The sequence below is a fragment of the Pithys albifrons genome, chromosome 24 (genome assembly GCF_047495875.1).
Source record: "Pithys albifrons albifrons isolate INPA30051 chromosome 24, PitAlb_v1, whole genome shotgun sequence".
NCBI lineage: Eukaryota > Metazoa > Chordata > Aves > Passeriformes > Thamnophilidae > Pithys > Pithys albifrons.
In genome coordinates, this window is record NC_092481.1 from 87,494 (window position 1) to 230,189 (window position 142,696).

Here is a 142,696-nt window from a genome sequence, read left to right on the forward strand (position 1 = left end):
ACCAGCTTCGTGACGAGGTAGGTCTGCTTGGACCACCCACCATTCCTTCCGAGGAACGACCAGTTTTAAGGAGAGAGGCAAGAAAACTACTTTGTATCTTTAGCAAAATACTTGACACAAGGGAACCCAGGGCAGAATATCTCTGACATTGCAACAGTTCATTTTGGATACCTGCCCAGAATAAAGATAAATACACACAATAACACACTACAAATTGCCTTTATTATAATACCAGTTAGTAGCAGTGACCAAAAAGGATAAAATCTTCAATAGTTCATTCAAGGAAGTAAAACAAGGGTAAATTAGTGAATATTTGATAAAAACAGGTTAGCAAAGGAGAATAAAAGAACCAAAATACTAAATACTCATAAAGGATACAAAAGGATACAGTATAGTTGAAATACAGTAGATGCTGCAGCAGTTGCTTCCTATCTCTGATGCTCACTTTTGAGCAGACAGGCCAGGACTACCAGGACCGGCAGAAACTGGATGGCATCTCTGCTTAGTGGGCGTCCCTGCAGAGCCACCAGGAGCTCGATGGAAGGATGGGTGTTGTTCAGCTCCCCCACTCCTGGTGTTCCTATTTATCAGCACCATTATACTGCATTGGGCCAGGATGCAGTATAAGGTGATGCCTGAGAGGCAGCCAAACGCCCCCTATTAATTACATAAGTAGCAACAGTCTGCGCATGCTTGCCTGTTGGGTAGTGGTCCTACGACCCCTGCCCACCTGTGCTTCCTCCCATCATCAGCTTCTTCACCTCCTTGTACAACCTTCACCATTGCGTTCCCATGCGTGCAGCCAAGTCCAGAGAGGAACATGGCCTTGATAATGAAGACCATCTAGTGTTATAGTTACTTTGTATACTACTCTGCCTAGTTCCCAGCACGTACTTTCTCACCCTTCTATGCTCCATTGCTCATCTAAATTAAAAGCACCCCCCCTTACAAGCATCCTTGAAGGCATCTGTGGGGCTGCTGGTCATTGATCAGCAGTGTCCTTGCCAAAGGCTGAAGATGTAGTTTCCCATTCTCTGTCTCACCAGCTTTTTCTGCTGTTTTAAGTAGAAACTTGAGAGGATATGGTGAGAAAAATTCCCAGACCTTGAAAGGTGACAGGAAGATTAAAATTTGAATGCTTTATTGTATGCCTTGGCAATGTGTGCCGGCAGTTCAGAACCTTCCATGTTCTGGGCTGATCCCCAGCTGCCTGGGCAGTGGGGCAGGGAGGGAATTCTTCCCCTCTGCTCTGCTCAGGTGAGACCTGACATGCAGAGCTGCCTCCAGTGCTTGGATCCCCAGTATAAAACATGGATCTGCTGGAATGAGTCTGGAGGAGGCCAGAGATATTCCAAGGTCTGGAGCCCCTCTGCTCTGGAGACAGGCTGGCAGAGCTGGGGCTGTTCAGCCTGGAGAAGGGAAGGCTCTGGGGAGAACTTAAGAGCCCATTCCAGTGCCAAAAGGAGCTCCAAAAGAGCTCCTGGGACAAGAGGTGGAGTGACAGGCAAGGAGGAATGGCTTTAAGCTCAAGGAAGGTAGATTTAGATCAGCTGTTAGGAAGAAATTCTTTAGCGAGGTTCAAATGGCACAGGTTACCCAGAGAAGCTGTGGCTGCCCCATCCCTGGAACTGGCCAAGGTCGGGCCAGACGGGGCTTGGAGCAACCTGGGCTGCTGGAAGGTGTCTCTGCCCATGCTTTAAGATAAGCTTCCCTTCCGACCCAAACCATTCTGATTCTATGATGAAATGGGTGCAAACGTCTCCCTTTCAACTGTCTCGATGTGTTTCAAGCACATCCACGTGTTCACACAGGACTGCTCTCAGTCTCCGGGAGGCGGTGCCGCTGTGCGGGGGGGTCAGTGTTGGTGAGTGCGGGGGGGGTCAGTGCCAGTGTGTGCGGGGTCAGTGCCGCTGTGTGCGGGGGGGTCAGTGCCGCTGTGTGCGGGGGGGTCAGTGCCGCTGTGTGCGGGGGGGTCAGTGCCGGTGTGTGCGGAGGGGTCAGTGCCGCTGTGTGCGGGGGGGTCAGTGCCGCTGTGTGCGGGGGGGTCAGTGCCGGTGTGTGCGGGGGGGTCAGTGCCGCTGTGTGCGGGGGGGTCAGTGCCACTGTGTGCGGAGGGGTCAGTGCCAGTGTGTGCGGGGTCAGTGCCGGTGTGTACGGGGGGGTCAGTGCCGCTGTGTGCGGGGGGGTCAGTGCCGCTGTGTGCGGGGTCAGTGCCGGTGTGTACGGGGGGGTCAGTGCCGCTGTGTGCGGGGTCAGTGCCGCTGTGTGCGGGGGGGTCAGTGCCACTGTGTGCGGGGGGGTCAGTGCCGCTGTGTACGGGGGGGTCAGTGCCGCTGTGTGCGGGGGGGTCAGTGCCGCTGTGTGCGGGGGGGTCAGTGCCGCTGTGTGCGGGGTCAGTGCCGCTGTGCGGGGGGGTCAGTGCCGGTGTGTGCGGGGGGGTCAGTGCCGCTGTGTGCGGGGGGGTCAGTGCCGCTGTGCGGGGGGGTCAGTGCCGGTGTGTGCGGGGGGGTCAGTGCCGCTGTGCGGGGGGGTCAGTGCCGCTGTGTGCGGGGGGGTCAGTGCCGGTGTGTGCGGGGGGGTCAGTGCCGCTGTGCGGGGGGGTCAGTGTTGGTGAGTGCGGGGGGGGTCAGTGCCAGTGTGTGCGGGGTCAGTGCCGCTGTGCGGGGGGGTCAGTGCCGGTGTGTACGGGGGGGTCAGTGCCGCTGGGTGCGGGGTCAGTGCCGGTGAGTGCGGGGGGGGTCAGTGCCGGTGTGTGCGGGGGGTCAGTGCCGCTGTGTGCGGGGGGGTCAGTGCCGGTGTGTGCGGGGTCAGTGCCGCTGTGCGGGGGGGTCAGTGCCGCTGTGTGCGGGGGGTCAGTGCCGGTGTGTGCGGGGGGTCAGTGCCGGTGTGTGCGGAGGGGTCAGTGCCGGTGTGTGCGGGGGGGTCAGTGCCGCTGTGTGCGGGGGGTCAGTGCCGGTGTGTGCGGAGGGGTCAGTGCCGGTGTGTGCGGAGGGGTCAGTGCCGCTGTGTGCGGGGGGTCAGTGCCGGTGTGTGCGGAGGGGTCAGTGCCGCTGTGTGCGGGGGGGTCAGTGCCGGTGTGTGCGGGGGGGTCAGTGCCGCTGTGTGCGGGGGGGTCAGTGCCGGTGTGTGCGGGGGGGTTCAGTGCCGCTGTGCGGGGGGGTCAGTGCCGGTGTGTGCGGGGTCAGTGCCGGTGTGTACGGGGGGGTCAGTGCCGGTGTGTGCGGGGTCAGTGCCGCTGTGTGCGGGGGGGGTCAGTGCCGCTGTGTGCGGGGGGGGTCAGTGCCGCTGTGCGGGGGGGTCAGTGCCGGTGTGTACGGGGGGGTTCAGTGCCGGTGTGTGCGGGGGGGTTCAGTGCCGGTGTGTGCGGGGGGGTTCAGTGCCGGTGTGTGCGGGGTCAGTGCCGGTGTGTGCGGGGGGGTCAGTGCCGGTGTGTGCGGGGTCAGTGCCGCTGTGCGGGGGGGTCAGTGCCGGTGTGTGCGGGGTCAGTGCCGCTGTGCGGGGGGGTCAGTGCCGGTGTGTGCGGGGTCAGTGCCGCTGTGCGGGGGGGGGTCAGTGTTGGTGAGTGCGGGGGGGGTCAGTGCCGCTGTGCGGGGGGGGTCAGTGTTGGTGAGTGCGGGGGGGTCAGTGCCGGTGAGTGCGGGGGGGGTCAGTGCCGGTGAGTGCGGGGGGGTCAGTGCCGGTGAGTGCGGGGGGGTCAGTGCCGGTGAGTGCGGGGGGGTCAGTGCCGGTGAGTGCGGGGGGGTCAGTGCCGGTGTGTGCGGGGGGGTTCAGTGCCGCTGTGCGGGGGGGTCAGTGCCGGTGTGTGCGGGGTCAGTGCCGGTGTGTACGGGGGGGTCAGTGCCGGTGTGTGCGGGGTCAGTGCCGCTGTGCGGGGGGGGGTCAGTGCCGCTGTGCGGGGGGGGTCAGTGTTGGTGAGTGCGGGGGGGTCAGTGCCGGTGAGTGCGGGGGGGGGTCAGTGCCGGTGAGTGCGGGGGGGGTCAGTGTTGGTCAGTGCGGGGGGGGGTCAGTGTTGGTGAGTGCGGGGTCAGTGCCGCTGTGCGGGGGGGGGTCAGTGTTGGTGAGTGCGGGGGGGTCAGTGTTGGTGAGTGCGGGGGGGTCAGTGCCGGTGAGTGCGGGGGGGGTCAGTGCCGGTGAGTGCGGGGGGGGTCAGTGTTGGTGAGTGCGGGGGGGGTCAGTGCCGGTGAGTGCGGGGGATCAGTGCCGGTGAGTGCGGGGGATCAGTGCCGGTGAGTGCGGGGGGGGTCAGTGTTGGTGAGTGCGGGGGGGGTCAGTGTTGGTGAGTGCGGGGGGGTCAGTGCCGGTGAGTGCGGGGGTTCAGTGCCGGTGAGTGCGGGGGGGGTCAGTGCCGGTGAGTGCGGGGTCAGTGCCGCTGTGCGGGGGGGGTCAGTGCCGGTGAGTGCGGGGGGGGGGTCAGTGTTGGTGAGTGCGGGGGGGGGTCAGTGTTGGTGAGTGCGGGGGTTCAGTGCCGGTGAGTGCGGGGGTTCAGTGCCGGTGAGTGCGGGGGTTCAGTGTTGGTGAGTGCGGGGGTTCAGTGCCGGTGAGTGCGGGGGGTCAGTGTTGGTGAGTGCGGGGGGTCAGTGTTGGTGAGTGCGGGGGTTCAGTGCCGGTGAGTGCGGGGGGTCAGTGCCGGTGAGTGCGGGGGTTCAGTGTTGGTGAGTGCGGGGGTTCAGTGCCGGTGAGTGCGGGGGTTCAGTGCCGGTGAGTGCGGGGGTTCAGTGTTGGTGAGTGCGGGGGGTCAGTGTTGGTGAGTGCGGGGGGTCAGTGTTGGTGAGTGCGGGGGTTCAGTGCCGGTGAGTGCGGGGTCAGTGCCGCTGTGCGGGGGGGGTCAGTGTTTGTGAGTGCGGGGTCAGTGCCGGTGAGTGCGGGGGGGTCAGTGCCGGTGTGGGAGCTGCAGGCGGCGCTTCAAGGCAGAACAAGGCCTTAAAAGAATTAACTGAGAAAGTGCGTAATTCTGCTAAGGGGAGAAAATTGCCCAAATTACTCAAGGCATGTTCTGTCCATCTTACCAAGGTAGTTCTGTTCTACTCACTGAACCAAAGTCTCACGCAAGAGACTCCTAGGCCATATATCAAGTTTAAAAAGACGTTTAAAATTCGTTTGGGAGCCCAGAGCGAAATTTTGTAGCTTTAAAGGCAAGATTTTACAAGTTTGAGAGGTCATGTCATTGAACAAAGAAAAGGCCGAAGTCCTACAGCGATGAAGACGCTTCAAGACCCCCCGAGGGCTGAAGTCAGGAGACACCACCCACACTGCAAGCAAAACAAAGCTCCGCCCCAGATTCCGCCTAGTCATTAATATGGAAATTGAAGGTGTAACCATGAACCCGAAATTGTATAAAATTTTACACAAACGGGGAGGCAAATTTTGTACAGTCTGACCTGGCTTGCCTCCAACATTGTTAATAAATACCTTTGCTGGTAAAAGGAAAAACAGTCTCGCAGGTCGTTGTTCCCAGGCCGTTCCTGCTGCGCACGCGCTGGGCTGCAGCGCCCCCCGCCGGCCCCGGCCCGGATGTGACGCACCGGAAGTGGCGGCGGCGCGCGCGGCTCTTTGTGCGCGGCGATGCTGGCGGGCGGCAAGAAGGGCGCGGAGGCGGCGGGGGCTGAGGCCGGGCCGGAGGCGCCGGTGCCCCCGCCCGCCGCCGCGGGGGCTCTGGGCTCTTCTGCCGATAGCGGCGGAGCTGCGGAGCGCACGCCCCGCAAGAAGGAACCGCCGCGTGCCTCGCCCCCGGGCGGTGTGTCCGAGCCGTCGGCCGCTGGGGCCGCCCCTGCGCCCGGCGCCGAAACCACCGGCATCGCCGAGACCCCCGAAGGCCGCAGGACAAGCCGCCGCAAGCGGGCCAAAGTAGGTCTGCCTCCGGCTACGGGCCCCGGCGGCGCGGAGCTGCCACCGGAGGCGGGGCCCGGCGGGCCCTCGGGCGCGATGGTGCTCGGGCCGGCCGTGCTCGGGAAGCGCCTCCCCCCGGAACCGCGACGGGGCCGGGCTCCGGGGCGTTCGGGGGCTTGAGTGCGGAGGATAAACACGCGGGGCGCAGGAAGCCTGTGCGGGTTAAGATCTTGTGGTGTCCCAGCTCATCTTCGTGCGCTGAGGTGTGACACGGAGCCTGACACGAAGGGGAGAGCGTTCTGCAGCAGCCCAGGAACTTTTTGGGTTTCCTGATCGGATAGCGAGCAGTAAAATCAACACAAATCCCTGACAGCACACTAGAGTGCTCATGAGCTTACATTCACGACTACGTTCGTGTTACTGGAGCACATAGATACAGATTCCCTTGAATTTCACACTCATGGGACTGTGCTGGTTTTGCAAAGTTGTGAAGGTGATGGCCGGGCTCAGTTCACTGTTCCTCCCCTTCCCTCTGTTGACTTTGGTGAGCTGAGCTAATGCCATGTTAAGGGTGAGTCACCAGTGAAATCTTAAAAGCCCTAAAGGGTCTCCAGTAGATTGGCTCTGTAGTATGTAATTCTTGTATATTGTTCTGAACACAGGAGAACATTGTCTTTTTTTTCTCTCTTTTTTTTTTTTGTTGATTTTTTTTCTTGGAAACCTTTCAGAAGGTGTTGATGAGCTGGGACGTTTGACAGGGAGGCTGAAATTATTTTTTGGAGCTCTTTTATCCTGTGGCTGGGGCACTGAATGTCTTGCTTTTCAGAGCCCTTGTGTGATGTGATAGCTGGACCAGTCATTTGCATGCAGGAACTGTTGGGTAGGTGAGTCTGGTGCGTCTTTTAAACTGAAAGAATATAGATGTAGATTAGACATTTTTTACTCAGGGTGATGAGGGCCAGGCACTGGTTGGGCAGAGAAGCTGTGGCTGCCCCATCCCTGGAACTGTTCAAGGCCAGGTTGGACAGGCCTTGGAGTAACCTGGCCTGGTCGAAGGTGTCCCTGCCTATGGCAGGGGAGTTGGAATGAGCTGTTTTGAAGGTCTCTTCCAGCCCAAACCAGCCTGTGATTCTGTGATCGTCAGAGGCAGCATTCCTGGTTTGTAGTGGTCCCTTAACAAGTAGGGAGTAGTGCTCTCAGTGTGTTGATGATGTTTCTCTGCACTGACAGTAGCCATCTGCAAAGCATGTTCATCTCTTGTGACACCACCTGTCCCCATGAGCACTTCAGGGCAGCATGAGATCACCTTACTGTGAATGTTTGTGATGTGAATTTAGTTGGAGAGGGTACCCAGGTTAAAAATAAGCCCAGGGAAAAGCTTAGGTTTTTTATTGAACTTGATTATTCTTTAAAAGCTGTGTGAACTCGGGGGATGGGAGACTTCAGAGGGCCTTTGGGCAGAAATAGTGTGTGTGTGGCTTCAAAAACCTGTGGTAATGCACAGATGTGCAGAAGGGTCACTGTAACTTGCTTCAGAGTGGCAGTTCACAGAAGGTCCTGGTGGTGCAACAGTGGGAAAAACCAAATATGCTGGAGTTTGGGGAATGTAAATATTTAGAAGACAGCAGATCATGGAGCCTGTTAGTGTTTTACTGAATCCAGGATTTCCTATACACAGGCTTCCCAATGCAACACAGTTGTGTTTTGAATTGTGGCATTATTGCCCTTTCTTAAGGGCTGAACTTGGACTATGAAAGATTTTTTGTTCTTTTGATGAGAAATGTAGAGTTGCTTTTGCCATTTCATGGTGGAAGCTGGCCTGTCAGTTCTTGGATTTCTTTTTATTTTCCCCATGGTCACATATTGAGAAGTGCTTTTTTCCTTTCCAATAGATAGGAAAATTCAATAGCATTGTAGAAAGCTTTCTTACTTTGGAACTTTGGTTTATTAAACAGTATAAGATGCTTTCTTTCCAGGCTATTCCTGAGGTTTCCACGTTCCTTTAAGTTGGAGCAGCATCTTTTTGGCTGGCAATATTGTTTATTTTTACTGGACACTGGAACAAAACATACATGGCAATAAAGATTGGGCATGGTTCTTGTGTTGAGTCACTAGTGTGACTGTCCTGGAGAGGAAGCGGCTGTGAGCAGGATTCCCAGGAGACTGTACAGGTCACTGTCTGTCCTGGGTTGAGCTGGCAAAATGCCAGCTGTCCAGAACAGAGTGAAAAGGGTTCCTCCTCCCCCCAACCAGCTAAGGGGAAAAGAAGAGGGAGAGAGGAAAAAAAAACTTCCAAAGCCAGGTCTATGCTGAAACTAACTACATGTATTTACACAGAAAAGAGAAAACTAGGAGGATGCTACAATATAACACACACTTACACAAGTTACATCTATATAACAAGGAATAACTTCCCACTCCCCAATTAATACAAAGCCCATTACTCTAAATTCATAAGCACTCCAAAAGACACTCAGAAAGAAAGAGAAAGTATAACAGCAAAATGTTTCTACTTCCCTGAATGCAAACAAAATGCAAGCACAGGCAACAGAAGCAGGGCCTAGCATAGTAGAGGAGCTGCTAGATGTCTTCCTCTTAGTGCAGCCATGGTGGAACTAACCAAGCCACTCCCAAACACTGGATTTTACACCCTTTGAGATGATGTAGTATGGTATGGAATACAATATTATTGGCTGGAAGAAGTCAGCTGTTAGCTAGCTCAGCCCAGCTTAAATCAGCTGACTATCCTAGGCCTAGCTGAACTTTAAAACCTAAATTTAGGCCCACCTGGCTAAACCCATAACATAGTCACAGGTCACAGGTGGGATGTCCTCAGGAAATCTTGTGTATCAATCTGGTCTGAAAGGGACTGAAAGTGGCCTCTCCAGAGATAAGCCTAAGGATGTAGAGCCCGAGTTGAGAGTAACATCAATAGCCCAGCTGAAGTGCATGTACACCAATGCACGCAGTATGGGAAACAAACAAGAGGAGCTGGAGGCCACAGTGCAGCAGGAAAACTATGACATAGTTGTTGTCACAGAAACATTGTGGGATGACTCACACGACAGGAGTGCTCTTATGGGGGTCTACAAGCTCTTCAGAAAGGACAGGCAGGGTAGGAGCGGTGGAAGGGTGGCTTTATATGTTAGAGAGTCTCTTGACTCTGTTGAACTTGAGGTCAGCAGTGACAAGGTTGAGTGCCTGTGGACCAGAATCAGGGGGAAGGCCAACAAGGCTGACACCCTTGTGGGTGTCTGTTACAGACCACCCAACCAGGATGATGAAGGAGATGAATTGTTCTACAAGCAGCTGGCGGATGTCTCAAAATCTCCAGCCCTTGTTCTTGTGGGTGACTTTAACCTGCCAGATATGTACTGGGAGCTTCATACTGCAGAGAAGAGGCAGTCAAGGAGGTTCCTGGAGTGTATAGAGGACAATTTCCTTCATCAACTGGTAAATGAGCCTACCAGGGGTGGGGCCCCACTAGACCTACTGTTTACAAACAGAGAGGGGCTGGTGGATGATGTAGTGGTTGGAAACCACCTGGGGCACAGCGACCATGAAATAATAGAATTTTCAATACTCAGAGATGCAAGGAGAACCATCATTAAAACCTCTACTCTGGACTTCCAGAGGGCAGATTTTGGCCTATTCAAAAACCTAATTCAGAGTATACCCTGGGAAACAACCCTTGAGAACAAGGGGGTCCAGGAGGGATGGACATGTTTCAAGCAGGAAGTGCACAGGAACAGGCTATACCAGCGTGCTGAAAGGCCAGCTGGAGGGGAAGACGACCAGCTTGGTTAAATAGGGAGATTCTGAAGGAAATCAGGGATAAAAAGAAAGTTTACAGACTGTGGAAAAAAGGGCTGGCTACTTATGAAGAATTTACAGATAGAGCTGGGTCATGCAGAAAAAAAATCAGGGAAAGAAAAGTGCAGTTTGAAGTTAATTTGGGTAATTCAGTTAGGGATAACAAAAAGTCCTTCTATAAATACATTAATAACAAAAGGAGGGGCAAGGAAAACCTCCATTCTCTGTTGGACTTGGAGGGAAATAGAGTTAAGGAAGATGAGGAGAAGGCTGAGGTACTTAACACCTACTTTGCCTCAGTTTTCACCAGTAAGACAGGTGGCCCTCAAGACAACTGGCCTTGGAGCTGGTAGAGAGAGAGGGAGCTGAATAGCCCTCCTGTATTCCAGGAGGAAATAGTGACTGACTTACTGAGCCAGCTGGATCCTCACAAGTCTATGGGACCAGACAGGATCCATCCCAGGGTGATGAGGGAGCTGACAGAAGAGCTTGCCAAGCCACTCTCCATCATCTTCCAACAGTCCTGGCTCTCTGGGGAGGTCCCAGATGATTGGAAGTTGGCAAATGTCACCCCAATCCACAAAAAGGGCTGCAAGGCTGACCCTGGCAACTCCAGGCCTGTCAGCCTGACCTTGGTGCCTGGCAGGGTTATGGAGCAGTTCATCCTGAGTGCAATCACACAGCACCTTCAGGGTGGACAAGGGATTAGACCCAGCCAGCAGGGGTTTAGGAGGGGCAGGTCCTGTCTGACCAACCTGATCTCTTTTTACGATCAGGTGACCCACCTGGTGGATGAGAGGAAGGCTGTGGATGTGTCTGTCTGGAATTCAGCAAGGCCTTTGACACTGTCTCCCATAATATACTCCTGGAAAAGCTGCAGCCCATGGCTGGGACAGGTGTACCCTCTGCTGGGTCAGGAGCTGGCTGGAGGGCCGGGCCCAGAGAGTGCTGGCGAACGAGGCTGTGTCCAGCTGGTCACCAGTGGTGTTCCCCAGGGGTCTGTGTTGGGTCCAGTCCTGTTTAACATCTTTATTGATGATGTAGATGAGGGGATTGAGTCCATCATCAGCAAATTTGCTGATGACACCAAGTTGGGAGGGAGTGTTGACCTGCTGGAAGGCAGGAGGGCTCTGCAGAGGGACCTGGAGAGACTTGAGGGATGGGCTGATTCCTATGGGATGCAGTTCAACAAGGCCAAGTGCAGGTCCTGCCCTTTGGCCACCCCAACCCCCTGCAGCGCTCCAGGCTGGGCACAGAGTGGCTGGAGAGCAGCCAGGCAGAGGGACCTGGGGGGACTGAGGGACAGGAGGCTCAACAGGAGCCACCAGTGTGCCCAGGTGGCCAAGAAGGCCAATGGGATCCTGGCCTGGATCCAAACTAGCGTGGCCAGCAGGCCCAGGGCAGTGACCCTTCCCCTGGACTCTGCCTTGGGGAGGCCACACCTTGAGTGTTGTGTTCAGTTCTGGGCCCCTCAATTCAGGAAAGATCTTGAGGGGCTGGAGCGAGTCCAGAGAAGAGCAACGAGAAGGGACTGGAGCACAAGTGCTGTGGGGAGAGGCTGAGGGAGCTGGGGGTGTTCAGCCTGGAGAAGAGGAGGCTCGGAGGTGACCTCAGCACTGTCTGGAACTCCCTGAAGGAAAGTTCTGGCCAGGTGGGGATTGGTCTCTTCTCCCAGGCACTCAGCAATAGGACAAGGGGTCAAGCTCTGCCAGGGGAAATTGAAGTTGGATATCAGAAAAAAATTCTTTGCAGAGAGAGTGCTCAGGCATTGGAATGGGCTGCCCAGAGAGGGGGTGGATTCCCCATCCCTGGAGGTTTTTAAGGTGAGACTGGGCGGGGCACTGAGTGCCGTGATCTGGTAAAGGGACTGGAGTTGGACCAAGGGTTGGACTTGATGATCTCGGACGTCTTTTCCAACCCATTTGATTCTGTGATTCTATGATTTGGCAGATAAAGTCAAGTTGGAACACATGGATTGGACACAGAGGCAACTTATTATCCCGAAGTTTGACAGGGACATGAAGGAAGGAAAGAAAACTTAGAGGAGGTTAAATGATATAACAGATACATATAAACTGGGCTTAATACAAATAGAAGGCTCCTGCTACTTGGTGCTAAAGACATTTTTGTAAGTGGAGGTAGAAATGTGGAACTTGTTAAGGTTTGTTGCATTTAATAACACGGTGTCTGTAATAAGACTGCAATATTATCTGTAATAACAGAAGCCTTCTCTTTGGGATGTAAGCAGTTTTGTTACTTGCAATGTTCATGTTAGCAGCCTAACTTACAGGCATCTTCAGTGTGTTTATTCTCTGTTGTGCATTTTACAGGTGGAGTATAGAGAGATGGATGAGAGTCTTGCAAACCTGTCAGAAGATGAGTATTACTCTGAAGAAGAGAGAAATGCTAAAGCTGAGAAAGAGAAAAAACTACCGCCACCACCTCCACCAGCTCCTGCAGAAGAAGAGAATGAAAGTGAGCCAGAGGAACCATCTGGTGAGTAAAGACCTTCTCTGACACTGCTTACCTAGTTTTATTTACAGAAATTAAGCAGGGCCAGGTATGGCATCATGAATCCCTTGTCTGGTTTTGAATGATTGTTCTACAGTGTTTTATTTGCTGGTCCCATATGGGGAAGGAGGGGGAAAACTCTGAAGAGCAGCCTGAGAAAATTGGGAATATGCATCAGTCTCACTTCAAATGAAGCCAAACCTCTCATGCTAGATTCTTGTGGTCCTTATTGACTCATCTTTGGAAGCTTACTGACCAGAGTCAGTAGCCCCTTTGGCTCTCTGCTATGACACCTGCGCATGTACCAACATTCACGTACTCCTCTGAGAGAGAAGTTGGGTTTATGGGAGAGGTTTCTGTGGAGAAGAACAAATCTAATATATTGTGATTCCTCTGGCTTTAAACTATGACTCTAATCTGAAGTTCTAGTTGAATACTGTTTGCTTAAATGTCAGTACTGTCCTCATTAGCTTTTACAGAACTTCATTTTACAATGGAAAGTTTTTTGGTCAGGAGGCAGCTTTCAAAATTTTTGGTAGTAGCTGTACCCTATCGTTTACCTCTGTTGTGTTTACAGCTGCCGTCACTAGTGACATCTGGTGCTGGGGCATCACCCAGCTGTCTTCAGGATGGTGCTTTTGCAAAGTTCAGAGTCAGCGATTTTATGAGATAACATGTGCTAGTTGGTTTTAGACAAGAGCTGAAATGTACTAGAATCTTTGCTGTTTCATCACTTATGTGAATTACTGCTAGTCTTCAGTTGTACTGCTCTTAATTTTCTTCTTGTCTGGCAGGTCTGGGAATGTAGACTATAGGACTGACATCGGCTTGGGGATACCTAACTTCAGTTGCAGAAAAAATATTAAAAGCCACAGTTGTGTTTTATCTCTTAGGATTTTCCCTTATAACCTCTCCTTATTGCAACTGTTGGCTTCTGACTTGATACAGGAATACTATAGCTCATATGCTGGACTGAGATACTTAAAATGATAAAAATCCCTTCCCACTCAGTTGTAGCTGATATATGAGAAATGGAATTTTAATTACGTGTAATTAAGCAAGTATCTTAAATTTACTGTTTAATTTTGCTTAGACATTGTGTTTCATCCTTGAGACCTAATATTAATGTATTTTTTATTTCTCTCAGATTCCATTTTATGCCTCTGAAAATGGTTATTGAAATCAGTTTGAGGCATAATCGGTGAAGTGCAGTGAATCAGGTTTTATCCGATGAAGGAAGAAATGTGGAAGATAAGCAGTGATTGGTCGTGCTATTCTATACACACAACACCCTGTTAGGCAGTTATTCTGCAAGCATTATATTTGGCCATCTAAATACAATCAATTTTTAAATAGGCTCTATCTAGCTGCCTAGAATGAGTAGATTTCTGGTGGTCATACAGTTTCTCCATTCCTGGAAATGAAGCATGAAGCTGTGAAGTAGGAAGAGGATGAATTTTCAGTTGTCATTCCATAGCTAGTCTTGCTGTAATTTTAAAGGCTTCTGAGACTACATATGTTCATGGATCCATTTGTCTTTGTTAATACAGGGTGTCAAAACCATCAGGTCATCTTTTGCTGGCTGTTAAAGTGCATTGAAACTTCTAAATCAGGCACTCTTTAGAATAGGGAAGTGTGCAGTCTGCTGTACATAAGAGTAGTGTTTATAATTGAGGTTTTCTCTTTCTCTGTCACTTTCAAGCAAAAATTAAAGTGTTCAATAAGAAATACTAAATTGGACAGTAATACTAGAGTAGGATTGCATATGGAAAATTTAGCAAAATGTTAGTTGTGTATCACTGTTAATTTATTCTCATCACAGACCTTAAAAATCTCCTTTCTGTGTTTAAAGCCTGTAAAAACACAGGGAATGTAGTAGAGGTGTAAATGTGTCATGTTACAGGTCATGTCCTTAAAAGTTGAAAAGTCTGATTGTGCAACTTAAAAATGTCCTGGTGCCAGTGTCTGGCATTTCATTATCCTGTTCCCACAGACAGCTTACAGTGAAAGAGGTTACTGAGTGTCACAATGCAGGTGACAGCAAAATTCTGGTCTTACTTGGGATAGGTTCTGTTGGTGTGTTTAGCTGTGGGGAATTCCAGGTATTTTGGCTATATACAGTATTACAGTCTGGATTTGCAAGATTTGCTGCATCCTATTGCAGAGCAATTTTAAAAGGTGTGAGAGTATTTCATGATTAAGATAATTTCCTTAGAGTATCTCTTCTCTTTTTACTTAAGGAATATTTTCTAATAGCAAAAGTTCCAAACTCCCTTTCAATGCGGAATGACATTTGTCTTCTTGTTTGACCATATCCCTTCCAAAATTAAGGAGCTTGCTTCATTTGTTTTTCTCCTCTAAGGATCTTTTCTGGTTTTCCTCACCACATTGGATTTTCATTTTTATAACTATGGAAGATTTTCTTCACCAGCTGTTGGCCTTTTCATGTTATCAGTATTCCTACTTTGTGGTAATCCTAGCTGCTGTTTTCCAAGGAACTGAGTACGATCGATAGTAATATCAAGTGAATAGTCAAACTTAGTGGTGCTCTGTCTCTGTCTGTCATCTAACTTGGTCTGTTTTCCTAAATAAATTCAGTATACTGTGTTATATTTGTGTACAGCTGTTCTTTATTTTGAGACAGTGCATAATTGCATGAAGTGGATTCCTTTGTGGACCTGCTTCCTAATTGCCCTTCAGCTCGTGGTCTGTCATTCTCTTGCCCTGAAACTTTCAGCAGATTCTGCTCTTTGACATGTTCTGTTGAGCTACAGTGGTATGATGTTAACATGGATCAGTGGTCTGCTTGCTGTGCTGCTTTGTTCCTTTGCAACTAGAACCGGACTTTGTTCCAGGGAAGGAGAGCCCATCTTCACTAGTAGGCCTTGTTTCCACACTTCTGTGCTTAGGCTGCATAGCATTTAGAATTCTGTCCAAACAAGCACTAATGCTGATGAGAAGAGGAAAATACTGATTTCTTTTTGTAAGCCAAGAGTAATTTTTCCCCCTTCACTCATTGCCAGTGCTAATTCAGGGATAATGAATGCCATAGCCTGATGTAAGCATCTTTTGGATTTCTTAACTTATGGAAGGTGTGTAAGCGAAACTTCTATTGCAAATTAATGGCTTGTGATTGAGTGTAGATATTAATATTTGAATTGTGTTAGTTTCTTTTAGAATGGAAGCAGGTCTTGAAATGTTGCTGGCAAAATAGAGTACTTGCGCTGTAGGTCAAGTAAGGAATTTTACCTTGCTGTTACAGATACATTAGTTCACAGAATCCTGAGTTTGGGTCTTATGAGGCTTTCAAAATACAATTATTTGTCATAGTAATGTGAGTTTTTGAACTTCCATGCTGGCAGACTGATTATATACAATTACTGACTATTGCTCTACTGCTGTAGCTGAGTGAAAATGTCTGTCTTGTTTCAGTTCCTATTTGGCTTTATAGATGTGTAATGTTATGACATCCCAGATGTTAATCCAGGTTATCACAGTATGCAAACATTTGGTTCACTTTCTGTGTCTTGCTTTAGGGGTTAAATGAAATTCTTCTAACTTAATGTGTCCCGCAACAGCCTAAAATTGTATTCTGGCAAAATTGCCCACCTGGTGCCAGACTCTAAAGAATGTGTTCATCCTCAGGTTAGACCTTGCTCTTACCTGTTTGGAGATGACACCTTGAAAAGTTGTGCTCTAGGAAGTGGCCATTGCATTCCAGTGATTGTTGCAGCAGTGTGTTTCAGTGGAGGTTGGTTTGGACTTGCTGACTCTTGAAGCATGTGGTTTGAAAGAGCCTTGATACAGCAGCAGCCAGCTGAACAGCACTTGACCATCTCTGGAGTATGCCATGGCTTCTTGCTCTTTGCAAGTGACATCTGACTGTGGAATAACACTGCTCATGAGCTCAACTCAGGGCTAGTGTCTCCTGTGAAGTGAGCAGTGTGTGAGGTGACCTGTAGTGGCTTTGTTGCCTGCAGACGCTGCAGCTGTTCTCATCTCTGTTCTCAACATGCTCTGTTCCTGCTTGTGTTGCAGTCCTGTTGAGGCTGCTGTTCAGGACTTTCATGCAGGCTGAGGTAATTCTGAGACTTCTTCAGATATTTTGTATGAGTGCTTAGCCTTTCCTCATGTTTCTGTTACTGGGTGTGTCAAAAGACTGATGTCTTTCAGTGCTGGGTATTGATCACATCACTGATCAGTGGTCTGGCATGTACTTGGCTTCAGAGGCAGTCTTAGTGTGTTATTAAAGCATTGATTGTGTGTCAAGGGCACTGAAGCCAAAATAAGTGGTCTGAGCCTTTCAGGAATTGTTCTGACATCAAACTTCAAGAAAGGATTTATGGTAAAAAAAATTAAGAACAGGCTCTCCTGAACATGAGAGGCTTTTCAGAATGGCTCTGACTATCCCCTTGCATATGGGGAGACTCAGCAGCACCAAAGGCAGGATTATTAAACTCCTAGGGTTTGAGATCCATAGATTTTGATGGTGTTCATCCACCAGATCTTGGCAGTAAGAAATGTGATCTGATTATTTAAATCCTAGCCATTAATGAATTTGATCATAAGGATTTAGCCACCAGGAATGCTACATATTGTGTATTTTATTTCCCATAAAATCTGATGTAAAGCGTTCCAGTAACATGGATAACACTTTAGAAGATCACAGTTTGGTGCCCTGAATCTAGGTTCCAGAAGATGGGATTCTCAGTAAACGGGTTTATTTAGTTGGTGAAATTTAATACCTAAAACGCCAACTTGCCAGGCCTTTATATCCAGTGTGGTTTAACTTATGGAGTAAGGTCCCTGAGTTCTCCTCTTTCCTTCCACAGGGCAAGCAGGAGGACTTCAAGACGACAGTTCTGGAGGGTATGGAGACGGCCAAGCATCAGGTGAGGGTGGCGTTTGATGCTTGCCACTGAGTAGCAAGAGCCGCCAAGTTAGGGATTGATGCTTGCAAGTGCGCATGGGTGTGGTTGTCCCAAATTTAGCAAGAGATGCAGGAGTTGTGTACCCACCTGTTCAAAAAGCGTGGGGTGTGTTCAAATTTCAGTTCAGGTCTATAACAACTGTGGAAAGGGCACTAGGCTAACCTGTGTTGAAATGCCTCAGGCCGATCTCTCATCCCTCCGCTCCTCTCCATGTTCAGAGGAGTCCAAACATGCAAAAAGCTTTCTTACCTAGCCAGTTTGTATCACCTGGACTGACAGAGAGAACCCTGGGCTTTAGAATAGAAGATGTTTTTTCTAATTTGCTGAAGAAACATAGTGTGGAGTATCTTTTGGCTCCTTTATTTTTGTCTTTTGAAATGGTTTGTGTTTGAGCTGTGTGCCAGTGGTTAGCCCAGATTTATCTGCTGGGCAGATTCATAGTCTGCAGCTCACTAGACTGGATTGGAAATTGCATTTGCCATTCAGCCTCAGTACTGCTTCTGGCAGTAGTATGCACTTACTGCTTCAGTCACAGGATTGGTGTCTTTACTCTTACATACTTGGAGTGCTACTGGAAATCTTCTCTGACTCTGTCACTTCCACTCTCACTTCAGGATTAGGGTTTTAAGCAAAGGAGTCAAAGGCTCCAGGACCTTTTCTGTACCTCTGGGTTGCTCTTTTTGAAGAAAGTAGAACTTCAGGATACTCATCTAAAAGTGCATCCTTTGCTGTTCTAAGTCAGGGAGCCGAGTACTGTTACGGATCTTACCACTTAAACAGAACTGCTGGCTCGTGGGCTTAAGGATGCATTGCCTATTTCATTTTTAGGCAGGCATTGGCTAACTGGAAATTCTGCATATTTTGTATATATGCTGAGAATATGCTTTAACAATTGTCCAATTCACTGGCCAGAAAACTTGCCTTCGGAATGTTTTTCATCTACAAATGTTTCAGTAAGTCTTTAAATGAGCAGCATCCCTCAGGATTTCTTCTGTGAGGGAGAAGGTAAACTGCAGAACATGAGTTGCTGATGCTGAATGTCAGGAAGTGTCGAGTGTGTGTGCAAATGTGTGTGAAGAGGAGCTGAGTCTAGGCAGAGCCATTCCTTCACTTGTTAGAGTTGCCTTCCCCAAGGAGGAGCACGTGTAGTTCTGTACTGGTACTCCCTGTAATGTGTTGCTTTCATGGAATACAAGCAGTAAGGCTGTGGAATGGGTGGAATTTAATTGGCTTGAAATTCAAATCCATTTGACTTTGAGCTGTGTAGTTGCAGAAGTAAATTCAAGGACATTTAGTTTGTATAAGATCTTCCATTGCTTGGCTGAATAAAAATTATGTCTCTGCTATTAATAGCTATGCTTTTGCTAAATACTTGTATCAAATGCTATTGCAAATTAAGTTTTTTGGTTTTTTTCTTAAATACCAGTACCTGTCTGGATCTGTTCTGATGTTTTAAAGTTTGGGTATTGCCATGAAAGACATGCAGCCTTAAAAAAAACCCTACAACTCAACCCACCTTGGAGATACTTCCGAAAATATTAGCAGTGTCGTGTTCTCTGGCTGCTCAATTTGAAGAAATAAATCCCAAAGCTTTTCAGGAAACTGCTGAGTTGCCCAAAATCCACGTCCAAGAGTTCCCTGGTTGTTCATGGCTTTTTAGCAGGAACCTAGAAAAGCACATTCATTTTAGCACAAGTCTATAAGGCACAGTGAGGTTCAGCATTTCAGGTCATTAACTGGCCATTCTCTGAAATTGTGCTGCTGAGCTTTTTGCTAGCACTTGAGGATCCAGAACCTTAGTTAAGATTTGTTAACATTAATGAAATATCATAGAACTGGTAACTTTGTTTTGATTTCCATGCCCATTTTTACAGAATTTTGAAAATTGAGCATATGCATTGCTGTTGGTACAGTTGGGCCAGTGTTAGATGAAAAGATAGCACAAGGGCTGAGGGATGGCTTTTACTGGAGAAACTGAAGTTCTAACAGAGCTGTGGGTTTCTATTCCTTAACTGAATATTGTGCAAGAAGCATTGTGGCTGTAGGAACTTCTCCTGTGATTGATTTTATTTTACTTGCAGTGCTCTGTAGCTTCTGTTACTAATTTCCTCTTGTAAAATTCCTGGATTACAGTTTTCCTTACCTTGAGTCATCACACAGATATTTTGATCTTTGCTTGTGAATGAATTTTTTTAGTTTCACAACCATTTCCTTCCTTAATTTTTTTCATCATGTTAGGGATATAAAAATGCTTAAAAGTTAAAGGGCTGTGGGGGCACCAGAATTGGAGGAAGATAATTCCTCTCCCTGATACAGTGACATGTCCTGCTGCACCTGAACTTCAAACTTTCAAACAGGTGTCTTGGTTAGTGTAACAAACACACTGCAAGCTTGTATTTTCTTTGATATTTATTATAATCTTTTGAACAATTCCAGTTTCAGCAAATAATCTTACTGCATTACTTGTGGGATTTTTTTCCCCTTGGGATCTATTGGCTTCTATCTTTCCAGGCTGAATGCACTCTCCTCTGTCTGTCCTGATCGTAAGTCACTTCCTAGGACACAGGAGATTTATATTGTTCTTGCTGTATTTCACATCTCAGTACTTCGTTTTGCTCACTGTGCCTACAAGGTTTGCTTTCTGCACTGTGCTTGTGCTGTAGCACTTGATGCAGTTGTGCCTTAGTCTCTACGATGTTGTACTATGAAGTAACAAACTGAGGAAAGCAGTGTACAGAACTGTGGTTACTTCACTGGCGGTTGTGAATTGACAGAAGTGCAGGTGCCTGTATGAATGAAGGCTTTCCACAGAGAAAATCTCTCCTGTATGGGTTCAGCATCAGTCTTATAAAAGAAAAAGTAAGAAATCTGTAGTTGTAGTATAGGCAGCACTTGGGGAGGGGGCACAGTAAATGCATAGGTGTGATTGTACTTCATTGCACTGCATGATGTGAATGTCTCAAATGTGCAAAAGGAGAGGTTAAGGTGGGTTCCTCTAGCTGGAGGAGGTCCGTGCAGATTAAACCTTGAGAAGTGGGTGAAAAGGGACAGTAAGCGCTGTGCGTGTATGTTAAAGATACTGTGGCTTTGAATTGGTTCCAAAATGTTTTCCCAATTCTGGTAAAAACTGGAAACCACACAAATGAAAGACAGCATCTAAAGTACTTATCTTTTATTATATTATATATATGTACTATATATAATATAATGATGTGTGCCCCTGCCGCACTTATTTTTCAGGCTTTGGGGTTTTGGGGGGATTTTGTTCATTTGTTTGTTGATTCTCCCTGTAGTGCAGCTTTTCATTAACTCTAGATGATACCTGTAACTCAGAGAACTGTTGACTCTTGCAGAAGTAAATGAAAGGACGAAATAAAAGCATGAAATTGGCCACCATATCATCTCATGGGTGGATGCCTTGTCTAGGAAGGGTGGTGCTCCTTTTGCAGAGCCTGCAGACAACTTGTCTTTTTATTGTAGGTGTGGAGGGTGCAGCTTTCCAGAGTAGACTTCCACATGACCGTATGACATCTCAAGAAGCTGCCTGCTTCCCTGATATAATCAGTGGGCCACAGCAGACTCAGAAGGTGTTTCTGTACATCAGGAACCGCACTGTAAGTTTGTTGTAAAAGTATTGATAAAAAAAGGGTAGGACATTTGTGTTCCTTGCAAGGACTTTTTGGCAGTTACCACGTCTAACAGTTGGTAGATTGTTTTTTTGTTTTGAAACAGTGGGGTTTCATTTCTAGCATCCTGTCATGCTCTAAGTTGCTAAGGAAGTTGCTATCCAGTTCTTGATCAAAGCAGTGCTGTGAGGCAGCAGAAAGAATCTGTAGTGTATTTACAGTATACGAAACAGTCATAAGAGACTACATAATTCAGCTAATGTAGCTTTTAAAAAGGAAACAGAAAGCTGGTGCAAATGTTCTGTTACTTGATTTCATCTTAGAGAAGTCTCTGTAGATTGCTTAAAAATAATAATGAAACACGTTGCTTAAGTTAAGGCAAACCTTCAAGCTCTTATTTTTATACTTTGCTTAGTAGAAATACAGTTGCTGTATTTCTGAGACATCAAGCCAGTCATGTGGCTTATTCTCAAATCAGAACGGTTACTTTGCCAGCTTTCATTTCATAAAAGTAGTTGTAATGTTGAAGAAACGAAACTCTACTTCTGAATGTTTGCAGCATTTCTGCTCAATTCAAAACTTCCATGCAATTTAAGAATGAAGGGGAAGTATTCAAATAATTATTCAAGGTTCACTCACTTGAATTCAGCCAAGCCTGAAATTTAAACCTTCATAAAATTTAAATAGTAATATTCTGGTTTGCAGAATCCTTAGCATACGAACAGGGATCAGGACTTTCTCCTGTATTTTGAAAAGTGTGTTGTGAAAAACTTAAGTCATGTTAGAAATTAACAGTGTGAAAGCAAGAAATATGTTGAAAATTGCTGTATTGCCACAGTTAAGAGAGAAAACACCTTATGCACCATTCAGGTTTTTTGGACAGACTTAAGATGATCAAGGGGCATCACCCTGGTAGCACCCAGTGCTTAATAACTTCAAGAAGTTATTTAAAATACATATGTGGTAGACATCTGCATTCCAAGAGCATGACTTCTGCTATTCCCATGAAATTTCCCTCTAACCCAAGCTGTAACTATTGGGAAGTTATGAGATGTGTAAAAATAGACCAAAGCATGCCAAAAGGTCTGAAAACAGTTTGCTCAAAACAAATAATGAGCAGTCCTTTTACAAATATATTAGAAGCAGAAAAAGCTTCCACTGAAACTAAGAAATTACTGGAAAGGAGTATTTGCAGGGAAAAGCAGCATTGCCGGTCTATGGGCCTTATTCACTTATGGAGGAATTTGGAGAAGTTCTTGAGCAGGAATCCCATTTGAGTAAGGCTTGTGAGAGGATCTTCCCCCAGTGAGGACAGCAGAGGTTATGAAACAGCTGATGCGAATCCAGTGCTCAGCAGAGCTCTGGCAGCGCTGGGAACTGCAGTGTGCAGTCTTTTACTTTAAGCTGGAATCAAGAATTGAATGAATGTCCTGGTAAGTAAAAACATAGTTTTGAAGACTTACAGTAGCTTTTATGAGGGGAAGTCAGTCCTTTATAGTCTACCCAAGTTTTCCAAAGGAGTCATGAGAAAATGAGTAAAAGAGATCATTTAATCTTTTATGAGAATCCCTCCTACCCCAAAACAGCATAAAAAACCCTCATAAACAACCAATTAATGAAAAAACCCAACCCAAAACAGTAAAAGCTCTTGCAAAATTACTGTAAGTTAAAGCAGATAAGGAAAATCTGCAAAGCAGAGTGTAGTATAAATGATCTGTCTCGGGAATGCAGGGCAGTTGTGGTTTGAAGCATGTTAGTCTGCTTTCTGAGGACTGGAGCAGCCAGGTAAAAGTAACTAATACAAATGTTCTAAGGCCTGTGCTGTTCTGTGTATTCATAGAAGGTCTAGAAATCAGAATTTGTTAAAAAAATGGAAGTAATTGTCTACGTATGCACATAGAGATTTATATAAAAAACATAAATTATGGGCTTTGCATTCTTCCCTCCGAGAATGGAACCTTAGAATTGTGGTATGTAGTATTGTGAAATGGTTAGTTCCACACTCAGAAATTCTTAGGAAAAGCAGTGTTAAAAATTACTGGGAAAATGAGTACAAGAAAGTACTGCACTAAAGATGAATTTTGCCTTAAATGGCCTCCCAAATTGTGTGGGAATTATTTCTTAATCTTTTGTACTCATTATACTTGTATGATTTGTTTAATTTAGTATCTATGAGGAGCTGTAAAGTTCAGTTGTGCAACTGTAGAGAAATACCCCAAAAATTATTAATTCTGGAATGTAAAATGGTGTGGACATGCTATGTATGACCTAGATCTAGGCATGGAACAGTAAAATTACTTATTATCTACTCTCTCTGTGCCACAAAGTAGGAGTTCTGTAGGGAAAACAGGTTTTTTTTCTAGCATGAAAAAAGTGACATATTAACATTTCACATCACATTTCCTGCTTTATTTTTGAACTGTAACTGTCCTCTAGACACACTTTTTATGTATATGTGGCCAGTGTATATGTGTATGTTGTGTATATGTGGTAGTGTCTTACATTGGTGAAGATGGATTAAATGATTAAGTGCCTGAGATAAATAAACCTTGTAACATGACAAATATTGCTGTAGCTTTTACGAAAACATGAAATTTGATACCAAAAATACAATGCTGGCTGATGTTGCCAGCCACACACACTTTTATGCTAACTTGGTGCATTCCTACTTACTTGAAACAGTGTGGGAATTTCAAGAGGACTGTATTGCACCTTAAGGAACACTTGCAAGCGAAGTTCAATGTGACTTGGGTAGTCCTGCCAAAGTTTAACTCTTTAGAGGGTTTCATCTTCTGAAAGTATTTAGTGGCAAACATGCATCTGGAAAACAACTCTCTTGTATTGCTTGATGTGACGTGTTGTATTTTTTGTTTAAATACAGCTGCAGCTCTGGTTGGATAACCCAAAGATTCAGCTGACATTTGAAGCAACTATCCAACAATTAGAAGCACCTTATAATAGTAAGTCAAATCTTTCACTACCAAAATTGTACCATAGAACTGCTTTCTCTTTCACTTTTGTGTGGGGAGAAACTGCTTCAGATGCATCCTTTGTTACTGAGGTCCATGAGTGTTTGTATACTGACTGTTTATTGCATCATACTCCTGGTTCAGGTTTGTTAGAATTCATATGTCTGGTAAAGAAATATCACTAGCAGGATTCATAAAAGCTGCTAAAAAGATGGGTTGTTTCCTGCAAGGTTAGCTCAAGTGCAGCTTTTAAGGTTTGTTACAGCTTCATGTTGGTTTTTGGCTGTGACACTTCATTAATCATATGAGTTTTGGGAAACATTAAAAAGTTACATAAAACTTGAGCAGACTAGATATGATGAAAGAAGGCAGTAAAAGAGCTTGCAAGTGGAGACTATTCCACTATTCTCAAACAAGACCCCAATAAACTGGAAAAAACTGGAGGAGAGCCATAAAAAAGTGATTAAGACAAAAATAGTACTAAAATGAATGCATATACTCTGTCAAGGATTGCAAAATAGTGAATCATTATGCTTTTAAGAATAAAAATGAAAATGCAGTGCTCTAGTAAGGGATTGGTAAATCACATCACAGTTCTGCATCAAGATCTTGGGATTTTGCAGTCAGTTTCAGAAAAGGTGTTCTTCCCCACTAGTTTAAAAGAAGCACTTAATGTCTTGTACAGTTGTTCAAGCAGAACTCAAATCTGCAGTACAGCATGGAAAACAACTTGTGCTTTCCAGAAAAACTAGTCTCAGGGACCTTCAGGAAGATGGATTGGTCAGGAGAGCAGTAGGGCTGCAGAAGGGGATGTGTTCAGTAGGACTGACTGGGTTGCTGCTGTATGTCCTCAGTCCATACATTCCCTGAACATACAGAATAGTTTTAAAACCTTACACATTCTTTTAGGTGACACGGTGCTCGTTCACAGAGTTCACAGCTACCTGGAGCGGCATGGGCTGATCAACTTTGGGATCTACAAAAGAGTGAAACCTCTTCCAAGTAAGAAACTTGAACATTGTTTCTAATTGAAGTTTTGCGTTATTGTTCTGTAATTTCTCAGGACAAATTTTTGAGTGCTTTTTTTTTTGAATTTCAGTTCTAAGAAATCAAAAAAAAAGGCTGGATAGTTGTCTGGCTATAGATGTTAATGTGTTTGACTTTGGCATTTGAGAACACAAACGTACATACATTACTTTGAGAGGAAAAATGTTCCTGAATCTTCTTTAGATAATTTGGTGGCTGTTGCTGTTTAATGAGTTATCTTTGTTTCTCAATTGAATAACCAAAATCAGAAACTCGGTATTGTACTTAGATGTGTTACATGCTTATGTGATGCTTGAATTTTGCAAGTGAACTTCTGTCCCCTTTCCAGGCTTTATTCTTCTGGGGCAGAAAGAAAGAAAGATGTGATACTTTGTCCCACAGTAATTAATAAGAATCACTTTCTTCTTCAGACAGTTGTTCTTCAGAAGTATTTTTCCTTCTGTTTTCTTCCTTGTCCCACATGTACTACTGATGCATTTTTTCTTACATGTCTCTTTAAGAAAAATTATCGAGTATTATGTACAGAATTACTTCAGTTTTCTTTTTGTTAGAGTTACTGAGGAGAAGGAAGCTGCTTTTTGGTGTTGGTATCTCTTAAATGTAACTTCAACATAACTACTTGCAATCTAGTACTGCACATATGGAGCATTACTGTAGCTGATTTCTCCCTTTCTTTAGCCAAGAAGACCGGAAAGGTGATCATTATCGGTTCTGGAGTCTCTGGATTGGCAGCAGCTCGGCAGTTGCAGAGTTTTGGAATGGATGTCACAGTTCTGGAAGCCAGAGTATGAATTTCTGTGCTATTTTACTTCTATATAGCAACTTAACCACTAACTGTATCCAGTACTAGCAGGCTGTGTCCCAGCAGCATGCCCAGGGTGGGTAAGTGTGTGTGCTGTTCCAGGCAGTCAGGATGGATTGCTGATCCTGAACACGTCTCACAGGAAACAGACTGGATCTGTTCTTCCTGGGAGCTGGCTCATGCTTTCTCAGGGATGAGATGGGTAGTCCTAAGTGATAGTGTTGTGGGCTTACACCAGAAACAGGTTAGAATCTTCTTCCTTTCATGATTAGAAATTGTTTTTTCTTCAGAAAGCAAGTCTATGTTTCGAGAACTTGCTTGTTTAATAGAAGCATTTTGTGGAACTGTCTTAAAACAGGAAGGATATTTTTCTTGCAACTTTTAAGTCGACATTAATTCTTTCCTTGTTTATTACTGTGTGCTTAACAGAGACTTTAAAATCATATAGGGCTGCATTTTGTGGTATGTGAACTAGCTGCTTGTTCTTTCAGGAATAAGGTATTTTTCATATTCAGCCCAAAGTGGAATCTCCTTTTTTTTTTTTCAGTTGAAGTCTTTTCATATAACCTAATCATTTGAGAATGGCTTGATAAATCCATTGACCAGTTGGACTTTATCTTTTGTTCTACTTCCTGGCTTTGTTTGATTGTACATTTACTTCTGACACTTTTCTAGCACAGATTAAAATAATGTGTTTAAGTCTTTTTTTATTACAGTAATGTTTCAGGCTGTTAATATCGCTGCTGCTCTTGTTGCTGGGAGACAGAGCTGCTGACTCTGTGCTTCCCAGGTTCCACACCACTGCAGCAAAGGAGAGTGCAACAGTCTAATGGTTTAGAAGTCTCTTGCTCACCTGACTGTATTGGAGGGGTTTCCTATTGTTTGCTTGCTTGGGTTTTGGGAGTGGTTGGGGTTTTTTGAAGATGGAATTAAGAGATTCATGCTGTAGTCTGGCTTTTGTTCTGTGCATCTTGGTTATGCTTGGTACATGACTCTGGCACAAGGCAATTTTAAAATAATGCATGGTATTTCTCAGCCATTTTTCTCTAGACTCTCTTCTTGAGTAGTCCGTATCTTTTATTTTTAATTCAATTCGGTGTTTTCATGCATCATGATTTCCTTGATTCAGATGATAGTTTCATTGTTTCTGCTCACTTTCTGCAGCTTTCAAACGATGAGTTTACATGCTACTAAACTGCTAATTTAATTACTAAAAATCAAAATTAACATTGTTCTATTAACTGGTAGCTGTCTGATATCTTTGCTCATTTGTAACCAATATTTTTCTCTGATACCATCATGCTAGCTGGATGAGAATAGGAGAAGGTGACTTTTTTCTTACGAAGTTTAAAGTGGTTGGGAAATAAGTATCATCTTATGTAACAAGGATGTAACAAGGATCAACAATTTTTTTCTTGCTTCTAAAATAGGCTGCTGATTCGTGGTTAGCTTCTTAATTGATAGCACAGTTGAATAATTTCCTATACAACTATTGGATTTTGTGGTAGGAACTGGGGGGAGGAGGAAGTCTAGTATGTAAATTTGTTCATGGACAATACAGGATTGGTTTTGGAATCACAGTAGATTCTACTGTAGATAGTTATTTCTGCCCAAATCAGATTAGGCATCTTTTTAGTATTTTATTACATTTTTTCCCTTCCCTTTTTAAATGCAACTTAAACATTTTATTCCTTAACTTAGACAAATTGATTGTGTTCAAGTGTTCATGCAGAGGTTTTTGAAATGGTGCACATTCTGTACCTTTGGTTAAGAGAACACTTGTACCGTGTTACGTAGCAGCTGCAGTGATTGTATTTCAGGGAGATGTCTTGCTGAATGTAACCGAAGGTTTAATATACTGTGCTTTTAAAAGGACCGAGTAGGAGGAAGAGTTGCCACCTTCCGCAAAGGGAACTACGTTGCTGATCTGGGAGCAATGGTGGTAACGGGACTTGGTGAGTTTTTCAAAATCAAAAGGAACAGGGAGGAAAACTGGTGCCCAAGATGTTACAATTCTGAAACCTTAATGCTATTTGCTTTCTTGGCCAAAATAATGAGGTATTTTAAGCTATTAAACAGTACATGTTCTAGTTCAGCATCTCTGGCAGTTAGCATTTTTCATAGCTTGCAAGGCTATTTGATGGGAGAGACTGCAAAGAGATGGAATGAGTACTTTTATTTACATGGGAAAACAAGGGAGGAGGGGAAATGCAGAGTAGAGCCATTCTAAGGAGAAAGGCCTTCTTCAGAATTTAAATCCCAAAAGTACTTTCTCCAAGTGATTAAAAAAATAATTGTAAAATTAATGGCAAACAAGTTGTATTTCTTCCTATTTATTTCTGTTTTATGGGATGGCATCAGTTATTGATATGGTTACTCTGCTAAGAAGATGGGGAGGGGTTTAGTGTGGAATATCTTTCAGTAATGCAGTGAAATGATAAAATAATATATAACCTATATTAAACTTGAATTTTTACTGACTACCTAAACTTGGTGTCTGTCTTATGATTAGTCTAAATAAATTGCATACAGAAACTGGTTCTAGACAAAGAACTGAAGTGACACAGTCATGGAAAAAGAGATTGCAGATTGCCTATCGAAAGACTAATATTTTTATGTTTAATTCATAGCATTACAGAGTATTAAGGGATTGGAATGGACATTAAAGATCTAATCCCAACTCTCCCTGCCATGGGCAGGGACACTTCCTGCTACACCAGGTTGCTCAAGGCCTTATCCAACCTGGCTTTGAATATTGCCAGGCTTGGAGCATCCACAACCTCCTTGGGCAACCTGTTCCAGTATCTCACTGTCACAGTAAAGTATTTCTTCCTAATATCTAAGCTAAATTTCTCCTTATTCAATTTGTACCCATTACTCCTTGTCCTGTTGCTGCAGTTCCTGATGCACAGTTCCTCTCCAGCTTCCCTGTATGACACCTTCAGATGCTGGAAAGGTGCTATGAGGTCTCCATGCAACCTTCTCTTCTCCGGGTTGAACAGCTCTAACTTTCTCAGCCTGTCTTTGTAGGGGAGGTGCTCCAGTCCTCTTGTCAACTTGTGGCCTCCTTTGGACTTGCTCCAACAGCTCCATGCCCTACTTATTTTGGGGACACCAGAACTGTACACAGTGCTCCAGGTGGGGTGTCACCAAGAGCAAAAAGCAGAGGGTGAGGATCACCTCCTTTGACGTGCTGGCCTTGCTTCTTTTGATGTAGCCCAGGACACAGCTGGCTTTCTGGGTTGTGAGCGCACACTGCCGGCTCATGCTGAGTTTTTCATCAGTTACCACCCCTAGGTCTTTCTTCTCATGACTGCTCTGTCACTTCTCCTCCCAGTCTGTAGGTATGTCTGGGATTGCTGCAACCCAGATGCAGCACCTTGCACTTTCCTTTGTTGAACTTCATGAGATTTGCATCAGCCCACCTCTCCAGCGTGTCAAGGTTCCTCTGGATATGACATCCCTCCCCACCCAGTGCATCCACTGCCAGCTTCCTCTGGACCTGTGGATGAATCTCATCAGGTCCGATGGACTTGGGTGCATTCAGATTCCTTATATGGTCTTGAACCTTGATCATGAATGGTTACCCATTCGTGATGGGTGTTTCCTTCCTAAAACAATCTACTCTTTATCTTGAACAAGGCAGCATATGCTATGAAGAAAGATTTCTCTGGGGATGGAGATGGTTTGAAAGGCATCTTTCATGTTTCTGAATCTGGAAGAGAAGAGGGAAGGCTACTGAAGGGGTTGAGCTTGTGGTTTGGAAAGGTGAAAGACTGAAGTAATGGGATTTTTTCTTATTTTGATAGTAAAGATAGTGGAAGAAGAGCAACTTTTATTAGATTGTTAAACTAGTAACAAGAACTTAATTAGACTTACTTCAACTCTGTTCTGCTTGTTTAGTCACCTCTCTAAAGACAGGAAGGTATTAGGGTGGCAGAGCTTCCCCCTCTATTTTGAACAAACAGTCGGGGTTCGGATAAGGTTATGAAATCAGAGAACATCAGGAATCTAGACCTGAAAAATTTTACCAAAGCTGATTTTGTGGAGGAAGCCTGTATTGCCTCTCTGCTCTATACCATTTCCCATTTGTGTCTATTCTTCTGCTGTACTCAGTTTGACGTTCAGGGATTTGGAATGCTTGAAGTTATTGCTCTCTGCCTTTGTCATTGTTCCTTGTGGAATCTCCTCAGTTGTTATCTAATTAGTTAACACAGCTTCCAGGTACAGTTGGTGTATGGGGTTCGTCTTCAACAAATTGTATTCACTAGTGTCACTTGTTGAAGTTCCATTAAGTTTTCAGGGACTGATTTCTTTCTATTCCATCTCCATGTCACCACACTTGAGCAAAAGCTCCTGAAGTTCCTGTGCAGCCTGTGAGAGCTTTCCGTGACATTTCAAGCGCTCTGTTTGCAGATGTGTTTATAGCTATAAACTCTCAATCATACTGAGATTGCTACCACTCTAGGACTCTGCTTGTATGATCACCCTTTTTTACATCCTGTCCTTCAAGTGTTGGTCAACAGGTTTTTTCCATGCACTCATTGCAGGTGTCACTGTGAAGAGCAGACCTTTGGCACTGTTGCACTAGGTCACTGGAGCTGATGTTTTAGTCTCTAAAATAGCTTTAACTGTTGAGTTTTTATTTAATTGCAGACAAATTTTGCAAGAGTCTCTCTTAACTATATAAAGTCTTTTCCAGGAGGAAATCCCATGGCTGTGGTCAGCAAACAAGTGAATATGGAATTGGCAAAGATCAAACAAAAATGTCCACTTTATGAAGCGAATGGACAAGCTGTAAGTCTGATACTGTTTTCATTAAGCTTTTAAAAATAAGTATATGTCAAGTGTATTTGTTACCAAGCTATTGGTCTAGCAAGCAGTGGCTTCCAGAGAGAGGGAAAGGAAAGAAGGAAAGTGAGTGTCCTTTTTTAGGCCTTGTAGTAATATTCTAGCATATCTGCACATATTCTTCTAAAACCTTTTCTTTCAGCAGGAGTTTCTGCTTTTGCATTTCAGAGATTTTATGGAAGCCAACTTCCTGTTTGTTCTTCCCAAATTCATTACTCTTTTTTCATTAGAAAGTTGTCTGTCTCACTCTTTGAAACAGTATCTGCTGAGCTGGCACCCCAGCTTCTGTTGTTGCTACTACTCCTTTTCCCTGAAATAAGCTCATTCTGGCTGTTGTACTTTGCTGCTGATTTTTAAAGAATTGACTAACCAATACTGGTTGAATGCATGCAGAAATAATCTAGAGCTGTGATTCACAAACTGATTTAGTTTTATTTCTTTCAGCTCCAGTGTCAAGGAATGCTGTTAAGAGATAGAAATGATAGATCCTAGTGTAGTGCTGAAATCTCATACATGTATTGACTAGAAGTGTCCTGATGGATCTTAAACCATAGTACAAAGAGTAACTTCTGTAAGAAGACAGGTGAGGATGCTGGGTTTCCTGCTAGAGGCCTGGAAAAGTGATCCTTGGCTCAGACGTGTTGGTAACCTGGGACCTGCACCTCCTCTTTAACTGCACATGAGTCAATGGTGTGTTGTAATAAACTTAGGGAAAGCTACAGTTCTACAGTAGACAGTCTGCTCCTGTGTTGTGCAGCTGGTTCTGCATGTAATGTGCTGGCTTCTGCACTGCTGTGTTCCCTCTCTCCTGGCTGGTTTCAGCTTCTGCCCAAGGAAAGCCTCAGTGGGGCAGGAGTATGTATCCCTGTGCCGTTAGAAGAGGCTCCCTCTCTTAACATCACAGAGCCACTTATACACAGGTCAGCTGTTTTGAACTTCATACCATACTTTGGCTGGCTCAGTGCACACTGTGATGTCTCCAGCCTGATCCTGCAGCTTTGCTTGCTGTAGCCCAATCCTTCCTGTTCCCAGTAAGCAGGAAGTGAATCACTTCTGTCCAGCTAAGCCACAGGCAGCTCCTGTGGACCAGGAATTTCTCTTGGTCATCAGCTAGGCACTTACTCCAGTTGGAGTGGAGTGTTTTTCTGGAAAAGAAATATTCTTCCTGATTACTCTTGTGGTTCCTGCAGCGCACTGAAATGTTACTGATCCCAGGAGACCTAGTCAAAGTGGAAACTGGCAGTGTGGCTGCATGCCCTCGAGCCCTTGGGTAGGGAGGAATCCCTCAGCAAGGAGTCTTACTGCTCTTTTGGCTGACCTGGTGGGAAGGTAACATCACATGTTCAAAGGTAGTTGCTTCCCTTCAGATACTATGTGCGTGTATTAACATAATGACAGGAAGGTCATTTTTAAGAGGCATGTCACAAAATCTGTCAGCTTAGCTGTTGTGAACAAAGCTTTATATGTATAACTGGATGTATTTTCCAGACTGAATTTCATCACTTCCTTGTTTTGAATGTTGTCTTGGTGACTACATAACGAACCAGCCTGCTCTTCCTTGGTTTAAGAAAAATCAATAATTAAATCAGATTGCATCTGTGTACTTCTTGTTTCCTAGCATGGCTGCCATGTAGAGCTTTTAGAATATTTGACTAAACTATCTAATTTGAAGCCATTTTAACTATGACAGATGATCAGGGAGAGAAACTGTGGTGTGAACAATGATCACTATTTTATTCTTCTGCCACCCAGATACTGAATGTCACAGAATCAATATTATATTGGTGTTTTTGGTATCTGCATCTATCATTTGAATTTGCTTCGTCAAATGTGGTGCAGTTTTATCGTGAAAGCTGTATGTTTTGACTTGTGCTGCTCATTTTGTCTTTATTAGTATACTCCATGATGCTACTTACTAATTCTTTCTTTTAATTTTTTAGTGTTGCAACAGTTTTTCCTTTGACTGTGTTAGCACTGTTAAATGCTGTTGATTTGTTTTTGCAATGTTTTCACATCTTGGAACTTTGATTTTACCCCACTGAAATAGCCGTCAGGCTACTTCCATTGTATTTCTTCTGCTGCAGTTGTTGAAAAGACTGGTATTACTTTTTAAACATTGAAAAATAAATGTAGTTTAAGCTGAAATCTCTTTCTATGGGATATGCTTCTCCCAAAGATGCATTCACATTGAGTTACTAATGAGTATTGGACAAGTAACATCTAAGTACCCTCTTAGGGAGCAAAAATTCAGCTCATCCTGCCAAGAGAGAGTCTGCTCACTTGATAGCATTCCATTGCATTTTCCTTTCAGTTTACCCTTCACCCCAAGTCCATTTCTTTGCCCTGGTCCTCCTCAAAACCTTTCCAGTTTGTGTCCACCAGTAATAGCCAAGAGCACAGTTTTTCTTGTCTCAAGTAGAGGAGCACTGATGTTCCACCTCTCCCTCAGGTGTTTTGACAGGTGCTTGACAGGAGGCAAGTTGTAGCTTTTAAATTAATAAATTTTCCAGCCATTCTAGGAAGTATCAAAGATCTCCTTGGAAAACAATATACATCAGACATCTGAAGCTGGGAATGCAAATAGAAGTCTAGGGACTGGATGTCTAGGGATAACTGGTTGTCTTTCATACCTTGGCTGCTGTCTTGACAGCTTTCCATATCTACACAAGTGTCTTTTCCATGGTTAACTATTTCTGCCAGTCTGTCTTTTGTTCCACCCTGCATTTTACTGAAGGGCAAAGTGCATGAGTTCTACAGTGAGTGTCTGTCCTCATTGTTGAGCTCTGCATGGAGGACATAACTATTATCTGGATGCTCACAACTGTATGATGACCCTTTTTTACAAGGGCTGGTTCAAGCAACTGTATTATTTATGATTAGGTTAAGAATGTTTGGCCTTTCATCTCTTAGGTTCCCAAAGAGAAAGATGAAATGGTGGAGCAAGAATTTAATCGTCTGCTGGAAGCCACATCCTATCTTAGTCATCAGCTGGATTTTAATGTTCTCAATAATAAGCCTGTCTCCCTAGGTCAAGCTCTGGAGGTTGTCATACAGTAAGTGATTTCTTTCTTGGTGGTAGACTTTCCTATTTTGTGAATGAATTTCTAAACATGCCTGAAACAATTGTGATGCTCTTAGGATAAGCACTGCCCTCTTAATACAGCTGCTTGATCTCAGCTGAGCTTGTTTGCAAATGTATTTCTTGTTTATTGAAGCAAAATATGCCACAGATGGTTAAAGGAGCAAACCTGTCTTCTTGAACGTTTCCTGAAAATCCTTGATGCAGTGATGCATAGTGGATACTTGATGCAGTGTGACTGGGGTGCATACAGCCCACTTACGCTACTTGAGAGCCAGTGCCAATTGTAGTGGCCTTTAATAGCAGGTAACTTCAACCGCACATTTAGCTAGTCACGTATCCCTTATTTACAGAAACTTGTATTAATTTTCCAATTGTCATACAAGTATTTACTAAAATAGCCCAAGACATGCTTTTATTACATTCCACTAATTTGGTTGTGATAATGATTTTTCTCATTAACACAAGGTTTTTATGCTAAACTGACTTTCACTTCTCACCTTTTCCAGATTGCAGGAGAAGCATGTGAAGGATGAGCAGATTGAACACTGGAAAAAAATTGTGAAAACACAGGAAGAGTTGAAAGATCTTCTTAACAAGGTCAAATGATGACATTTAGAACAAGACAAGAGCATTGTGTTCTTGAGAAAGTGCCAAAATGTACAGAAATGTTCAAAGAAAGATACCAGTTGCTATTAATGCTGTTGTTAAAATATATCTTTACCTGCTTAGAAGCCCTGTTAGAACAAAGGTGTCTTCTTGAGAAGGAGCATAAATGATTAGGCAGAAAACCATAAACATAACTACTGAACAAGAAGGAAGAGGACAGATGTGATGAATTGTGATGTTTCATAGCTTCCTTTAGATATGCTGATACTGACTCAGCCTTTTGGAGGGGTTTACTGTCTTTACTTCAAGTAGTACAGAAACAGTGGGCTTGGCCTTCTTCCAGTACTTTTGCTTGTGGTAGATGACATCTTTACTTCTCTGTGGAAGTTTTTCAATTGAAAAATACTTGGGGACAACTCTCATACTAAGTTATCTGCAACATATTTAGCAAGAAATCAATGATGTTGGGTTTAAGCCATGTTGTTTGGGGGTTGGTGGTATTATGTTTCTTGGGGGTAGAATTGCATATAAGTAGCATCTGCCAAACCCAGGAAATCTCTTCAGTATAATGGCATAACTTGAGATGAGCATTTAGTAGCTTGTTGGAATCTAAATTTTCTCATATTTTCCCCCCTTTCTTTCTTCCTTTTTCTGCTCTTATCTGAAAAGATGGTGAATTTAAAAGAGAAGATTAAAGAACTTCATCAGCAGTATAAGGAAGCATCAGAAGTGAAGCCACCTCGGGATATTACAGCGGAGTTCCTTGTGAAAAGCAAACACAGAGATCTGACTGCACTTTGCAAGGTAAAGGGTGACATACATACTGCATGTTAGTCTGCTTTCTGAGGACTTGAGCAGCCAGGTAGCTGATAAAAATGTTTCCACATGACTCGCTCCAATTTAGTGCTTTCAAGAGAATGTAGTTGTAACCCTTGGTAATAACACTAGTAGGGATGCATTGAGTGTCCTTATGTGGGGAGTGCTAGCATGTTGACAGCTCAGTTTTAGATAATAGTCTGTGCTGCCTCATGTCAGGCAGCACTTAATGTTTTGAAAGTGAAATTTTGAGTCAGACGTGACCTTTCAGTACAGCTCAGTCTCACAGTAGTCTGGAAATAAAATCTACATTTGAAGAGAGATACATTTTCTCTAAGATAAAAAAGGTGGTTTCTTGAATAAAAGACTTCCTTCTATCCAAAGATTATTATGTACAGAGCTCTATCCTGACAAGCAGAGTTGGTTTCCCCTCTCTGGGAGTATCTTGATGTAAAAATGTGCCTTAAAAAGAAAACCTTAATAATTCTTCTTTCTATGATACTGACAAACCTCTTGCTAACTCAGGTCAGGCAGAAGGAAGGATCATTTTTCAGATACTTGTTCAACAGAAGATATGTACCTTTATTTGGAAGCTCTGTGTGTGTGTGTACATACATTAGCAGCTCTTCTATTTTGTCACTGCTGAACAGCTTTGTGCTCTTGTTGCTTTTATTGAACACTCCAAGTTGTTCTGCTTGAAGGAAGATGACTGTTGCCTTTATAACTAGTTTTACTTACCTTTTTTTTAAATCAGGAAGAAGCTTGAATTAGATCATGTCTTTATCTTTTTACACATGATTGCTTCTGCTTTGGAAATCTTCATGTTCAATATTACGTATAATCTTTCAGGAGAGAAAGAAGAATAGAAAAAAAAATTGTTGACTATAAAGCTTTCAGTATCATAGGAACCCTTAAAATACCAGGACTGTAACAGACTTTCATCTTCTTCAGATCCAAGTGTTTAAATTCCTGAAATATCACCAGACTAATCTTTTCTGCAGTGTGGTACAGAGTTTTGTATACAGCAGAAGAGCAAAATACTCTGAATGAAATGTTGAATAAAATAACAAACCTGATTTAGCTTCCATTAAGTCCATTAATCTTCCAGTGATTTCTCCTGAGATTAGGTCCAGTCTGATGCTACATGATGTTGTCAAGTTCTTTTATATGCAAATTGATTTTAATGTTAGCTTTTAATCTACTAGGAATACGATGAATTGGCAGAAACACAAGGAAAGCTGGAAGAGAAATTGCAAGAACTGGAAGCCAATCCACCAAGGTAAAGATACAAACTAAAAAAAAAATACTCAGGAAAGCAATTCTTTTATACTTTTACCTGAGTTTCAAAAATGCTATAGTATACTTTAATTGTGGGAACTCAAGGTGTTAGGGAAGGTGCAAACTTGGAGTTTGAGCTCCCTCAGCCTTAGAACTCAGCTTCCTCTTTTTTTTTAGAGATGACTTGAACAGAAAAGGTGGTTCTAAGCCAGGGCAATTCAGTAGAAATCCTGACTGTAACCCAGTGCCTGATCTCAAGAGGCCTTTGAGATCTGATATCCTTGTCAGTAATGATAGCATACAATCCAACTTATTTTGACAGAGTATTATTATTCTGTGCTTTGTGTGATTTTACTACGGTTTTTGTTATTGTCTTTATGCATTCGAAGTAAGCCATTATTTATGTAACTTTTTTATTTTGAAAGATAAATTTCTGTGTTCCCTTAGGATATTTTACAGGAACTTTACTTGAAAAATCTGAATTTTCTGGGGTTTGATCCTCAGTTTTCCTGAAGGAAACAGAATCTGCTTGTGTTGTTTTTTAATGTTTTTATTTCTTCATTAAGAAGGAACACAATCATTTTTTTGAGAAGAAATTTTCAGAAGCAATGCATTTGCAACATCCTTCTCTAGCAAACTAGATGTGTTATCTTGTTTTTTTCTAGTGATGTTTATTTGTCCTCAAGAGACAGACAAATACTCGACTGGCATTTTGCAAACCTAGAATTTGCTAATGCTACACCCCTCTCTACACTTTCATTGAAACACTGGGACCAGGTAGGTAATCAGTGTATTTACTCAGCAATTCACAAAAATCTTAACCTATATTTATTTCATTGTCATGAAAATTTCTCAGTTTTTAACTCTTATGTGCTCTCTCCTTTTGTGCAGATAATAAATTCTTACATGATTATTATTTGCTGATGAAATTCCAGACAGTATTTTGTTAGTGCCAAACCAATCTCTAAGGGTAGACTACTGAAAGTTTCTATGCTTTTACCTAAGAAGCAGAAAGGATTTCACATTTATTTGACTCTTTAAAAAAATATTTTGAAAAAAATTTGCCATTGTGTAGAGTTGCTGACTATTTTCTGTTGATTTAGGGGACTTCATTATGCTTTTTATTCCTCTTTGTCTTAGGATGATGACTTTGAATTCACAGGCAGTCACTTGACTGTGAGGAATGGATATTCCTGTGTGCCTGTAGCCTTGGCAGAGGGATTGGATATTAAATTAAACACAGCAGTTCGACAGGTTCGCTATACAGCATCAGGTACGTGAAGCCTCCAGGCAACCGCTCTGAGGAAGTATGAGCATAGAAAGTAGATTTCAGTGCTTCTGGAAGCAGATGTGAGGATTGGTCTTGTAAAGCCCCTCCCATTATACATTGATAAACAGACATGGTTCTTACTGGGATTAGTTGTGTAGGAAGTTGTTAGAGATTTATTAATCTTGAGTGGTTTTTTGCTTATTTCTGTGACTGGTTTGACACAGTCCTTTTCAGTTGTGTTTACTGATTGTTCACATTCATTCTCTTATTTCCTTACTTTATCGGTCAAAGTGTTTGGAGTCAGTGGTCTGGGACTGCTTAAGGCTTGGTGCCACAGGATCTGATATTAGAAGTATAAATTAATGTAATTGAAGGAATGTATCTTTTTTTCTTTAAAACATTGGGCTTGGGAAACTGTCAGCTGGGAAAGTGATGCAATGAGAAGCTCGCTCTCTACTTGATATTTATTTATGCATCTATTTAAATATCATTTACTGACCTGGCTTATTCCAGTAAGGCCATTTTCAGATGCTGCATTAATTACCTTTTCTGCAATTGAACTAAATGGCCAGTAACATTCACTTCCCTACAAGTTAAGCAGTTGTTAGTGTAAAGCTCTCTCAATAAACAAAATATTTTCTGATGTGATTAAGGTAGTTTCTTTAATTTTAATCCAATGCACTTACCTCCTGGCCTATTAAATTGGTTTTCTCTCCCCTTTCCAGGCTGTGAAGTAATAGCTGTAAATACCCGATCTACCAGCCAGACCTTCATTTATAAGTGTGATGCTGTGCTATGCACTCTGCCCTTAGGAGTGTTGAAACAGCAGCCTCCAGCAGTTCAGTTTGTACCACCTCTTCCCGAGTGGAAAACTTCTGCAGTGCAACGTATGGGATTTGGCAACCTGAACAAGGTGAGCTGTCCCTTGGGGAACTGCAGTAGTTCAGGAGTTGCTGTAAGTAGAATCTGTAATGTGGGTGAAATATGTGGTGGGAAAGAGGAAGAATGTCTTTTCTGTGGCTGTTTTACTAGGGTTCAATGATGAAATTTGTCTGAAGAACTGTAAGGGTCTCTTCTCTATTTTCCACACAGGTTCTAAAGAGTAAAATTGCAGACCTAGGTCTGCTGGAGCTTGTTAACCAGCAATTTGGTAAACTAGAAGAGCACACTAACCTGTGGGAAGGCAGTGTAGGCACACACCTCTATATATTATCTATGTGCACTATATTCACGAGATTTCTCTCGCTTGACCTGTCCAGTGATAAACATCAATGACTGCAATTTTTATTTCTTCTGTCTGCTTCTCCTAACTGTTGATACTCTGTCTTTCTAGGTTGTGTTGTGTTTTGATCGTGTCTTCTGGGATCCAAGTGTCAATTTGTTTGGCCATGTTGGGAGCACTACTGCAAGCAGAGGAGAACTTTTCCTCTTTTGGAACCTGTACAAAGGTAGCTATGGTGCATGTCTACTTTTGCCAGTGTCTTATTTGTGTGGTTTCAGATCTTTTAAGATCTTTCCAGATCATTTTAGGATGATCTGCAGTGTTCACGTGCGGATATAAGAAGATAGTATTTGTAGGAAGACAAATGGAAGCAGAGAGCAGCACTGACTGTAGTAAATTAGGGCAGCACAGGTGAATGTGTGTTGACTAATGCTAGATTCCAGGCTGTGCCCGTTAAGCTGTATTACTTCTATCTGCTATAACACTTGCACTTTTATAGCTACTTTATTGTCTTGCATGTTGGTGGAGTTGTCCTGTGACCTATCTTACTTGCTTCCATTAAGCATCTATTTAGTTGCCACTGGTATTCTGGAACCACTTAACTTCCAGAGTTGTCTTAACTACCTACTTTGTCAGGATAATGCATTGAGTTCTCCAGGTGAGTGCAGACTTTAGAGTGTTGAACACCTGGATTTCTGTGGAGCAGACTGAAGGCTTTGGGATAGCTCTGTTGCTCTTACTGAGCAATGCCATTCCAGCTTGATGACCTGCAGGCCCATCCACGTGGTTAATCTGCAGTGTGCCCTGGAGGAAGGGCAAATTGTGGGGTCTCCAGTTTGTTGAGTGGATGACCTTGGTTCCTCTTTTGAGCAGTAAAGTGGCTGTGACTGTAGACTGGGTTTCAGACTGAACAAGTAATTTTAGAACTCCTTTTCAGAAAATACTGAAGTAGGCAAAAGGTACTGCTCTGCCTGTTTCTACAGATGGACTTTGCCATTAGTAGTTTTGGTTTATCTGCAGCTGGTGCTGCCACAATGGATTGTCAGGAGATGCCTGCAGTAAGCATACTGATCTTTTTATTGCCATATGCCAGACTAAAAGCTAAAGGTGTATATATAGTGAGCACTGTTAAATGAGTTATTTATCTTGAAGATGACCAGTGAGTTTTTTTTTGGATTGTGTCATAGGCAGGTCAGATTTTTCTTTTAACTGCAGAAAAATTGCTGTGCAAGTGAAGTGCCTTTCTAGGGTTTTGAATTGTTCAAATGTTTGATAAGACTTTACTGGAGAAATACAAGTAATGAGGCTGTTCATGTGCCTTTTGTGGCTTTAGGATGGTTTTATTACATACTTAACAAGTAGTGTTGAGGTTCTGGTTTAGATGGAAAGAAAGATCATGTAACATACAAAGGTTTTGCTCCTAGATTCAAAGCCTTCCTTCTCATGAAAATAGGCAGAGTAGGTAGAAATGAAACAGCAATGCAGTAAAACCCCATACTGAAGCACAAGTCAGATGGCTGAAGTAGAAAACAACAATTACCATTTCTCATGGATATTTGGTAGGCAGTTGACGTGGTTAAGCTGAAATATTGAAGCAGACCCGACTGAACTTGTAAAGCTGCTGTTTATTGCTGCCACAGTCTGTATTTCTATAGCTATAGTATTTTAGGTAGAGCCTCTGTAAACTGATTGAAGAAGTTACTAATCCAGAAACAAGATGTGTAGCAGAAGATAGAGTTATTGCATATGCTGCATGAACTCTGAGGGTTCTGTCAAGTTTTTGGGTTGGCAGAGACCATTTGGTCACTGAGAGGTGTTTAAAGATCTGGGGCGGGAAGGGATTGGATGAATAGACTGCACCAGTCTGTACTGGTGACCTGTTACAGGTCAGACAGAGGTCCTCCCAGTGGTTTCGGTGTAGCCCAGGATAACGACTGCTCAGAACACCTGAGGGCTCAGGAGTGCTGTGGCTGGCCCAGAGCAGCTGACCCATGCTCCTGGTGCCTCTTGCTCTGCCACACTGTTGGATTATTGTCGTAGCTGTGAATATGGAGAAACTCCATCCACAGGGCAGAAATGCTCAGTGTTTTCTGGAAGTCCAGTAACATTTTGGTCTCTTTTTTTCTGGCCTGACTCTTCTTTTTTTTCCTAGAGAAAGGGCCTTATCTTCATCATATTTCTGTGTTTGCTCATCTCTGGCTAAACCAATGTTCTCTGCTTGGTGTTCCATATCAAGGCTTAGTAAATACATCACTACCTCAAGGACCAAGTTTCTTGGGGAGCAGTGACACATGCTCTTCATACAAGAAGCTTCCCTGAGCAGCACTTGGCTATTTGCATAGCAAAATAGTCAGTGTTCTACTACAGTCTTCTGCCTTTCCATTGCAGTTGTGAACTTACCCAGGTGGCTGAATAGCTAGCAGTATTTTCAGGTCTAGATAAATGCTTACAAAAAAAGCAGGGTTTTCATAGAAATATTTTGGGTTTGTCTGAATAAAAGTTTTCATTGACAATTTCACTGCATTTTGAATATGTAGTTGTTTCATCAAGATAAAATATGTTGACTGAATAGGTGCTGAGAAATTCAGGGATGTCATTGTGTGAAGGATGGCCAACTAGGAAAAACTTGGGTGCTGAAATGACAAAAAAATCCCCAATGCCTGTGGATGATAGAAAGACCATGAAAGGTTTTTTGTTCTTTCCTTCAATTGTTTGAATGACTGGCCTTAATCTTTCAGAAAATTGGGTTAAATTAGAGGAGCAATCTTGTATCATTTTCTCTAATAAACTGCTTCTAGTCCTGCATATTTAAGTGACTCAATTGTGTCTTAACTATCAGAAATTCAAAGGCTTTTAATCAGAATAGTTTATTGGGTATTTCAGCCTCCATATTGAACCTGAATTTTACCCAGTTGTCTTTAAGGACTTGATGGGAAATGTACACCAGATCTTCATCTGCACCAGGACAGAATCCATTCACTAATCACTTTGGAGATTTGTACAGAAGTTAAAGCCAGATTTTTAACAGGGACTTTATTTTCCATTTCAACATGCTTGACGTCTGTTTCTAGTTGTAGTATTTTCTTTGCTAAATTTAAGAGTTCATAAATATCTCTAGGAGAAAGATCAAATGAGAGTTTTCATTAAGTAATTTTCTGAGGTCTGAGTCACTTGCCCTTGGGTTATTTTGGTAGTTCTTTAATGACTTACCTGAAATTTTCCTTGATTTTGTGACTGCCAGAAATGTGAGCTGGCCAAACGGGAAGCATCATCTCTTTTGTGTATATCCTAGAATCACATTAATGCTCTTAACCATAGCATCTCATGGCAGTTGAGTTAATTGTTACCTGTTCATTTGACTTCTGAATTCTTCTCAGAGTTGCTTCTTTTCTGGAAATTGTTCTGCTGCTCATTGTTAACACTCCATTGAGGTTATTTAATGTGCACATTCATAGGTAATGAGAAAATCTAAATATCTGTGTGAGGGAGGTACTTATATTGATAACTCAGTCTCTCTGCTGATGTTAATCATGCCTAATTTAGATTGTTTGGAAGGTACTGAGTTCCCTTAAATGTGGCACAATTGGCTGTTAAATCCCAGTGGATGCTCCTATGTCAAACAAGTGATGTCTTAACTGAAGAAATCCTTTCTTCTGTATGCTGTGCTTCCTGATGTGTGTATTTATTTTGTAATACATCAGTTCTCTTGATAATTCTAAATAACACCATGGCATATATAAATTAATTTTCCTTTTGTTATTTTGACAAAATGGTGAAAGATTTAGGACTACTTTTGTTGGATTTGTTTAGTTTCTAACCTCATGACTTACCTACAGATCTGTGTCTATCCAAGTCCAGCTTGTCCAATCAAAATGTTCGATTTCAGTAACTGAAGGGTTTTGTTGGTTTTTTTTTCTCTCCTTCCCTGCCCCCCACAGCACCGATTTTGTTGGCCTTGGTAGCAGGAGAAGCAGCAGGGATAATGGAGAATATCAGTGATGATGTCATTGTTGGTCGGTGTCTTGCTATTCTCAAAGGCATATTTGGCAGCAGCGCTGTGCCCCAGGTCAGTACAGGCTTGAGCTGAAGGAGAAGGAAGGGTTCATTGTCATCGTTTTGATGATGGGAGAAGAAACAGATGAAACAGTACATACACAGTGGTTGTGTGCAGCTGTACAAAGTCTGAGTTCCAGCTGAGGTGCTATGTGCTGTAGAGTCTGGTAATATATTGGAAAAAATTATAGAATTGCCACCAAATACTGAGTTTAGTGTGTGTTAGAATATAAATGTGGAGTTCCACCATTAACATCAGCCTAAGAATTTTGTTCCTTGCATTGTTGCAATTTGCATCATTTGTATTTGGCATAAACTGCAGAACTTGCACTGTGTCAACAACTGAAGTTCCTGTCTTGTCTCAGCCCAAAGAGACTGTGGTGTCCCGCTGGCGCGCCGACCCATGGGCCCGGGGATCGTACTCCTATGTAGCAGCTGGATCCTCTGGAAATGACTATGATTTGATGGCTCAGCCAATTACTCCAGGGCCAGCCATTCCAGGTGCTCCACAGGTGAGAAGATGTTTCAGTTATTTTTAGAAAAACTTCAAAACAGGATGATTTTTCTGAGTAAATTGCATACATATTTAAACAGAAGTTTAGATAACTTGCATCTTATGGTGACTGATTAAAACCTGTAAAATAATTCATTTTTTCATCCATAAATTCCACCATCACAGGTTTGGTGTCATTTGTTTGCTTAAAAAAGAGCACTTTTGTTCAAAATGTCAGTGTGGCAATGTCTGAACAGAGTATTTAATATTATACATGTCTTTCATACTCTGTATTTTTATTGTCCATCACCATATTTGAGTAGTAGTGATTTGAAAGAGGGTGAAGGCCAGAGTGAGAGGAACAGGAACCAAAAGCTCTGTCCAAAATGGGGGGAAAACACGATGAAGGCAGGCATCTCCAGTTCATGTTAAGTGAATGAAGCTTGAAAGCAGCTGCCACTCTGAAAACACTGCCAGAAAAGGGTGCATGGTTTGGCTTTCTTTGCATTCTTGTTCCAATGATACAAGTCATTAATACACTCAGCTATGGATAAAATGATTACTTGCAGAATGTAATATGTGAATACCTGTTTTTCTCCTACATCTTACGATTCTGTGGATGGTTGTTTTAGGTCTCAGTTTAAAGAGAAACTGCTAATTTCAGTGAATTGTTGAAGTTTTGTTTGCTTACAGTGCTAGAGTTCATGTACCAGAATTAGAAACCATTCTTCCTACACACATTTGACAGTTTGGCTGTAGTTACAAATATAAACATGCACATGCTGTTTTATTACAGCTGGGACATGACCCTCCTCTGCTTCTCTGCAAACATTGCTTATTGAATAGAGCTTTGTTTTTTTGGCTATTTGTATACAGGTTAAAATAGTTTCAGTAGGGACTATTTTATATGCATCACCTTCATGTTAATGGCGATTGTGTTGTGATTTGAGGACTTTTAACATTCTTAAAATATCACTTGCTGCAGGATCTGAAAGAACGTGAGCAAACCCTGACAGTGTCCTTTGTTCCCCAGCCCGTTCCACGCCTGTTCTTCGCGGGAGAACACACCATTCGCAACTACCCAGCGACGGTGCACGGCGCGCTGCTGAGCGGGCTGCGGGAGGCCGGGCGCATCGCAGACCAGTTCCTGGGGGCCATGTACACGCTGCCGCGGCCGCCCGCGCCTGGCGTGCCCCCGCAGCCCGCGCCCGGCATGTGAGGGCACGGGAGCGCCGGGCCCACGGTGCTGCCACTGCACTCTGGGATGGAGATCTTGTGTAGTCTGTAGCAGAGTCTGCCGAGAGGACCCTGAGTTACTGTACAACCCTTGTGCAAGCTCACCGAACCTTTGGCTTGGCAGCCTTCTAAAAACCTTAGAACTATTTGAAAGGTCAGCGTAAAACAGAATCCTTTACTGAGAAGCTGGCTGGGGACTTTGACTCTGCAGATATTTTTTGGAAGTCAGGCTTATAGCTGGAGGTTTTTTGAGATGGTGGTTTTTTTTCTACCTATGCGTGTATTTACATTTTGGTAATTGCACAGGCTGGTTGCTGCAAATAGTAACTTAGTGTAGAATTTATGTAACCTTCTTTGTCGTTTTTCTATAGTTCTGTTTTGAAGACTAACATTTTTTACCAATTCTATTCCTGTCTGGCATTTGAGAATTTGGGGCAACTGTTTACCTACCAGTAATACCAAGTGGCATCCTTCCACAATGGTCCATTGACTGCTACACAATCTGCATCATGTTGTAGAGAACAAGCTAGTATCATTGAGTGTGCTAAGCATACTTTTTTATTAAATACTTTTAACAGTACTTCAGAATTGGATATTTGTAAGTTAAAATCTAGAAAAAATACTAGCATTTGTTTATATAGAGATAGAGTCACTTAAAACAATTCTTTCTAATATCTAATTTGAATCTCCCATCTCAGCTTAAGGCCATTTCCTCTGGTCCTCTCATGGCAGGCGTAGCAGAAGAGACCAGCTCCAACTTCACAACAACCTTTCAGGTGGTTCTAGAGAGTAGTGAGGTCCCTTCTGAGCGTCTTGAGTGAACAAACCCAGTTCCCTCATAAGACATGTTTCATGAGCCTTGTTGCCCTTTCTGGGACACGCTCCAGCCCCACAAAGTCCAGAACTGAAAGCAGTACTTCCCGTGTAGCCTCACCAATGCTGAGTACAGAGGGACAATCACTTCCCTAGTCCTGCTGCAATACTATTCTTGATACAGGGCAAGATGACCCTGTATAATCCCAGCTATATTAGATGCAGCACCAGAGCATCCCTAGATGGGAATTCAATGAACTCAACTTTATGGCTAATCCAGGCCTAGTTCTGTCCTTATTAGAAGGTTTAATCTCGCTGTCGCTATGGCGAGGGTTATTAGCCCTAGGTATGCAGAGGCATTGCCCAAGGTGAGACCAGTACTGGGCTTCAGTCTGGGCCAGTAAGGGTTAGTGTCGGGCTTGTTCATCAAAGGAAAGGGCTCATGCTTCCAGTAACAGGGTGGGTTTTAAAGAAGGGAGGGGGAATCTTGAGTGCCCAAGTACAGGAGCATTGCTAGGGGTGAAGGAAGGTATTTGTCTGGCCCTCAGAAGGTCCTTGTGCTATGCCCATCCTGTCTGGGACTGGATGAATGTGTTTGCCATTATTCCCCTGGTGTAGGGAGGCAAATGGGGTCATGGTCCGTGAACAGGAGCCACTAATGCTTCTTGGCCTAAGGGTGACTGGAAACAGCTGGTGATTCCAGGAAGGCTTTGGACCAGATTAGGCGATTCTCCTCTCAGCTGAGCTCTGTAACAGCAAAGTCTCAGCCTTTGACTTGTTCCTGTGTTTCCTCCTGCCTGGGCTATGTTTCTGTTTGTGCCTTGACTGCTTCGGCAGGTGGATGTCTTCCACCATGCCCCCTTGCTTCACCCTGGTCACTCTGACAGATGTAGGATTGAATCCTCATCTGAGAAGAATGAAATGGCCTTCCCTTCCTTGTGGAGTCAAGGCTACCACCTGATAAAAACATGACTGCCTTATTTGGAGTTTTTTGAGGGGAAATGGCTGTGGCTGCTGTGCCTGACTTGGTGCTGTCTGTGAGCTTGGAGGGCGTGTAACAGAGTCTTTAGGGACCAAAGGGTTTCCATATCCTTAAACCTCATTTTCATAACCTGGTTACACTACACAGAATTCCAGTTCAAGCTGACTGCAGAAAACTGTGGCAGGTGCAGCTACTCCCAGCAGGAACTGAGGCTTCCAGCCAATGCCTGCCACTGACCTGCTGTGTTGTGGCTTCAGGTGTGTGCTGCTGAGAGCCTCTCTGCAGGCTGACCCCTGTCACACCTGCATTTCAGATGTGGTGGGGCAAAGGTCAGACCCCAGCCAGGGTGGGTTAACATTACTGTATCTGACCACAGTGGCAGTCCCGTGGTGTAAAGGAGAGCACTCTGGACTCTGAATCCCAAGGACCTGAGTTTGAGTCTCAGTGGGACCATCCCCTGGCAGTTCAATGCCTCCCTGCCATCCCATCCCATCGGATCTCGGATGCTCAGCAGGGTCAGCCCCAGTTAGTACCGGGTGCTGTGACAGTCCTGAGGACTTCACTGTCACTGTCCAAGCTTGCTCGGCTGTGACAGATGGACCTTAGGACTTAAACGGTGGGGCCAGTTCTGCGCACGCTGAGCCTCACCTAAAAAATCCGCTGTGCAGGCTCAAAGGACACACCCACGTGGGGAGAGCCCTTCCCAAATCTTTGTTCACAAAGTCTGGCCATACATACGTCTGACCGCAGATACAGATCAGAGTGTGGCTATAGGTGAAACCTTGACAGCTGAGTCAGCCCTCAGAGCAACAGGTCAGCAGCTGGGCACTTCCTGTGAGTTGGGATGCCACCCAAGGGAGCTCCTCGAGGTCAATAGTCTTTGCCTTCTTAGATGAGCACATTCTGGGTTACTTGTGTAATGAGAGTTCTTAACTGAGGCCATGTGAATTCCACTGGACATCATGAACCTGTGTTCAAATGTTGGCAGAGCTTTAATTGGTTTATTTGGTTTATAAAATAAATCTTGTTTGGATATTTTATTTGCCTTGATTTTGTAAGCCTGAGCAACATCTTAATTGGCAAATCGACAGGATGACCACAGGGAATGGTTACAGAGGCAGTGCTGTGCCCCTCTTCCTCTGGGAATGGAAAGGGCAAATTTCAACCCCACAGCATCACAGAGAATAGATCAACGCCAAGAAAGCGAGGAAGATGGGAAAGACAGAGGAGCTGTGTATGCATCTCAGGGTATGCCTTGTGCAGCCACAGGGAAGCTTGAAGAAACAGCTGGAGATAAAGGTGTCAAAGAATTGAGAAGGAGAGTGGACACGTCCATTAGAACAAAAAATTGCAATTTTGCTGCCACCAGTAACAAAACCCACATGCAGCATTGTCCAAATGCTGACATTATTCACAGGCACAGAGCCCAAGGGCATGGGATGGGAACATTGGGAAGATCCTGAAAAAACAGTTTGGAAAAAGAAGAGAAGCTAGAGAAAAGGATGTGCAACCCCTTAAGAAGGAAAGGTCCATGGATCCCCTTGGCAGCCACCTCTGTACCACTGTGCCACCTCAGGGGTAGGACTAGGCTTTGTTCAGCAGTGGCCTTAATTCTCACATAGACCAGGGGAAACAAATGTGTTTGTGGAGGGGGGGGGGGGGGGGGGTATCCGCTGTTGCTAAGTGATGAAGTGAGTAGGTTTTGGGGTCCAGAAATGTTTCTGAGTGGCAGGCCAGCCAATACTACCCAATAACCTCTTGAGTCACAATATTGGGCTGGGGATGAGAACCCTCAAAGAAAGAGGAGAGCCTGTTAAAGTGAAAGGGGTATCGAAGCTGGCAGAAGGGGAACAAAAGGCTGCTTGAGTCCTGGCACGTATGAAAGTGGACAAGAGGCTGCCATGGCCATGCTGGTGGACCCTGACCACCTTAAACCTCTCATTAGAGGGCAACCAGACTAAGAAAAGGATTCAAAGGGCCATAGAATGTGATCAGCAAACCTGTCAGCTTCTACCCACACCTCCACTGACCTGGACATGGTTGGGGGGACTGGTACTGGTGGTAGGGCCAGCAGAATAGGAGGGTTCAACAGACCAGTGGGAAACCTCTCTCTGAGCAGCCTTCAGTCCACCCCCCAACAACATCAAGTCCCTGGGGCAGAACTGATGGAGCCCACCCAGGGAACCAACGATCTCTCAATCTCTCAGGAAAGGCCCAAGTGCTGGGAGTGCCCAAGCGAAGTTACACATAAAGTCAGTTGCCCACAGGCAAGGGGTAGAGCTGTTAGATGGCATGATGAGCGGCCAGGACACAGATGTCTTCTAGCCATTAACCCTTTTAGATCTTTCCAATAGGACCTGAAGGAGTTAAAAACTGGAAGCCACGGTTTGGGGTTCAGGCCACCTGATCAGTGTGGTGAATTTTTGTCAGGGATTTCTTGATAAAGAACCACACAATATATGTTCCTGTGGGCCCACTACTTGATACAGGGGCCCAAATTAGTGTTTTGAATAAAAAGTAAACAGAGTTAGTAATTACGTCATTAAATATAGTGGGGGCAATGAGTGCAGTCAAAAAATGTCTGACCTCAGCTCTGGTTGCCCAAGGAAAAGGGCCTCATGGCTATGGAAGTGCTCTGAGCCCTCATGTGGGGAATTTATTAGAATCTGACAGACCAGCAGGCAAGTAGTGGTATTGCAGAGCAAGACGATGGCCTGATCATGTAACAGTTGGGATTTATGTTTGAGACACAGTCATCAGTGCCAGTAACTGCTGAGGAATTTATGGACACCCAGAGATTTGAGAATTTTGTCCTACTGGGCTGCTGGTAGGTGATACCTTGATGATTGAAGGGATCAATTCCCATTGAAAACACAGGTGGAGCAACCCATCATGTTGAAATTGGCTTCTACTGTCATTGTGCCTGTGATCCTGCAAAACCATGAGGCTTGTGAGTCCTGGGAAGCCCAAGTGGGTAATGGGGAGACCCATCTCATTTGTGCCTGATGGGTGAACCCTCACTTCTAACTCTGAACCCAGTTTCAGAGGTTTGAGGTCTGATTCTGTTTTCTTAAAGGGCAGGACATGGAGACCTGGGTCACCCTGATGTTCTTGCTGGCAAGAGGGTAATGTCCAACATCAACAACCAGGACCTGGATGACTATGTAGTAGCAAAGGTGACAGTAGGGTTTGCCCAAATGATGAAACAAACCTTGATAACTAACTTGTTCCCCTAGTCCTAAATCAGCAGAGGACCCCTTACTAATTTTTGCACAGGATGTTGGTGTATTGTTTGCTCTTGAACTTGGAAACAGTATAACTGTCAATTGAAGGAGCCGGGGAAGGACAATACCTGTACATAATACTGGGTTTCTGTGGCCAGATTTTGGTAGCAGGGAGGGCTTCTGTTAGAAGGTGCCAGAAGCTCCAGGACAGACCTGCCAATGGCAACAGCCGAGCCCATCAGAGATGGCAGTGACACCTCTGGGATAGTGTATTTAAGAAGGAAAAAAAGTTGTTGGGCAAATGAGAATTGCAGCCAGGGAAGAGCAGAGTGAGAACATGTGAACAACTGCAGACACCAAGCTCAGTGCAGAAGGAGGGGCAGGAGGTGCTGCTGGTGCTGAGGTTCCCCTGCAGCCCATGGGGAGGCAGCTGTGCCTCTGCAGCCCATGGAGGAGCACAGGAGTGCTGAGATCCACCTGCAGCCCAGGGAGGAGCCCATGCCAAAGGAAGCAGTGACCCCATGGGAGGCCCATGAAGGAGTAGGGTTCTGGTAGGGACCTGCTGACCTGTGCAGAGAGGAGCCCATGCTGGAGCAGATTTTCCAGGTACGACCTGTGGGAGATCCACACTAGAGCAGCTTGTTCCTGAAGGACTGTACCTCACAGAAAAATGACCCACGGTGCAGAAGTTTGTGTAGAACTTGCCCGCAGGATGCATTCACACTGGAGAGGGTTGTGCAGGACTGTCTCCCACTGGAGGGACCCCACAGGAAGCAGGGAAATGCAATCAACTCCTCTCCCTGGGCAGCAGCAGAATCAACTGACTGTAACCCCCATTCCCATCTCCCTGTGCCACTGGAGGGGAGGATGCAGAACTTGGAAGGAGGAAGGTGTGGGAGGAAAGTGTTTTCAAGATTTATTTTACTTCTCATTCTCCTGCTCTGACTCTGTTATTAATAAATTTAATTAATATCCCCACTTTGAGTCTGTTTTGCCCATGACTGCCATCAGTAAGTGATGTCTCCTGGTCCTTATCTCAACCCATCAACGTTTTGTTATATTTTCTCTCTCTGTCCAGTTGCAGAGGGGAGTGAGAGTGGCTTTAGTGAGTACCTGGCATCCATATTACACCATATTACATGTAGGTCATCACTATGTCTGGTAAACACAAGCTCAGTGGGGGATACAAGATGTGATCCCATCTTTCTACCTGCCAACAGAGATGGGTTGGAGTTGGAAGATACTCAACTGTGTTCCAATGTCCCAAGGTGAACTCTGCATGTTGTGCCCCATGGATACTGCTGACTACTTGTTGCAGTACATGAAACCACTGAATGCCTTATGGAGTGTTACACACGCCAAAGGAGATGACAACAATTGCCCCAATGCATGTAACCAGAATGCCAATGCTTGTCCTTTAAACTTTACATGGACTGGGAGAACAGGCAATGCTAGTTGGGATGGGAGGAGCAAAGGACATGCCCAGCCTGGAAGTCCCTGCTTGGAGCTGCCATCAAATGTAGGCACATAGGAAAACGCCTTTGCTAAGGTTATATCCTTCTGCCCAAATCCCTCTTACATAGGGCTGACTCCCTGTGCAGTAATCCTCTGCGTTAAAGCACAGCAGAACCAATAATGCCCTTTGCCCACCCGGTACCTGGAACATCAGGCTTGTGGCAAACATCCACTACTCTTAGAACCCTCGCTTAACTCTGACAGATGCCTGTATTCCTGATTATATCCAACTGTTCTGGGATTAGCCTGTAAATTGTCTGTGCCCTCTCTATGGCCTATCTCTAAGGAAGGGTCCGTGTCTCACAAGTGGTGGGAATACATTCCAAGAAGCCAGCAGAAGGGGTGGCAGGAAGCTTCAGCACAAGTAGGATGGTGGTTGGAATCATTTGGATGTATTATTTGTCTGAATTTTGCAAGACTCCGTGACAAGAACCTGAAAACAATTATTTATGTCCATCTGTGCAACCACCAAAAGCAAGGAAGTGAGTCTGAGTTTCACATCCTTGGACTGAAAAGCCTGTTACTGAAGATACTAACAAAAATGCACACGAGAAAGCTGACAGAAGGAAGGTAGCTGGGAACATGAGTGGCTGGATACAGGCAGACAGCATGCCCTGTGCTGGTGAGAAACAATGCTGCACCCCGTGGTCAGCAGGGCTGCCTCCGGAGCTGCTGGGTGTTCCCCACCTCTCTACAGTGCTGTGAGCATTAGGCTTGTTCGGGTTGGGGTGGTGGTAATGGTGTTGAGCAGCTATTTACAAGGTCAGGAATCACAATGAAGGGGAGCTGCCAGCTGCCTCTGCAGTTTGGGTACACACTGTTGTGTGATGCCAGCCAGAGGTAAATGTACAACAGTGCTTTGCCTTCTGTGAGTGGCTGATCAGAAACTCAGAGCAAGAGCAGGACACAGGGTCTAGCTCAACACCTCGCTAATAAATACAGCAGCAACCTTCTCACAGGTGTGACTGAAGCAGAGAGGTTTGCAGCTGAAGTAACAAGAGTATGCCTGATGGTAGGTAACAGGAGGACCACCTAAATCCACTGAAACAAGCAGATGTGACTAAACAAAAAGATCAGAGTAAAAAAAAGCCTTTGGAAAAAGTAAAGTTTCCTGGCTTTCAAGAAGCAATGCCATGGTGGGTGGCCACTGGTCCAGTATACATCCTTCACTGTCCCCATGTAGCAGTGGTGAGCCTGGCGAACCACAAGGCAAAGAACTCAGATGTTGTATGTACTGAAGGTGTTGACAGGGAACTGACTTAGAGCAAATTTGACAGCTTTGGGAAATAATGCTTCACTAGCATGTTTACATATCTCTGCTGCTCTTAGCAGGCCAGACACAACAGTGTCTGTGTTGTAGTTAAACAAACACCACTTTAATGATGCTCAGTAGCTAGCTGCCTGAACTGGGCTGCCTGAGCTGTGTGAACTGGGACAGGAAGGACTCAACCAAGCCAGATTCCTTAGACAAATACTTAACAGAGGACTTCACCTCGCATTAAAGTGCTCTACCCAGCAAGTAGTGGCTGAAGTGACATAATAATAACCCATTTTATGGAGCCGCTGGAAACTGTCCTGTTTTGCAAACAGAATAAGCCAGATACAAGGAAAATAATTTTGTCTATAAAGTGTGGTAACCCACTTACAAATCAATGTTTTTCAAGTTATAATCACAGGGGCTCATCCTGAAATGTGACAGATGCTAATTGTATCTGTGCTACCTGTACCTGCACACTGGAAATAGAAAGCATAAGGAAGACTTTGCTACATATACCGACCTCTCTATCCTCCAGCGCCTTGCAGGTGAGCAACTGTCCTAGTTCAGCAGGAGGGACCAGCTAACCCTGTGTGGGGGTGATCAAAGCTGTGTATTCTACCCCCTCTATTCATTCCCCAAGGTCAATGGGCCATTAGCAGCAGCTGCCCAGGGAGCCATTATCACTTCACACCCAGCCTGAGGGGGGCGGAGCTGCTAAGGGGCCATCAACAGCTCAACACCCCCTGGCTCCCAGAGGGGGGAGCAACAGATACTGGTTTCACTACCATCAGTACTGGTGGAGTGAAAGAGCTCTAACCAAGTGGTGGCTCATTTCCCTCTGTAGGAACACCCCTCCTCCCCCTACCCTCAGCAATGCCACGCTGAGCTCATCCAGCTGCAGTGGAGAGTGACTGTGTGCAACTTGATGTGCTGTGTATGCACTGTCCATGCCTGAAATGCAGCGTGGAATGAGTGTGTGAGATATGGCTCAACACAGGCACAAAATGAAGTGCAAGGTGCTCAGCTCGTGTGCTGACCCACACACACACACACACACTCTGCTGCCAACTAGGGCTGCCTCAGCAGCTCACGAGGGCCACCAGCCCCCCATAGCAACAAGACTTGCAGGGTTCAGCTGTAATCACCACATCACACACACATAAAAAGAGAAGAGTGTTTATTGGTTATATACTGTAGAGCTGACAGTGTTTGAGTCAGGAGAGACATGCAAATAAGTGTGTGTTTACATTTGGCATGCAGACTAAGAGCACTGTGTCACTTGAAGGAGGTGAGCATCATCTGTATCCACTGCATGGGCAGCGTAGGGAGGAAAGCACTGGCTTTCCTCTACTCAGCATGCTGAGACAGGCAAGTTCTGAGAGGGTGGAACAGTGCTGATAGCTCTATTGGACACAAAAGTTTGGTTTAGGGAAAAAGGCAATACCGTAACCCTGGAAAATTTGCCTAACTTGGATGAATCTGTGATTATGAGAAGATTGCTTGCATTATTTGTCTTCTAACTAAGCTGCCCCAGCCCAAATATATGTTTGCAAATACAAAAAATAGATTTATTCTTTTAAAAATACATTCCAAGTAGCCTGGAATGCTGCTTCCCAAGGCAGGAGCCGGCACTGCACATGGGGCAGCCCAGGAGGATGATCTTTTGGGACTTGGGTTCTGACCATCAGAAGCATCTGCAAACAATGGCTTTGTGTTCCATTACACACAGTGCAGCCTGTGGGAGGCTGGAGCAGGGCCCTGATCGCTCCAACGCTGTGCAAGGGTGGCAGGTATAAGGTCTACTGTGTTAGAGATGACACCAATGTGACTACTGCTTTGATCTATAGCTAGGAAATAACATGTGAAAGTGTCTCTTGAAGCAGAGATGCAGCACCCTGCCCTGTGCTTTCTGTCGTTTTCCCTTGCCGAAGGTCCCATCTGTCGGAGGGCCACTGGGCTCCTCAGCCATGCCCACTGCACAGCACCAGGGGGCATATGGCCAAGCTGTCACCCCCACACTCCCAGAGCAGCTGGAGGCAGCTGTGCACACTGCAGGGGTGTTTCTGGGCATGAAGGAAGCCATTTTGGGAAGCAGCGAGCTGCTGCCTCTCAGGCTGACACCAGCCCTTCTGGGGAAAGCCACTGGCTCTCCAAAAGTGACCAGCAGCTCAGGTTCCTTGGGAGCAGAGAGCACTGACACACTTCCTCTGTACAGCACTTTACACCTTTGGAATTACCCAAGGGCTCAATGTGTGGCCTTGTGTATCATCAAGCCTACTGAAAAGCCGGTTATATTTATATGCTAAAATTACAAACTTCTTCAGTGATGGCAATATTTACACATATACGTTATTTTACAGCTGTTCAAAAAAAGTGTGCAATTTGAGTAAACACATTGTGTTTCCTGAAGTCATTGTTACAAGGTTAATTATACAATCAGCTCCTATTGCACTCATTGACCAGAGGGCATGGCCCATTTCTGTTCTAGGGAGGGTTTTTTTTCCCAGATTTAATCTCAGTTGTGGTAAAAACAACCAGTGTGACATCTGTGTCCAGTATTTACAAGCAGGGAGACTGAGTCCAGAGCAGGAGTTCAAGGTATCTGCTGTAAAATATTGAACAAATTACTTGAGGCAGCTGCAGAAAGGAGAGACATCACATGTGAGAAGCACCTGAGGAGAGCAGACAGTGTCAGCAGCGCTGCGTTGCTGGGGCAATTCTGGGGCTAAGCCAGCTGAGCAGCAGAGTGAAGCCCTCTTGTAGTTCCAGCAAAGCCTGGTCCTGGATGACAGAAGTGGAAAATCCAACACCTTTTGTTGCTGGTGTTTCCCTCCTTGCACTTTAGACACAGGGCTGCATTCTTGGGGTGACCTGTGGGGTTCAAAAGCTGATGGGTGAGTGTTTTGGGTAGGTACAGGGACGCCTGTGTTTATCCTGCATGTTGTGTCCCGGGGATGCAGAGATTTCCTGGCCAGGACTGAAACCAGTTCCTTTGGAATGAGCTTTGGAAGCATCATGCTAAGCTGGATCCATACCAGGAAGGGAAGGAGAGGGCTGAGTGGATGTGCTGGGGTGTCTTGTGGGACATGGATCAGTGCAGCAGGATAGGGTTGAGACTGGGAGGAAAGCTGTTCAGTCGCAGCCCAAAGCAATGCGCGTATGTGCCGTCCAGCGGTCGCTGTGACAAGCTGCAAGTCCTGGGCAGCAGTGACCCAGGGCAGGGGGAGCCCCCAGCACCCTGGGTCTGGAGGGGTGGTTCTCCCACAATGGCTATGACTGATACAGGTTATACAGCTGGTGAGCTGCTTAGCAGCAGATTTGGAAATGTACAGAGATGGAAATAATCCCCGTGACAACTGAAGAGGCAGCCACATGTCAAGGTGCTTGCCAGCTGCTCCCAGGTTAACCAAGCAGGTACTATGTGAGGCATTTGGGCTGCTGAGACGGCGGATTCAGTTTTCATGGGAACATGAAAAGAAGCAGCAAAGAGTCAGAGGCAGCAGCCCCACGGAGCAGTGCTGAGCTGGGCACTGCTGGGCAGGCTGCAGGGCTGGATCTGCCATGGGCAGCCTGTGGGGCAGCAGGGCACAGCGAGGCAAGGGAAGCTGCCCAAGCAATCCATGTGATTCTGGGTAGTGGCAGTGATCCTGACATACAGTGAGAGCTGATCAGGGTGCTTAAGAGGGACACAGCTATTGCACAGGATTGTTACAAAGAAATTATGGGTTCTGATTGCACAATCTGCAAGGATTTCCAATCTTTCCTGATAAACACATGGGGAAGCAGTTCAGAAATCCGAATTTTGCTTCAGAATTTCACTTTCTTTCACTTTTAGTTTGGATTTTGAATTTAAATTTTTTCCCATTATCTTGTTTTGCTAGCACTGCCATGTCAATGGTAAGAGAGAGTGGTTGATATAATTTATTTTAATATAATTTAAAGATTATTAGAGCTGCCACTCAGTACTAATGTAAAAGCATCTTTTTGCCTTCTTATGCAACTTGAGACTTACATGTCATGACATGTAAAATAAAATGAAGGGTTAAAAACACAAATTTGGTAAAATAGCTTAAAAAATGAAAAAGGAAACACTTTTTTTTTTAAATAGGTTTTTTCCTTTCCTCCAAACAATTTTTATAAAAAATAATCACATCACTGAAACATATCTCTTTATATAAATGTCCTCATAGATATTTTGCAACCAGCTGTAACTTTTTGGATTGAGGTGTACAATTCCCACAACCAGGGAGGAGCTGCAGCACAGGGATGTGCAATACAGGCAGACACACAGCTGTGGTACCTGCTCCTCCAGAGGTGGGACATGGGAATGACTGTGGGGTGCAACTCAGACATGGGAGCTGCTGGGGTGCAGCTCTTCCCACAGCACCTTTGAAACAGAACAGGGACCTTTTCCTTCTGGCACATACTCCATACTGGAGATCAGCTTAAGGTTCAATCCTGCTGTCTCCACTTCGTTTTGGGCAGGAGCAAGGACATTCTGCTTGTATGTGAGGAGAAGTACTTGTTTCTTTTTCTCTTATGGCTCAACTGCTGAGAACAAGCTGCAGAGCTGTTGCCTACAGTGTCACAGACATAAAGCTCCAGGTAAATGGCACCCCGATCGCAGGCAGGAGGAAGTGTTGCTGCTGAAGTGGTTTGGCTCAGTGAATGACTTCTTGGTGCGGGATCTCAACTGGTGATGAGTAGATTATGCAAGGCTTGTTGCAGAGACTAACAGCAGCAGGGAACAAACTGATTCTGAACATTTTCTGTACTCCTTTCCTCTCAATTTGTAAAGCAACCAGTGGGGAATGGTCTCCTCCAGGCTAGAGATAGAGGATGCTGAGAACACAGGTACTGAGGTGACCACTACCCCAGCCAACAAGAGTGTATCAGGGGAATGCAAAATGTCCCTAGGAACTGAAAGCTTTCAGTTGTGGAGGACAGCTGTCATGGGCTGGTGGATTCAGTCACAGGGAGACTGCTGAGATCCTGTGTGAATGTGATTAAAAGAGTTCTCTCTTGTCCAGGGAGTACCATTGTTCAGAGAGGCTATGTAGTCAGTGTTTCCATATGGAGACAGACCTATCATCCTACAGGGAAGATTAAGATTGCAGGTACAGAGATGAGGAAAGGGAGTGCCCTGAGCAAAGTCTCTGCAGCTGCCACTTCAGCAATGAAGAAAAAGAATTCACTGGTAAAGCTCCTGTACCTTTCAAATCGCATTACAAAACTGGTTTCAGACTAGCTGAAGCCCCTGGAGAGGTTACAAAATAGGTGTGACACTGAGAGCTTGGTACTATTTCTGCCTCTTGCTCCACTTTGTTCACTGAGCAGAAGGGAACGCAGCTCATCTCCGAGATGTCCGGCAGGTCCGGGAAGTGCCCTGTAAGAGACAACCCACAACATCACAGACTGACCAGAACCTGCAGCTGCCCCACAAGCATTTCTACTCCGTGGACAAAGTTTGCAAATGCCCTCGGTAACCACCCTAAATCCCACCAGGATCCCAGTCTGGTGGTGGGGTGGGGAAGAGCAGTGACAAGATGGGTTTGGAAGACAGAGGCTCTGTCAGCAGTCAGTAAGCCCAAAGCAAAGGGACCCAGCCCTCCCTTACATATAGTGGGGTTTTTATGTTGTAGCATACCCCGCACCCATTTCCACATCTGGCATGTGGGTTCTGGCAGTGAGATGGAGAACACCTGGCAACAGAGGCACTGGAGCTAATCTAATGTCAGAGCACACCTTTTGTGGTGTTCAGGCTCCTGCTACAGTTGGTGGAGGCAAGAGAGAAGACCTAGATGATGGTGTTTACATTATGAGGATGACTTTACCCAAGTTTTTATTTGCTGTTGACCCAGTCTGTGCAGACAACACAGCCGCAGGTACTGGACTCTGCACCTGGCCAGATGAGTATCACTGTGGGTAATACCTCTTGCTGACCAGACGGAACATTGCTGGGGTGCCTCTTTCCTCAGCTACCAACAAAAACAGTGTCAGTTCACTATCTCTGCTGCCAACATTACCTTTCTTTACATGCCAGTCTGCAAAGGTCAGCTGGGAGAATGGCCCTCTGGGATCTTAATTCTGTGCCACTCACCAGGAGGTATGACTCTGTAGGGCACTCAGCTGCCTTGCTGCAGTCCTACTGCTCTCATAGTAAGACTCAGCAACTCCTGTGACATACACAGGCCACAGGTTTGGGGTCTTATATATTTCCTGCTGTGGATGATCCATAAATGGAAAGATGTACTATGCTCTGGGCAACTGCATAGGCAAAGAGGGAATGCCAGGAGAAAAACAAAGTCTTTTGTACAGATACAAGCATTCCTGTGCACCTGAGAGTAAAAGTCTGTTTGGATCTCTATATCCTCAAAAGGAAGCCCTCTGTGAAGAGGCTGGTATACACACTGTGTTCATATTTTAGGCAAGAAGTTATCATCACTATGATGGCCAGGCTTCACAAGCAAAGATTTGGGAGGGCTCTACACACGTGGGTGTGTCCTTCAAACCTGCACAGTGGATTTTTTAGGTGAGGCTCAGCATGCGCAGAACTGGCCTCACCCTTTAACTCCTGAGGTTCATCTGCCATGGCTGAGCGAGCCTGGCCAGTGACAATGAAGTCCTCAGGACTAGAACCTACAGCCCGTGGTATTGCCAAGAGGTCTCCCATCCAAGTACTAACTGGGCCCGACCCTGCTGAGCTTCCGAGATCTGACGGGATCAGGGGTCAGGGTGGCATTTAACGGCCCATCATCATTATAATGTGGGCCATTTTGTACTTCTTTGTGTGTCCAGAAAGATGTTTTAGGAGGCAGAGCAGGAAGTATGTTGCTGCAGAGAAGCACTTCAGTAGTACAGCAGCCAGCTGAAGCAAGGACTCTGCTTTTGTCTCTCTGGTTTTTTCCATCCCTGATTCACTCTTGTACTACAGAATGACTAGATGCAGTGCCTCTTAGTCCTTGGAGAATATTTTTAGCCATAAAGCTACCTGAAACAAGTTTATAACAGAAAATACAGCAGCCTCTCCACCCCTTGGAAGTGCTAACTTGAGACTGGATTTCTTCTACAAGGTTTACTTTCTTTTTGGACAAGTTCTCTGTTACTGGGAGGTCATTTCAGGTATTGGCTTCTTCCTTTGTAACTACCTTCCCTCACATACCTGCTCGTCTGCTTGGAGACCTGGTTGTGTGGGGGAGTTAGACTCAGGGTCCCGTGGCTCCACCTTGGTAGTTGGCCTTTTCCCTGGAATGTCATCCTGTAAGAGATACTCAGAGGAGCTGTACTGCTTCCTCCTCAAACTGGACACAAAATCCTTGCTTTCATCCTGTGTAAAACAAAATAAAAAGGATTAGGACCTGGGGACTATGAAGGGTCTAGAATAGCACTGGGCTTCTAGTCGTGGTATACAGCGCAAAGTGCTATCTTGAGTCCCCTATGGCAAGGAAGGACTTAGGCCACCAGACCAGCTCTGGCAAGGCCTCACTGATGTGCTATTCCATAAAGATTTTTAAAAAAATCCAGTAATTTTAACCCAAGTTATGGGTGTAGAATCACAGAACAGATTCTTTGGACAAGGTTGCTGAGCAGGAGTGAAAAGGTGATGGATGCTGTATTGGGTTCGCGTGGGCAGGTTTCTGTGAGAAGCTGCTAGAAGCTTCCCCTGTGTCTGTCAGAGCCAATGCCAGCTGACTCCAAGAGGGACATGTCACTGGCCAAGGCCGAGCCAATTACAGAAGGCAGCAGCAACTCTGTGATAACATATTTAAGAAGGAAAAAACCTCATTGTACAGAAGTAATTGTGGCCAGGGAAGAGAGGAGCAAGAATATAGGAGAGGAACAGCTCTGCAGACACCAAAGTCAGAGCAGAAGGAGGAGTAGGAAATGCTCCAGGTGTCAGAGTGGAGATTCCCCTGCGGCCCATGGTGAAGACCGTGGTGAAGCAGCCTGTCCCCCTGCAGCCCATGGAAGTTCACTGGGGTGTTGAGATCCACCTGCAGCCTGTGGAGGAGCTTCGCATGCAGGTGGATGCCAAAGGAAGCTGTGACCTCGTGGTAAGCCCACTCTGGAGCAGGATTCTGGCATGGACCTGAAAACCTGTGAAGAGAGAAGCCTGTGCTAGAGCAGGATTTGTGACCCCCTGGGGGACCCACAGTGGAATAGCCTGTTCTTGAAGGACTGCACCCCACGGAAAAGTGACCCATATTGGAGCAGTTCATGAAGAACTGTAGCCACGCTGGAGAGGGGACTCCTCTCCCTGAGCAGCAGTAGAAACAACCATGTGATGAACTGACTATAACCCCAATCCCCATCTCCTTGTACACCTGGGCGTGAGGTGGTGCAGTCCGGGAAAGAGGAAGGGGGTGGGGGGAAGGTGTTTTTAAGATTTGTTTTACTTCTCATTATCCTGCTCTGATTTTGATTGGTAATAAAAATTCAATTAATTTCCCCAAGTCAAGTCTTTTTGCCTCTGATAGTAATCTGTGAGTGATTGCTCCCTGCGCTTATCTCCACTCAGGAGCTTTTCACTATATTTTCTCTCTCCTATTCAGGGGAATGATAGAGGGGCTTCAATGGGAGCCTGACATCCAGCCAGGACCAACCCACCACAGACACACTGCACATTAGTCCCCAAAGCAGAGGAGAGAAGGGATGAGAGGAACAAGTCGCTGTCCACTGTCGGGGAGACTTTTCCACGAGACCCGCCCATCATAAGAAGGTATAATGGCTTCCCTTGAAGACAAGCCTACCTTTAAGGTTTTGCCTAATTTGTGAAGCACATAGCCCAGCTCCAGTTCTATTAATATCAGAGGCACAAGAAAACCATGCATTCATCTGGCATTGCTGCTGCCCACGTGCTCACAGCCTGCCAGTGCCTTTGCACTGATTTTCATCAGTCAAACATCAGACCAACCTCACTATCTAAAACATGAATCCCAACACAATGACTGCTCGAGGTTTTGTGTTTCCTCAGGTCTTTAGGGAGCCTGAGGAGGCTGACTTGTCAGCATCAGAGACAGCTGGTCCCCAGGCTGCAGCAGCCATCCTGCTTGCTGGGGGTCCTAAAGCAGTGTTCTAGAGAGCTGCTGCTTTTGCAGCACAGCTATTGCAAAGGGCTGTCGATACGTCCTGTAGCTTCATTATGGTCATTTGTCTACATCAGTAGTAGGGGAGGGAAGGCTGCAATGGAGGAGAGGATGATGGATTTTGGCAAAGCCAGTACAGATCTTGTATTTCCCAAACAAGATCATTAAGGGAATCTCAGACTGTGGATAGTGCAGCTGGAAAGAGATGACAGTGATACCTTCACAGGACAGCAGAATCTCAGCACAGATCAATGCCCAGCCTTCTGTCAGAGAAATAGCTACATCTTTAACTGAAACATAAATCCCAACAAAAACAGGCTCCTGTGATTTGAGGCATATTATAAGCCTGAAGATACCCTTCAAAGAGTTTTTTTCCTAGGGAACAGGCAATAATCTAAGCTGCCCAAATACATAATTTGATACATCTAGTACATCTATGTATCTAAAGTCTTTTAGGTTAACTTCATACTCCTCATTTGCAAGCTAAAAATACACTTACTCTATGACAAAGAATATAGGTTTGTGACTATGTGGTGTCAAGGGTGAATTTATTGCAAAGTACGATGCAGAGAGAGATGCTGAGCTCAACCCTTAACAGCCCTGTGTGAACTAACAACCTGGTCACTCTCCTGACTGCTGTCCCTGGAGACACAAGCAAGGCTGGAGCCAGCTAATCCTGGATACTTGGCTAACCACACAGAGGTCAGGTTGCTCTGTGAGGTACATTTCAGCTGCTGTGAATGTACACTGCATAGCTGGCAAGTTTGATCTGACAGTGACCTTGAGAGCACCTGCAGAAAATACTGCAGAGCTACACTCAGCCCTGGCTGGGCTGCCAGGTGGGAAATGGTAAAGAAATCCCAGAGTGTCTACTGTTCAGTGTTCCATGACCAACTGCACATGGGCCCAGCTGCAAGCGGAGAGAGTCAAGTCAGCTGCGAGAGTTAAGGTTGTGGGTGCTGTGAATTCAAACTCCTGAGATCAAGGAAGGCCCAGGAATGGATCTCCCACTTCCCAAGCACATAAGCTGTTGTTATGCAAAAGGACACCTTCACTCATATCAGTTCTGCTTGGATTCATGAAAGAGCAGTACAGATTGCCTGTGATCCAGCCTGGCCAGGAGGATAATGAATTCTCAGTGTTCAACTATAGCTGGAAGACCAGCCTGCACTTTGTAACACCAATAGACAGGCTCTCTGCAAAGCAAAGTGCAAATTCTTCTGTGCTTCTCATTACCAAAGAAGTGGAAGAGAAATTTTGAAAATGTAAAACTCCTTTCCTATCTCCGCCTCATCTTTGTCAATGCCAGAGTCATTCAGTTATCAATCTGTCCCCCCTGCCACCAGCCCTGTCGGACTACCCAGCCAGGTTCCTCCTGCAGACTGGCAATGGCGGCAGCTGCTCAGAGCAGTCCTAAATGAATAGCAGAGGCAGGAGCTGCAGCATGAGCCAGTGTGGTGTTTAATGGTCTAGAGGGAAGGGAGCTCACTTGAAATCTGCCAGAGCTTGCAGCTTCACTGGCAAACACAGTTCACCAGACCAGATGTCTACATCAACACTGCTTTAAGGGACTGCCCTCACCGGTACCAGCCAAAAGAACAGGAAAAGAGCAGAGCCACCCTTGAGGCTCTTGCCCCTTTTCAGGTGGAATATTGGTACAGACCAAGGATGGAGCAGCCTTTTGTTAGCCGGTACTACCCATCTGTTTAGGAGACGCCCCGGGAGCATTTTCAGACCAAAGTCTGGTTTCACATGAGGAAATCATGCAGCTCTTACAGAAAGGAGTTCTATCTCTACAGCTGCCATTAGACTTACAGCCCTGCCTGAGGCACAACCCTACTCAAATCTGCTCACTTCCACAATTTTCTCATTGCTGCTCCAAGTTGAAAATGCCATGCAAAGTCACTCTGAAAAGCATACCATGTCCTACTTAAACTGTGACTATGTGTTCTCTAATCCTGGTAAGACCAAATGCTACTACATAGTTATTCATATGGCATTACAAGACCCAAGCAGACAGATCCAAATTCAGTAAGGCTAAATCTGGTCATTCACATATGAGATACTGCACTGAAGACAGGAGCTGGGACAGGCAGAACTTAGGAAATAAGCTGTAAGAATTTCAAATCGCACATCCTACAATTACCAGGCGACTTGAAAAACTTCATCAACTGAAGGAAAAGAGTGTTGAACACAGGACACTTACAGGTAGTGTAGTCCGGTGCCAAGCAGCGGCTGCTGTAGGATCACTTGCATAGCTCCTGCGTGTTAGCAGTTCAGATGCACTTAAGTTACTTTTGGTCCTTCGGGACCCCAGTTCAGGAGCACTCCAAGAATTAGGCGCGGCACTGGTCCTTGCTGAGGTCTGCTCGAGGGAGTCTGTTCTTGCAGTATTCCCTTCCACTTCAGAGAGGTCCACTGAGGACCTACACAAGTTTGTAGAACTAGAAGCTGCAGTTTTGTCCACTTTAGTCTGAGGGTCCTCCAGGGAATGCAAGCTTTGCTTTGTTCTCCAGGAACTCCTCACAGTGACATGCTTTGTTTCGGATGAAGCTGCATCTGAAGAGCCGTGGCTCTTCCAGCTGATTGTCTCTGAAGGCAGCTCACTGTTTCTCTCTGTGAGTTCAGAAGTCTTTAGCGTAATGCTGCTTCTGGAGACCACTGTTTCGCCTTTACTTCTTGGCGCTACCTCCCCACTTCTGTCTAACTCAGACAATTTCAGAGCACTTTTATTAATCGATATCTCAAAGGATGTGGGGAGATTGTTTGTTATTGATGGTGAAGGTTCATTTGAAGCAGTTCTGATGTTGCTGGTGGTAACATGCCTTTCCTTGGCTCCTGTATCTGCACTGGTCCTTGGAGCTGTTGCCTCAGAAGGGAAGATTGTGATGCTGCTTGTCATTTTATTTGTTACCATTTTAAAAACAGACTTCTGTTTTTCTGACTCTGCCTCCGAAACAGTACCTCCCATGACTGCCTTCATATCTTTCTCAATAATTGCAGGTTTAATGATGGCTTTTGATCTCAGAGCTTCTCTTGGACTGAATGACCTTCTGGATTTCAATCCTCCATTGCTGGCATCTGATGATTTTACACACTTGGTGGAGTCTTCATCATTTACAGTGTTTTTGTCATTTTCAAAAAGTGATGCTCTAAAAACTCCCCTAGAATTGGGACTGATTTTCTTTTTTGCCTCAAAATCTGATTGAGAGGTTATTTTTTTGCCCCTTCCTGATTCTTCATCTGAATTAAGCTTTTCCTGGCTACTCTGAATGGTCTTGGAGTCTGTTTTTAAACTCATGTTTACATGATCTGTTGTTGAAGACTGCTCTGTATCTTCTTTATCAAGACCTGTGAGAATCTGCAGAATGTCTTCCTGACTCTTGGAGCGATGGGAACGCTTTGTCAGCATTGAAAACTTCATACTTTCAAGTGATGTGTCTGAGACTTCTTTTTCCTGGGAGATTATTGCCCTTCTAGCCCTCCCCTCCAAGGGCTGTTTGTGTGATGCAGCAGAAGTGTTCACTGCTTCTAATTTAGAGCCAGCAGAGTCTGAAGCTGACACGTGGGAGGACAGATGGTACCTGTATGCTGAAGCTGTGCCATTGGAAGAGGTGTGGTTACCTCTTGTGGGCTGTGTGTCCCCCATGCAGTCACTAACTTCAGCCTGGCTTGTTTTCAGCTTCTCGGCCAAAGAAACCATTGATTCTCCTTTACTTGACTTTTCATCTCGTGTGTCAGCACCATTTTGGCAGTTGCCACGGAGCACCTGAGATGGCTTTTCAGCTTTGGATTTCAGGCTTGTGTCACCTACAGGTTTGGAAGGTGCTTTCCAAGACTTCTGCTCCTGTGCAGCAGGAGGATATCGGCTGAGGACAGATGGCTGCTCTTTGGATCTCTTTCCCTCATTCTGCATGACAGAACCTTCCTTCTGACCAGGAGAAATAGTGGAACTTAAAGATTTTTCTTTTGTATCTGTAACAGCAGTGTCTGAAAAGGCTGATGCAGCAGATGTTTTTCCTGCTTTTCTGTTCATTAAGCTTGGACTAGGCACCTGCTTACCACCATGGCTGTAGCTGTCATTACTGACAGAAAAGTCTCTGTTCCGTGCTCTTTCCCGGCGCTGCTGCGGTGACAGCTCTCTTGGCTTGTGCTTGGCAGCTGTCAAATCAGCCATGACACCTCTGTATTTAGGTCGGTCATGTTTTCCCCTGCTAGAAAAGCTTGTATCTTCATTTTCAACCTCTCCATTCTCCAGATCTTTTTGTTTCTTTATTTGCATTTTTATTTCTTCTAGCTGACCTGTTAAGAGTTTGTTTTTATTCTGTTCACTCAAGTAACTGTCTTGCAGGTCATTGTTTTTGGCTCTCACTTTTTTAAGTTCTTCTTCTAAAGATTCAAAACGCTTGATCTGAGTTTTAAGCTTCTCAATTTCTTGGGTGAGATCTTTCACTTTGTTGTCTTCCTGGTTTTTATTCTTTTGGTTTTCTGATTTATTCCTGGCTTCATTTTCTACATGTTTCAGATAATCCACACTTCCCTTTCTCCTGGTCTCCTTAGAAGGCAGTGCAGAAGTCAAGTCATCTTCAATTCTCAAATCATTTCTATCCAGGAGATTGTTAGATGACCTTTCTAGCAAGTTGGATGCATTTCGAGTTTGATCTGCCCTATTTAGTTTATTGTTTTGTTCCAGTTTCTGTGTTAGCTCCTGGATTATTTTTTCATTCTGCTTTTCTCTTTCATTAAAATGTTTTCTTTCTGTGACAAAATTCAGGGCTAAAGATTTCAGCTTTTCTAACTCACCCATTAAGCTCTGCTCAGTTTTATCCAGCCTGTCCTCAGATGCTTCCAGTTCCTTCACTTTCACTCTAAGTATTTCTAATTCTGTGGATATCTTTTTGGTCAAGTTCTTTTCTTCATTGAGGCTAAGACAAAGCTGTGTACAGTCGTTCTTGCTCCTGCCAAAGGCCTCCTCCAGCTTCTCCAGCTCTGCCATTCTCCTCTGAAGGTGTTCAATTTCTGACTTCAGCTCTCGAGTGAGGTTCTCCTCCTCCTCAAGTTTTTCTTTCATTAATCTGCAAAGCTCTTCAGCCTTCCTAATTTCTTCATCTTTGCCTTCAATCTTCAGCACTCTTTTCCGTAGGGCTTCAATGTCAGCCAGCATGCTGGAGTTGCTGCCTTCTGCCTGGATAACTTTGTCCTGGAGGTCAAGCAGTTCATCCTCTGCTTTCTGGAGATTTTTGGTTGCTTCCTCCAGTTCATCAAGGCGGCGACTAAGGCTCTGCAACTTGAAACGTAGATGCCGATTTGAGGTTTCCTTGTAACCAGTAAATTCTGCCATGTTTATTTTATTTCTTTCAGGTGAAACCTTTGTTTTGTCTGGGTGAAGAGCATAGACCTCGTGTATTTCCCAGCGATGTTGTTCCTTTGAACAGAGGCAATCTCAAACTGAAAGAAAAAATGTTTTAAATCAGTATAAGAGCTCAGAATACAAATATTCTCACTGTGTAATTTAGACTATAAACATTCATATAAGTAATTTTTTAATTAAACACATTTCTGAGTGCTAAATTAGGACAAATGAAACTGCAGAAAAGAGCCACAGTTCATTTACTTTGGTTATACGGGGTTTCCAAAAATAGCCTGTTCCCAGTATCTGAGGGCAGGAAGTGCCCTCCACTGCTGGCCTGCACAGGTGGTTTGTGCACTACCAGCAGATTCGCACCCAGGGCTCCACAGTCAGTGGGGCTGCCTATGTGGAAGGTCCCAGACTGTAGAGGGTCATGCAGGACTTGGGTCCCTGTATATGGACATGCCCACACAGCAGACACTTCTCTTTTCAGCACTCCACCAGCCTCCTGAAGGCATGTTAGTGAAGAAGATTCAGGACTTCAGAAACAGAAAAATGGAAACCCCAGCCATGTGGTAACCACTGAGGAGGGGGCAAGCCCCCCACTCTGGCTTGCAGATGGAGGGACTGGGAATTGCTGCCATTCAGCACTGCCCACCACTGCCAGTATTTCTCCTGCATCCCTGGCTGCTCAGCAGAAATCTTCACCCAAGTTGTAGTCACATCTCAAGGATACTATGCCAGTGGAGTTCCAGGTTTCTCCCTCCTGTTTCAAAAGCTGTTGCCCTTACCCGCCACTCACTCACCCACACAGGAGATAAGCAGTTGCCTACACCTCTCCCGGCTGTTGCTGAGAGCGAGCAGTGATTGGAACACATCAACACATTCTTGATATACCCAATGTGAGCTCTTCTCAGCTCAGCTCAGAGCTGGCAGGATGTTTTTTGAACAATAGGGAGCCTGGCAGGGAGTAGCAGGAAGGGGGCCCTGGCCACACCAGAATGACCACTGGGAGATATCCTAGTTCAGCAGGTGGGACCAGTTATCACTGTGTGGGGGTGATCAAAGTTGTGTATTCTACCCCCTCTATTCATTCCCTAAGGACAATGGACCATTAGCAGCAGCTGCCCATGGAGTCATTGGCACCTTCACACACAGCCTGAGGGGGCGTGGCTGCCAATGGGCCATCAACAGTTCAGGGATACCCCATGACTCCAGAGTTAATCACCCATTGTGTGAGTCCCCGCCCTGGGGAAGGGACTGGGTGCTCCCTGAGGGTACATAAGTGGTGGGTAAGAAGACCTCAGGAACCTCTCGTCAGATCCAGAGGAGCAGCAGGACCTTGACAGGAGGAGACCACCACTCTCAACCAGACTACGACTGCCACTCTTGACCAGACCACAGCCCTTGCCTCCACCAACAGGTTTTTCACTTCCTTTTGCTCTGGACTTGGGGGGAACCACAAGGGTCTCAGCACAAGGGCAAACAAACCTCTTTGGGTTTGTGCCCTAGGACACTGGGTTATACTGCTGGGTTTTGTGAGTTGAAAGCAATTTCTCTTTGTGTCAGTGTATTTATTGTAACATTATTATTAAATTGTAGCTCTGACTTATAATCTCTCTCGTGTTGAGTTCATTTCTCCTGCTGGTTCACCTTTAAACCAGCATAGGAGGATACACAGCTCCCCTTTGACATTCAGTATTAGCATCATTCTGTCCTGGCCCTGAGGCATTGCCCCAATGAGTGCAAGGACTACTACAAACATGAGGAGAGGGAAGGTGCCCTTGCTCAGGCTGCCTGCCTTGAAGTGGGACCTGACCTCCAGAATTTTTGTGGAGCTCTCTGCGGAGGAAACACTCAGGAGTTTTCTATTTCAGAGTGCCAAGAAGCAACAAGTGGGATGTGGGGAGGAGACTGGGCTGGTAAGGGAAGCACCAGTGCCCCACTGCACATCCTTAGGCTGGAGGTGATCCATTTCTGGCCAGGCAGGAGAGCCCGTCCTGTGGACAGGCACCTGCTGTGCATGCCATGAAGGCACTCCTGGTGCACAGCAGGCACCCTTTGACCTGTCTCCTGAAGGACCTTCCTCATTCTGAGGGGTTCACCAACATATTGGTTGATCTCACTCCTCATGTACCTGAAAGGAGCATCTCAAAGAGCACCTGGAGAGGAACCTCGGTGTCCCGTGCACAGCAGTGCACCCAGCCTTGGCTACATGCCTGTCTCCTCCCTCACCGCCACAACCATGCCTCAGTCCTGGACTCTCATGCTGTCCACACACCATGGAGGCGTTGTGGGCCACAGCAGCTGCCTGCAGGCCCAAAAGGCTACGCACAACCTGGCAGAACCCCATGAGAAATGTCACCAGAGTGGCGCAGAAAAGGCCACAGTGAGCAGCTTCACAGTGCCCTGAAATAAAGCCCTTTCCTAGCAGGCCTAAGAGCTGGGAGTTAATGGTTAACCTGACACCAGCTACCCAATGGGAAGTGAGAGCAGCCTCCTCCTCAGGGCAGTCAAGACTGTGATGGACGCAGATGTGCACAGGGCTGGTATGCAGCACTGGTATGCTGTGTAAGTGTGCACTGTCAGTGTGCAGTGCTGGCTTTGGGGCAGCATTGGTATGCTGAGCAGCTGTGCAGCACAGGTTTCCAGACAAAGCTGATGTGCAGCAGTGGTTTTCAAGCCACAGCTCCCACAAGTCATTTCTGTGGAGCTCAAGGGACAGAGCTGCATGTGGCCCACAAGAGTTTCACTAACCAGGACAGGGTGACTCTAGCTCCCAAGCAACAGGCTCCTCACCAAAGAGAGACCACTGTGGCTCAGCAAGCTCTGTCACGGGGACCAGTCCCACAGCCCACTTTGTAGGAAGGGGTGGGAAATGGAGAGCTACCTCCACAGGCAGATGGGCAAAGGGGCTGCTCTTCCCTTTCCTCCCTTTTCTACATTCCAAATATCCACACAGCATCAGCTGCTATTTGGATGGAGTAGGATCCCTGCTCTCACACACTTGGTGCCCTGGGGAGGCCAGTAAAGGGTCAAGTTCAGTGAGCAACTGGGTGCAGAAGAGAGACCTTGTCCTGAAAACAACAGGCAGACAAGAAGAAACAATTGCCCTGGGAGGTAACCCGGGGTGATCCAACGCAGATGCCACCAGGAAGGAAAGGGGTTATGGGGCACAGATCCCTCAGAAGGGACACAGTATTGCTGGTGAATCATCTATCTTATTGCTCCATCAAACCATGCTTCTGAAGTTGGTTCCTACAGAGTCTGGCCCATGGCTTACAACATGCTTTTGTGTCTACACAGAATAAAACTGAGTGAAAGGCTCACTGTGGGCCATGGGTCAAGATTTAGGCCCTCTGGCTACATTGTCACATTTCATGGGTCATGAAGAGAAAGAGAGGGATATTGGGACTAAGTTACTGATCTCTTTGTATGTCAGAGGTTGCTCAGAGGAGAACCAGACTTAGATACACTAAAATTTTCAAATGATGCAGATAACTGTACTCAGCAATGAGTGAAATACTACACGTGTCCCTGACGGGCTGATAAAGTTCAATGTCTTTATGAATGACAGAGATGATGGGATGGAGCATGTTCTCATCAAGTTTGTCGATGACACTAGGCTGGAGGCAGAGGAGAACATGGCTGATATGTTAGGGCAGGGCTGCTATTCATACAGGCAGAAGAAAGGAATGGACAGCCATCCTAGCAAAATGAAGTACAAGTTCTGCCCCTGTGGCACCAGGACAGGCTAGGGATTATGGCTAAAACTCCACTTCACAGAAAGGGATCTGGGGAGTCCTAGTGTCTAGGGTTTGCCCAGCTTTCTCCTGCCAGGTCCAAACTGCCTGGACTGGAAAAGAAAAACCTGAAAAGATGGCAAGAACTCAAAACGAAACCAGACTGAATTAATGCATACATATATATTCTAACATTTATCACTACACACGTAATTGTACCCACCCGAGGGGTTCCCAGGGAAGAGGGAAAAAGGGGAAGGGGGATGGGAATGAGAAGGGACAAAAGAAAACAAACACACAACGAATGGAATACAATCAAAGTTTTGAAAACAAACTGGCAAGGATACAGTCTCACCACCCCAAGGGACAGAACCGAGCGAAACGAAAGATCTCTGTCTAGGCTGTCCTCTGCTTCCCTGTGCCACCCTTGGAAGCAGCACACCAAGAACTAAACTCCTCCCTCCCGTTACATGGAAAACATGTGTGGAATAACTACGTAATGGCCACTTCTGTAGTTACAGCTGGTTACTACGGAAACCTAGATCAAAACCATCACACCTAGACATTCATGAGTTGAACAGAGGTCAAAGGTGTTTCCTTCTGGCTAAGAAGGCCAACCATAGACCGGGCTGTGTGCAGTGAGCAGGTTGAGGGAGGTGATCCTCGCTCTTTGGCTCTTGTGAGGCCACCTCTAGAGTGCTGTGTCTAACTGGGGACTGCCTGGTACAACAAAGCCATGAATGTACTGGGCTGAGTCCAGAAGAGTCCACTGAAACGGCCATGAGCTGGAGCAGAGGACACATTTGGAAACACTGAAGGAACTGAGTTTACTCAGCCTGGAGAAGACAAAGACCTTTTGCTGCCTGCAGCAAGAGGAGGGTGTGGAGAAGATACACAGTCGGGCACACAATGAATGATGCAAATGACACATGCTGCAAGAAGAAAAATTCCAAGTAGTCAGTACTTACATTTTTTCTTTTTCCCTACCATGACAGTGTTCTAACACTGCCACAGGATCCAGACAGGTAGTGGGACGTCCATCCATGGAGTTACCTCAGTGCTTGGAAATAGAACCTGAACAAATCAGTATTACAAATAAATTGCACACTTGAGGGGAATCAGCTAATGTAAAATACTATTTTAGATGTAGTGGCTGCTTTAAGCTGGTCATGCTTTGAGTTAGGGTTCAGACCAGAGACCATCAGGGGTACTTTCAACCCAAACTATTCCAGCTGTTCATGACTGTCTGTCACTGATATCAAAGTATCAGAAGGAACAGTGCAGGATTCAAACACTGGGACTATTAATAATGCCAATTAATATTGTTGTCAGATGTTTAAACAGGAGTTGTTAAATAAATCTGATAAAGCTTGTAAATACACTGATGTTATGGGTTCACCTAGGTGGGCCTAGATTTGGGCTCTGAAGTCTGGACCAGGCCGAAGCTGTCAGCTGACTTGAGCTGGGCTGAGCTAACAGCTGACCTCTTCTAGCCAGTAATTTTATATTCCATACCACATTATGACATCATCTCCAGGGCAGTAGGAACCAGTGTGGGAGTGGTTAAGGCAGTCGCTTCTCAGCCTCCTCTTGGGAGGACGCACGATGCTGTCCCAGGGGGGATGGAGAGGACCAGGCCCACCACTGGCTCACAGGGTATCTCAGGAAAGTAAATTGTGTTGTTCTGGGTCTCTCCTTTCTGCTTGAGTTTGTCTCCCTGGGGAATAAGTATTTTCTTAAGTAATGTGTAGTTAGGACAGTAGAATTTGTGTGTTCGTTTAGAAGTTGAGGTGGGGAACTTGTTGTTGCAGACTTGTGTGAGTGAATATTTGTACTCTCTTCTAATTGTCTCTTTCTTTCTGTGAAAAATATATGTAGTTTTAGTATAAATGCCATTTGAAGTGTTTTTTTCTTTCCCCTCTCTTTTCCTCCCTTTCCCTGGTGTTAGGAGGGAGGCTTTTCTCTCTGTGCTTGGGGGGGGTTGGCAGTTGCTTATCTCAAACCAAGACAACTGAACCATCTGACACGGATGTATGGAGTTCAGATTTTTCTTTATCACTCTCTCACTTCTGGAAAAGTGAGCAGTTCTCAGCCTAGGTTTATTTTAGCATTTTAGAAAAAAAAACCACAAAACAACAGAAAGAAAAAGAGGATGATAATTTTCCCAAACAGCAAATAAACTGTAGCAGTGGCAAATATAATAGGGAGAGTACAGCCATCTAAGTCACTAATAAAGTGAGATCAAGGACTCTGGTGGGCTGTATCCTGGACACACTGAAAAGGCTCAGGGGTCTCAGTAGCAATCTTATCTCCAGCAGCAGCTGATGTACTGCTGCAAATCAGAGGCAGCTCCTCTTGGCTGTACCAAATACTGAGTGGAAGTACAACAGTAGGGGTGACATTCTTTTGTTTGTGGTACCAGACTGTATGTACACACTCAAGGCTGATGCATCTCATTTTGCTTAAATACACAGACACACCTACAAAATGCTCTTGAGTCTTCTAGATTCAAAGCAAAAAAGATGCTCAGGTGTCTTCTAGACCTTACCAGAGAAACAAGACTTTCCACAGGAGTACTTCTCCCCCACTGGTGACAAAGGGAGCCCAGTCATGGGTTTGGGCACAGGTAAATGGATGGCAGTTGTCTCCCCCAGGAATAAGGCCTCTCTTTCTTCAAGGACCATACACCAAAAATATGAACTGAAAGTTTCAGAAAAGCTGAGGAGTTTTGAAAAAGCTCAGAAAGGTAGTCAGGCATGCTTCTTTACTCTTTAAAACTCTAAGAAATTCTTGATTTCATCTCAACAACAATCCTGCATGAAGCCGAGAGCCACAATAACATCCCTTTGGATTTGAGTTCTTGAAAAATGTCCTTCAGATGAGATATGCAGGACATCTGGGAGGTCTCCAAAGAAAATATCAGGCAAAATATATGGCTAATAACTATCTAGAGGAAATAAGACTTTGTCTAACCTAAAAGGCTCTTAATTAGAGCGCATTGAGCCAAACTCCAATTCCACACAATTTAACCAATTCAAAGCAGTAATGCAGTACCAAACACTTCAGTGAATTTATCAGGATTCACTATTTAAATTACTCATTCTGATTCTACTTTTCCTCATGGATTTGTCATTGAGTTTCCCCGATCTTCCTCAACAAGTGTGTGTATCTCCTAACTACATTCATATTTAGCATTAGCGGTTGTCTGCTCCCACTGCTTAGGGCAGACAGCCTTTCAGGGCTCTTCTGATTCTGCGTGGTTTTTTGCCACAGCATCCTGTTTAACAGCTGTAAGAATTCCCTGTTCAAGACATTTACTAGAGTCATAATTCTACATTACCCTTTCTGTTCTTAATTATTCCTGCACATTCACTTTTCCTCATTGTTATATACAGTTTTATGAAAATGTCTCTTTAGCAAAATTATCAGATATAACGTTCCCCTGGAACTACTTTATCTTGCTTACACAAAACACAAATAGTCAGTTCACAGATCTGCATGGAGGTAACAAATCTCCAGCTAGAAACATCTGTGTTAGCTAAACACTTCATGAACCAGGCAATAAGCGTCATCTACTTCAGGAGCAGCAGTTAAATAACTATGAGAGAACTACGCGGATCATCTCTTCCAGAGCTCCTGAGGATCATGACGATGTTCCTCTCCAGAAGCACAGGAGCATCTTACCCTACAAGTCATCTTCCTTGCTCTGGTTTGTCTGTTGGTTAGAGTCCCACAAGCACCCACAGCTCTTGGATTCGGGATGTCCCCAACATGCTCATGTGGGAATAACTGCTGGTACCCACTGCTACTGTGCTCCCTGTTATGCCAAGATAAAAACACGGCCAGCTGCTATGTATGTCTGTTGAGTACTAGGACACTTGGATATCTCTCCTGAGCACATTTTGTGCTTAATCTGTGTGTTTTTTTAATCTTTTTGCTTGTGCTTTTACACTGATAATGCAAGATCCCTCACTGTGGTTGGGGGAGCCTGAGCTTCCACTGACAGCACCACTGGTTTGTCACAGCACCTGTCACCTAAAGGGTGATGTCACAGTATATATGACACGTTATATCATATATGATACATATACGATACATTTCAGCCTTCCCAATCCTAAAGATAAATTAGAATTATTAATGCCTTGGCCTGCAGTCTCTTTTTTATTAATTTCTTTGGTGTAGAAGTTCTCAGGGTTTGTTTCCCATAGATTCTGGAAAGCAGCACTCATCACGAGCAACAGAAAAGCAATAGATTCAAGCATAGCTATAATCAGAGAACAGAAAAGCAAATTGTCCCATTAGAGTTGGAGTCATTGGAATCCTCTGCACTGTGAAACCACACAGGATGAGGTTTGCATTCCTCAGCTGATAGGTGAGGCAGTCTCAGGTGAGGATCAGAGAAGAGCTATTTTCCATGCTCTTATGGATGGTATCACTGCCTTCACGTCACCAAATACTGGGGTGAACTTAGATCCTCCTTGTTCTATTTTCTGTTAAATTATTACTCAGAATACCCGTGGGAACTATATTTTTGCACTGAGCACAATGCTGGGAGTGTTTGCACACATGTGGGGAAAGGGAGCCTTAGGCAAGGCAACACAGGTCTCCAAACTATGTATTCAAATTGCATTAGACAGCTGACAGTCACTTCAGGAATGAGGACAGCTCTGGGGATATACAACAAGCAAAATCTGGGGTAGGAAGGGGTTTCTTCTGAGTAGTCCCTGATGGCCAAGTAGGTCAGGGAGGAACTGATGAAACTATGCTCCCATTCTAATGCATACTCTTCCACCTGAAGAATAGGTTAGATGTGTTGGATGGATTCCTCCCCACGTGCACATACACCTGCAGTTTTAATTAAAGGGTTTCTGGTGTTGCACATATATACAAGGAAGAGTGAACGTGTCACACTCACAGGTGGTAATGCTGCTGACGAATCATGCTTGTACCACAGCTCAACGTGGTGAGAGCATCAGTGGGACTTTTCTTCCCTGCCCTAGGGTGGAATGTGCTGGGAGGAGTCCAGCATGTCCTTCTTTATTTGTAAAGTAAAATTTCTCTGCCGTTTAAATAGAAAAAGGACATGGGTATCACAAATTGCACCAAAGGGCAATAGTATGGCCAGGCTCTTCAATTAGTTAAACAGAGAGGGAAGGAAAGTTTTCCTTAATTTGATTTTGACTTTTGTGAGCTCTTTCCAGCACCCAGTTCTTGACCTCACACAATGATACACAGTCGTGAGAACAGGAGAAAAACATTCAAGAAAAGAAAAAGTGTATAAAACAAGATACTCAGATTAAATAACAGCCAGAGTGCACTATGGGACATCAGCTCTGTATGCCACCTGCAGGCACCTAACAACCTCCTGGGGCACCTGAGGAGGAAGACAATGTGTTTGCTCACACAGAATGGGGACAGGGGCTCCCTGTCCCCCACTGAACACAAAGGCAGAATGCCAAGTGAATTTTGGAGATGCATGTATTTTGAGGGATGAACAGTCTCAAGAAACATCTGTATCTAGTGGGAGAGGAAATTCTCAAAGTCAGAAAAAGCTCAGCAATTTGCAACTGGTTTGAATATTGACTAATACAATGCTAGACTAGAGATGTAAAATAATGAGACAGCAGCCAAAAATAACCACAGCGACCACAGTCTTCAAGAAGACTCAAATGAAGACACCAAACAGCATCCACAGTAAGTGTGAGACGGCAGCAGGCTCTGCAGATAGAGGAGAGGATATGGCACATCACTGAGTCACACTGACCCTACATCAACACCACAATCACCCAGCAAACTCCTCAGTTCTGTTCTTCTCCTGGCAATACAATAGGAATTTCTCTACACGGAGCTGGGAGGGCCAGCGCAAAAGCAGCGGAGCATAAAGCCACTCCTGGTTGCTCACAGCAGATGCTCTGAGCAGCACTGTTGCTGTTGCTTTACTGTGCACAGCAGAGATTTGCCTTCCTCGGTAAAGCTGCTTCCCTCTGGCTCCCCTTTGAACTAACTGCTTGTGTCAAGGTGGAAAGACTCTCTGAGACCAGGTCTGAGCATTCGGTGACCAGGTACAGGATCTTTCAGCAATACACAGCAATTGTGTTAACCTGCACAAGTGCCAGAGCCCTGCAGCTAGTGGCATCTTGTCCTGGGAGCTCGATGACAAGCAGGATGTCACCCATGCTCCAGAGCCCTTGATCAGAAATGAACTGATACTTTCAAAGCCACCCAGCATGCTACTCCTATCTGCCAGGTATCAAAAATGCCTTGTACCTGCAGCAGACAAGTTACTTATTTTGACAAGCTTATATTTGAATTCAGCAACACGTTTTTATGTACTGCAGGCAAGCAGAAGAGTTGGTGGTGCAGTTGGGGACCTCATCAAAATCACAAGTCTCAAGAATGACCCTCCTGCCTTCTTCACATTCTTTCAAAAAAAATGCCCCATCTTGCACTAGAATCAAAGCTGAGAAAGATATTTTTCTTCTTCCTATCCTGCCACTTGTACTGTCCTCAGAAGCAGATTTTACTGTCACATTTGATTTCACAAACACTATGCAGGCATCTCTCCAGCAAGTCACAAACTTGGCAGCATCCAGCAGATGGCATGCGAAAAGCGGCCCCAGCTCAGTGGTGCCTTTGTAATATTTACTGGACACAGAGGTCTCCCACCTCCTTCACCCTCCATCCCTCCCTCCCACCTCCATCAAGCTCAGCATTGCAAAGGCTTTGGGGACCATGGCTATCACAATCATTTCACCCTCATAACATGTGCTAGCATGAGGGTACCTCCTGGAGCTGAACCACCCCTGGGCAGGCTAAAAGCCCCAGAATCCCAACTGTACAAGAGCCTCAGACTAATTGAAAAGATTCAGGGGAGATTCAGAGCAAGCAAGATCCAGAAAATTGTCGGAAAATTAATGAAAGAATATTTAAAAGATTATTGAATACAAAGAACACCAAGTCCTATGACTCAGGAAGTCCCTGGAAGCAGACAGCAGGGAAATCCCTATTCCCTATCCTCATGTTCCTTCCCAACAGCTGCTTTTGACCACTGGTGCAGGTAGGATGCTGAGGAGACAGGCACCTCAGTCAGACCTACAGTGCCCTTTCCTCTGTTCCTTTTCCTTTCTCCTGCATCACTGCATCTCCTGCTTCTCAAACTTCCATTACTCACAGTTACTTAGCATACAGTAACAGCTCTTCTCAGACTTATCTTCCATGCTGTCACTTCAATAAGCTTGACTCCTGAACTTGCTCTTCTAACCTCTTCATCTGACCACCACAAATCTTACCCTTTGAGCACAACTCTATTCTGTCCACTCTCTTCTGTCATGCTTGTGCTGAAGGCTGGGACAGTAATATTACTCTCAGTTCCTGATGGTGTTTTCACATCCTCATCTCCTACTGTTACCTTCTGCTTATGCCTGGTTGGACTCACTTTGTTCAGTGCCCTACTTCTGCTTGTACATGGTGTTATGCTGGGGAACTCCTTGCTGCACAATGCTGAGGAAGCTTAAAGTCCTTGTGGGTTCATAAAGCAGCAACTGGATAAATTCATAGAAGAAAAATCCCTCAAGGCCATAGATATAGGAAAAGGAACCCACTTCTAGTTCAGCAAGTCCTCTGAGACAAAACTGTGAGGTTGAGAGAATTCTCTGACCTGCACTGTTGCACACTTCCCCTGTCCCTATCCTCCTTTCTGGGAGCCCATTTCTAGCTGTTGCTCTCATCCAGTAGAGCTCTTATTATCTTCTTAGGCTCTTGTATTGCCCCATCCCAAACACTCGTTCAGGTGAAAAAGGACTAACATGGCATATCTGACAAGTGCCACACTGCAAATGGGCTACATACCCAAAAGCAGAAACCCATACAATTCATCATCCTGCAACACATATAGAGCTGGGAAAGGCCTTCCTGATACAATACATCTAATAAGATTAACCTCAAGTATTCATAACCATCTCCAAAACATTTTGCTCATTTGGCATAGGCAGCTCTAACCACCACATTTTTCAAAAGATCTAAATGGTTACAGATAGATCCCTGTGGACATGAAAATTACAGAATATTGTGTGTTTCTCTGCACCTCATCTGATACAGGGCACATTTCACTCTCTTAACAGAGTAGTAGAAGGATATCCAAGTCAGCTTCCTTGCAGGAACACTCCTTCAATTGCTGTGAGCTTTTCCGGCAGAAATCTTGACTCAGCCATTCAGAGGTTTCCACGTGGATCCCTACAAACTCTGCAGAAAATGGGGATTGCTCCAGAAGTCCTCCCCCAAAAATTAGCTCATCAACTCAATAGCATAGAGAACTGGTTACTCTTGTGACTTTCTTCCTGGAAGAACTCAATCAATGAAGTTTGTAAGTGCTAAAAGGAAAGCTTTTCAGCTCCCTCACACACACAGGAACAGCTTGAAGAGTTGCCATAGCTACTGCCTGTCCTGCACTGCTGCAGCTCCCAAACCATCCACTTTCTGCCTTGAACAGAAATTAAAGGACAAGCAGGCAAGCAATCTGTGTGTGGGTGCCTGCCCAGCCTGGGCAGAGAAATGCAATTCAGCAAACTTCCAGCAGATCTCAAAAGCTGGGACAGAACTGAGTTTTGGAACAAGGAAGCATACAGGCCCCAAAGAAGCTACACAACACAACTGCAGTGTCTGGAGGCCAAAGCAGCAGTGTGGCCGCAGGGCAAAGCCATGTGGGGAGAGTAAGCAGAAAACAACAACCTAACATCTCCCAGTGTGCTGTTCAACAGTGCAAACGTTGGGATGTACCTCTCATCCCCACCCACATGGTCCCAGCGATGGTGTTACACGTGAGAGTGCATACTCCATGTCCCAGCTGTATTTTCTCTCTCTGCCCAGCAAGGCTGCTGTCCACAGTTTAAGTGCATTTCAGAAGAAAGCAGCAGCTTGGCTAATGATCATGAAGTGCAGGGGCCCACGCTGCCTGCTGCTGTCAGGGAGCAACTCTGAAAGCCACAGTGGCACATTTGATTCAGGCAAAAAAGGCTACACAGCATCACACTGAGCCCCACTCCACCCCTGCTGGTCTTCCCCAGAAGCCTTGACTGGTTTCTTGATGCACTGCTGCACAGCTCTTTCCGTGGCCTATTTTTTGACATTGTTTTGGACATGTCATTGATATTAATCTGTTGCCACAGTGATGGTTCTCTGGCCCTCAGGCTATACAATAATGTTCCAGAAGGAAGCTGCCACTCTTCAGGATTTTTGAGATAGTCTACCCTTCGATAGTATTTATTCAAAGATTCTCCCAGGTCCTCTTTTTCTGTTGCCCATTGGCCAAAAGGCTTATAAGCTATCTTTCCTGAGGTCCATGCTCTGAAGAAAACACAAGTTTCCTTGCTTGTGCTGTATTTTGGATTCTTGTGCTTTGCTCTGCTTCAGCCATTTAAACAAAACAAATACTGGATCTGTTGTCACTTACTCAGGGATGCCCCAAACTGCCCTGACTCTGCACCTCCAGAGCAGTCAGTACATGCTGGCTGAGCTGGATCTGATGCCTTCTCACTCCCAGCTGCATATTCCCTCGTGCTATGCAGGCTCACACACTCCTATCCCAAGCATTCATGCAGGACTTATCTAGGCTAAAACTATGTCATTAAGGCAAGAAATAGTGGACAGAAAAATGTTTGTCCCAACACAAAGGAGTAAAAGGTATGAACAAATGTGAAAGTGAGCAACATAGAACAAAGAAGGCAGAGGCAGAAGGCGGCACCATTTCTCCATCATTGAGGCTACCAACTGACCACAGCTGCCAAGTACATTTCTTAAAGATGCTCATTAGCTCCTACCTACATAGGCACTTCAGGAGAAATGGGTTTACCTCTAGAAAGCTTCCTGGATTTGCACTTCAACTCTGAACCCCTAACTTCCCAAAGGAGCTAGCACCTGCACACAACAATGTCTGACCTGCCCTCCCCTTCACCCTACATCAACAAGTTCCTCCACCACATTAGTGAAACCAGCTGAGGGCACTCTGAGCTCAAGGTCACAGCGGTAAAGAATAACTCTGAAGATCTATGGAAGGATCTTCCACGAGGGAAATGACAGGTGATGTTCAGTGTAGATCAGCATAAAGTTACGGACACGGAAAAACGTATCCTAATTTCACAAGTAAAATAACAAGTTTTCAGCTTAATGCAACCATTCAAGAAATTATCAGCTCGTTCCACAGTGGTCAAAAATGAAGTCTAACAGTATGAGTTACTAGCAAAGAAGTGCATCACAAAAAGATGAGAACACAAATGTGCCACTGTATCAGCCCATGGCATGCCAGCATCTCCAAGGCTGTATGCAATTACAGCGTCATCTCAGCCTCTGCTGCCATGATGAGCCAGAAACCCCAGGACTCCCTAAAACTGTCCCCTGATAGTAAGGGAAGCACCTAAACAGAGAACAGGTGGACTCACAGCAGAAAACAGAGGTGTTCTTTCACCTACCTACAAAGGCCATCTTGAACAAGAAAAAATGGCAAGTCATGCTCTAGACACATTAAGAAAAGAGCTGTACACACAGCAGGTGAAGAAATAATTTTTTTCTCTGAGGATCTTGGAGGCACGATACTGTCTTCTGGACTTCACCACAGGTTTGCATATGACAACACGAAGGATCACCAAGCCATCGATGTGTCATCCAGGAATCAGTCACAGTAGCAGGCATCTCTGAAGATACACCTGCAGTGTCATGGGGGCTCAGAGGCACAGCTCTCCTCACAAGCTGCCTGTGCTACTCCTTGCTGGCTCACTCTCATGTCCCACTCACACTCCACCTGTATGCACAGTTCAGTCACTCACAGGATGGAGCCCAACCTCAGGATCAAGAGCCCAGCACAGCTGCAGTGCCCAACTGCCACAAGTACCAAAACAGTTGCTGAAAAACCAAAGATGAGCAGGGCAGCCCTTTAACATCTTTTTCAGCTCTGCTATACTGGGAAATCCAGCTGTCTGACCTCAAGGTCCTACCCAGACCTACCTTTGTATGGTTTGAGGAAAGAACCTGACTTAGCTTTCTGCTTCAATGCTCCATCTCCCTGGATAGTACCTGCATCCCCAAACTGTTGCTGCTAGAGCTGTGCATTTAATATGAAAATGTCCAGGCATCCTTCAAAGATAAGAAAAAGAAAGTGGGTAGCACTGTCTGACAATCATTCGCCTGATCCCAGTTTGCTGCCTATGGCCCCTTGGAGACTACACTGTCATCAGCAACCAAAGAGAGCATTCAGCGTACACCTTTCTTTATCAGTACACAAGACTAGCTTAGGTCTGTCCTCTGTGCCAAGGCCAACTGGCATGGAACAAGTCCCCCTCCCCTTTTAAACTTGCTTTGCCTCCAAACATGACAGACCTTGCTAAATACTGAGCCATCTCCAGGAAATGTCTGGGAAGGTCCAGGCCAAGCCATGCCAAGAACTGCACAAACAAAACAGCATTGATGACAGTGATCCTTGACTCACAATTGTTCCCACTTCTTAGTGCTAGTAGAGAAAATCTTTTGGGAACAGCCAATTTTTAGCTTCATTTCAGGAAAGGAGCCTTGTTCTCTATGGACACCTTGCCCTGTACTTCCTTCTGCTCTGTGCACACAGGAACTCATTCTGAGCAGGCTCAGCAGGCACCACATAGACTCTCAGACTAATGGCCCAGTAGCACAAGCAAATAAAATGTGACCTGAATTAAAAATGATCATTTATATTTCAATAAGTGTCTAAATTTTAATTTTTCATTAATCTGTACTAAGAACCTTTTAACTCAATAAATCTCAGCAGACTTCTAGGACTAATTACACTGATAAAATTCAATATTCAAGCAAAAGACCAGTTTTAACTGCTCTCTTGTAGGTCCACTTTACAAACCCATTGAACAGAACAGCCCTGCCTCTAGAAAGAAACATCGTCATCAGAAATCTCCCAAATCAGTCAAAGTTTTACCCCAAGTCTCTGTAGAGTTTCTGGGGGGATCCCTCTTCAGCGTATGCTGCTATTTCCCTTGACTCATCTGCAAGAAGCTGCCCTGGCTAACATCCGTCACAGCCTGCCTGGTGCAAATCCACCACTTGCCCTTCTTAGAGATGTCATCCTAGAGAAGATGAAATTGCTGGGATCGTTTCAGGACCCTCCTGTGGGATGATGGACAGCAGTGCTTCTGCAGCCATGCTCAGCATCCTGGCCTGCCCTGCACTTGCAGTGAAAACACCCAGGGCTGAATGAAGGCTGCAATTAATATCAATTCAGACTTGTAGAAGGGCCCCTGAGGAACACAGAGAATCTGATTCAGTTTACAGGTGCCACTGTCCTGGAGCAAACCAGACTTGAACTATAAACTCCCGGTGGCAGGGCTGTGTGTTAGAAGAGATGCAGTACACAGTGTGCAGGGATGATGGCAGTGGCAGCACTGCAGTAGCTCAAGCACATGCTGGAGCCCACTGCAGCTGCGCCATTCTGCAGCTTTTGGACAAGCATTTGTTAGAGATGAGGGAGAGACTAGCACCAAAACGCAGCTCAGCTGCCTGGGCAACAGCAGGAATTAACAGCACCACCGGCAGAAAGAGCCAAGAAAATCAATCAGCCATTTGAAATATCTCTGTCATAAAGGCTGGCCAGCTTGAGTTACACCAGAAGCATCATTTCTGGCTCCAGGCAAAACTTCTGGACAGGGAGGATACTGCCTCCTATCTGCTCCAAACTCATGAAATCCATACACTCTAAACCAAGACACTGGTTGCTGTTACCGGACTGAGGTGCCATCGCCAGCTCATGGTCTCTTCCAGAGCTGCTTGGGTGCTCTGCAGGAGCAGCAGCTGAGCTGAGCAAGCATCCAGGGCAGCAGGGAGGCAAGACGAGGCACGATGCTCCAGCGGGACGCCCTGCCATTAGTGTGATATTCACCCACTGTGTGCACTGACTCACAGGCAGCACAGCCAAAGCCTGTGTGATTTTTCCCTGAAGTCATGCGAACTAGGTGGACCGCAGGTACGGTGTCTCACAACCACTTGCACAGGTAAATGAAGGCTGGCTAACCAATACACTGCAAGTAACCTCCCGATCCTTCATGGCCCCCCAACCCAAATTGTTGCTAACCCTGTCCCCTGGCTGTCCCGCAAATATTAATTGTGATCTTGGACTCCCTTGTAATGACTAGCATTGTTTTCCCTCTGAGCTCCCAAACTACAGCTCTTTTGTTTACTGGCAAGTGTGAAGTCAAATGAAAGGAAGTATTTAGGAATTTATGCCACTCTTTCAAATGTGATTTACTCAATGAAGACAGCTGGGTGGATTGCAAGATCCTAACAGGAGTCTTTGTGTTCAATTTATTGCTGAAAATACCCTCAGGTAACAAAAAAATAAATAAAAAACCACAAATAGATCACAGCCTGGATCTTTTAAGGAACACACTGCCTTTGTGAGAGCATGCTTGTAACTGTGGGGACTTAAACACATTAACCTCAAAACTAATGGTCCACAGTCAATAGGAAGACTCCAAAACAAGCTGCCAGAATGGTGTCATGACACTGGGCAACTGTGACACTGAAAATTGCCCACTCAAAACCCTTAATGAATTTATGGATAGAATATGTTCACCTACAGGCTACGCCTCTCAAAAGGACAACAGGCATTTCACACATAGACATAGAGCATTGTGCCAGGACTGAGGCAAATAGGGCAAAAAGGTGAGGGCATCCCACTGCCCTGGGAGGCAGAGACCAGCTGCATGTCCTGCACTACAGATCCTGTTCTGAGCAACATCTGTGAGGGCACATGATGTTCTCTGCAAGTTAGAGGTCCAAGGCTTGGTGACAAGCTGGGGCATTCAGCAGTCACTGTTGGGACTCTCCTTAATGCAAAAAGAGATAGCAGAGGGATACCCGGCCTCTACTCTCTCTTCCCAAAAATGAGCCAGAGTAATTCCCCATTTGCTTGTATAAAGTCTCCTTTGACTAGGGAGGACATTCACACAACAGAACAACCATAACTTCCTGGAGAGGTCATCGTCAGCATCCAGCTGTCTCCTTCAGTAAGCAGCTAAGAAGCTGTTTTGAGTTAGAAGTGTGGGACAGGATTTCCATTAGGAAGGTTCTGAGTCATCCTTCTCCCCTCACAAGGATGAATAGCATTACCAACTTGAAAATTCATCCATCTCCCACCAGCCTCTTGTTTCTAGGCACGAAAGGGTTAAAGATGACTATCAAGGGAAAATTTTGTTCCAAATTCTCCATTTTATGCTGCTAGAAAACCAAGAATCTTGAAATACCCTGTGTAAACAAGAAGGAGGCAGTTCTACAGGGAAGCCTGCATTTGCTTTTAAATCCACTGGTATCTAATGGACAACAGACAGAGTCTATTGCTCTTAAGGCACACATATTCTTCCAAGCATTATAGAAGATGCTAATGAGGAAATCTGCAGCCTTAATACCAAGTATTAATTTATGTGAATCACACCCTAAATGAAGATTGGAGCCAAGAGGGCATATGCTTTTCTTACAGCACATTTAAGAAGTGGAGAGTGGGAAATAGAGCATAAGGCACAAATAGCAGCAGAGGATCCCCTCCAGCACTTTGTCAGGGCACGGCTGTCTAACCTTGCTCCCTTGCATTGTTATTTACATGTCCTTTTTTCTCTTGTACTCCCCGGACTGAAGGAAGGAAGGGTGTTTCATAGGAAGGAAGGACTGGCATGGCTCTACTGAGACGGGACCACACTGCTTCCCCTACCACGTTGTTCCTCTCTACAGAAGAGGGAATGAGTAGGAAACTCACATTTTCTGTGTCATCTTGGTTGCCAGCAAGGGGGCAAAGTTAATCCTAGTCCAGCTCCCACTCCAAATAGAGTTAGTATCCAAAGCTGGAGCAGATTGCTCAGGACTGCATCAAGTTGTGAAAATCTCCAGGGTCAGAAACATCAGAATGCCTGGGCTCCTATTCCCAGTGAGACCAATCTCGGGGTGAAAATTATTTTATGTTCAGCCAAAATTTACCATGCTCCAATTCTTGAACCTGGAATGGGGATCCCCAGCATCAGCCTAGACTGGAGGATGAATGGATTGAAAGCAGCCCTCCAGAAACAGACTTGGGAGTACTGATGGACAAAAAATTCAACATGATCCAGCAATGTGTGATTGCAGCCTAGAAAGCCAACTGTCCTTGGCTGCATCAAAAAAATTATGGCCAGCAGGTGAAGGGAGGTGATTCTCTCCCTCTGCTCTCATGAGATCCCACCTGGAGCACTGCATCTGGAGTTCCGGAGTTACCAGAAAAACTACGGTGGGTTCACACAAGGCCACAAAAAGGACCCAAAGACTGGAACACTTCCTGTGCAAAGAAAGATGGGGTTGTTCATCCTGGAGAAGAGAAGGCTCTGGGAAGACCTTATTGTGGCCTTTCAATATATGAAGAGGGTTTATAAGAAAGACAGAGAGACTTTACCATGGACTGTAGTGACAGGACATAGGGTAATGGTTTCAAACTAAAAGAGAGTAAGTTTAGATTAGATATATAGGAAGAAATTCTTCCCAGTGAGGGTGGTGAGGCACTGGCACAAGCTGCCCAAAGAAGCTGTGGATGCCCTATCTCTGGAAGTGATCAAGGTCAAGTGGGATAGGGCTTTAGGCAACCCAGTCTAGTGAAAGATCTACCTGAATCTCATGACACTTCAGATAACACCTCACTAATACTGAGCAGAAGAGAACAACCTTTTCTTTTGATCTGCCCCACATTCAGTCACTACCATGCCACTAATGCTTTGCTGCCATGCTTGCTTTTGCAGAGGAGAGGTGGTGTGCCCAACTAGGTCACACACAGCTGGGCTCCAAAGCAAGGACTGTGCTGAACACTCTCGGTCACATGCCGCAACTGGAGGCACACAGGCAGAGATTACTAAAAAAAGAAAGAAGGAGGAAAAAACCAAAAAAGAATAGACCCACTCCGCTCTGCAAATCAGCTCAAAGAGTAGGCAGCAGAAGAAAAACTGAATGGAGATGATCTGTGGGTAGGGACTTGGGAGTACGTTTCTGTTGCAAGACAGTCAAAGAAAGCAAGCTAGAGGATGGGGCTCAGGAAGGGAAATGTGGGGCAGGTGACCCAGGCTTGAGGAGTACCACCTGGCAATCAAGGCAGTTGCTGTTTCACTGCCTTGAGCCAGCCTCTCAGCCCAGCTATTAAACCAGCAACCAGCAGCACGTCTGCTAAGCTCTGCAGAGAGTACACACACAGAGAGCCCTTCCATCTTCCCATCACTGCAGGAAAAGAGCCCCCCAACTCCACAGTTGGTCACAGCATTGCTTCCGCAGTCACCTTCAAACACACAATTTCATGGCTTTCCCAAAGCACTCCTGATACTCGCTCGCCCCTTCACAGTGCCTCTGTGACAGCGGTTACAGGCAAACTGTGCTTCTTGTTGCCATGCTCTGCCCAATGCAAAAAGGCAACATCCAGAGAATGTGAGAGCATATGTAGGCAGATTAAAATATACTACAACCAAATCTCAGACGGAAACATCAACACCCACATGTCACACAGGACACCTTTATGTAAAGACATTAATCAACAACACTAAAAACAAGCCCAAAGAGCAGCTATACAGAATAGGATACAGACAACAGAGTAGCTTCATTAGGAATTCTGAACTGCTGCAAGTTCAAATTCTCACCACATTGCAATACTAGCAGTTATTTATTATCATCCAGGAATTATTGTTTTCTAGTAAAAACAGACATATTTCCAAATGATTTACACTACCTGAGGAACTAATGTTTTTGTAGCTCTGTTCCAGATCCTAGGTCAGGAATCTCCTTCCTATTCTGGTAAATTCCACTAAGATATCACATGTAACAACAAGTTCTTGAAGCAGTTTCATCAGATTTTCCCTTTAAGGTAACCCACTGCACTCCCACGGTTGGCATAGGCACCTCAAAGCACAGGCAGCTGAAAGTGCTGCAGTGGAATCAGATGATCAGCGAGCGCAACCTTGGAGCCTCTGCAGCCTCTTTTCAGTTTTGGAAACACATCCTGCACTTTCAAACAATCCAATAGGGAAGACATAAGCCAGTCCTGGAGCATAAAACCCAGATAAAGCATATAAAAGCAATTTATATTAAATCAATTTTGAGAATAAATGTGAAAACAAAGTCTGACAGATTTTGCTGCATCACATACCAAGGGTGCAGTACTGCAGCAAAGCTGTCACTCCCAGCCGCATGGAGCTGTGCAGCATGAAGCACAGGGTGGCAGGGCTGACAACACCCGGCAGCAGAGCCACACTGCCAGGAGCCCAGAGCTGTTCTACCTTTCTGCAAGCATATGCATTGCATGTGACAACAGAGGAAAATGTAAAAAGTAAACATTCAAGGTTAAGAAAAACATTTTTTGAGTTAATTGAAGAGCTGCTTGAGCTTATGTTCATCATGATCAGTCATGTAGAAGGGCATATTTTCAGCTTATGATGAAGCCACCACTTTTAGAGGTCAATTGGAACACTGCAACACATACATGAGAGGTACAAACACAGGTCCTACCATGTCATGCAACAACATCCTCCCTCTTTCACTCCCACTCCACCTTTTCCTACCATGACACTTACACTTCCAGTGCAGTGTGCTTGCTCTCGCCTGCTCCTGCACCCTCAGAATAGATGGGATGACCTGCTACATGTTGCCCACTGGCTCTCTGAGTGAGAGGGGTGCTGTCCTGCAGCAGAGGTGATGTGTGTCACCAGAAGGCACCTTCCTCAGCTGCCTGCAGTACCGCTGTGCCATGACACAGGTCACATCACCTGCCTACAACCACAGATACTTTCCTCTCCTACCATGCAGTCTGACACATGAGTCCCAAGCTCCAGTGGTTTGCAATATTACCCATCCAACCTGAACCCTACCAGGACTAAGAAAGTCTCGGTTCTCTTCTACTGATACTCTGCATTCTCAGAAGTGTGCAGGGCACACTCAAGGATTCATGTCTGGTGTCAGCCACAACACTGTTTGCAGGAGGCCTGAATGAAATGTGTCCTGCTACTTCTGAGACAATCACAAATCCAACTCAGTAACGGCCTGTTTTGTGGCAAAAAAAAATCTTATTTATATCAACACCCACCCCAGCCATCAAGTTTGCAATTTGAAACTGCAAACCTCAAAACCACCGAGTTAATGAGTTAATTCAGTGCTAAGGTTGGATACTATGACCTGGACTGTACAGTAGGTCAAACTATGACTTAATCTATGGCTTCAAAACCAATTAGCTAAGTAAATTCAGAACTATAAATGTTTACATGCAAGGGCTTGTCCACCCAATACTGATTAAAAATACTTAGAGCCTATACTTTCCCCTCTGTGACTTGAAGGGGCAAAACCACCACATTTCTCCCAAATCAGGGCAAATGGCAAGGGTGGTGAAGTGCCCACACTTGGCAGTGTATGTCTTCCCCTGCTTCATCCTGGAGCACCCAGGAGCCCACCTGCGAGAAGTGGAAACTGCCCACAGAGCTGGGCCAACCTGTACCTGCTGCCAAGGGAGGACGAGGGCTGGCACCAAGCATGGCTGGATTGTGGACAGCCAGAGCAGGTCACGATGGCAGCTGTTACACTGCAGAGGGCTAAGGAGTGGGTATGCAGAAGCTTCCAGCTCACACAAAGTATTTACACACATGAGACCAGTGCACTTTGCTGGCTCAAGTTCAATACAGCTGGTCAGACCCCAGACAATAGGGCTCAGAAGTTACTTTGCAAGGAAGACATTTGAGGTTAGCTCAATGCAATGAAGCTCTAACAAAGAGGGCCAAAATTGCTGAGACAATAAATACAGGAACTTTTCCACTGAAGTCCTCTAAACATGCTGTCTCTACTCCTCTGCCCAAACCTGGGCAGCATTTTGTGCGATCAGGAATTCTGCAAAGGCAGCACACCCTAAGTCACCATGAAAGCAAGGTGGTGGCAGAGATCTGAACACAGGCAGCAATGCTTTGTATGCTCAAGGGATGCTATCACTGTGCAAGTGACCTCACAGACTTCAGACCAGATCCTCAAACTTAAGTTTTACAGTAATTTTCAGGTGGCCCTGCACTGTGTCTGCCCCTTTCTAGCCCCTTGGCCAAAGTAAAGCAACCCTGCCAGGCTGGGAATCAGGCAGGGTTAATGCAGGTGAGAGGGAGGCTGATGGTTAATTTTCACCCAGATCAACTCCTCCACATGGCTGCATGGCTGGAGTAGGGCTAAAAATGGGCACCTGGAGGAGAAAGTGGTCAGGATGAGGGGAAATGCAAACCCACCTCCTCCAGCAACAGTGTCCACCTGCACGGATGTAGAACTTCCGAAAATCACCACTGCGAAGGATGTGAAAATCCCTCTCTTTATCCCAAGTTCACAGAGTTGTAGCAGCTATCAGCCACTCTTATCTGCCCAGTGACACATGGAAACAAATTTACCAGTTGATGTGTCTTTACACTTTATAGCTCTGCATTTTGGCAACTTTGTTCCTAAAGCAAATAAATGATCTTTGCTATCAGTGTGGCTCCTAAAGGGTTTCACTATGGACAGAGTTTCTCCAGCACTCACGGGTCAAGGCTGCAGAGCAGGCTGAGTGCTAACACTAAAACTCATCTTTTTCTGAACACTCTCTCTCTTTTCAGCCTATCACTCTGATGGTGCATTCACCTTTCTGGATTTTGTTTCTATGAGAAACTCAAATGTTCAGGCATGCAAATTTTCAATTTACTGTACAACTACCACAAGAATGCACGAAAATATTCTCAGCTTTGTTTTACAGAGAGGGAAACAGAAACTATCTGTGAATGGCGTTCATGCTTCTGTGCATGCTGCCAACACACTTGGGTATGGCTGTTTGTTGCATCTGCATATCTTACTCCACTCTGCTGAGGGTTAAAGAACACAGGGCTTGAGCCAACCCTTACAACTCCTTATCTGTCAAGATTAGGGCCGTAGCAGAGAAACATCACTGCCAAAACCCAAGACACTACCAGAGACACAAAAGCATGAAGGCCTAAATTGTCACATTCCAATGGCTGACATCCAATGCCACACTTCATATTCGATCATCTCAAAAAGTACTAGTTTTTAGCATGCTGAATTGACCCACACCCCACCGACTTCACAGGAATAGCATGCCTGGAGTACCTTCTCAGTGTCAGAGTGGTTATCAAAGCTCCTAAATCTGGACTATTAAAGGCAAATGGTTTGTGGGTTTTCCACCAAACTGGTTCTGCCACCAGCTCTGAACCCTCAAATCCAGAGATTTGGCTGTCACAGCATATGCAGTGAATGGCCACAGTTGCCATGAGGAGCAGGCTGCCAGCCCCTGTTACCCTGGCAAACAGCTGAGCTTGGACAGGGAGACAAATCCTACCTTTGGTGACAATGGAGAGAAGAGGACATCAAATTAAAGGACTAAAGCCTGCCAAAGATTCAGCTCATCTAGAGCAGAGAATAACAGTATGGAAGGATCAAGCTGACCACCGGCACTGTGAATGCAGGAAGTGCTGGCAAGCAGCACCTGCTCATCAGCTGTCATCAAGTGTTTGAAAACACTCATGCTTTCTACTTCACATGAGTGGATCCAATCATTACCCAAGACCAAAAGTCTGTGCAACAGGTCTTAGACTTGTGAAGATATAAGTAACCATGCCACAACCCCCACGATGAGGACTCTTTCTTCCAACACATTTTAAGGGCTCCCTATGACCTGTACTGCACTAGTCAGTGCAAAACATATTACTGCTACAAATCACCTACAATTCATCATCCTTGCATGAATCTTCCACTCCAAATGACCACCTAGAAAAGATTATTTGCTTCATTTTAGTGTAACAACTGTATCAAAATGGTTCTTTTTTGTCATTTGGCTCAGTCATGACAGCCACATTTTTTGAAAAAGTTCCATGAGGAAGGAGGCCTCTTGTTCCTCACCAACCACAGCCTGAGGTGGAAAGGAAAGATGTCATGGAGGATGAGCACAACCTCAGAGTGCCTGTGTACAGTACTCTGGTAAGGTCATGCTCAGACAGGTAATCACCAACCCATTTGAACAAACAAAATAGCATGGTCTTGACTGCAAGGCATACCGGGCTTTTAAATATTATCATTTCTGGTAATAGCCACATTTGAGAGTTGTCTTTTTTAACAAGACTTAATTTTTCCTACACTTCCTAGTTCACATTAAACAATGAAAATCCGTAACTTATTCTCAGTTGGGCCAAATTTTCAGAACACAGAAAAAGCCAGAGGGCTAGCAAAACGCTCGCGGCCGTTGTAACTTATTTCTACTTCCTAGGAAGTCAAAAACTGGTCAGGCTGCCCTGTACTGGAATGCAGGAACTTGACCACTTATAGGATTATGGGGAAGTTGGGACTGAAGCGCTACTCAGACCAGGAGACACAGAGGGGCCCTGACTACTCTTGAATTGCACTGTTCTCCCACATTCCTTACCCTGATTCACTTCTTCCACAGGAACTTTCAGCCATAAGTCCAAAAGAAACACAACCAGCTCTCCATGTGCTCCTCCTCATCCTCACTGCAGTGATACAGAAGGCTAGCTGCCCTGAGCAGCTGCAGATGCCCACATGTGATCCCGGTGAGGGGGCCTCATGCCCAGGAGGGTTCTTGCATGTCAGAACACCACCCCCATCCCCACCCCTCGCTCAATCATCACTCCCCTCGGGCCTCTTGGAGACCCAGGGTTGGGGAGTCAGCCTGGCAGGCACTGCCAACAATTTTTTGCCGTCCTTGCTACTGGAGAGCAAACGCTATGGACGAATCCCACGAGTGCTGCAAACACAAACCATCCATGGCTCACACTACCCCTGCCGAAAAGCATCAGCTGGCCACTGGCTGCACAAACTGACCAGAGCACAGAGCTGTTGGTTCTGTACTCACACAAACTGTGACACTGAGGAACACTGTCCCCACTCGATGTCCTGCAGGCCAGGAGATGCATACCTCTGGCAAGAGGCTGTAGGCATGTGGTAAGTTGCTGCATTTTTTTCCTAAACTTGGAATGCCTGAGTACTCGAGGGTTGTAAAAATACTTCCCCCTTCCCACTGTCATCACCGTGGTATCACTCGAAGAGCTTGGTTTGCCCCAGCAGCTTTCAGCGACAGACTCAATAAGCAACAATCCCAACGCACACGGCAGCGATGAGCAATCCTTCCCGTGATTTTTGTGGAAGATTTTAACAGAATTTACGCACCAATTAAAATCGAATCTCACTGCACCTAACTTGGATGTGCTGATTAGTTGGGATGGTCACTTTAACTTGTGTTTAATTGGTTTAAAGGCTTCAGATGTAGTATTAGAAGGAAAAAAAAAAGCAGATTTGCAATGAAAGTGCAGTCACCAAGGACAACCACCAAAGGTCTGCTGTGCCCCTGGCTTCACAAGGCACGTGGGACACCTGACAAAGCCTAATGGGGTACGTTTGAGAAATTTTAGGAAGAGGAAAAGGAAAGTTTTGCAATGCTCCATCAATTCGTTCCCTCGCAACGAGGGAGCAAAGAAGACTGAAGTGATTAAAAAGGTAGAGCATTAGTAAACCACATATATAAAACAACGTTATTAATTACACGATAAACATGGGCGGGCTGGGGAAAGAAGGATGAATTCAAGAAAAATAAGCAACAGAATGGAGTATGTGGCTGCAGCAAGGAAAAAAATTGGTTATCCACAAAAATCTCGTTAAGCACCTGGAAAACTCCAAAATCTCAACTCTACGAAGCCCCAGCCATGGGTTTAGGACCTTCCCAGACGGCAGCTCGCAGCAGCCCCGGAGGAACCGTGCCCTTCCCGGGCGGGGAGGGAGCCGCTCTCAGGAAAGCGGCTGTTCCGGTCCCGTCGGAAGGAGTCCGACGGCGGCTCCATTTCCGAGCGGGCGCCGAGGCCCCGGCGGCCCGCGGGGAAGCCCCGCAGCCACTGCCACCACCGCAGCCACCGCCACCACTGCCACCACTGCCACCACCGCAGCCACTCCGCGAGCCGCCCGGCCCTGGGGCGCCCGCCCGCTCGCCCAGCAAAGGGACGGGAAGGCGGCGGTCAAAGACAAAGCGGATGCCTCGCATTCCTCCCCGCCCCGCCGGACTGCGGCACCCCGCCCGCCCGCTCATCGCCCGCCCGCTCATCGCCCACTTCTGCCCACCTGTGCAGCGGGAGCGGCCGGGGCTCGCTCGCTCCCTCCAGCCCGGCTCGGGCAGCGCAGCCCGCAGGGCGCTCCGGGGCGCGGTGCGGGCGCTGACAATGAGGGGCGGGGCTCGGCCCGGGCGGTGCGTGACGTCAGCGGCACGGGCGGGGCTGCGGGGCCGGTGCGGAGCGCCGAGAGGAGGAGGGCCGGGTGGCCGCCATGTTGGGGGGGGCCGGAGCTCCGGGCGGGGCCGGGGCCGGGGCCGGGGCCGGGGCGCGGCGTTGTCGGTCCTGTCGTAGGTTTCGCGCTCCAGAACCCGCCGCATAACCCCCGCTCCAGGGTCGTCCCGGCACTACCGCTGCCTCGGGGCTTTGGGCGCCGCTGGCGGGACTGGTCGTGCCGATGTCGCTCCGTGAGAACAGGGCAGAGCCCCGTGCCAGGTGGCAGAGCGAGGTTTGGTCCTCTCCCGTCGTTGCATCCCCCCTTCAGTGCCATCTCTTGAAAAGTTTGAGACTTAGTGTTAAATCCAGCTGTGGTTGGTTCCATGGTATGTGCAGCCCGGAGATGTTGAGATGGAATCAGAGACGTGACAGCCCCAGCATTAACCGGGAGCAGCTGCTCCTGAGCTGTGAGCAGAGCCCCCCACCCCTGGAGGGGAGAGGGCGGTGGGCCGGAGGGACCGCGGGGACAGCGGGGAGGGACAGCGGGGACCGTGGGGAGGGTCAGCGGGGAGGGACGCCTGGGAGCGCGGCTCGGTGCTCTCTACAGCAGCGCGCTGCTCTCGGCATGGTCCCAGCCTCCCGGCTGGTCAGCAAGCCAGGACAGGCTCCGAACGCATCGTCGCCTTTGGCCAGTGTGTCCGTAGCAAAAGTTGTCTCTCCAAAGCTGTTTTATTTCAGAAAATGCCAAAAAAGATACTTCAAGCGCCAGGTGATCTGCCTGTAATTCTTTGCTTAAGCATTGTCCTTGCTGTCATACCGAGTTTAAATATCACTCTTTAATCCTGTTTCCATAGTACAGTCTGAAATACGCTTGTTCTGAATGAAGTATCAGCACTTCAGTGAATTCTCTAGGTTACAGTTAAAATTCAGGCTCGCATGAAGATCAGAATGAACAAGCCCTTGCTTGCAGGCAAGCTGAGGAAGGCAGTGTAGTCATTCTCGCTGAGGAAATATTTGCCTTCCTGACGCTCCACCTACGCACCAGTGTGCAGCAGTAGACACACGTGCTCCATGTGTTCTGCAGTGCAACCACACTCAGTGGGTTTTGGTTCTCCACTTTACAGATGCTACTCTAGTTTCTGAACCAGTATGAGGTAGGTTTGCTAATACAATGCTAGCACTTAATACCCATCTAGTAATGGCATATCTGGGTATAACTGGGAGATGTAGTGGATTAAAAAAAGATATTTTATTTCAGCAAGTGCTAAATATAAATTCTTCAAGCTTGCCAGGAGTTGTGTACATTGGAGCCTACTATCTTCCATGTGCTTCTTGAATTTGCTGTGTTGCAGGAGGAATGGGACTGTCCTTGGATACTTTTTCATGTGTTTTATGGTGATACTCATTGCTGAAGCAGGATATTGGCACCAAAGGTTCCCAAGTGTTTCAAAAAAGCATGAAACATGAGGGGAAGAAAACTGTCAGGTGCTGCCAGGGGATCACAACGATGCCTCCCTCTGACTAAAGAAGAACCTGAAGAGATGTTGGGAATGTATTGTTACATATTTGGCATCCTTCCTCAAACATAGTCTCCCTTGCTGTTGTCCACATTAGTTTCCACATGGAAAACAGCTGCAAGTGTTCATAGTTCAGTTCCCATCACTAGAAGATGGAGTTTTAGGTGCTGAGATAAACTCAGGGACACTCTGGGGGACCACGTTCAGGAGAGGATGAGATGAGAAGGGACAGAAGAGGGAACGTGTCTACCCATGACAGACCCTCTCCTTGGCATATCCTTCATACCAGGTGTGTGGATCTCACCTGGTCATTGTGATCATCAGTGTCTGCTGGCTGCAGCAGGCTGTGCAGGGTCTTTCCTGACACCCAGAGGGGCTGCTTAGCAGCCATTGAGGGGACATCAGGGGAAAAACATTTCTGCCAGTTGTGCTGGCATCCTGGTTTGTGTTTTGGAAACCCAATCCTTCCAAGCCAAGAGACAAGCATTGTAACCATGCCCCAGTCATTGGTGAGTCCTCATCATGCAGTAGTACAACCAAGAGCAGAATGCTCACTAAGAACTCAGTGTGAGAGACACTCCCCACTCTCCTGTGCCACCAGATGCCAGCAGCATTGGCACAGTGAACTGCTGCTGGAGGGAAAGCACAAGGCAAAAGGTAAAGTCCTGACCCACCCAACATGAGTGATGGCGACAGATGAAGGAGGTGAGGGTGAACAAACTGATCTGAGCTGATAAAGGAAGAGAAAGAAGCCCTTCCCCAAGGTAACAACTGAATCAGCTGCTGGGTGGAGACTGAAGTGTGAGGAAGAGACAGTGAATGGAAAACCAGGAAATGACAAATGTCAGATCTCTAGATCCAAGTGGGAGACAGCCTGCCCACTGTGTGTGGTGCAAAAGCAGCATGCCTGCAGCTGGTGGTACAGTGCCTGCAGCAACAAGGCTGCCACTGCCCAAGCTGATATCTTGGGGGAAAAAGCTTAGTGGTGTGAGGTTAGAGACTTAGAAATTTCTGTCCTGGGAAAGGAAATGACATAGAAGAAAACTAAGGAAGCTCGGCTGCTCTGAAAGCAAGGAACAATTTAATTATTTATTTGTTTGTTTATTTTAAATGTTTTTATTTATGGAGACTTAATGCAGACAAAGGGACAGACAGAAAGGGACAAGCTGAATGAAGGAAGTAACAAGGTGAGGAGGCAGCTCCAGCTCATGTCTGGGCTGGGAAGATGCTAAACAAAAGGTATCCAATTGTCAGGGAAGATGGGAACAAAATAGAGAAGCTCAACTCACCTTGAAAGGTAAAGGGAACCAGGAAGGGGGAAAATGACACAGAGGCTGGACGAAGACAAGAGGGCAGAGGCACAGGGGAATGGAGGAGGAGGCCCACCAGAGGTTACATTGCTGATGATGTGCCCTTGCTTAGGGTGGGCTGGAGAAGACTGCTCTGTTTATGGGCAGATAGGGATAGCAGGGTGGGTTAAAGCTGGGAGGGAAGCCATGATCTCCTTCTTACCTGGAAGACTGTACCTGGAGAGTGGTATCCTGTTACAGTACATGATAGAAGGGTTGTTTAGTTCCAAGAGAGCAGGATGTAAACAATGCTGGCAGATGTTAGCAGAGATGATGGGTGAGGGGAAGGGTCAAACACACATAAAATCATTAATAGTATGGGGAAGCAACAGAAGCTGTCAATGTGTCTGACAGCAGAGGACCCATATGGGTGTAGTAGCTTTAAACAAACAAAAGTAGCTCATGCAGTTTATGCACAGCTTAATAACTTCAGAAGTGGATGGCTCCAAGATGCCATGAACACTAGAGGTATGAGACTGAAAAGGGATTAGCCAAATTCACAGAGCAGATTTATCAGTGGTTATTAAAAATGTCCATCTGAATCATCTTCCTGTTCCAAAGTCCCTGAACTAACTCTTCAGATATTCTTGCTATTCTGTACTCACTCTGTCTCTATGGTGAAGTTCATTGAAGTGTCTGAGTTGATCTAACAGTATGCTGATTGATGGTACATGCAGTTCTGCATCCCTCCTAAAACTGCTGTGCTGCTTCTGCTGCACCAGTTCTGGAATTTGATTAGTTCATTAAACTGGCAGAAAACTAACTCAGAGTGAATACTTCTCTGCCTGTTTAGTGAGCTGAATTAGCCCAAGGTTTTCTAAGCCAGTGATTCTTTCTTTCTTTCTTTCTTTCTTTCTTTCTTTCTTTCTTTCTTTCTTTCTTTCTTTCTTTCTTTCTTTCTTTCTTTCTTTCTTTCTTTCTTTCTTTCTTTCTTTCTTTCTTTCTTTCTTTCTTTCTTTCTTTCTTTCTTTCTTTCTTTCTTTCTTTCTTTCTTTCTTTCTTTCTTTTCTTTCTCTTTCTCTCTCTCTTTCTCTCTTTCTTTCTTAATGCGAGTGGAGATTCTCCTGTTATTATCTGATTCCAAGTGTACAGGTTTTAAGTATTTAGAACATCAGAGTCATGATAAGATCCTGCTATTATAAAAGCATGGCTTGGTACTCTCACATCTTTATCAGCACTCTGTGTGGCAGACAACTTGAGTTTTGTTGAGTTTGGGGTTTTATATGTGTAACTGTTTCTCATTCCTAGAATCAGCAAGGTGCCACCATTACCTCCCCTAGAAGCCTGCAGCTGTGTCAAGGAACTACAAAGGCATGGAGAAGCAAACAGCCACATAAGAAACAGGTTGATGTCTTTTTAGCTTATGCTACAGCTGTGTTCCTCTCAGTCAGAAAAGCATATGCTATGGCATTACAGTGAGAACACTATGTCCCCCTCAGACTGATGGTTTTCATATCTGTCTTCACCAACTTCATAAGAAGCCACAACCTGGCATACCTGGAGAACACCAGGATGGGCAGTTGCAGGTGCTAGGAATAATAAACAGGATTTGCACACACTTGGACCAGGGTATGTCTGAATACGTTAGACATCTCCACTACTGATTCTTCCATGTCTCATTTCAGTCCTCTAAGTTTGGTAATGGAAATAATGCCATCAAAGTCAATTGAGTTTAGGGGATGTTTAATCCCTTTCAGGAGGAGACATCTCAAAAATGTCAGGTGCGTTACATCTACACATGGGGCCCGAAGGAATGCATTTGAGGATGCCGAGGGTGTCTTTGAAAGATGCTGTTGATTGGGAGTGTTCCTGGTGATTGAAAAAAGACAAATGTCATCATGCCTGGAGAATCCAGCCAACAATCAGCCTCAACTCAGTCTTTGAGGAGAGTGAATGGCACACTTTCCTGGAACCTATTTCCAAGCACATGAAGGATGAAAAAATGACTGGGATTTGCCAGCAGGGATTTACCTGGCCAACCTGATTTTCCTTCTACAATGAGACAACAGCCTGTGTGAAGGGTGTTGTATTGATTGATTGTAGCATTGGCTTTATCAAGGCCTTTGACACAGTTTCCTGCAGACTACTTGTAGGCAAGTTGGTGAAATTCAGGCTGGATAATTGGAATGTCAAGGGAATGAAGAACTGGCTGGATGATTGGGCTGAAGGGCTCATATTGACTATATGAAGTCCAACCAGCAATTAGTTCCTAGGGTCATCCTTAGGGATGCACACTAGTAGGTCAATAGTCATTAATGTCTTTATTAATAGCCTGGACAATAAGCTGTCTCACACTCTCAGCAAGTTTACAGACAACACCCAATTGAAGAGAGCAGTTGCAATGCTGTATGTCAGGGCTGCTACTCAGGTGAACCTTGGCAAGAGGACCTTTCTCTTAGTAACAGATTCTGGAAATACAACTGCTGTGACGATACAATTGTTGCTGTGGGAATCTGGAAGTGGTGTGTATGTGAAGAAGGTGGCTTAGAGGAAATCCAGCTGAAAGTGTTCTTCATATTTTCTTCTGTTTCACCAGTGATGAAATCTAAATGCAAAATCTGTTATTAACAATTGTATGGAATATGTGTCTGGTCATTGGTGTTTTCAAGAGAACTGGAAAATAATTCAGAAAATCTGAATGAATTTTGCTGAAGCTGTTGGAAATTCTTCACCTCTGAGTGACAAGAGCTACTGAGCACCTGTAGCCAGATTGTCATAACGTGAATTGCACGGGAATCATGGGTACAGCCATCCCTCTTGACATTCCTTCAAGGACTTGCAAAGTTTACTGCAGAAGGAGAAGTAAACTTAGCAAAGAAAAGCAGGGTACTAAGAAGTAGTGTGCTGGTTTGAAGGTGAACCAGCAGGGGAAATGAACTCACCACGAGAGAGATTATAAGTCAGAGCTAAAATTTAATAATAATATTACAATAACAACACTGACACACAAGGGAAATTGCTTTCAACTCACAATACCCCAGCAGTATAACCCAGTGTCCTGGGGCACAAACCCAAGGGGGTTTGTTTGCCCTTGTGCTGAGACCCCTGTGGCTTCCCCAAGTCCAGAGCAAAAGGAAAAGAAAAACCTGTTGGTGCAGGCGAGGGCTGTGGTCTGGACGAGAGCGGTGATCTCCTGCTGTCGAGGTCCTGCTGCTGCTCTGGATCCGACAAGAAGTTCCCGAGGTCTTCTTACCCACCCCTTATGTACCCTCAGGGAGCTCTCAGTCCCTCCCCCTGGGCGGGGACTCACACAATGGGTGATTAACTCTGGGAGCCAGGGGGTGTTGAACTGTTGATGGCCCATTAGCAGCTCCGCCCCCCTCAGGCTGGGTGTGAAGTGATAATGGCTCCCTGGGCAGCTGCTGCTAATGGCCCATTGACCTTGGGGAATGAATAGAGGGGGTAGAATACACAGCTTTGATCACCCTCACACAGGGTTAGCTGGTCCCTCCTGCTGAACTAGGACATTATCCACCCCTTATTCTACTCCATCTAGTCATTCCCAAATTAATTCCCTTTTTACCTATACATATATATACACATATATACGATGAAACATTACAAACTCTTCTCGCTCAAAATTAGGTCCCCTTGTGGTACACATCGTGTTTCTCCATCTTTTTGCATTACCCACCAAGTGCAACCAGGCCCTTGAGCAAAGACAATCCCTCGGATGGGTTTGCCTTTGTTTGAGGTGGGACTCACCCAAACAGTCTTTCCTAACAAACCTCTCATATGGACCACAGGGACTTTATCTCCATCTACAGTATTCAAGAGTTCTGATTGGGCAGGGCCAGCTCGATTGATGGAGCCCCGGGTGTTGACCAACCAGGTGGCCTTTGCCAAATGCAGCTCCCAGTGTTTGAAAGTTCCCCCACCCAACGCCTTCAAGGTTGTTTTCAGCAGTCCATTACATCGCTCAACTTTCCCGGCAGCTGGAGCATGGTAGGGGATATGATACACCCACTCAATACCGTGCTCTCTGGTCCAGGTGTCTATGAGGCTGTTCTTGAAGTGGGTGCCGTTGTCAGACTCTATTCTCTCTGGGGTGCCGTGTCTCCACAGGACTTGTTTCTCAAGGCCCAGGATGGTATTCCGGGCAGTGGCGTGAGATACGGGGTATGTCTCCAGCCATCCAGTGGTTGCCTCTACCATGGTCAGCACGTAGCGCTTGCCTTGGCGTGTTTGGGGAAGTGTGATGTAGTCAACTTGCCAGGCTTCCCCATACCTGTATTTCAACCATCGTCCACCATACCATAGAGGCTTCACCCGCTTGGCCTGCTTGATGGCAGCACATGTGTCACAGTCATGGATAACCTGTGAGACACTGTCCATGGTTAGATCCACCCCTCGGTCACGAGCCCATCTGTATGTCGCATCTCTGCCCTGATGACCAGAGGCATCATGGGCCCATCGGGCTAGAAACAATTCACCTTTATGCTGCCAATCCAGATCTACCTGAGAAACTTCGATCCTGGCAGCTCGATCCACCTGCTCGTTGTTACGATGCTCCTCATTAGCCCGACTCTTGGGTACATGAGCATCTACGTGACGGACCTTCACACTCAGCTTCTCTACCCGGGCAGCGATGTCCTGCCACATCTCAGCCGCCCAGATGGGTTTCCCTTTGCGCTGCCAGCCGGCCTTTCTCCAACGTTCCAGCCATCCCCACAAAGCATTGGCCACCATCCACGAGTCAGTGTAAAGGTAGAGTCTTGGCCACTTCTCTCGTTCAGCGATATCCAAAGCCAGCTGAACAGCTTTCAGCTCTGCAACCTGACTTGATCCACCTTGTCCTTCAGTCGCTTCTGCAACTCGACGTGTAGGACTCCATACAGCTGCTTTCCATTTCCGGCTTGTCCCTACAATGCGGCAAGAGCCATCTGTGAAGAGAGCATATCGCTTCTCCTCTTCTGGTAGCTGGTTATATGGTGGGGCCTCCTCAGCTCGTGTCACCTGCTCCTCTTCTTCTTCAGAGGACAATCCGAAACTCTCACCTTCCGGCCAGTTAGTGATGATTTCCAAAATCCCAGGGCGATTAGGGTTCCCTATCCGGGTTCGCTGCGTGATCAGAGCGATCCACTTACTCCATGTGGCATCAGTGGCGTGATGGGTAGAAGGAGCTTTTCCTTTGAACATCCAGCCCAACACTGGTAGTCGGGGTGCCAGGATGAGCTGTGCCTCAGTGCCAATCACTTCTGAGGCGGCTCGAACTCCTTCATAAGCTGCCAGGATCTCTTTCTCAGTTGGGGTGTAGCTGGCCTCAGATCCTTTGTATCCCCGACTCCAGAATCCCAGCGGTCGTCCTCGAGTCTCCTCAGGTACTTTCTGCCAGAGGCTCCAGGATGGGCCATTCTCCCCGGCTGCAGTGTAGAGCACATTCTTCACATCCTGTCCTGTCCTGACTGGCCCAAGGGCTACTGCATGGGTAATCTCCTGTTTAATCTGCTCAAAGGCTTGTTGTTGTTCAGGGCCCCACTGGAAATCATTTTTCTTCCGTGTCACAAGGTAGAGAGGGCTTACAATCTGACTGTACTCAGGGATATGCATCCTCCAAAAGCCCACGGCACCTAGGAAAGCCTGAGTTTCCTTCTTGCTGGTCGGTGGGGACATAGCTGCTATTTTGTTGATCACCTCTGTCGGAATCTGACGACGCCCGTCTTGCCACTTCACTCCTAGGAACTGAATTTCCTGAGCAGGTCCCTTGACCTTACTTCGTTTAATGGCAAAACCAGCTCTTAGGAGAATCTGGATTATCTTCTTTCCTTTCTCAAAAACCTCCCCTGCTGTGTTCCCCCACACAATGATGTCATCGATGTACTGTAGATGTTCTGGAGCCTCACCCTTTTCCAATGCAGTCTGGATCAGTCCATGGCAAATGGTGGGACTGTGTTTCCACCCCTGGGGCAGTCGATTCCAGGTGTACTGCACCCCCTTCCAGGTGAAAGCGAACTGCGGCCTGCACTCTGCTGCCAACGGAATGGAGAAAAAGGCATTGGCAATGTCGATGGTGGCATACCACTTGGCTGCCTTGGACTCCAGCTCATACTGAAGCTCCAGCATGTCCGGCACAGCGGCACTCAGGGGGGGCGTGACCTCATTGAGACCACGGTAATCCACCGTCAGCCTCCACTCTCCACTGGACTTTCGTACTGGCCATATGGGGCTATTAAAGGGTGAGTGAGTCTTGCTGACCACCCCTTGGCTCTCCAGCTCACGAATCATCTTGTGTATGGGGGTCACAGAGTCTCGGTCAGTGCGGTATTGCCGACGGTGCACCGTGGCTGTGGCCAGCGGTACCAATTGTTCTTCAACTTTCAGTAGTCCCACAGCAGAAGGGTCCTCTGAGAGGCCAGGCAAGGTGCTCAGCTGTCTGATTTCCTCTGTCTCCACAGCAGCTATGCCAAAGGCCCAACGCAGTCCCTTTGGGTCTTTGAAATATCCATTCCTCAGGTAGTCTATGCCAAGGATACATGGGGCTTCTGGACCAGTCACAATGGGGTGTCTATGCCATTCCTTCCCAGTCAAGCTGACTTCAGCTTCCAGTACAGTCAGCTGTTGGGATCCCCCTGTCACCCCAGAAATAGAGATGGATTCTGCCCCAACGTATCCTGATGGCATCAACGTGCATTGTGCACCAGTGTCCACTAAAGCTTTGTATTTCTGTGGGTCTGATGAGCCAGGCCACCGAATCCACACAGTCCAATAAATCCGATTGTCCCTCTCCTCTACCTGGCTAGAGGCAGGGCCCCCCTAATCCTGGTCATGGTATTCACTGCGCTCTCCCTGTGAATATGACCGGGAGGTTCCTTCAAGAGGATCGGGCATAACATCATCATTCCTATACTGTCTGGAGCCTTGCCCACAAGAGACCGGAGCAGCCTTCAACCTTGAAGAATTCCCTGTGTTAGTTGTGCCTCTTTGCAATTCACGTACCCGAGCTGCTAAGGAAGAGGTGGGTTTCCCATCCCACTTCCTCATATCTTCTCCATGCTCATGGAGGTAAAACCACAGATTGCCGCGTGGAGTGTACCCTTTCTCCTTAGCTGGAAGACGCCTGCTCCTGATGGCAGAGACTCTCGTTTGTTCTGGAGAGATATGGAAGAGTCCTTCCTTAATCTTCTCTTCCAGTTCAGCCAGTTTTGTTTCCACAGCTGAGACGTGGGCTCGTAATGGAGCAGTGACAGTATCTTCATAAATCCTGAGTTTGCTGACCAGTGCACCCACCTTGTCTTCTCCCTCTCTCCACTGCAATGTTGCAAGGTAGCGAGAATACATTTCTGGCCCAAGTCGTGCAAATTTTAACCACATCTGGGATGTGCACTGGACACCATCTGGACTTTTAGGGAATCTCTCATCCTCTGAAAAGATTATCTCCAGTACGGCTAATTCCCTTAAGCACCGGATACCTTGTTCCATCGTGTTCCATTGTCCTTGCTGTACGTGGAGGTCCTCCTTACAAAGATATCTCTCCCTCACGCTTGACAACAGTCGCCGCCAGAGGCTGAGAGTTTCCTGTCTCTTTCCAATGCCCTGATCAATGACAACATCTCGAGAAAGGGATCCCAGCTGCCTTGCCTCACTCCCATCTAGAATTGTATCATTGGCTGCAGCATCCCAGATTCGAAGTAGCCAGGTCAAGATGGACTCATTTGCCTGTCGTGTGAACTCTCTCCGGAGCTCACGCAGCTCTCCCAGGGATAGGGACCGGGTGATTATTTCTGGCTCCATTTCTTCTGCTTGAGACGAAGGTCCTGACTCTTCCTCATCATGCGCTATACGAACTGATTTGGTCTTTGATTTTCTTTTCTGGACAGGGGCAACTGCTATCGGTTTCTGTTGTCCTTCTGGCTCCTCCATGGTTTGTGTGGACATGGTGCTAGTTGATTTGTTTCCCTTTCTCTCTGGCTCAGCTGTGGTTTGTGTGGGCATGGTGCTGGTTGATGTGTCTCTTCTCTCTGACTCGGCCATGGTTTGGGTGGACATGGTGCTGGTTGATGTATCTCTCTTCCTCTCTGGCTCAGCCGTGGTTTGGGTGGACATGGTACCTGTGGATTTGCTCCTTTTCTCCTCCTCCTGATGATGCTGTACCACCCCAAGCAGTGTGCGGTAGGCAGTGGCCAGGGCCCAGCAGGTTGCTGTGAGCTGCACCTCTCTGGGACTACCAGAGCATCTTCCTTTCACATAGCTTAGCATTTTGGCAGGGTCCTGCAGTTGTTCCGGGGTGAATTTCCAGATCATTTGGGGAGAGAAGGTCTCCAAATACTGGCCCATATCTTCCCACTTCCCGTGCCACTCAACATCATCCGCTCCCAGGGCAGGCCTCCAGCAAGTCTCCTTAGAAAGCCCAGTTCTGACTCTAAACATGGTGTATACAGTACAGAGGAGACAAAGCAACACTAACAGCACTAACAGTAGGATTATGCTGTCCCTAACATCAAAAGGAAACTCAATATTTTCAATGATTGTTGTAGCAGAGGTGAAAAGGTGGAAGTAACCATCTCCGCCTGTTTTCCCCACAGTCTGGGTGCTATTTTTAATGAGACCCCAGAGGTAACAGCCCAAACCAGGACAGGCACACCAGACTGAACATACATTCACAATGAAATTCATTGCTTCTGATGTTATGACAACATAAACATAGTATATTAATAAAGCAATTTTGATCCTTCTCCCTGGTATTAAAGAGAGCATCAAAACAGGCACATGGTTCCCCATGTGTCGAAATATGAACAGGCCCAGATACAGCATCCACATGAATACATCAAGCAACATGGTAGTCAGGGAGTTTCTGTATCCAAATACACAAAATGAAATTGTAATTCTGACTTCTCTCTCGTGGCCCCACGTTGGGCGCCAAAAGATGTGCTGGTTTGAAGGTGAACCAGCAGGGGAAATGAACTCACCACGAGAGAGATTATAAGTCAGAGCTAAAATTTAATAATAATATTACAATAACAACACTGACACACAAGGGAAATTGCTTTCAACTCACAATACCCCAGCAGTATAACCCAGTGTCCTGGGGCACAAACCCAAGGGGGTTTGTTTGCCCTTGTGCTGAGACCCCTGTGGCTTCCCCAAGTCCAGAGCAAAAGGAAAAGAAAAACCTGTTGGTGCAGGCGAGGGCTGTGGTCTGGACGAGAGCGGTGATCTCCTGCTGTCGAGGTCCTGCTGCTGCTCTGGATCCGACAAGAAGTTCCCGAGGTCTTCTTACCCACCCCTTATGTACCCTCAGGGAGCTCTCAGTCCCTCCCCCTGGGCGGGGACTCACACAATGGGTGATTAACTCTGGGAGCCAGGGGGTGTTGAACTGTTGATGGCCCATTAGCAGCTCCGCCCCCCTCAGGCTGGGTGTGAAGTGATAATGGCTCCCTGGGCAGCTGCTGCTAATGGCCCATTGACCTTGGGGAATGAATAGAGGGGGTAGAATACACAGCTTTGATCACCCTCACACAGGGTTAGCTGGTCCCTCCTGCTGAACTAGGACAAGTAGTTTCCATGCACTACTGGTAGTTCAAAATTTGAATCCACAGAAGTTATCTATCCATCATTAACTGCTACAGAATAGCCAGGAAAATACAAGCCATCATATTCTCACAGTATCAAAATACCTTTTTGTGTTAAAAAATCCAGTGGAAAAAATTCTAATTCTCAAGGAAAGTGTTCTGACACTATGTTAAAAAGTGTTTTGTGCAAACACCTTTCCATCATGTCGTAGACTGTTTACATTTATAAAGCAGTAATTTCCAAAAGGATTTTTTTGCTGGGTTTGTTTGTGACAATGTGATTTATTCATCATCAGAGCTTTGTATAAGTAAGTCGTCTTACATAATGTTACAGTTTTAGTTAAATGAGAAAGAGTCTTGGTTGAATTTTTCATATCATCACACAGTTCAAAGCACAGGGGACTGCTAGAAAGAGCAAGGGGGGGGGGGGAAGGGGGGTGTCCCTGAAGTGAAACATCATGAGAACTCAGGGAAATGGGATGAAAGTCTCCAGCACTTCTGGAACTTTCTATCTTGATACCTGTGTTTTTGCTCACTGGAGCCTGGGGATCAACCTGCTTCATCAGCGGCTGTCTTGGGCAATCCAGTCCATCCCTGCCTCGCTTTACCTTACCATGGCAAGCCACTGCCAGCGCTTTTCACTGTGGCAACTGCTGCTGCCACAGTGGGAATTTCCTTTGGGGAGTTGTACTCCACTCTGACTCTATCATTGTCATGTCACATGATTGTGCTCCACTGGGATCCATGCTCCTGTCTCAGTGGCATAGGACTTCTTTTTTTGAACAAAACAGTCTTTTCAGGTTTTTCTCATTTTAACCAAGGGAGAGCAGGGTGGCTAGATAACATATTTTCTACTACTGTTTGGTTTTGTTTTGTTCTCTTTTGTTCTCCATTTTTAGTAGAATTGTTGTCTTTTTCCTTCTTCATTCAGACTCCTCATAACTTCAAAATTTGTCAGTATTTGGGGGAGAGAATGTCGCAGGTTTGGCCTAGCTGTTGCCAACCCTGGACTGGCCCCCCTTCCCCCTCCCAGAACCTTCCCAGCAAAGGAAAGGAAAAAAAAAACTGAAAAGAAACGCACTCTAAAGAAACTGAACTGAATAAAAAGAATAAATTATATTTACTAACATTTACAAACCACACTGTATACACAATACACAGGATCCCACCCCCCAGGGGAGAGGGGAAGGGAGAAAAGGGGATTGATTAGCCGGAAAATAGGGAAGACACCAACCCAACCCAAAGAAACTGAATGAATCAAAACAAACACAATTAAAAACGTCAAGGAAGGGGAACAAGAATGAAACAATCTCACCCAGGACAGGAGAAACACCAGGGACCGGAGGGACCAAACTTCAACCACCTCCCTCCAGCTCCTCAGCCAAGGAAGGGAAGGCAGAAACAAAACCACACCCCTCCCTGCTACGTGGAAGACACGTGTGGAATACTTGTAACTTCCTTAGATACAATGGTTACTGAGGAAGCCATGGGTCAAACCATTACATTCTCCACCCCTTATTCCACTCTGGTCTTTCCACGCAATCTTTGTATTCTTGCATTTGCTTATATTTCACACACACACATATATATATATAGTTCATATGCGGTCCTTTAAGGCAGATGTTTTGTCATCAAGGATCAACACTATCATTAGTTTAGCTTTAGTCCTTTGTTTAGTCCTCGTGCCCATTTATAGGTTGCGTTCCGGCCTTGATGGCCTGAAGCATCATGGGCCCATGGAGCTAGGAACAATTCTTCTTTTTGCTGCCAATCGAGGTCTACTTGTGACACCTCAATCTGTGCAGCTTGGTCCGCCTGTCTGTTATTATCTTGTTCTTCATTAGCTCAACCTTTGGGCACATGGGCATCTACATGGCGGACTCTCACGTTTAATTTCTTTACTCTGGCAGCAATGTTTTGCCACAGATCTGCAGCCCAGATGGGCTTCCCTCTACGCCTCCAATTCATCTTCTCTCACTGGTCTAGCCACCCCCAGAGAGCATTTGTTATCATCTATGAGTCGGTGTACAAGTAGAGCCTTGGCCATCCTTCTTTTTCTGCAATGTCTAGGGCCAATTGGACAGCTTTGAGTTCTGCGAACTGACTCGATTCACCTTTCCCTTCAGTGGCTTCTGCCACCTGCTGGGTGGGATTCCACACAGCTGCTTTCCACTTCCAGCTCTTCCTTACGATACGGCAAGAACCATCAGTGAAAAGGGCGTAGCGTGTCTCTTCATTTGGCAGCTGATTATATGGTGGAGCTTTTTCAGCTCGACTCACTGACTCTTCTTCTTCTTCATTTGCCAGGCTGAAGTTCCCACCTTCAGGCCAATTGGTTATAATTTCTAGAATTTCAGGGCGATTTGAGCTCCCAATTCGAACACGTTGTGTAATCAAAGCAATCCATTTGCTCCACGTGGCATCGGTGGCATGGTGTGTAGGGGGCTCTTTTCCTTTGAACATCCAGCTTAACACTGGTAGTCGAGGTGCCAGGAAAAGCTGGGCTTCAGTACCAATTACCTCTGAGGCTGCTTGTATGCCTTCATATGCCGCTAGGATTTCCTTCTCCATAGGGGTGTAATTGGCCTCAGAGCCTTTGTAGCTTCGGCTCTAGAAACTAAGTGGGCGCCCTCGTGTCTCATCAGGCACCTTTTGCCAGAGGCTTCAGGAGGGACCTTTATCTCCAGCTGTGGAATAAAGTACGTTCTTCACATCTGGTCCCATCCTGACTGGTCCAAGAGCCACGGCATGTGCGATTTATTGCTTGATCTGCTTGAAAGCCTGTTGTTGTTCAGGACCCCATTGGAAAATGTTTTTTTACGGGTTACAAAATAGAGAGGGCTCACAATCTGGCTGTACTCTGGGATGTGCATTCGCCAGAAGCCTATGGCTCCCAGAAACGCTTGGGTCCCTTTCTTGTTAGTCGGTGGAGCCATTGCTACAATCTTATTGATGACGTCGGTTGGAATCTGGCGACGTCCATCTTGCTATTTCACCCCAAGGAACTGAATCTCTCTGGCAGGTCCCTTGACCTTGCTCTTTTTGATGGGAAAACCAGCTTTGAGGAGAATCTGAATAATCTTTCGTCCTTTTTCGAAGACTTCTTCTGCTGTGTCTCCCCATACAATGACATCATCAATATACTGGATGTGTTCTGGGGCCTCACCTTTCTCCAATGTGGCCTGGATCAGCCCATGACAAATGGTTGGACTGTGTTTCCACCCTTGGGGCAATCGGTTCCAGGTGTACTGCACGCCCTTCCAGGTGAAAGCAAACTATGGCCTGCACTCTGGTGCCAGAGGAATGGAGAAGAACACATTAGCAATGTCAATAGTGGCATACCACTTTGCTGCCTTGGACTCCAGCTCATACTGGAGCTCCAACATATCTGGCACAGCAGCACTCAGCGGTGGCGTAACTTCATTCAGGCCACGATAGTCTACAGTCAGTCTCCATTTTCCATCTGATTTACGTACATGCCAGATAGGGCTGTTGAAGAGTGAGTGTGTTCTGCTGACCACCCCTTGGCTCTCCAGCTTCCTGATCATATTATGAATGGGAATCACAGCATCTCGGTTTGGACGATACTGTCGCCTATGTACAGTTGCAGTGGCCATCGGTACTTCTTGATCTTTGACTCGGAGTAATCCCACAGCAGAAGGGTCTTCTGAGAGACCAGGAAGAGTAGACAACTGTTTGGACTCTCCTTCAATCACTGTGGCTCCACTAAAAGCCCACCTGTACCCCTTTGGGTCCTTAAAGTGTCTTCTTTTTAAATAGTCCATACCAAGGATGCTAGGGGCTTCTGGTCCTGTCACAATGGAATGCTTTTCCCATTGGTCTCCTGTTAGGCTCATGTCAGCCTCTACCACCGACAGGTCCTGAGACCCTCCGGTTACTCCAGAAATAGACACAGTCTCTGTACTCTCATGTTCCGATGGCATTAATGTACATTGGGCACCAGTATCTACCAAAGCTCGGTATTTCTGAGGATCCGATGTGCCAGGCCATCAAACCCACACAGCCCAGTAAACCCAATTATCATCTTCGTCCCTCTCCTCCTCCTGGCAGGAGGCAGGGCCCCTCTATTGTTGTTCCTGGTCGGAGCGTTCTCCATTTGACGTGTGTGATGCTCTGTCAGAGGCTCCTTCATCAGCATGGGGGGGAGTTGTTTCTTTTGCGTCTTGGAGATCGATGTTTCTTTTCCGGGGTCTTTGCTTCAACTGTGTGGACAGCTTTCTTGCCATCTACTTTCCATTTTAATTCTTGCACTCGGGCTCTAAGTTTAGAGGTGGGTTCACCATGCCATTTTTTCATGTTTTTTCCTAGTTCGCGCAGAACAGTCCATAAGACACTACGCTCGCTCTGTGTCTTACTCCTGGGGCTTCCAGTTTTCTCTCGTGCTGCACGAGATGACAGAGAACGGGAATGGGAACGAGAACGAGAACTGGAACGAGAATGAGACCTTCCTTTGCGACCTTTAGAACGTCTGCGTCTAGGTTCTTCTTCATACACAGAGCGTCTAGTATTCCTCTGGTGGCTTCTAGATTTCTCTCGTGCTGCATGAGGTGACCGAGAACGGGAACGGGACCAAGAACGGGAACGGGACCAAGAACGGGAACAGGAACTTGAATGAGAATGAGAACGAGACCTTTCTTTGCAACCTCTAGAACCTTTGCCTCTAGGTTCTTCTTCATACACAGAGCGTCTAGGATTCCTCCCTACCCTTTCCCCACTGTAGGGGGAAGAATGTTGGTAGTTAGAGGGGACCCTCATGGTTTCCGATATTCTCCATATCCAGTGACACATTCTGTCAATGTGTATCTCGTTCTCGTCCATACTTAGAGGGTATGCGGATATCAGACACGGCATATAAGACTTAGGGGCCCCATTCATCACATCGGCTGTGTGCATGGCATCTTCTCTGGGACCAAGATGTCATAGTAATTTGGATCAGAGTATATAATCTCCAGCATGGCCAGTTCCCGCAGATACTGGATGCCTTCTTCTGCAGTATTCCACTCTCTTGGAGCACTCACCAAATACTTTTTAAATGGGTATCTTGCCCTCACGGCACGGAGGATTCGGGTCCAGAGACTGGATGCCATCTCCCCCTGTACCATTTCTTGTTCTATTTCACGGTCTCGGGCAAGAGATCCCAATTGTTGTGCTTCATGACCTTCCAGCACATGACTACTGGCCCCCTGGTCCCAACATCGCACCAGCCAGGTGAGGATGCGTTCATTGGGCTACTGACTGTAATCCTTTCATATATTTCGAATCTTCTTTGGGGTCAATGATTGTATAATTTCACTTTCCCTCATTATTTCCTGTCCATCTCTCCTACGTACTATTCTCTCTACCTGTGTTTTTACTCTTCCACTCTTTCGTGGAACTTCTTTCACTTCCTTTCTGACCCTCTCAGGCGAAGATGGGGATTGTTCGCGCCGTGAGGACGAGCTTCTATGGTGTTCACTCCGGGAGGATGGGCTCCTACGTCGCCCACGCTGTGGAGAGAGACTTCTACTTCGTTCGAGCCGTGGGGAAAGACTCCTAGCTCGTGCACCCCGTGAAAGGGAGCTCTTGCGTTGTTCATCAGGTCTGATGAATGGAGGTAGCACATAGTCTTTGGAAGGCCGGGGTAAGGGCCTTCCCCGGTCATCTATTCCCTCAAATGTAGGTCTAGTATGGGGAGGTGGAATCACACCTCCAAAGGAGGGTTGCCTTTGGAGAGGCTGAAACGGTCCTTCCTCAGGCTGACGGAAGCGCGTTGACCTCTTCTCTTCTTCCACTGGGTACTTGCGTATGTAGTCAGAGCACCAATCATCGAATGTTATTCTATCCCAGGATGCTCGCACTGTCCCTTTCCTTTCTCCAGGCATGCCTCTGGTCTCTTTTGGACATGCCCCCAGTCCTATTAGGTGTGCCCCATCTCTTGTGACCACTCCTCCCTCTCTGGCAGCTGCTCCCTTTTCTACTGTGACTATTCTTTCTTCTCGTGCTGTCGCTCTTTCCATCATCACAGTAGTTTCTTCCTCTCTCGCAGCTGCTTCTTCGTCTGCTTCTTCTTCTTCTTCTTTTTCTTCTTCTTGTTTCTCTTCTTCTCCTTCTCGTTCCGATTACGGAGGTGGCTCTATGGGTTTTGTAGTCTCCTTCGTCCTCGTTGTTTTCTTCTTTATGGGGGCAATGATAATCTTCCGGTCCGTAACTTCAGTTTGAGTTCCCACAGAGCGAATAGGAACTGTATCCACGTCAGCTTGAGTTTGAGCTTCGACTGTGGTCTTGGTGGGTTTAGTAGGAATGGCCGCTTCCAGATCTACAGCTTGAGTCTGAGTTTTCACAGAGCAAATAGAAACTGCATTGACGTCGGTTTGAGTCTGAGCTTCAACTGTGGTCTTAGCAGGCTTAATACAGATGGCAACCTCCAGATCTACGGCTTGAGTCTGAATTTCTACGGAGCAACTGGAAGCTGTATTAGCTTCAGCTTGCGTCTGGGTTCAGCCGTGGTTGTAGTGGGGACAGCAGAAATGGCCTTGTCCAGATTTGCAGCCTGAGTTTGGGTTTCTGTTGAGCAAACAGAGACTGTATTTGCTTCAGCCTGCATCTGAGTTTCAGCTGTGGTTGTAGCAGGGAGAGCAGAAATAGCTTTGTCTAGATTTGAAGCCTGAGTTTGGGTTTCTACCGAGCAAACAGAAGCTGTATTAGCTTCAGCCTGCATCTGAGTTTCAGCTGTGGTTGTAGAAGGGACAGCAGAAATAGCCTTATCCAGATTTGAAGCCTGAGTTTGGGTTTCTACCAAGCAAACAGAGGCTGTATTAGCTTCAGCAACTTGAGTTTGGGTCTCTACAGAGTGAATGGGGGCTTTGTTGGCTTCAGTTTGAGTCTGAGTTTCAACTGTAGTTTTAGCAGGGACAGCGGAGATAGCCATGTCCGGGTCTGCAGCTTGAGTTTGGGTTTCTACAGAGCGGATGGAGGCTGTATTAGTTTCAGCTACTTGAGTTTGGGTCTCTACAGAAACAACATCGACCTCATGCTGTGTTTGGACTCTGCTTTCGGTAGTCTGAACGGGGACTGCACGGGTCTCGGACGGCAAATCTCCATATTCCATCCTGTCCTCAAGCCAGTGACAGTAGTTCATGGCAGAGCCATAAGCACTAGCCAGGCCCCAACACAAAGCAGAGACTCGCGTATACGGGTCCTCATAGGAAAAACACTCTTCTGATAAACAGCGGGCTACTTCAACAGAGTCACACACTTGTTCTGATGTGAACTTCCAATAAACAGAGGGTGAGATACGCCCTAGCACTTTACCGAGATCCGACCAAGGCCCATCCCACCCCTGAACTGGCCTGTCCGAAGCCCCTTCCAAAGTTCCAGCGAGTCCCCCAGAGGCATAGCCTTTCTTAGGTCTGAAACAAGGGAAGCACCGAAGTGCCAGCATTCTTCCAATCTTATACAACAGTTTCATTACCTTCATAAACACTAGTGCTGTCACAACACAATTTAGGTAATAACTGGGACCAATTGTAACAGTAGGGATCTCTCTTAATAGGCCGTTAATGTCATATTTTAACAGGCCTTTAATGTCACATTTCAACAGGTCTTTAATGCCAAGATTCAGGAGGGCTTTACATGGATGACAATTATCAGGCAGACCTAGGTATGTCCCTAGGAGACCTCCCAGAGTGTGAGTAAGCGTTAGCACCATCAGTATGTAAAAGAATAGAAAGATACTTAACAGGAGGCCTTTCATTACAAGAGACTGCCAGGCCATGCCAGCATGGTTGGAGTGACCTCCTCTGGTACTTCTCAGGTATTTGCTAAAAAGGGTTGTCTTGGTTTGAGATAAGCAACTGCCAACCCCCCCCCAAGCACAGAGAGAAAAGCCTCCCTCCTAACACCAGGGAAAGGGAGGGAAAGAGAGGGGAAAGAAAAAAAACCACTTCAAACCACGTTTATACTAAAACTACATATATTTCTACAGAAAGGAAGAGGCAATTAGAAGAGAGTACAAATATACATTCACACAAGTCTGCAACACACAACAAATTCCTCACTTCTTAACGAACACACAAACTTTACTGTCTTAACTACACATTACTTACGAAGAAGCTTATTCCCCAGGGAGACAAACCCAAGCAGAAAGGAGAGACCCAGAACAACACATTTTACTTTCCTGAGGTACCCTGTGAGCCAGTGGTGGGCCTGGTCCTCTCCATCCCCCCTGGGACAGCATCGTGCGTCCTCCCAAGAGGAGGGCTGAGAAGCGACTGCCTTAACCACTCCCACACTGGTTCCTACTTCCCTGGAGATGATGTCATAGTGTGGTATGGAATATAAAGTTACTGGCTAGAAGAGGTCAGCTGTTAGCTCAGCCCAGCTCAAGTCAGCTGACAGCTTCGGCCTAGTCCAAACTTCAGAGCCAAATCTAGGCCCACCTAGGTGAACCCATAACAGGGTAAAAACCATTCTTTCTATTGTTTACCTTATGCTTGAGTCCTCTGTTCCCAAACAAAAGACCTTGTTTATATCAACAATGTACTCTGGGCTGCCTTCCCTATGATTGTTTTGACAATACCACTTCAGTTGGCAGTTCTCTCGGACACTGTTCTCTAAACAAAGAGCTATTTACAAAACAATCCAAGGTCAGTATCTCAGTGGAACCTCCAATAATGTCGCAGGTTTGGCCTAGCTGTTGCCAACCCTAGACTGGCCCCCCTTCCCCCTCCCAGAACCTTCCCAGCAAAAGAAAGGAAAAAAAAAACTGAAAAGAAACGCACTCGAAAGAAACTGAACTGAATAAAAAGAATAAATTATATTTACTAACATTTACAAACCACACTGTATACACAATACATAGGATCCCACCCCCCAAGGGAGAGGGGAAGGGAGAAAAGGGGATTGATTAGCCGGAAAATAGGGAAGACACCAACCCAACCCAAAGAAACCGAATGAATCAAAACAAACACAATTAAAAACTTCAAAGAAGAGAAACAAGAATGAAACAATCTCACCCAAGACAGAAAAAACACCAGGGACCGGAGAAACCAAACTTCAACCACCTTCCTCCGACTCCTCAGCCAAAGAAGGAAAAGCAGAAACAAAACCACACCCCCACACCCCCACACCCCCACCCCCCCCCCCCCCCCCCGCTACGTAGAAGACATGTGTGGAATACTTGTAACTTCCTTAGATACAATGGTTACTAAAAAAGGCATGGGTCAAACCATTACAGAGAAGTAAATGAAAGATAAGTGGAGTTTTGCCTCATTAGAGGTCCCACCTCCTGAACACATTGTCATTAAACCGAGACACATATCCAGCATTTGTTCCTCTGTACTCCCCTTACAGGAAACTGTTTCCAGATTGGTAAGCATGGCAGGATTTCTTCAACCCACAGGCTTTCCACATCCATCTTTCTTTCCCATTGCAAGGTTTGGGCTTGTCCTGGGAGGAGTGATCAGGTTCCATTGTCGTTGTCCTGCCAGTCTTCAGTCATGGTGACTCTTCATTGCTGACACTCATCCTCTTCCCTGGTTGTAGGAATAACCTTTACTGGAATTTAATTGTGGGGTGATGCAGTGAAAACAAGCCACCTTACCACTGAAATAACTATCTGCTGAGACATCTCAGTATGTACCTCAATACAAACATAAAATATGTTTTAGCTTACCTGTGTGCTTAGTATTGCAAGAGCTTCATTGGAGAGTCTCTGAGAAATCACACAGCCCTCATGTACCTTCTGTGAAATGCATTTGTGTGCTCTGGACTGGAATTCACAGTGTTGTAAAATGTGGTAAATATGGACATTGATCTCTGTGACATGAGAGCCGCCTCCTTTCAATTCAGAGGCCATGGGGTGTTACTTATCTTTCATTTATGATCCCTAGCAAGTGTTTTGCTCTGCCAGTTCTGTATCACTGGTTTTTCTAATATAAGTTCCTGAAGAACTATATCAAATGTCTGTATGGTGTAATATTAGACCGTGTGCCTTTTTAAGTTAGCCTGTAATCTAATCAAAGAAAGAGCCTAGCTTGTTTACTCCTGAATTAAACAGTGTCATAAAAGTCCCAAGAATAGTAGTGGACCATCTTCTGATGCTGTATTTTGCCATCACAGGAAATCTTCAAGAGTAGGAAAGATGGGAAAAGGACAAAAGTATAGCTGACACAGGCAGAGCAATGGGAACGGACTAGAAGGCCTCTCAAAGGCCTTTCTGGGAACCTGATTCACACTGAACAGATGAACCATCAGAAGAAATTCTGTGGAGACATTTGGCCTCCAGATCCCTGTGCACATGTACTTACTGTACCAGCATTCTCCTTTTTGAACTTCCCTTGGCTTTGAGTACTGATGGCAACCCAGCTGTTTCCTGGAAATGCCACCCTCCTAAGGCAATGGCCAACATACTCTGCTGGGAAGTCTGTTTTCAAACAATGTCACTCCCTAGATACTGAAGGACAATAGTAGCAGTTTCAACTGCTATTGTGCATAAACCTTCTACATTCGAGTACAGGCTTGACCACCTGTCTTGTGCGTTCTAGGTGTGTTCCAACCAGTGGCCCGTACTGTCAAGGTCTTTCTCTTCTTTACCGCTTCCTAGCTTCATTTGTATATGTACAAATATCCTGTGTTTGGCTAGGACAGAATTAATTTTTGCACTGGCCAGGACTCAGAGGTTATTCCATACCAGATCACCTCATTGCCAGGAATGGAGGAAAGGGACTTTCTCTCTTCCAGCAAAAAGGGATTCCTTCTTGTTGAGTAAATGTTGTGGTTGGAATGGTCCAGTATTGTTTATTGTTGGGGGCTTTCCATCTAATTTTTTTTCTTTTTTTAATGCCTTTTGTTAATATTGTTGCTGTTGTTTGTTTTCTTATATCATTGCTGTTTTCAGTACGTTGTTCTTACTTCAACCCATCATCTTTGCCTTTTTTGCTTCCAGTTATTGGGGGGGAGAGGGGGGGAGGAGGGGGTAGTGGAACGTGATGCATGATTTTCGAGAGAATACTAAATTGGGTCTCTTCTCTCTTGGCCGAGGAGCTGGTGGGAGGTGGTTGGAGTCTGGTCCCTCCGGTTGTTGGTGTTTCTCCTGTCCTGGGTGAGATTGTTTCGTTCTTGTTCCCCTTCCTTGAGGTTTTTAATTGTGTTTGTTTTGATTCATTCATTTTTTTTAGGTTGGGTTGGTGTCTTCCCTATTTCCTGGCTAATCAGTCCCCTTTTTCCCTTCCCCTGGGGGTGGGATCCTATGTACTGTGTATACAGTGTGGTTTGTGAATGTTAGAAAATATAATTTATTCTTTTTATTCAGTTCAGTTTCTCTAGAGTGCGTTTCTTTTCAGTTTTTTTTCTTTCCTTTGCTGGGAAAGTTCTGGGAGGGGAAAGGGGGGCCAGTCCAGGGTTGGCAACAGCTAGGCCAAACCTGCGACACATTCCTAAACCAGGACAGCCTTAATTGGCACCCAATGTCAGGGCTGAATGGTAGAGACAAGAGAGATGCCCAGAGCAGGTTGGAAACTTGATCTAGCATTTGTTGTATTAGGTAACAAAGCTGCTGGTCACAATGTTGCTTGGTCTATTCATGTGGATGTGTGTACCTAACCCTGCATATGTTACCATACATTCACACTGTGCCCATCACAGTGCTCTGTTTCAGAGGAGGGAGAGGGAGACGAGGATTGTTCTCTTGCTGTACTGTGTGAGGGTTATTCAGAGCTGCTGTCCTGCCCTTACCTTGGGCACTACCTATGGGAGTCCATTAATAACTGTACTCAGCCTGTGGGGGGAACAGGGGAGGATGATTTTCCTCAACTTTTCACTCCCTTTTTGTCCTTCAGGCCTGTTAGAACAGCTTCTGAGACTTGAATTTCCTTTGGGTGTTAAGGAAAGCATGTTCTTGTTGCTAAGCCTGCCAGGTCTTTTTAGTGCTTTCCACATCATGTTTAGAATCAGAAAAGGAGTTTTTAGGGAGGTCATTTAGATATCTACACTGAGGGTAGACAGTCATGAGCAGCATGGAATGTGGGAGAAAATGGGCCAGTTTTTGGAGAAATTCTCTGCTCCAATGATTTAGGAATTCAGCCCTGAAGAACTACAGGTCCCTGATAAAGTGAGAGATAATTTGCATGGAGAATGATGCAGCAACTCCAGAGGCACAACTTATTGCAGTGTGCTGCTACTAGACAGCACCCTCAGGGAGAGGAGGAGGAAAGCAGACCAAGAGGCACTGTGGCCATTCCAACTGCACCTAAACCAGAGGAACACTCCGTGCTCGTAGCAGTCACCCCAATACATGCAAGACAACATCAGTTCACTTAGAGAGGTATGAAGAGGAAGCACAGCCCTCAGGAGGAAGAGGCAGGGACAGAGAAAATCACCCGATCCCCATCCCCAGGTGAGGTGCGAGATAAGCGGACGGATTTCAGTCACCAGTCAGGAGAGCCCCTGGTGACTTGGCTGCTCCAAAGGTGGGATATCACAGCCCACAGTGTAAAAATAGATGGTAGTGAAGCCAAGCAACTGCGATTCCTCTCCTGAGATGTGGGCATTGACAAATGGGTTGGGAAGAAGACAGGAATTCTTGGCAACTCCTGTCAAGCATGAAGGAAAGATATTCTCTCAAGGATGGTCTAACAGTGCATCCAAGCAGGTGGAACACCATGGAGAAACGTATCCAGTACTAAGAAAATTAGCTGTGCTGGAGGTAATCCATGGCGATCCAAATAGCAAGCAGTCCCCTGTACATCTAGATGAGGGTCAGTGCACACAATGCATGTGGCAGAAGTTTGTACAGGGCACGCCATCATCATACATCAACTCATTGCCATTGATGTCATAGAAAGAAGAACAGACAGTGCTTCAGGTGTCTTCCAGAGTCCAGCAATATGAAGATCATCTTTTTTCCCTATCAGCCTGCACCTTGGCTATGGAGAGACTGTCCAAGACTGCGGACAGGTTCAAAAGACATACTCTCCTCACTGACAGTTCCTCCCATATTGTAAGGATACACTAAAAATGGAAAGCTGCCATATGGAGTCCATTGCGGTGAGTCACAGAAACTATTGAGGAGCAAGAGGATCAAGTAGGTTGCAAGGCTGAAAGCCATCCACCTGGCTTTACATATTGCTGAATGGGAGAAATGGCCAACACTACCTCTCCACTGATGCGCTGATGGTGGCAAATGCTCTGTTGGGGTGGTTGAACCAATGGAAAAAGACCAGTTGGCAGTGCAGAGGGAAACTCATCTGGGCTCCTGAATTGAGGCAAGACATTGATGCCTGGGTAGAGGAGCTGGCTGTAAAAGTCCATCATGTAGATGCACAGGTACCCAAGAGTCAGGCTAATGAGGAGAGTCACAACAACGGACAGGTGGATCAGGCTGCCAAGATTACAGCATCTCAGGGATATCTGGTCTGGTAACATATGGGTGAATTAATTCTGCCTTGGTGGGCCCAAGACGCCTCACGTCATCATGGGAAGAGATGGGCTCATAATCGAGGGGCGGACTTAACCACGGTCACCATCTCCCTCCCGGCTTATCCATAACAGTGAAACACGTGCTGCAATCAAGCAGGACAAAGGGGGAAAACCTCTGTGGTATGGCGGATGAGGGTCGAAATATTAGTATGGGGAAGCCTGACAGATTGATTCCATCACACTCCAGCAAAACTGCCTAGACAAGCACTACGTGCTGACAGTGGTGGAAACAAACACTGGATGGCTGGAGATTTGTACCCTGTGCCTCACCACCACTGCCCAAAACACCATCTTGGGCCTCAAAAAGCAAGTCCGGTAGGGACATGGCAGCCCATAAAGAATTGGATTGGACAATGGGACTCATTTCAAAAATAGCCTCATAGACACCTGGGCCAGAAAGCATGGGATTGAGTGGGTGTGTCATATACCCTGGCATGCACCAGCCTCTGGGAAAGCTGAACGGTATAACAGACTGTTAAGAACCACATTGAAGGCAATGGGTGGTGGGACTTCAAACATTGGGATCTACATTTAACGAAGGCCACCTGGTTAGTTAACATTAGAGGCTCTACCAATCGAGCTGGCCCTGCCCAATCCAAACCTGCACATACTGTACACGAAGATAAGGTCCCTGTGGTGTGAGTGTGCTGGTTTAAAGGTGAACCAGCAGGGGAAATGAACTCACCACGAGAGAGATTATAAGTCAGACCTAAAATTTAATAATAATATTACAATAATAACACTGACACACAAGGGAAATTGCTTTCAACTCACAAAACCCCAGCAGTGTAACCCAGTGTCCTGGGGCACAAACCCAAGGGGGCTTGTTTGCCCTTGTGCTGAGACCCCTGTGGTTCCCCCAAGTCCAGAGCAAAAGGAAAAGAAAAACCTGTTGGTGCAGGTGAGGGCTGTGGTCTGGGCGAGAGCAGGGATCTCCTCCTGTCAAGGTCCTGCTGCTCCTCTGGATCCGACGAGAGGTTCCCGAGGTCTTCTTACCCACCACTTATGTACCCTCAGGGAGCACTCAGTCCCTCCCCCTGGGCGGGGACTCACACAATGGGTGATTAACTCTGGGAGCCAGGGGGTGTTGAGCTGTTGATGGCCCATTAGCAGCTCCGCCCCCTCAGGCTGGGTGTGAGGGTGATAATGACTCCCTGGGCAGCTGCTGCTAATGGCCCATTGACCTTGGGGAATGAATAGAGGGGGTAGAATACACAGCTTTGATCATCCCCACACAGGGTTAGCTGGTCCCTCCTGCTGAACTAGGACAGTGAGGAACGTGTTAGGAAAGTCAGTTTGGACTACGCCTCCCTCAAGCAAAGGCAAACCCATCCATGGGACTGTTTTTGCTCAAAGACGTGTGTGCACTTGGCGGATGATGCAGAGGGACAGGGAAACATGATGTACACAAATCCTCAAGGGGATTTGATTTTTGGAACAGTGTGTAATGTTGAATTGTATAATACTGGTTGCTGAACAACACTGCCAGTGTCTGCCATAACTGCCATGGACAATGAGGATGGACTGCTCCAGATATAGCACTTGTGAGCTCCTGAAGCAGCTTGAATCAGTTTACAGCACACCAGCCCTGCTGCCCTGGAAGGCATCTAGGACAGATAAAACCCCACAGTCCTGGACTAAACGAACCCAAGACACATCTTGGAAGGATGGCCATTGACTCTGGAAATGATACCTGTGCTTGTGTAATATTTATATATGTATATAGTCGGAAGGCATAGGATCTGGGCATGACATAGATGCTAAGAATAAGGTGTGGGTATTGTCCTGGTTTCAAGCAGGATAGGGTTAATTTTTTGCCATAGCTGGGATGAAGTATGGCCAAGATCAGAGGTTATTCACCACCTCATCTCATTGCTGAGGGTGGGGGAAAGGGACTCTCCCTCTTCAGAGGAGAAGGGGTTCCTTCCTGTCCAGTAAATGTGTCAGACAGAACAGTCCAGTATTGTTTATTGTCAGAGGATCTTGTTCATTTTCCTCTCATTGTTGTTTCCAGAAAATTGTTCCTATCTCAACCTGTGATCTTTGGGTTTTGTGCCTCCAACTGGAGGCAGGGAGGAGAAGCAGTGCATGTTTTTAGAGGGAGTACTAAATTGGAGAATACCATTCCTAAACCATGACAACAAATAGGGGAATAGTTTCAAGTCAATCAGCAGTCTACAAGCTGGTTGTTAGAGAACCCTATGGGATAAGGTCTTCACACCAGTGACTCAGCTGAGATAACTCCCCTCTGGGGAGGCATCAGCACCTTCACACCCAGCCTGAAGGGTCATGTCTGCTAATGGGCCATCAAGGTGTCCAAAAATATCCCATGACTCACAGAGTAAATCACCCATTGTCCTGACCCTGGAGGAGGTACTGGGCATTCCCATCTGAACCTGAGCATAGATAATCTTGGGATTTGGGGACTTCTGGTACCACTCATGGGATCCAGAGGAGGACCAGAACCTCAACAGGACTGTGACTGCCACTCTTGACCAGACTGTGACCGTCATCCTCACCAACAGGTTTTCCTTTCCTTTTACTTTGCACTCAAGAGGACCATGTGGCACTCAGCACAGGGGCCAATGAGCACCATTTTGTTTGTGCCCCAGGGCGCTGGGTTATACATCTGAGTTTGTGGGTTAAAACCAATTTTTTTCTCTGTATCATTGTATTTATTGTAATCTTTTTATTGTATTATAACTCTGATTTGCAATCTCTTTTTGAGTTGGGTTCACTTCTCCTGCTGGTTTACCTTTAAATCTGCACACCAGTTTTTGGGAATATGGAATGTCCTATTTTAAGCTAGGAGAGCTTTCTCCAGTCTCCACAAATGGTTCTTTGAGTTACAAGACCCTGCAGGATTCAGGAGTTGTATCTCTGAATTCATGTAGTCACTCAAGTCCCCTGCTACAGGCCCAATATGAGACTGTATATCCCATTTTTCTAGAAGTGGTTATACAAACCTTCTGTGATGCCTCCATACCTCAGCTACCTCCAGAGCAAGACTGGACTGGTAGTGCCATACTGTCTTGTCCCACAATGCCAGCAGCTCCAAGTGGCCTGGACACAGTGATGGCAGCCCAGAAGGGAGCCTGGAGCTCCAAGTTGTACACTGTTGTAACATCAGATTGAATAGTGCCAGGGACTGGCCTCAGGTGTGAGAGTTCAGTTGCCTACACTAATGTTTCAGGCCTTCCTCTGTGTGGCTGTAGGCCGTGTCAGCTCACATGCCTGCAGGCAAAGCAACAGCACAGGAAGGGAGTGAACACAGGTGAGAATCACCACAGCCAGTGGGCACTCTGGACACACTGTGTGGACTAAAGAAGACTATGTGGATATGGCCAGGTAGCAGCATCATCAAAACCTCAAGCTGGACAGAGCTAGATCAGTGCACTTTTGTGAGGGGAGAGGAGCTGTGTCCCAAACAGAGCAGCCTTAAGTGCCCTTGGTGAATACTGTGAGAGAGAAGACTGCAGTTCTGTGACCACACAACCACTCTGCTTGACTCTGCAGCATGCATATGGTCCTGGGCCATCACTTTATGGTCCAGTCTTCAGCAGAGGCACCAGCAACAGGGAGAATCTGCAAGGTTGTGCCAAAAATGCAAAGGAGAGGCTGAAGGCTGTGGTGGACCTGAGCAATGGTGGAGGGTGTTGGGATGGCTACAGCAAAGGATGGTGGAGATGAATTTTGGCAGGCTGAGAGATTGAAGGGTGTTCAGAAGGATGATGGGGTAACTTCTAAAGCAATGTGTGCCTCTCCTAATGCAGTGTGGACACTTGTGCTGTAAAATGCCCAGAGACTAAAAAGTTGAATGAAATTTGGGCTGCACCACTTGATGTGTTGTCCTGTCCAAGATTTCAAACAAGACTTCCATGTGCCAGCTTCCCACCTGCCAAATCAGGGAAATAATCCCAAAAGCAGAGGGTTCTGACAGTATGATTCCTGACAGATGTTTGTTTGACCAGTACTTAAATACTTCCAGAGACAGTGATGTCCCATCCACCCTAACAACCTTAATTACTAAGAAATTTTTCCTTGGTTTCTCACTTCATTCTCTCCTCTCTAAATTCCCATTTCTTGTCACAAAAGAGTGAACCTTCTGTCTGTTTTTTGAGGTCCCAATCATTCCACACTGGTACTAAACATATTCTCCTGTTTCAGTCTGCACATGCAAAAAAATAAATAAAAATATAAGATCAAGGTATTTTCCAATAATTTTCATGCTATTTATTCGGTAATATTTCTGCAGCGGTTATTCTATTAATAATAAAATGTGTAAAAATTACTTCAAATAGTCTTCTTTCTGAAGTTCACCAAAAACATAATTCAAATGCAGCATGTGTGAAATATTCATATAACTTAAATCTGTGCTATGCCTCCCTGCCCTGCAGCTGGTTATAGCTGGCTATGTCACACAACTTCTGAAAACTTATTATCTTCTTATCAGCATCACATAGATATGATAGAGGATATGACTGAAAATGTAGTATCAGATCCTGCTTTCCAGAAACTTTCTCAGCCTACATAAATAGTTAATGATATACAGCAGAAATACTGACATTCTGCAAATATATACAGAATTTCCTCCAATCAGGATACAAAGCATGGTAGAATTGGGTAATGTGTCACCTCCTCACACAAGCCCAGCTCCCTGGTTTGCACACCTTCCCTCATTACAAAGTTTATTTCATGTGTTGTTGATCTTATATACACACACAATCCCTGCAGAGACCACAGACGAGTTCTATTATGGAATGCAGAATTCCAGACAGAAAGTATCAAATTGGCAAGAAGTTGCAAGTTACATGCACAGAACAGGGTAGCAGCAGAGATGGCAATTACCATTCTGTTCCTTAGGAATAAAAGCATGGAAAGTTTCAGGTAGGCTATGAGATTGCACAAATGTCAGTAACACAAGAAGAGAGCCTTAAGATGAATGCTTTTTGAGGAGTATTAGTTTTTGGAAAGCCTGCTTAAATTCTTCATTAAAAGCTGTGTAAATTACTGGATTGATTAATGAGTTTAGGTAACCCAACCAGGTAAAAAAGTCCAGAAGGATGGGATGAAACCAACAGGCATCTTGGCAAATGGGTAGGACTAGGGACATGACAAAAAAAGGCAGCCAGCAGAAAATGAAAGCTCCCAGAATAATGCCTAAAGTTTTGGTGGCTTTCCTTTCTCTTGCAGCAGAAATTCTTTTCCTTTCCAGAACACTATCTGTAAGTTTTATTTTAACATGATTGATAACTATTGGGGATCCACCTGAATGAGAATGCCCTTCATGCAGGCTAGCATTGATGGAGCAGAGGGAAGACCCTGCAGAGCCGGTGATCAAGTGTGCAGTAGTAAAACGTTTCCCATATAATGAGGGTGGCTTCAGAATTCTGGATCGAGCCGATACATAAATTCTACCGTATAATATTAGGAGGAGCACAGTTGGGATGTAGAAAGCTCCACAAGTGGAATAAATTGTGTAGGAAATTTGGTCTGTATTCACAGTACACTTTGCAATTTTTTCATGAGCTTTCACTTGCCTCCAGAAAAATGGTGGCACAGAAATACTAATAGATATCATCCAGACCACAGCAATCATGAGGGCTGCTCGGCCAGCAGTCCGGCGTTTTGTGTATTCCAAGGCATCTGTGATAGCCCAGTATCTGTCCAGTGCAATAACACAGAGGTGTAGGATAGAGGCTGTGCAGCATGTGATGTCTGATGACAACCAGATATCACACATCACCTGGCCAAAGGCCCACGTATGGGTGACAGTGTAAGCAATGCTGATGGGCATCACAAGGACAGACACTAAAAGATCAGTCACTGCCAAGGAGCCAATGAGGTAATTTGCAGGTGTGTGGAGCTTTCTAGTCAGAAAAATTGTAATAACAACAAAAACATTTGCAAGGATTGTTGCCAAAGTTATAACAGACAGAAGGATTGACAGTGAAATCTTCAGCCCTAAGAGAGTCCTTTCATCCCAAGCCAGGGATGTTTCAGTGAAATTTAATGACATATTTGCTGAGCTCTGGAGAGAGAACTCTGATGAATGGTTGTACTGAGTCATCCTCTGCTCCGATTTCACCTTCCAGTGTAATCTTTCTGGGACGATGAAGAAAGATGCTCACTTTTTTTGATGAAACAGAACTTTTCATACTTAAGTCCAACACAGAAGAAATATTAACTTATTGAAAACTTCAGCTGACACAGTAGATGAGGTACTTCCCTAAGCAAGATCTTCCATCCCATCACATCAATGACATCATTGTGGAAACAAAATGTTAGCATAATTATCCAGATATCAGTCTGGTGTATGACAGTGCAAGCAGTACTATTAAGTCATGAGATTTTGGGTGGGTTTAATTTTTATCTTGAATAAATCATTCTTTATTATCTTTTCTTCACATGTTCTTTGTGAACCAACCTTCTGCAAAGCTGCATAAATCAATACTGAAGGGTGAGAGACAGAAAAGAAACATCTGAGCATGTAGTTAATGCCCCTTTGCTTGTGATAAAGCTGCCCTCAAGAATATTTTCCCTTTCTCTCTAATTAGCTGTCATGTTTTGGTATTTACGAGAGACACTTTATTAGTACAGTACCCAAGATATAAACCAGTAATGCCTGAACTCCTTCTGTAAACATAATTTCTGCCAGTTTCGCAAATTAAGGCTTCTTTTTGAAAAGTGCAGATCTTTGTTTTCATTTATTTCTCCAGACCATTCAGGTTTTCTCTCAACATTCAGTCTTCAAATACTGAAGTCAACTGTTAGGTACCAGAACTCAATGTGTTGGCACAAATTATAGCCCAATGTGCAATCTAGAGCCTTTCCATACTTTTCCTTGGATTCACCTAGTGTAACCTAACGTCTTCACAAACCTGAAGAAAACATCCTAAGACATATTTCCTTTAGTCCTTTCACTCACTTCCGCCCATAATGTTACTTACATTATGCCAGTCCAACCCTTCTTGAAAGAGATGCTGAATGTGAGTCATGAATGGCTTTATAGTGGGCCATGAGGGCTACAAAGAGAGACACTGAACTTCTCCAAGGAGATAATCACTGGGCCAGCCTTCTCCCAGTCATTGAGGAGAAATGCCTCTCTCAGTCATCGCTGGTACAAATTCATGCATCCAACACAAAATGGCGAGTCACTTGGTTGGGAATCTGTGGAGCAAGAACAGCATGAAACATTTGGCACTTTGACGTCAGACAGCCTCTCTTAAGCTTAGAAATCCTAACACAGGAAACAATACTTTTCAGTTTAATGTGTTTGATTTTTTTATAAACAACCACCTTCTGTGAGTTAAATTGATTTTTAGAAATGCTTTTTCTTTTGAGGTGTATTTTTCCAATAAGGGGACATAGAAGAGTCTCATATTTCATATTACACTATTACTTTATTGTTTTAGGTTTTTTTCTCCAGGAAGGGAAGATCCCTTCCTAATAACTATTTTTGTGTCACTAAGCAAAGGTGCAATTTACAAGTATTTTTGAACATGAAAGTGTTTATATTGACCAAAGTCCATCAAATCTAGTCACCTGTCTCTGGCAATGCCTATCCTAGTTCAGCAGGTGGGACCAGTTTATCTCTTTGTGGATGTGACCAAAGCTGTGTATTCTACATCCTTTGTGCCATTTCCCATGAACTGTTAACAATGGACCATTTGCAGCAGCTGCCCAGGGCACACGTGACCCCTCAGACTGGGAGCTGAGTGTGAAAGAAGCCTGTGAGACGGAAGCTGAGATAACTCCCCTCCAGGGAGTCCTTGGCACCTCCACATCCACCTGAGGGCTCAGCTCTGCTCATGGGCCAGCAACAATTCCAAAATTCCCCCTGACTCCCAGAGTCAGATCTCCCAGTGTGGAACTCCCTGCCCTGGGGGAAGGACTGGGTGCTCCCACCTGCACCTGAGGGGGTATAATCTTGGGGTTTTGGGACTTGGGGAACCACTCATTGGATGCAGAGGAGGAGCAGAACCTCGACAGGAGGAGCCCACCACTCTCGATCAGACTGTGACATCATCTGCACCAACAGGTTTTCCCCTTCCTTTTACTTTGGACTCGAAGGAACCACATGGGGCTCAGCACAGGGACCAACAAACCCCACTGTGTTTGTGCCCCAGAGGGCTGGGTTATAATTCTAGGGTTTGTGGGTTAAAGCCAATTTCTCTTTGTGCCATTGTAATATTTTTATTAAATTGTCAGTCTGACTTATAATCTCTTTCGTGTTGGATTTGTTTCTCCTGCTGGTTTACTTTTAAACCAGCACCATACATTCAGCTGAACCCTGTTTCCTTTTCCTGATGCTGTCACAACACCGATACATTCTGTTGGAGAAAGAGACCAGAACCACAAACAATTGTTGAAGATGTGGATACACCACTGATTTATACTGCAGCATAATGGTATTTTCTGTTCTCAGTTTATTTCCTCATGGTTTCCTGAAATTTACTTTGTTTTTTGAATAATTGCATAGCACTGATCTGATATTTCCACAGAGCAGTCCCAATTACAATAATTCCATAAACCTTGAATGATAATATCAACTTTTTTCCCCTGTCAGCTCACTTTTTACATCATGAGAACTATATTCCTTTTCCCACCTTTTAACTAAGGTTCTTTGCAACTCTGCACGGTCAGTTCTTGTCTTTATTACCCCAAAGTGCTATGTTCCATCATCAGATGTCATCATCCCACTACTCATGTACTTTCCAGATCACTCTTAGTCTCTTCAGAATCTAAGTAATTATATTGGTTGGACTTCACTCACTCCATATACTCATCAGCTTTTCTTAATTACTTCAACAGATTGGTGAGACATAACTTACCTTTACTAAAGCCAGAACTTTGACTGTTCTCCAGAACAATGTATGTGTACAGTAATACTATTGTTCATTGTAATTTCTGCCAACTGGCTATAGGTACAGATGTTGGGTTATGGCTCAGCAGTTGCGCAGATCTCTTTTGGAAGTGACACCACAGCAGTTGTCTTGCAGCTGGCAGGTGCAAAGGGAGTTGAAGTAGAAGCTGACCCCCCTGCTGATACCATTGCACTCTGGATCTTGAGTTGCAGTATCTGATAGTGAAGTTATGTTGTCATTCCTTTTGGCCAGAAATAAAGATTCTACTTGTAAACATCCCCCAGTTTCTCTTCAGTGAACAGGGATGCTGAAGTTAATCTAGTTTCTCTGTGAGAAATTTCCTTTATCTTCTCTGGGATTATTTTTTTTCATACCTTTACCATCCCATCAACTCTCTGACACGGTAATGGCTCACTTCAGAACTCTCACTTTTCGAATCTAAGAAATCTCTTACCTAAACACTGGGATGATTGCACATCCCACGCAGGAGAAAGGCTAAAAACCACCAGACAGACTGATCAGCAATATTAAAGACAATGACTGTATTTCTTAAAAACTAAAGCCAAGTCCAATCTTGATTTCAGTTACTAAGAAAAATGATAACAAGCCTTTCCCAGATATTGTAAGGATCAGCCATTGTCCTGTGTTAGTAGAATTCCAGGAACATGAACTAAAGTAAAGTGCACCTCACCCACCTGTACATGGGCAAGCCTATTAGTAGTCCTATTGCTCCAACAGCCTCTCAGTCACTGTGGGGAAAAAAATGAGTTGATATGAAACAGTATTTGCAGTGAAATTAACTAGTCTAGAGTTCTAATGAATTATTAATCTTCAACACACCAGTAAATGGGACATCCCTACACTAGGAGAAAGTTTTACTGAAACCAAACAATGCCTCAACATATACTGAGTTACTGAATTAATTGATGTCTTCCTCTCATGTGATACCCAAAGGAATAGAACCAAGTTTTTACAAAAATGCTCCAATTCAGGTATTTATCCTGTACTCAGAAAAAGTTACCATCTAGATAAAATGAACATACTCCAAATAATTTAGTGTTTCAATTAAGTTACATTTTACCCAGAAAAAAAAAAAAGCTAAACAGAGGTAAATGATTTTCCTGCTAAAAAAAAAGGTTTGCATAAACTATAGACAAGGAAAAAAATAACATTAGATGCTGAGCGGTCATTAAGTCAAGTATAAGACCATGCACATTAGTGCCTACTAACAAAAGCAGAACACAAACACACAGACACACACATCCTGAAACATCAGAGACCAGGAGTATGAAGTGGCCATGCAGCATGTTCCCTGAGAGCAGTGACAGGATGTGCAGCCTGGGCAGAGTGCATGTGACCTCTGGAGTGTGAGAAGCACTGGACAGAACGTGGTTGTTGAGGAATACATTCAGTGCAGTGCAGGTAGCTCAGGGTGAGCTGCAATGGAGCTGCAGGTGGATCTCTTTGGGAGAAGAGCCCAAGCCCAAGGAAAGAGAATGAGAACTGCTGACCCTTTGCACAAAAAGGGACCCAGGGACCTGTGTCACTGCCAGGGGCCCTGGCACTGAGAGACACAGCAGGAGCCCACAACCCCCAGACCTTCCTGTGCTTGGACTGTGAGGGGATAAAAGCCCAAGGGTCCCTTTGTTCTGGATCCCTCCTCAGAGGCACCAGCTCAAGCTGGTACTTTGGTATTGCACCATGACTAAATTACTTTGGGGATTGAGAGGTCTGAGACTGCAATGGGAAACGTGGGCTGGAGCTGGTGAGAAACCAGGTCTGACTGTGGAAGTGTAGGGAGCAGCTGCAAAGGGGCTTCGGTTCCAGCTCAGCTGGTGCCACAGTGAGTGCCAGAGTGGCTCCTGGATGGTCAGACAGGGAAGTTTCCTTAATACTGTTATCACCTCTGGATAAGATAGCATTATTGCCTCTGACATGTGCAGCTGGCAGCCTGGGGCAGTGCTCGTGTTAGCAGTGCTACCAGCAGGCATCTGTGTGCACAGCATGGAGCAGCCATGCCAGCCCTCAGGCCCCACCAGGCAGGGCATGGCAGGTTTGCCACCCACATTTCACAGGACGGGAATCCTCTCAGGTGCTTTGGCTGCGTCAGCATCGTCCTTGGTCCATCTTTTCTTGAGCTTCACCTGGTGCTCTCAGCCATGGACTGTGGGTACTTTTTTCACTTCAAAGTTCCTGAAATAAATTGAAGGTGATGTCACAGCCAATCAGAGTGAGGTTTTCACAGCACAGCACATGTGATGTACAATGTTGGAGCAATCCTCTTATGTTAGGTGCTTGCAGGTGAGGCTTCCTAAAGAGCAGCCAGGAACAGCACAGAGCAAAGGAGAGCACATCTGTCCTTGGTTTATCTATGCTACTGTCCCTGTGGATTGTCCACACTACTGCCCTGGGTAGCATGCAGGTTTGGCAGTTGAGAGGGGGTGGAACAAGTATAGACCCATGCAGTGAGGATGAGGAGAAACCAAGGCACAGAGTGATCCTGCAGTGAAAATACATGATGATACAACCACAGCAAGCAGCACAGTCACTAGAGCCTCTTCTGTAACAAACAGGGACAGTACAGCATGTCCTGACTGCAGGACCACAGAAACCAGGACTGCCCTCTACAGCTACCTCCCTCTTGCATGCCAAATGTGATCTGGGCTGACTATGACTCTAATTTACATATCCCGAACAGTACTGAGGGTTGCATGGGGAGGGATCTTTTGAGCCCTGTGTCCACACAATCAGTAGTTCCTGGGACAGTCCAGGATGTAAGGAGAAGTGTAATATTGTATTGGTAACCTGGTGAGATTCTTTTTCATTCATCAGAAAGAAGAAAAGGAAAGAGTATTTAAATGGAGAGACAATTTCCAACAGTGTACTGCTGTTTAACTTAGCAGAAAGCCCAGTTCAGAGTCTGGAAGGTGAAGGAAGGTCATGTGCAATGTGAAAAGAAACACACTGCAGCTGTTGGTGATAGCACTGGAAGTGCTTCACTGTTCAGGATTCTCACTTAAAACCAGGTACTTTTTAGGAAAAGGTGCTTTGCATCCCAGTTCTGCAATTAAACTCAGAGCAAGGGCAAGGTGGCAGGGTAGGGTCTCTAGAAGGAAAAACTGAGGGCCAGGTGCACCGAGGCAGGTACACAGGCAGGTGGGAAAAGGCTGGGTGGCACCACGAGCTTCTTAGGACCCAGTGCCATCATGTGGGGACTGGGCACGGAGCTGCAGAGACCTCCTAGACCACCAGAGATGCTCAGTCCTAAGGGAAAACCAAGTCCTGACACATCTCTGTCCTTTCTGGAGTGTAGCCATTACTGGAGCATGGGGCAATTCCCACAGACTGAAATTTTGTATTGCAGCTGATACACTTTCTGAAGATGCCAGGCTGCAAGAAGGTGGCTTTGATGCATCCTGTGCTGGGTTGGAGCAGGGTAAATAGTGTGTACAAAATAGGTATGTTGAAATGAAAATCCAGAAATTTACTCTTTCAGTAAATAAAACAGAAAAAAACAAATGAGAACAAGATAAAGTGTCCTTTAATAAGTTGCACATTTTCTTTAAGTTGACACTGAAGTTAAAGGAATTAGGAGATTCACTCTCTTTCCTTGAAGCTGGGGAACTGCAAAGGGATGGCTGAGAAGAGAGCAAACTACTGAAAATCCATTTTGTAACAATCTCACTTTTTCACTGTAGAATCTGCTATCTAACCTAAATAGACCAGGTCTACTCTGTCATGCTGAGAGCATGATCAGCAGTGAAGCTGCTCCCAGTGTGAGCTAACAGCAGATGGCCAGGAGGCACCCCTTGGGACAGAAGGTGGCACTCCACCCAGGAGGCACCTCTCTGAGGGCACATTTCAGAGCAGAACTCAAAAAATGAATAAGTTTTGAATAAGTTCTTGCATACTGGTGTCCTAGTTCAGCTGGAGGGACCAGCTAACCCTGTGTGGTGGTGATCAAACCTGTGTATTCCACCCCCTCTATTCATTCCCCAAGGACAGTGGGCCATTAGCAGCAGCTGCCCAGGGAGCCATTATCACCTTCACACCCAGCCTGAGGGGGGCGGAGCTGCTAATGGGCCATCAACAGCTCAACACGCCCTGGCTCCCAGAGTTAATCACCCATTGTGTGAGTCCCCGCCCAGGGGGAGGGACTGAGTGCTCCCTGAGGGTACATAAGTGGTGGGTAAGAAGATCTCAGGAACCTCTCGTTGGATCCAGAGAAGCAGCAGGACCTTGACAGGAGGAGATCCCCGCTCTCGCCCAGACCACAGCCCTCACCTGCACCAACAGGTTTTCCTTTTCCTTTTGCTCTGGACTTGGGGGAACCACAGGGGTCTCAGCACAAGGGCAAACAAGCCCCCTTGGGTTTGTGCCCCAGGACACTGCGTTATACTGCTGGGGTTTTGTGAGTTGAAAGCAATTTCCCTTATGTGTCAGTGTTGTTATTGTAATATTATTATTAAATTTTAGGTCTGACTTATAATCTCTCTCGTGGTGAGTTCATTTCCCCCTGTTGGTTCACCTTTAAACCAGCACAACTGGGACAACTGACTCAAGCATGCAGCATAGAGTAGCTGTGGAGTTCAACTTGGAGACCAAGTCCTGATCAAACATCATGAAATATATTTAGATTAGCTCTAGGAAGCTTCCCATCCAGAGATCAAAATCAAATCAGGATACAGTTTCTGGCAGAAAACCTGGCAAGCCATAGTGTATTGCACTGAAAAATGAAAGGTACAGTCTGCATAAATTCTGTTTGCACCTGAATTTCAGGTCAGCCCCAGCAGCAGCTGGGCCCTTTATGGCTAAGCATCTCTCTTCATAGCCTGTGAGGGGAGCTGCTACAGAAGAGTTCATGTTTCTAGAGAAGTGTACCTGACACTGCAAGTGTTCACTCCAGCATGGCTCAAGCAGCACAACTAAATCTCTAATGCTACAATTATTGTGACTATTTCCAAGTAAATTTGGTATGCCTATTTTGTTTCCTTAATATAGAAAACAGAACTCTATGCGAGAAATTGTATAGAAAACATTTTTCATTTAAAATAAGCAACTATAGTAACTGGCAAGCAAATATTGGCAATGTTTGACACCTTTACTGCCTTCTCCATACCTTCTATTTTTGCTCAGCATTCAAGAAAGTATTGGTATTTTTCCTCACATACCTTTATTTATACACAGCCAACATGTATTAGCTACCCAATGCACATGCACCAAGTTTCACTTTTATGTTTTGGCCATTATTCCTTGCCTGATCCTCTCTCCAGTCTCAAAGTCAAGAAGAATTATATTTTTCACAGAAAGGATCTTACAGGATTGCCTGTAGAGGCATTTGAAAGGCATTAGTTGATGTGTTAATACTTTAGTTACATAAACAATTAAGCCTTAAAAATTCAAGCTGGGATGATACATCACAGCTGATCTCCTAACTATAGACACTGAATCAGAGTGTACCCCTGACTGCCAAGAGAGAGGATGAGACAGCTTCAGTTCACTGACCTCTCCTGCAGCACTTCCTCACTGAGTAAACAAAGCTAAAATGCACTTTTGCAGAAATATGGTTTACGTTTCTTGGAAGAAGCACCCTGTGATCTCTTACCCTCTGCCCTGGAGGCAATTCAGGAAGAAACTGAGAACAACTTCGGCCTGCATGACCTCGAACTGCAGGTGCTGTGTAAGGGAACACACAGGGATTTTACCTACACATGAGCAGGATGAAACACATTCTACCATGCAATTCTACAATTCTACTAAGCAATTCCACCTTGATGGGAATGAGGAGGTCCAGTAGTTCATACTTTCAGTAATGGTTTGGGTGATGAAGTGGATGGTGGAACTTCTGGGGTTCCAGCACACTAGGAAACAGAATGAAGGTTAAATTTGAGTTTAAGAACAAGAGCAAAGTATTTAGTTTGGAAATGAGCCACTGCCCTGTTGTGATCACAGAATCACAGAATATTCTGAGTTGGAAGGAACCCACAAGCATTATCGAGTCCAGCTCTTGAGTGAATGGCCCATATGGGGATCAAACCCACAACCTTGGTGTTCTTAGCACCGTGCCCTAACCAATGGAGCTAATCTCAGGCGAGGGAGAGTACCAGCTCGGTAAAAGCTCTGCATAGTGTGGGACCAACATGCACTTTCAGCAGAGCCAGTGACCTTGTACCTGAGCAGTGGCAAAAACGTTGGCACGTGTGCAACTAGGAATAAGGCCTTGAATACATCTTTTTCTGTTTACCTTGGACAAGGTCAAATGGCAGCCCTGTGTTCAGCTTTGGGCGCTGTTCCCTAGAAGATATGGAGCACATAGACAGAGATAAGAGGAAAGCAGCAGAAATCATCGAAAAAGAAAATGTATGGGAATAAAATACAGGTATGTCTGGGCTAAAAGGGCACAACTCAAGGAGACATTCAACAGTCTTTCTATGCATGAAAGCCTGCAGAACAGTCTGTCCTCATAGCTGTGACTAGAATCACTGAAGGGAAAGGATTTAACTACAGCAAGGAAGACTAAGCCATTAGGAAAACCTTGCAGATATTAAGAGTAGTGAAACTTGAGGTATTGCTTGGGGACACTGTGGCATGTTCAGAGTCACAAGGACAGGTCAAACTATCTTTCTGTAGTGTGGTTTCCTATAACCAATAAAGTACCAGGAAAGCAAAGTGGATTTGACAGTCTACCCTGTGTAAAATGGTGAAAAACAGAAATATTTTTTCGACTGCAATATGGTGTAAACTTAGCCAATTCAAAATTAACAAAAACTCAAGACAGTGCAAGTTTTGCAGAACATCACAGTTCATATCTGGAACTAACTCGAGACTCAGCATTATGGTGCTGTAGTATTGCCTTCAAGAGGAGAGTGGTGGGGAATGACAGTTGCTTATAAAAACCACCACTGGATGTCATTGGGACACCAGAGCTCCCAGCTTCACCATTTCAGTGCACAAACAGGAAGAAGGAACTGTCCATGATTGTGCCAGGTAGGAGCACAGCACCCGAAAGTTCTCTTGACACACCAGGGCATCAACTCCATAAGCATTTTCCACATTGCCCTGACTTTCTGAGCATTGCTCCCTTCAATGCTCTACCCTATCTCACTGCGCTCTGACCTTTAGTATACTCGTCTGACTTCTGCTTCACTTTCTAGGATGCAGACACAGGCTTCTCTGACATAGAATGCTTGGTCCTTTGGTTCCTGAATATTTATAAGGACCTATGAAGCAGCATTCCCCCCTGTGATCTGTTAGGAACTCTCCTGCTCTAACAGCCTCAGCAAAGAAGCTGAACAGTTACTGCTCTGACCACAGCGCTTAGGCCATGATGCTGCTTAGTTTTTACCCTGGCTTAGAATAAACTCCCTTAGCCATCCCAATTGCAGTGAGCTCAGAAATGGGAAAATATCTAAGTTCCCCTCTGCACAACATCACTGTGTTCATATAGGGTCAGTAATGGGCAGGTTGGGAGTTGGCAGGAAGGAACACGTGAGTCCTGAGCTGTGCCTCTGGGGACCACAGAGGACGGATCACAGCCTGTGTGCATGCTGAGGGATATCTCTCTTTACATGCATCTCTGAGTGCCCTGTCAAGGGGCAAAAAGAATCATTAATCAAAAGACAGAGCTAAAAAGAGTCAATTTTTGTGCTAAGTTTGGATATCAGGCTGGTTGCCTTCAGAGCTGTATGTAGGGCAGCTCTAGACAGGCAAATGGCTGCAAGACGACTGCCTTGCCTTGCTGTGTACATGTCAAAACAGAATGATACTTCCACTGGGTTTTGTTCTGCATTTAGGTGAGGACAGTGCACTGCCATCATGCTTACTTTGTGTTAGACAGTGAAAGTAGCCAGGCCCCTCACATCTTCCTGCATTTTGACATGTTTCAATTTAAGAAATACATTTCCCGGATTTCTAAGAAAGCTGCAAACCAGCAGTACTCACATCAAGGGTTTGATTTTTTTTTAATTTCTTATTCTCTGCCACTTACTCACACATGTTTGTATTATATGTGCTTAATTCCCAGCCCAGCAGAAGTACGATACATGAGAATAAAATGAACGAGTGATGACTGGTGAGGATGTTACTCTGAGATCATCCAGATCCAGAAAATGTTACAAGCAACATGAGAAGCAACAGATTGACTATTTGTTTGATATTTGCTAATTTTAATATTTAGGAAGCATGTATGATGTACAGCCTAAATCCTTTGTTATTCTGCTGCCTGGAGATCGAGGAGAACATGAAAAACAAAAGCAAATTTGTCTTGATAAACCTCTCAGATCCCAGATGTGGCTTTTTGGAATAATCTAGTCAACATTCCACTGACAACAGTTCTCGTGAGGAGGAAGTTACAATTACAGTCAGAGTAATCCCACCTCTCTGAAGTCAACTCTCCGCTTAGTTTTACAAAGGGTGTTTCTTCCTTGAGGTTTACTTCAGGCTCACAACTGGGAAAGGGACTGTCTGTCTGAGGAAGCATTATCCTCCTTGAAGTCTGTGTTCAAGTCTCATGCATTGCTGCCTTCAGTATCCTGGAAAAATCAGGATCATCTCATGACTGCAGGGCAATGCAGTCCTTGTTCTTGACTGAGTTCAGCTCTTTGCTGAAGGACCAAAGCTCAACCCAAAAGCGGTTCACATTCATCATTGCTGCCACAAGCGGCAGGTGGTCCATTGGCTTCATGTGAGAAAACTGCGATTTGTCCTGGAAAGCCTGGCGTGCATCCATGCAGGGACATACATATGGATAGGTGAGGACTCCAGGAGTATATTACAGTGGCAACTCCTGTCTTCGTGCTAACACCCCATCAGAGGTGACATTTGGTCACCATCATACCTGAAATAGGACTGAGGAAGAAGCCAGGCAGCTGGGCCACGCATGAAATACAAACCAGGATGGTGCAGGATAATGATGAGATAACCATAAAAAGATAAATCTTGGAGCCACAATAACCCAAAGCTTTCACCAAGGCAATCCCTGTAATATTACACTTTTAAAGTGGTCACTTCATTTACCCAATATAACCCTGCACCTGGAGGGAGAGCCCTGCAACAAGCATTTATAAAGCTCTAAATCGCCTGTGATAGCAAAGCCTTCCTCCCAGATACACGGCATAAAAGGCCATTACAGGCTGCCCGGAGAGGTTGTGGCTGGAAACATTCAAGGTCAGGTTGGACGGGGCCCTGAGCAACCTGATCTGGTTGAAGATGCCCCTCGTGGCAGGGGGGCGGGACTAGGTGACCTCTAACGGCTCCTTCCCACGCAAACCATCCTTTGATTCTGTGAGGAACGCCCGCGTGCGGCGCCGCGGGGGTCCCCGCTCTGCGTTGGCCGGGGCTCCGCGGGGCGATGCGGCCGAGGGGGCTCTGCCCGCCCCACCCGCCGGCGCCCGCCGAGCCGGGGCGATTGCTGGGCAGTGCCGCCGCAGGCCGCGGCCTCCATCCCCTGCCCCTCGTCCCCTTTCCCCCTCCTCCGCCGACGGGTCCTGGGGCTTCTCCCTCGGCCACAGGGGCAGAGCCTGCGGGGCTCCGTCCCCGGGTAACAACTTCAGCCGGGGCTCCGCGGGCGCCCCCCCAGCCCGGCCGGACCAAGCGGCGGCGAGAGCCCGCCCCGTCGGCAGCGCCCTGGCCGCGCCCCGGCCACCGGCACTCACCCGCCGTCCGCACCGTCCCGCTCTCGCCCGGCTACGGCAGCGCCTGCCCGAATTACTGATGGCCTCGGCCGAGTCCGCTCTCCCGGCTCCGCTCTCCCGGCTCCGCTCTCCCGGCTCCGCTCTCCCGACTCCTCTGCGCCGCGGGGGCTCGGCCGCTCCTTAGCACGCCGGCGGCGGTCGCTCAGCGTCGGGGGCCGGGCCGGTGCTCTGCCGGTGCTCTGGGTCAGGGCAGTGAGGGGCCCCCGCGCCACCAGCGCCCCCGGCCGAGCCTCCCGCGGCCGCCTGCGAGGGGAGCCTCGGCTCGGCGGCGGGCGCTGGGGCAGCGCTGCCCAGTGGGGGTCGGCGGGGTGGGACCTGCGACCCTCTCCCGGGAGGTCTCCGCACCGGACCCCACCACGCCAGCCTGGCCTTGTCCACTGTGCCGGGAAGCGCGGCTCTGGCAGGCTGCGGGGCCGGAGACCTCGCGCCGTCCCCGTGGATTCGAGGATCCATGACTTGAAGGATCACGGTGATGCCCTGTGTGGCAGTGGAGGCCCCGCCGAGGGCCGAGGGCCGAGGGCAAAGGACAGTTCAGAATTCCCCTGGATGAGCTCAGCTTTGCTCCAACCAGGGGCTCGCAGCCCCCTTTGCAGTGCAGCCCCTCTGCATCCAAGCCTAAAAGACCCAGAGTGTTAATTCAGCTTTTTTAAGCTATGTAGTTGGTGGGTTTTAACTGGTTTAGTTGCTAATGAGAAATAAAAGCTGCTTTTTTTTTTTCAGAGAAGCAGTACTTTTCACACTAGGCAAAACTTTTATGTAAAAGTAATTCAAATTCCAAGGTCGTGAAAGTGAAAAGCTAATGTCACTGCCCCTTTGCAGCATTGGTTGGCCTTAAATAGATTCTAAATTAGCCATTGCCAACCAGCTGTCTCCGTTTCCTTCTGGCTGCTAATTTATATATTGGGTTACTTTCAAAACAGAGATAATCTCATGATTTTTGGACACTTACTGTTGATAGCCAGGCTTTACCCTCTCCACCACACTGTCTCAGTGGTTTAAGACCCTGAGCCCAAGTCTGCTCTAGCTCCCCTCAGCTCAGTCTCAAAAATGTCATGCTCTGTCCAAATATTTTAAAGGGTTTTGTCCCAACTTCAACACTTCAAATAGCTGTCAGCATTTCATCTGTTCTCCCCTGCAACTTAGGACTTAGAACATGCTTTTGAATCTGAAGCAGCTGGTTATTGTATAAGTTATAAAGCTGCAGCCTTACTTCAGACTGAGAGGAAAATGTGAGCTTTTTAAACTGCAGCCACATGGTGTGAATCTTACACAAAAAATAATTCCCTGCAGCATCACTTCACTTCCAGGCTGGGAGAGGACACGTGGTGAATCTTTTGAGCCTCCAGAATTTCCCAGAGACAGACTGAGACAAGAGTAGCTACAATACGGTTTCTTCGAAAGTCTGAAAATGCCTCTCGGTTTATTTTCCTTACAAACGATGTGGGAGTTTTTCATGGGTGGGAATGTGCTGATGTGATACAATGTGGAAGGAAAGAGGTTGGCTCTTTTATATCTCCAACTGAAGAATAAATTCTGCCCTTGGGGTAGAGATACTCCAGGGAGTCTTGCAGAGCTCTGCAGCAGGGTGCAGGCTGGTTTGGGGTCTGTGGCCACTCCAAGCCAGCAGCTGCTGCCCTGTGGTCCCTTGTCAAGAGAAGTGAACTCACGTGCCACAGGCAGAGGCCAGATTCCTCTTAGCATAGGAAAAACATTTGCTGTAAAGTCATCGTTCTCCCATGCCAGGGCTTCACAGATGTCAGGTTTAGTTCAGAACCATTAATTCCATGTAAAAAAAGGAAGTGTCTGTTGGCTTTCCTTAGGCTTATTGGGAAAATCAGAGAAAATTTTGGGGGGCAGACTAGACTTCAGATGCTAAAAATAATAATAAAATATTTTTTCTCCCTCTGATCCTCCAGACACTCTTTTGCCTAATAAGATCTATTTCTCTCATGCTTTACAAAGTCAAATTCAGTGTTCTATTTAATATCCTGTGTTGAATGTCCTGCTTAGAAAAATAACCCAACTGCTCTTTTTTGAGATATGTTATCTTCATTTTTGGTCAGGCAGGTGCACAGAAAGAGCCTGTGCACCAGTAAGACAGGCAGATCTACAAATAGAGGAGCCTTTGGAGCAAGTCTACTCTTTTGCTTAACACTAGGGAAAAAAACATAGCTGCATTTGCAAGGTTGGTGAAGTCATAGCAGTGTGTTGGCGATGCTCAGTCTATACCCCTGCGTTGGAGTAGTCAGGGCTGTACAGCAGTGGAGCACATTTGCACCCACTCGATAACTATCTGAGGCAGGTCCTTAGAAGAAATCTGGACTTCACACACAAGATTATTTCATTTTTCCTTTTCAAACTGACCCCATCTCAGCAGTCCTACCTCTAAGTTTGTTTCCTATCATGGGTGACATTCAGAATTTCTCACCACTGCTGCTCACAGCTTGAAGTTTTCCCCAGCAGCCTGAGCCAAGGTTAAGATGCAGCTGTCTTGGGTCCTTAGGACTGTGGGAGAAGGGGGATGGAAGGGTGGAGGGGTGTGGATAAGGATCACAGACCCGTACAAGGAGAAGTAAACCTCATTCCTCAGAATTGTGAGTGAATACTTTACCGTGTCCACCAGAGTGCTGTTGCTCTAAGGCGGTGAACTGCATCTCCGGGGTGTCTGATATCAAAGGGCTCAGGTTTTTATTCTCTTATTGCAGAAGACAGTCTGAAAACTTGATATTTTCACAGTGTGGGAAACAGTTTCCTTCCTTGGTGTAGCTGGCAGGCCATCAAAGGCAGAATGGATGCTTTCCTTCCCAAGGGTATTGGCTGTCTGAGCTGTCTTGGAATGACCTCAGGATCCGTGGTCTGAGCCCTGCTTGATCTAGCTCAAGATCAAGTACAATGGGGTGATGTTGCTTTTCCTAGGACTCCCCTAGGAAGTGGGATAATAATAACTATTTTAACTTTCCCAGAAATTCTGGAGGAGTGTTTTTACTTGTTTGAGGCAGGAGGGTTGGCAATCAGTAAAAAAGGGCTCTGCAGGACTGTGCCTATGTAGCATACAAAAAGCCAAAAATATGCTTCTCCATTGTTTTCTGCCTCTCAATACATCCTGCTAACATCGCTCTGTTAGCTTCGTGGAAGAGCTTTCTCAAGGAAAATATTTCCTGCCAAAAGATCCTGTCTTTGTCATTCATTTCTCACATCTGGGCATAACCACACTTGACTATGTGCCAAAAAACATGTGTAGCAGTTGGAAAGCATTATAAAAACCTGAAGATAAACTCGAAAATTAGAGAAACAAGAGACAAGGAGAAACTGGGGAACCTTGCCTGGTTTTCTTCTGCTCTCTCCTCTCAGCTTGCCTTACCTTCCTTCCAACACCACCAGTCTTCATCTGCCTCGAGAGAGAGACAGCCTGCCAGCCTGGAGAAAGACTGGGACTGTGTGCATGAGGTATATCCTTTCTCTGAATTTTTCTCTTACAGGCTAAAATAAGGCAGCCTCTTTTGCAGCTAAACCAGAAGCCAGCCGGTCGGCGTGAGGGGAAATAATGGGCATTCTGCATTTCAAAGACTTACCATCCTCCTGCAGCTAACAGATAACATCGTGGTAGAAACAGAGAGAGAAACCGCGGTTCCCCCCCCACACACACTTACATCAGTAGGCACACAAGTAGTTTTCTCATGGTGGTATCTTTTCCTCTGCTTCTATAAATAATCTTAAGCGTTTTTCCTAACTTTTCTTATTTTTCCTCTTTTCCTTTCGCATCTCTCTAGCAATCAATTAATAAAAATCAGGTTTTGGTATTTACAGATAATTTGTTTGAGTTTTAATTTTGCTCAAGAGAATATTCGAACTTATAGTTCAATCTGCATCAAAATTAAGCAGATCTGAATGTTACAGCATAATCACAAACTAATCTGGTTCTGCACAAAGGCTGCTGAGTTACACTGAGAACCAGCACCTCTGGCACAAGTGAGAGAGACACAGCACCACTCACATGAGTCGAGACAAAAACTCTTGAGTCTGGAATTATTTTGCTGCCCTAGGTGAAGTTCTCCAAGAGCTGAAAACTGCCCTGGTCACATTGTCCAGCACATGGGAGGGACAGCAGACCAAGCAATTCCAGATAATTCAGCCATCACCTAAATACATTCTCCTCACAAGCTGGGAAATGACATTAAAATGGCTGCAGCCTGGATGATGGTTCAAGTAAAAATACTTGTTTCCTCCTCAGCACTGTGGCTCCCCGTGGATGCACCTCAGTCAGATTCATTGCTTATACGAAGAGAGAGAATGCTTTTTACCTCTGTAGATCTTGTCAAGCCCAGACTAGAGAAGAGGGGAGGCTGATGTCATCCTGAGAACTACACTGAGTACTTCAAAACTGCTTTTCCTCACTGTTAAACTATACTCAGAACACTAATACGTACGACTGTCCTAATTTTCATCCTGATTTTCCCCATTGCTAGTTTACATCTATTTTGTCTGCATTCAGTGGCTCCTTCTTTGATATTTGCCCTCATGATTAACCAATCAATTCATTTCTGAGGCAACAAAATGTACTGGTTTCTTGTGCTAGAAATTTACTTTGG

At 45.8% G+C, this 142,696-nt stretch overlaps 3 protein-coding genes across 8 annotated transcripts; 1 reads left to right on the forward strand and 2 right to left on the reverse strand.

The window, feature by feature from the left end:
- Window positions 1-5,527: 5,527 nt before the first annotated feature.
- Window positions 5,528-47,265, forward strand: KDM1A (lysine demethylase 1A). 2 transcript variants are annotated; one of them, XM_071576983.1, is made up of 20 exons: window positions 5,528-5,844; window positions 11,970-12,135; window positions 16,983-17,042; window positions 20,562-20,695; window positions 23,589-23,667; window positions 24,586-24,678; window positions 25,402-25,508; window positions 27,399-27,480; window positions 30,228-30,322; window positions 33,287-33,429; window positions 33,965-34,055; window positions 34,734-34,868; window positions 36,086-36,159; window positions 36,824-36,935; window positions 37,299-37,431; window positions 38,154-38,341; window positions 38,762-38,876; window positions 42,589-42,716; window positions 43,069-43,215; window positions 44,230-47,265. In XM_071576983.1, exons 1-20 carry the CDS (start codon window positions 5,563-5,565, stop codon window positions 44,413-44,415), a joined length of 2,550 nt encoding a protein of 849 aa, XP_071433084.1. In that variant the 5' UTR covers window positions 5,528-5,562; the 3' UTR covers window positions 44,416-47,265. The 2 variants fall into 2 exon arrangements, with proteins under 2 accessions (XP_071433084.1, XP_071433085.1); XM_071576984.1 differs by lacking the exon at window positions 16,983-17,042.
- Window positions 47,266-53,391: 6,126 nt separating this feature from the next.
- On the reverse strand, window positions 53,392-93,643 carry LUZP1 (leucine zipper protein 1). Of its 3 annotated transcripts, XM_071576697.1 has the most exons (5): window positions 93,555-93,622; window positions 71,372-71,477; window positions 63,517-66,758; window positions 59,387-59,551; window positions 53,392-57,610 (listed from the first exon to the last, which is right to left on the reverse strand). In XM_071576697.1, the coding sequence occupies exons 3-5, from the start codon at window positions 66,649-66,651 to the stop codon at window positions 57,575-57,577; spliced, it is 3,336 nt and encodes a 1,111-aa protein (XP_071432798.1). In that variant the 5' UTR covers window positions 66,652-66,758; window positions 71,372-71,477; window positions 93,555-93,622; the 3' UTR covers window positions 53,392-57,574. The 3 variants fall into 3 exon arrangements, with proteins under 3 accessions (XP_071432798.1, XP_071432797.1, XP_071432799.1); XM_071576696.1 differs by lacking the exon at window positions 71,372-71,477 and having other exon boundaries at window positions 93,555-93,643; XM_071576698.1 differs by lacking the exons at window positions 71,372-71,477; window positions 93,555-93,622 and adding an exon at window positions 87,157-87,223.
- Window positions 93,644-123,762: 30,119 nt separating this feature from the next.
- On the reverse strand, window positions 123,763-138,309 carry HTR1D (5-hydroxytryptamine receptor 1D). 3 transcript variants are annotated; one of them, XM_071576678.1, is made up of 4 exons: window positions 134,021-134,050; window positions 130,482-130,608; window positions 129,111-129,164; window positions 123,763-126,718 (listed from the first exon to the last, which is right to left on the reverse strand). In XM_071576678.1, exon 4 carries the CDS (start codon window positions 125,616-125,618, stop codon window positions 124,482-124,484), a length of 1,137 nt encoding a protein of 378 aa, XP_071432779.1. In that variant the 5' UTR covers window positions 125,619-126,718; window positions 129,111-129,164; window positions 130,482-130,608; window positions 134,021-134,050; the 3' UTR covers window positions 123,763-124,481. The 3 variants fall into 3 exon arrangements, with proteins under 3 accessions (XP_071432779.1, XP_071432778.1, XP_071432780.1); XM_071576677.1 differs by lacking the exons at window positions 130,482-130,608; window positions 134,021-134,050 and adding an exon at window positions 138,069-138,309; XM_071576679.1 differs by lacking the exons at window positions 129,111-129,164; window positions 130,482-130,608; window positions 134,021-134,050 and adding an exon at window positions 138,069-138,309.
- Window positions 138,310-142,696: the final 4,387 nt, after the last annotated feature.

What these genes read in the sequence shown, in the direction of transcription:
- LUZP1 (XM_071576696.1), bottom strand. Translation starts at nt 66,651, where the DNA reads ATGGCAGAATTTACTGGTTACAAGGAAACCTCAAATCGGCATCTACGT. An exon ending in GGCACCGGACTACACTACCT is followed by an intron (nt 59,552 to 63,516) that starts GTAAGTGTCCTG and finishes TGTTTTACACAG; the next exon opens with GATGAAAGCAAGGATTTTGT. An exon ending in GTCTCCAAGCAGACGAGCAG is followed by an intron (nt 57,611 to 59,386) that starts GTATGTGAGGGA and finishes TGTCTCTTACAG; the next exon opens with GGCACTTCCCGGACCTGCCG.
- HTR1D (XM_071576679.1), bottom strand. Translation starts at nt 125,618, where the DNA reads ATGACTCAGTACAACCATTCATCAGAGTTCTCTCTCCAGAGCTCAGCA.
- KDM1A (XM_071576983.1), top strand. Translation starts at nt 5,563, where the DNA reads ATGCTGGCGGGCGGCAAGAAGGGCGCGGAGGCGGCGGGGGCTGAGGCC. An exon ending in GCTCTGGAGGTTGTCATACA is followed by an intron (nt 33,430 to 33,964) that starts GTAAGTGATTTC and finishes CACCTTTTCCAG; the next exon opens with ATTGCAGGAGAAGCATGTGA. An exon ending in GGTTCGCTATACAGCATCAG is followed by an intron (nt 37,432 to 38,153) that starts GTACGTGAAGCC and finishes TCCCCTTTCCAG; the next exon opens with GCTGTGAAGTAATAGCTGTA.